Below are 121,896 nucleotides of genomic sequence, written 5' to 3'. Positions count from 1 at the left end.
GCTGATATGTCCAAACACACACTGACAGCACTCCCAAGCACATGAAAAACCTGTTGACTCTCCCAAACATGCTCACAAATACAAGTGCAAGACTCAAATATCCTGGCATGGGAAAGCTCGGAGTAGCCTGGTTCATTAGCACAGGAGCACGCAGGAGGTCTGGTGAAGAACAACAGACTCAGAGCCTTCAGATATCTGTCCAAAGTTGGCACGGCCTGTTCCGGGCATCCTGCCGTGCTCAGGTTTGGTACTGTGTGTCCATTTGTCACGTGCGTCCATCCCTGATGCAGTGGCAGGTTGCTTTACAGCTCAGTGCTGTCTCTACTATTTCTTTCTGGTATTTTTTTTTTCCCAGGGTCAGTCACAGTCTTTCCTCATCGCTTTATGATGAAAAGTTTGATGGTTTTTGAGGATCTGAGGAAATTACTTTCTTGCTTCCTCATATTTCAGGCCCTGGAGTGGAAACTGTCTCTCTGTCATTGACTTTCTTCTCTCGCCCGTTGGTTGCTCAGCTGCTCCCTTCTGATTTGGTCTGTGCTTTCTGTTTGGTTCTTGATGGTGGAGGGAGATGTTCCCTGTGAAACACTCGGCCCCTCAAAGGCACATCAGCTTCTTTCTTTAATTTTGCTGTCACATCCCTACCATTTCCAGACGCATCCCATCGATCCCTGGCAGAAACGCGCTTGGGGACACGCTCAAAAGACCTGGGTGATTCCTCAACGGGTAAAACACACCTTGGACGGATCCCCCTCTTTCCCCGCCCCTTCCCCATTGCTCCTACCTCACCCGTGTGTCCCACGGGCTCTGCCCGTGAGGCTCGACCCAACCCCGCCGCCTGCCCCGCCGGGGATGCGCCTCGCCGCGGCCGCCCGTCTGTCGCCCCCCCCGCCCGGTACCGCGGCGGCCACGGGGGCCCGGGGGCCCGAAGCGCGGGGATGATGGATGCGGGGACGGGGGACGGGGGGCGGGACCGAGGGGTGGCATCTCCCCGAGGGCACTGCTGCGGGGCGGAAAGGCGAGGGGCGGTGGGGGTGAGCCCCGGGGGGCGGCCCGGGGGAGCGGGATCCCGGGGGGCCTCCGCCCCCAAGGACGGACCCGTCCGGGGGTGGCATTCGCCGGAGCGAGCTGGAGCGACGGGTCCCTTGGAGACACCTCTCTCCATGGCAACCTAATCGCTTCCTGTGAAGATCCCGAAATAACCGACGAGACGGGGGAGCGGAGCCGAGCGGAGCCGAGCGGAGCGGAGCGGAGCCGTGCGGGCAGCGGCGGCGGGGAGGCGGCGGGGGGCAGGTCCGGCGGGCGGCGGGCGCGGGGCTGCGGGAGCGCGGCGCGGGCGGGCCGGGAGCGGGAGGAGCCTTCGCGCCCGGCCGCCGGGGCAGGGGGCTCCGGGCCGGGGGGACGCGCTGCCCCCGCCCGGCCGCTGGCCTCGCCCGGCCGCCCCGGCGCCCCCCGCGGGCTGCAGCGGGGGCCACGGTGCCGGGCGCGCCCGTGCCAGCAGCCATGGGGTTAACGGGAGGCAGCGAGCGAGAGAGACAGAGACAGAGAGAGAGAAAGAGGGGCTGGACCAGTCCTCGGCAGCTGTTTATTTCAAGGCATCTCTCGCTCCCTCTCCCTCAGCCAAGGCTCAGCCTCAGCAAACCTTCCTCCTCCTCCTCCTCTTCCTCCTTCTCCTCCTCCTCCTCTCCTTCCTTCGTCCTGGCCATGAGAGGCACGGGCAGCAGCAGCTGTGCTCCCCCAGCCCCCTGCTCCGCCGCCCCGGCTGCGCCCCACTCGTCTCCCCGCAAGGTAAGTTCATCCTCTCGGCCCGGGCTTGGGGGACAGAGTGGGGACGGGGCTGCAGGGGCGGGGGCGAGGGGGGCTGCACGCCCGTCTCCAAGTCATCTCTCCCCGTCTCCTTCCCTGTGTCCTTTCTCCCCCTTTTTCTTTTCCCTTTCTCCATCTAGGTTCTCTGTCTCCTTCTAGCCGGCTGTCTCCTTCCTTCCCCCTCCTTTTCTTCCTCTTGTAGTCGGGAGCAGGGGATGCCTGAGGGGCCGGGAGGGAGGGGGCACAGCCGAGGTATCGCTGCCTCTTGCCCTCCAGCTCCGGGCTCCATCACAGACCTGTTGTGCTGGAGCACTGGAGCCTGCGCTGAGGAAGGCGACTTCAGCCAAATTGGCGCAGCTGGAGAAAGGAAATAGAGGGGTCAATCCCACCTCCTGCCTGGCCAAGGGTGCACCATGCAAGAGAGAGCAATTCAGATGTGGAGACTCAGCACTTGAAGCACTTGGATGCCCGGGAACAGTAGGAAACTGGGAGGCAGAAGATTGTCAGACTCATGACATGTATTGCAGGCAGGCACTAGATGGCAGGGGACCGGCATCCTAGAGTGCTGCTTGGAATGGGGCCACACTCACAGTTCCCAAATGCAGGGAGACTTAAGCTCAGAGGACCATTGATGGGTTTCACACGCCCATTCCCTTGCTATGAAAATGTCCGAATGCAGCATCACCCTTCCAGCCCTGCATTCCGCCCCAGCCTAGGATTGCCATACCCAGCCCGTAAGCGCTCACCCTGGTAGCCTGGCACGGGAATTCCCATCGGCAAGTCACTGAACGCTGCAGGACCTGCACTGACTCAGGGCGAGCAGTGTCAGCCCCTCCGCGATCCTGCTGGATCCTCCTGGGTGCTGCCATCAACCCTCTCAGCCTCAGATATCAGGTAGACCAGCCTGACGTGAGCCACTGCATTCCAACTGCCAGCCCCCAAATTCAGCCAGCTCTGGGAGGTGCTGCCCCCAGCCCCACGCACAGCGGGAACTCTTTCCCCGGATGGGCTTGGCATCTCCACCCCAGGGTTACCAGCGCTGAGATTCACGGTCCCAGCTGCCAAAACTCCTCCGAGTGCAGCAGAATTGTCTCTCTGGGTCGTCTGCTCTGGGATTCCTCCCTTTCCCTGTCCCCACCCAGCCGACTACAGCAGGGCATATACATAACTCCTTTTTACCGACACCGGGGTTCATGCTTCCTGCTGCCAAACCCGTAATGACTGCATCTCTGCCTCTCGGACCATGAACTCCAGGGTGTTCATGGCCACTGAGAAAAACACAGGTGTGGTGTGCCCAGGGCATCATGCAGTGTGGGGGGGTCTCACTGCCAGTGCCTGAACTCGCTCTGCTCAGTGCTTGGAGATAGCTGCTAGGTTCCGTGGTCCCAGATTACAGACTCGTATCAGTAGCTGTCACCATAGCCCTTAATGCTGGCTGGGAGTTTAAAAAATGACAGCCAACCTAGCATTCCTTCTCTGTAAGGAGGGCTGGTCCTCCTCAGGTTTGTTTTGATTTTTTCATCACTATTTTGAGTGGAATTGTTGCAGTGGGGGAGCTGGGTGAAGCAAGGATTTGCATGAAGCTCTCGGTGCTGCGGGGTTGCTAATGGCGAGCGTTATTTCAGCCAGCAGTAAGTTTCATAATCTTGGCCCAGCTCTTGTGAATGTTCCGTTTTTCAGGGTCATGAGCCTCTTTACCCTTCTTCCATCCCTTCCCCCTCTCCCCAAACTGGTTGGCAATTTCATTGTTCCAGTGGAATATATCCGTCATGTGAGGTCATCGCTGCATAAGGAGAGGTGATTGATTGCTTAGGTCACTGGGGCCTGTCCCATGCTGGGCTTTGAATGCTGGTTTGGAGACCTTGAACTGGACTCTGTGCTCAAAGGCGAGGCGATGTGGGTGCAGAGGGGCACATTGATGCATTCCCGGCAGCTCGAGTCGCCGAGCAAACAGACTGCTGCATTCTGAACTAGCTGGAGCGCTCTGAGAGCAGGCAGCTTCATTCCTAGAGGCACAGTATCACAGCAGTCAAGCTCTAGATGTTACAAAAATACAGATAGATCATCATCTGCCAGATGAGCCAGACAGAATCGGGTGCAACTCTTTTCCCATCCCCGGATGGAAGGAGACTCTACCCGCTCCTCACTAACACGGCTTGTGTGCGCTTGGCTTCATCCAACTGCTCTCCAGTCAGAGCTGATCTCGGCTAGGCATCGAGAAAGCTGTGAGATTCTCAGATTTTAAGGCCAGAGGGACCATTTTGATCATCGAGACTGACCTACAGCAGAGCACAGGCCAGAGAATTTCACCGATTTAATTTCCTGCGCCAAGCCCATAACTTCTGATTGAACGGTAGCATCTCTTTTAGGAATACAGCCAGGCAAAGGCTGCAGGCAGTAGGGAACACACCACCTGCCTAGGTGAATTGTGCTGGTGTGTGACCCTCTTTATTAATAGTATTGTTCCTCATTTGAATTTGTCAAACTTCAGCATTTTGTAGCAGAAGGTGACAGATTGCATCGGATGTGAGGGAGCTACAGCAAGCACACGGCTGGCACCTTGGTTTTTTTATTCCTGTGATGCCTTTTTTATTTGGATAGGATTTATCCATGGCATTAAGGTATACAAGAATCCTGAAAATGGAGAAGGAGCTATTGTCAGCGAATCCTAGGGCTTTCCTGGGGCACAGCAGTATCTGAACTCCAGAGCTCAGGGTGTCACATTCAGGCTTTAGTCAGAGCTCCCTGCTCTGAGCAGGAGTGCAGCAGGCTTTGCTCCTAGCCATTAGGTAGGGTGTAAATTCCCTCCTCATTGAACTGCTATATATGCTTTGGGGTATGGCTACTGAGATCTGCTCTCTCATGTCCCAGTAGCGGCAGGTCCATGCTGCGGGAGACTTACAAAGAAGGAGGAAGCACAGATGGGTGTGGGGAACAGCAGCAGGATTCCTGCTTCCATCCTGCAAATGCAATGAGAGCAGCTCCTAACAGATTAGCCCCAGTCTGGACTGGTGGTGGGGTCCATATGCAGTAGCAAAGAACAGTGTAATTCTTACTCACTGCTTTCAAGCACCAAGATTCACAAACTGAGCTCAATGAAGTGCCCTGGGGAAATAGCTTTGTCATTCACACTCTGTCATCTGTGCATCACAGGGACCAGAACGCTGAGATGAAGGCTCTGTACCTAGAGTGAAAGTATACAGGTTCCTGTTCAGGCTCTGGGAGTAGCCCTGTCCACTTTTATTGCCATTAGACCTGGGAAACATATATGAAAGCAAGAGCCTTGCTATGAGGTACTGGTGCAGAAATCCAGTCTCTCTTCTCTGGCACACAAAGACTTCTTGAATGGTATAAGGTGGGATTTATACTCCCAGGTAGTAGGAGCATTGGCATCCCCTCCTCTGCTCTGAGGGTCTACCAGTTTATTCAGGATCCACACTGGGAGCTGCATCCAGAGCCGAACAAAGGATATGTGTTACTCTTGCCCTCCAATGCAGCAGGGTCTGTGCCCAGGACACAATCCCACTGCCAGTGGCTGACCGCAGAGTGCCCCAGATGTGCTTTGTCTGCTAGTTTGTCAATAATCCACGGGGACATCTATGTTCCATTTCAAACATAAACGCTCCAAGCTCGGTGGAATCCAGCCTGTGCTGGCTGGTATTTTCACCTGAAACCTTCCTTTCCTCCCACACCTTCCATGCCATAGGAGACACCTCTGTTCTGCTCCCAGCTCTTCCACAATCAGTCCTGGGTGTGCCAGTGCAGGACACACTCTCAGTCTTTGGCCAGGATCTGATTAACAAACCAGAATGTGTTGATGGAGACCAACCGACTTTGCATCATTCCTGCACCCATCTGGAGCCACCTTTGGGGTGGGGGCACCGGGAGTCACCAGCTCTTCACTGCGGGCAGCAGAACCCATACACAGCTTGCACCCCATGGATGGGCTGTCAGCTCCTCAGCATCATGTGCCCCTGAGGTGGTCAGTGCTGGGGCTCACCCCCCCTCAGCTCATTCCAGATGTTACCTGCTCCATAGGGCTGAAATTTAGAAAGCCATCCAGGATTTGGCTCTGTAAGGTTTCTTATTCCCAGGTTTTCAACCCTGGAACTCCATAGACTGGGGTGTCATTGCTGGATCTCACAATCTCAGCTGAGAAGAACATCAGTGTCTCCAGTATGAGACCTCCCAACAAGCGAGGAGAGCGCACTGACCCCAGCATTCCTACACCCAGGCACGTTTCTGAGGGTAGAGCCATTGCTCTTAGGAGGAGTGCTAGAGGTTACACATGCAGCCCTACTGCAGCACACTTCCCTGTGGGACTGGCACTGAGGTCTACCTGCACTTGGAGAAGGTCTCTCCTGCTGGGATGGCGCTGTCCAGCCCCACATCTCCTGCTCCCCAATGCAAAACAGCCCCCAGCCCCTGAAGACTTGAGCTGTGACTCAGAGTGCCGTGCCACAAGCAGAGCAGGCTCTTCATCCCAGGGAACTACTGTCCTGTGGTGAGTCCAAGGCATGGCCCCAGGCACTCCAGGCCACCTTGAAACCCCTCCTGCAACTTGTGTGCCCTCTAGCCTGGGGATTCACATGAGGAGGTCCTCCCTGCTTGGAATTCCCTCCCTTTCAAGGTCCAAAATAAATTGTGTCATGGATTTGTGTTGCCAGACATGATCTTCCACGGCATCATGATCATAATCCAGATGGCCAATATCTCACCAGTATCTGGGCTTCAGAAGAAACTTGCTCCATTCTGCTGCCTCTCTGCAGAGCTGCATTTTAATACTGAGTCCCCTCCAAGGCTTAGAGGTTCAGGAGCAAGTACAAAGAAATGCTGAGAATAGCTCCTCTTTTCTCCTCATCTTCGTCTCAGGATCCCTCCAGAGACTGATCTTGCCCCAGAGGGAGGGGCAGGGCACATTAACCAACAATTCTTTTTTTTTTTTCTGTGAACTTTGTTTAAATATTTAACAGAAGAAAACTAAAAATATCCCCAGTTAATGCAGCAGGAGCTAGACAGCTACTTACTCTTGGGTGCCCTTCCTCCTGGCCCCTCTTCTCAGGTGTACATCACAGCAAGCACCAGGCTCTTCCCTCAGGAAGAGGAAGCCTCCCACCCAGGAGGGGCTGCAGTTTTAGGTCAGGGCATGGGGTGAGCAGGGGTGGATGGCAGTAATCCCTTGGAAGCCGGGAGGTACAGCAGAGCTGGCTCAGAGCTGGAGGGGCAGGGTTGGCCTCTGCATTGACTCCCTCGGCCAAGCATCGCTGTTTCTCCATCCCGGCAGCCACAGGAGGGCATGACCGTGGGTTGTCGGCATTCATGCTTTCGCCTTCACGATGAAGGAGCAGGCTGAACACCTCGCATGGGGTTTTTTTTGTCCTGTGTGTGCGTGCGGTTGCGGAGAGGATCCGGGGTCAGGCTCATAAGAGCTCAGCGGGGAAGGGCCGGCACCGCACTGTGCCCAGCCAAAGGAAGGGGCAGGCAGCATGAAGGGCGGCTGTGCTGCCAGCGGGCTGATGCTGGAGGGTGCTGTGCGTCCGGGGCAGAAATCCAGCTGAGGGGACCCGACCTCACTCCGTGTTTTTGCTGCTCGGCCATGGGAGGTGGGAGAGAAAAGGGAGGAACAAGGGAGAAAGGGAGGGATGGGACAGTGCAGAGGACATTAAGACAAGGAGTGTGGGAAGGTAATTTCATGTTAGCTAAGAGGAAAGTAAATACTAAATATTTGATAGGCATATTTTTTCTCTTAAATTCTTTAGTGAGGCTGGACTTTTCTCGCTGATTCACTCTTTCTCAGTCGTCTTGGTTTATCACTCTCGTGCTTCCCCTCTCGCTCCCTCGCTCTGGCACACAATGAAGAGGCTCTTTTTTAATAAATGGATTACACGCTCCACACTATAAATAAACACAGGAATTAAGATTCCAACTTGTTCCAGTGATAAGCAAACAAAGATGCTGGATCCCCCTCTTGGCCCTCAGACAGGAGAGTCCCTGGGGAAGCTGCGCATGTGCCTGGGCATGTGTGCTCCAGAGATCACTCCTTGCTTTTGTGAGCGTATGCTAATGCATGTGTTTCTGTGTGGAGCTGGCATCTGCGGGGACACAATGCACCTCCGTGCATGGGGGCATGGGAGCAGGAGAGGGTGCACGTGTGTGTGCATGGGCTCCCCTTATCCTGCCTGCCGGGGCGGGAGCTCACCCGGGGTGGCACACACTGCCTGCAAGGAGAGAGCCGTCACCGCTGTGTGAGGGGACACTGACACCCCTCCCTTTTGGTTCCCAGTGAAGAAGATGAGACAAGATCCTGACTGAGCAAAGACACTGTTGCATCTGAGATGGAGCCCAGTGCCTGGTAGGTTCACAGCTTCGCACAGTGGCAGGTGAGGCGGGAAGAAAACAGGAGTGTGGGTGGTGGGCTGCTCCCGGCTGCTTGGCCTTTCACCAGGAGGAACGTTTCAGATCAGGCTCTCTTCTTCTTCCCCCCACCCCGCAGCAGGATGCCTCCACTCCTCTCCCGCATCCACTCCCTGCAGCTGTGGCATCTCCTCCTCGTCGTCCTGGCTGTCCCTCCTCCTGGCATATGGTCTCTTCGTTCTCGGGGCCCAGCAGCCCCTCGGCCTCTTTGCACCCGCCGGAGCCCCTCGGCCCCACGCTCCATTTGCATCTGGGAAAGGACCTCGCAGCCGGAGCGGGATTCCCGCTCGGATTCCCGCTCGGATTCCCACTCGGCCCTGCCTCGCCAGCGTGCCCTGCCCGCGCGGGGAGCAGAGCTGCGGCACGTGGTGCGGCTGAGGCGCCAGGCCGCGGGCGCCCGGCCCGCCACCCCCTCTGGGTTTGAGGACGGCATGCCCTCCTCCCAGTACCCCTGGGCCATCGTGTGGGGTCCCACGGTGTCGGATGAGGATGGAGGGGACACAAACTCAGCCAACCCAGGCTTCCCACCGCTGGGATACACCTTTGTCTCGCCACACGGGATGGCGACGGCGCAGCCAAACTCCCACTCGCTCCTGCACAACGCGGGGCTCAACCTGCGTGAGACCCCAGCCACCCTGCGGCCCTTCTTGTTCGGGCCCAGGGGGGAAGGTAAATCTGCCCTTTGCTTCTGTCACCCCCTGTCCCCTGCAGGAGCAGCTCCTTCTGCAAAACTCATCAGGAACCTCCCCTTGCCCTGCTGCTCTCTGGGGACTGGAGGGAGTGACCACCACAACCCTCACTCCTCTGTCTCACAGGTGTGGACCCCCAGCTGTACGTCACCATCACCATCTCCATAATCATTGTCCTGGTTGCCACTGGAATCATAGTCAAGTTCTGGTGAGTGGGGTTTGGGCCAATGGAGGCTATCACTGGGCTGGTGTCTACAGGAGGACCAGGGGCTTTGGACCCATTTGTCCCAGGGGTGCGGGTCTGGTGCTGCAGTCCCTTGCAAGGTTTGGCACTTGGCCACGCTGGGCTCTAATGCCGAGCATAGTGGGGTCCATTCCACAAACCTCTCTGTCATCAAGGGCTGGGGCTTATCTCTTTACCTCACCCCTTGCTCTCTCTGAAGCTGGGACCGTAATCAGAAACGCCGGCGTCACTCGGGGCAGCAGAGCAGTGGGAGGCAGCAGGACAGCCAGCAGCCCCTCACAGACCTCTCCCCCACCACCGTCAGCATCCTGGGGCCCTACGGAGACCCCCTGGCCCCCGCACCTGAGGCAGAGGAGTCCAGGCAGGGCCAGGAGGGTGCAGAGAAACTGGGTGGCCATGGGAAGAATGCAGCCTTCCAGCTCAACCGGTGAGTGTCCAGTGAGCTGGGGCAGGAGGGGCTGGCAGGGGACAGGGCGATGGGCACACTGAGGCAGGGCAAAGGTGATGTTGGTTAGCGGGGGTGGTGGGTTGGGGCAGCGTAAGCGCTAATTAATTTCCAATTCCCTCTTTCCCCCAGAATCCCACTGGTGAACCTGTGAAGCTCCCGGGAGAGGCTGAGCTGGCGTCCCCACCCTCCTGTCACAGCTGGCGAGCGTGGACTCTTGCCACCTCTGCTACCCCAGGAAAAAACAACCTCCTTGTGCCACGGCCCACTACCACCACCATTATTAACTAACCCCACCGGGATGTGCCTGGGCGAATGGATGACCTGGGCCTCCTTAGTCTCCTGCTGGGGGAAGTTGGGGACCCGCCCTGCCCATGCAGGACAGGGTGAGGAGAGAGCAGAATGGTGGGAGGGAAGACAGCTGCTGGTGGTGTGAAATCTTGACCTTCCCAGCCCCTCTCCTAGCATATGTGCACAGACACGCTTGGATCTCCGCGACTCTCTCACCAGTGCATGCCTGACACCGGGGGTAGGCAAGGTGGAAAGGCGTACCCCTGTCCCCGTGGGCCCTCACCCTCCGTGTGTCCCTTCCCATGTCGTGTGCTTTGCAGTGTCTGGAGTTCAGTGGCTGCAGGATTGCCTGCCAGGTGACTCGGAAGGTGGCAACTTTGTCTGTTCCTGAGACCTTGGCCCTCCCGAGAGTCCCAAGGGTGGGTGAAGCTTGGGCAGAAGAGGCTCACAGAGCACCCGGGCCCTCTCAACAGCCCATTTCCTTGAAGGAAACATCATATTCCCCCTAGATGGAAGATACTCACATCTTTCCAGTTTCTTTCTGCCTAACACTCCTTTGGGTTTTTTTCTCTTCAGCTTGTATCTTTCTTCCTCTCTCCGTACAGAGTTTTTTCCCCTCAGTTCCCACCCCCATGCCACTTCTCTTGCCAGTTAAAGTTGGAAAAGATTCCTTTAGCTTTCCAAATGTTTTGATCTGTTGAAAGCCTCCTTGCTGTCCCTCTTCACCACTTCAGCCTCCTTCAGCAAGGTTTTTCTGAATAGCACCAGTCTATGATGATGCTTTCCAGAAAATCTGAGGTGAAGCCCTCTGCTCACCATGTTATTTAACAAGTGTCCTGTACACAGCTAAAGCATGGCATGTAGACATAGCTGGGCACGAGGAGCTTGAGTTTTGCTGGGCTGAGGAAGAGAATTGCTTTCAGACACTCCTGGCAGAGGCAACAAGGCAGCAGACAGGACTCTGCACCTGGGATGTCCAAGAGCAGGTTAGAGTTGGCCTTGGGAGCATTGGAAGTGTTGCCATGTACTGCTGGGAGGTCTCCTGGAGTGCAAGGTGACTGGAAACCCACAAGGCAGTGCTCACCAAGGGCACGAGAGAGGGTGTATCTGGGCTCCCAAGTGAAGCTTCATTCAGTTCCCCAGCTGGTTAGAAATGGAAAGCAATGGCACAGGTATCTGTCCAAACTGGTTGCTCCTTTGGGGCTGTGGTGGTCTGTGGGGCTGGCAGCCACACTGTCACTTATTTGTGTGAGCAAGATCCATGCATCTCCACCTCTTCCTAGGCATGGACCCATGAGTGTCACTTTGAGGAAGCGTGAGATGGCAAATTTCACCTTAATGACAATAGTTGCTCTTAGCTTTTATGGACACTTTAAAATTAATTAAAACCCCACACTGACAGCCACTGGGGTGAAAAGATGCACATTTAGGTAAGGTTGCCCCTACAGCATACAAACACCTTCAGCTGCTGGACTGATGTGGCCAGAGGCAGGAAAATCACCCACAATTTGAAGGCCCTCATGCACCATACAAGGTCTCTGACAAAAGTCATCTTGGAGAGAGGGAAGTGGCCTTTCATTCTTTATCTCTGCATTAAAAGGCTGTTCTTTATAGGACAAAGCACAGGGAATTTCACAAGAGGCCTGGTTCTGCCCATTTACCCAGCTGAACTGTTAGGTGTTCTCGGGTCCCAATTGACTCACTGTGAAGGGCATTTAAACGAGAGTGTAGATTACAATAAGCTTCCCAAAAACAGTAGAGATTTGGAGAAAATGACAGGTCAAATAAAATTACTGGCTTATTAAAAGCACAGAGTGGCTGAAAGATGTAGGTGGAAAAGGACTCTGGAGATCTCTAGTCTAAGCATAGTTTGAGTCTGTGCCTACAGCAGGGGATATTAGTGCTTTACCATAGATCGATCTGCTACTGAGCCTGTTCTTATTTAGGATCCATGCAAGGCTTTGGGGGACATTTAAGCTGCAGATGGACAGGGAAGGAGCAGGTGGCAGTTCCTGCTCCCTGCCCCATTCATTGCTGCCCCTGTTACCCCTCTCTCCAGCACATCCCTGCTGGGGAAGGACATCTGCAGGAGGCTACACTGCTGATTGCTGGCAATTTACAATACCTTGAACTGGTTGAAGTAATCTTCCAGACCAGATTAATTAGATTATTCTTTGATCAACAGCATTTGTTGAAACAAGGCCAGAGTTTGGACTCTTCCACTTCAAGGGCTGTCCTTGGATTTTCCACATGCTGCATGGAGAGAAGGTTTGTAAGGAAGTAGCAGGGGACCACAGGAGGCATAGTGAAAACATTTTCCAACACTTGATGTGGGGAAGCCCTGTGTTCTTCTGGCCAGGCTTTTGTAAATTCTGCAAACAAATCAGATTTTGGTGGTTTGGGGGTTTTTCCTCCCCCTTTTACATGTCTCTGGTTTTGGTAAAAGTGTCTCCAGGGGGTGAAGCCTTTCATGGATACTGTGGTAAGGGGAAAGCTGGTGAAGCTGTGTAGAGAAAACTCTTACAACAACAGAAGCTTGGGTATGATAAACATCTTTTCTAAGAACAATTTTCCTAGCCAAATACGTTTTTATGGCAGTCATTCAATGTCTCAAACAAAACAGGTTAGATACAGGGAAACAACTTCGTTGTCCTGCCCAAACATTCATTGCTGTGCTTTGTCCCTGGAACAAAACACAGAACACATGTGGACACACACGCTTCTTTCAGTCAATAAATAATCTCACTGGATCTGTTTGCTCCATGACTGGAGCCTTATAAACCATCTTCCCCTACACAGACTGGAGCCAGAGCATGCCTGAGGTCTCTACCCTGGCCCAGGGTAATATTTTGTAGGATGTGCACATGGATGGGTTGACAGCACTGAGTACCAAGCCAGGGCAGAGGGCAGCACCTTCTTAGTCACAGCCCATCAGGTTTCCCTGTCTTCTAGACGAATGGAGGAGAAAGACTTTTATTTTTTTTTTCCATTAGAAAATTTTGCAGAGACAAAAGTGTGCAGGGAAACCAACTGGAAGTATTCGTAGTCTTGGGCTAATTCTGCCCAATATTTCTATGCTATTAAAAGGGAACAGCCAGGTGGGCTGAGTGAGATGAAGTAACTGTGTCTTCTGGAGAGCCCTGGTTTTTTAACACAAGTGTGGTCTCTCTGTGAGCGCAGTGGAAGGGAGGGAAGTTCCTGTTTCAAAACAGGAACTGGAGTCTCCTTCTCTTTACCCAAGAGAGTGGTATGACCACAAGGCCAAATCCTGCTTGGGCTTTCCCATCTGGTTGGTAGCAACTGGTAGGCAGGGAGCAGACCTCTGGTGTGTGCTTCTACACCTCTCCTCCAGTCCAGTTTCCAGGGACTCACATCCAGCCAAGCATCCCAAAATTTCAGAGAGGGCTATCTACCTCTTCCTCAATGGCACCCAAGTGCCCTTGCAAATCTGGTCCCTTCATTTCCCACTCTATTTCCCGATGAAGAAAAATGCTTGGAAAGGAGTGGTTTGTTCATTCCCTGCAAGTTCTCAAACAGGACCACCTTGAGACTGTTCTGAATTAAACTGTGGTTTTGTTTTTTCATTCTGACAAACCACAACTCTGGCACAGCCTTAGAGCTGAGACCTGCAGCACAAAAGTCCTGGATCAAACTCCAGCTCCTCAGCTGCATCCCTGCTACTGTCCCACTGTAGTCCTGGCCCTACCCTGGCAGGACCATAGAGAGAGGTCCCCTTCCTTCACCAACTGCTGGCTCTCTACTCCTCTTTTCCTGTTGTTTTCCCTCTCCCACTGTTTTCCCTCTTCCCACTCCTGTCCTGTACCATGGTCTCCCTCCTGGTTCTCTCTCCCCTCCTACTGTTTCGCTTTCCCTTTTCCTCTTTTGTTCTCCCTTTGCCACTCGGTCTCGTTCTGCCACGGCTTCCATCCTCCCCTCCGGCCTCCCTCCTGCTCCCCTGCTCAGTCTCGCCCTTCCCCCTCCCCTGCCCTTGTGCGCTGTGATATATATTTTTGTAGGATTTCTCTTCTCCTTGTGGTGAAATATTCAAATCTTGTGGGATGTTAGTTTCAACATTTTTAAATAAAACTTTACAAAATATTGAAAGCAGACCTCTTGCTGCTGTGGATGATGCCACACTGGAAAAGTCAGGGTGGGATGAGAGGGACTGCACCCTGGGCAGAACCCCAGCGGGATGGGGGCTCAGACTCCTGGCATCCCACACTCTCTTCTTGGGAGTACAGAGGGCAATTTGGCCCCGTGTCCATTCTGCCTTGGTCTCTGCTGGCTAAAGAAGCCCTTTGACCACCCTCATACACTTCCATGGGAGGAGGAGCCCTTCTTCACCCACTTCCCCACCCAAAGCCGCTGTCCTGCCTCTGGAGCTGCTGCCTCCCAGCCACACTCTGGGGCTGCTTGTCACATGCCGCTTGTCACACTCCGGCTCACACTGGGGACCATGGTGTCCGGGAGAGGTGAGAGAAGCCGAGGGGAAGGGAGGGACATGCAGCGCTGCAAGCGCAGAAGCCTCCCTCACTCTGTTCCCCGCGGCTGCCTCCGCAATTTCTATTTACAGCCCTGCTGCCTCCCCTCCTGGCCACAGTGCTGCTGCTGTTGCTGGTTTCCAGGGCTGCTCTGTAATTAAGCATCCTTGTCTCCTGCAACTCCTCCACTCCGCAAGCCCGGCGGCAACCGGGGCTGGGGGCGCACCGGGCTTGATGGCCGCTCCGAAAGCTGCTCCCTGGCAATGGCTGGAAGACTGCAGGGGATGGGGATGGTTCCCAGCCCCTGCTCCCTCTGCCCTGTCGCTGAGTCCTTTGGGCACTGGAGGCGTCCCTGATCCTCTGCTTTACTGTTGGAGGAAGGAACAGGCTTCACAGGCCAGACCTGACCTCAGACTCTGGGATTTTTGCCCAAGGACCCTTGCTGCTGCAGGGCCAGGCCCCTCCACATGGCACCTTGTGCCCTGGACAGGATCTCTGTGGGTTGGAGATGGCCCAGGCCCATCAGAGAGCAGACACACTCCTGCGGTGGCTGTCCCGGGCTACAGACACACAAGAGGCCGACCAGCACCTCTTCTGCCCCTGTGCTGCGTGTGGGAGGGCAGAGTCCTTCACCCCTGTTGCTCTAGGTGGAAGATCCTCTCCAGTCAACAGCTTTGGGGCTGGGCAAGTCAGAGAAACTTGACAGAGGTGGTGATAGATTCTCATTGTGCTGAAATTACACTTGTACTCATTGGTGCAGTGAAATGTTTTGCACAAACCTCATCTGCTTCCAGCCAGAGTTTCAGCCCTTCCTGCTGACTTCTCCGTCATCAGATGCTTTTAATCTGGTGCCCCTCTCTGCACATAAGGGGCTGCAGGCACTCAGCCAAACATACCCTTTTTCACCAGGACTCACTCTCTGACTCACAGAAGAAGCTCCACAAGCTGCCCCTTATTCTTCTGGCTTCCTGAAGAATACACTGACTCCCTGGTCTAGTACCCTCCCATCACCACTCCCCACTACATCACTCCTACCCACCTGTCCATGTTGACTTCCCACCCTTCCAGTCTGGTCCCAGCCCTGACTCCTTTTCCAGCATCTCCCTTCCTTTCCAGTCTCCAGCCTTGCCTCCTTCCCTAGCATCTCCCCCACATCCTGTTCTCCAGCACGGAGCTAGCACTGGGAGTTGCACTCTGAATGAGGACAGCAGAGATGGGAGGAATGAATGCAATCATTTAAATCAAAGAAGAACATCTAAAACCTGTACAATGAGTTCAAGACACACAAAAATCATCCTAATGAGTGGTCAAAAAAACAAGCATGAGGTGTTACTGAGTGCTGTGATTTCCTGGGAAAGAGAGTAGTTCAGAAAAACATTTTGAAAACATCTCCAAAGTCTGGGATTTCCTCCAGCTGAGTGCTTTCTATAACCTGCAATAAATTACCCCATTATGGGAAAAAAAAAATCAGGCAACTGTCAGCTGGAAGTGTCTGTATTGCAGGGATGTGGCAGCAACCAACAACACCTGCTTAGCTCCCCTGTTCAAGGACCTTCTCCAGAGTTGTGTCTGGGAGTTAGGACTCCCTGCGCTCTGGCTCTGCCCTCCTCCCCAGGCCTGTACTGTTGGATATCATTCCTTTGTGTGCCTTCGCAGCGCACCTTGTGAGAGAGCCGTCCCGACACTGTGGCCATGAGGGGAGTGGTGGGAAAACACCTGTGGAGCTGTGGGCATCACTGTGCTCCTCGGGGTGGGTGTGGAGCGGGTGTGACAGCGTGGACAAGCTGCGCTAACTCAAGTGTGAGCCTTCGTGCAGGGGGAACGGAGAGCTTCAATCAGAGGTAGCTCTGCACTCTACTAAAGGGACCTGGCTGTGTGGATGGCCATTTAATTAGGAGAAATGCACAACTTGAAACTGCCATAAAGAGTCGCCCCGAAACAAGCAACCTCTCATTTCAGCATCATGTAAAAGAGTTGAGTCGTTCCCTTGGTTCATTCTTGCTTTGATCCTTAGAGGCAGAATTGAATCTTTATTGAGGGCTGCTGTGTCTCCGAGTGCACATTGCACTCAGTGAATAATAGGCCATTCAGTGACGCATTCCACATTGATCCAAAGCCCAGCTTTCCCTGGGAGTGACCAGAATACAAGCCAAACCATCTCCAACCTCAGATCAATCCTCACAAGGGATCTGGCAGGGAAGCAAATGCCAGTCTCTGCTCCGGGGCCCTGTCCTGCCTCTCTGTGGCTCCTAGTTAGTGCTCCAGTGGCAGGAGAGCAGATGCTCTAGGGTAGCCAGTCGAGTTTGAAGCTCAGACTTTGTCGACAGCTGGACATACCACAAGGGTTCAACAAAAAAGCAAGCAAACAAGCCTGGGGTGACTTGTTTTCTATCAGAGAAACATGGTGTGATGCCTACAGCATGCACTGGTCAAATCTGAGTTACAGCCTGGCCTGGCTAGGGAGACAGTTGGTTTCCTTGTTAGTTTGCCTATGAAAGGATGCAGGGCATCATGATTCTCTCAGGTACCCTCTAAGCCTTGGTAAAGTGACACAGACTGCAGAAGCTTTCTGAGTCCTTCCCAAACCAAGGGGCAGTCAGTGGTGGGTGTCCTCTGCTAGTGTCAGGGGAGTCAATCTAGCCAGGTTAGTGCACCATGAATGGACACAGTTTTGCCTGAATGAGTTCATTAACCAAAACATGAGTGCAGTGGTTAAACACACCTAGAGTGGAGGCTTGTGCCGGTCTTATTACGTTGATTCAGACACATTTGGCAACACCAGGATGAGTTATCTAAGCCTGAAATGGTTTTTCTCCCATGCCTTTTTCTGCTTTGCCAATTCTTTTTTTGTGTGACATGTTACATGTGAGTGAACATCACACAAATGAGATCCGAGGCTCTGCTTAGTGTTACCCTGTGCTGGCTGGATACACGGCAGGAACCGTAAGAGGATCCCTTATAATGAGATTTCTCTTATACCAAGCATCAGGGTCTCCATGACAAAACTGAAGACCAAAAAGACTGTCCTGGATAAATGTGGGTTTCTTGTAGCTACTCACAGCTTACTTACAGCTCCCTGTGCAGTGCAGTAATTCTGAGTGCGGGATATGGGGAAGAGACAGATTTTTTCCTTGTACCTGCAAGTTAGAGGAGGGCTGGGACAAAAGGGTGACTAAGCGTAACACCGCCTCTCCCAGGGCTTTGGTGACAGTTCTTTGTTGATACTCAGGCAGTCCTACAGAGAGAAACAAATTGCCTAACTAAAATATAAGGAGCTGAGGCTGTCAAGCAAAGGCCTAAAGAGAGGTATTGAGCAAGCAGGAACATGAAGGAGGGTACATGAGGGGGACATGAAGCAGGAAAAGGCAGGGTGAGGAGAAAGTGGGCAGAACCAGAAACTAGCTAGGATTAAATGATGGGACTGGAAAGAGAAGTAGGATCAGAGGCAGGGATCAGAGCTGGGGGGCATTAAAAGCACAGGGTAAATGAAGACAAAGTGGGTGAAGCAGGGCTCTGGGAGCTCACAGGGACCGGGGTGCTGCCAACAGTGAAGCCCCAGTTCAGCCTGAGCACTTACCCAGCTCCCCCGATCCTTCCAGCTGTTTCAGGAGCAGCAGTTGAATCCTCCCCTGCCTGCCTGCCTCCTGGGGAGGGAAGAGAAGGGAAAGCACATGCTCATGGGTCAGCCCTCAGAGCTCAGCCTCACTGTTGCAGCACTGACCCAACCCATGTGTGAGAAATGCAGGACTGTCACGAAATGTAGGTCAGGGGCTGAGAGTCCCTTTTGCAGGTTTAAAGGTCTCAGCCCTCTGATATTTGCTCCAAAAGACGACACATTCCCGCTTAAGGGATGTTGTTCCCTTTTCTTGCTTCCTTATCTATGTTAGTTGTCCAGCCATCACTTTCCAGGAGCTGAGCCCACTTCACGTGACCTACAGAGGTACCAAGAACTAAGCCATAGGGATCGTGCTCTGAACATGCACAGCACCGAGACCACCGAACTGAGGCTGCCAGTGTCTGCCCTTGGGCTCCCACAGCCAGTCTTTTGGCCTCTAGCCTTTACCACTAAAGGGCAAGGACAGTACCACCTGGAGCGGTGCCTGGTGAGGGAGGAGTCTCTCAGACCTGGAAATCTATGCACTGGAAAGCCCAGAAAGAATGATGCATGAAGAAAGTGCTTAGCAAAGCTGAAGCCAAGGATGCAAATGTGAAGGAAGGAGTGAGTAGTGGTATGAAACAGCAAGCACCATCCTCTGCACCAGAAGGGCCTGCTGGAAAAGAAGTGCCTGATAACCTGACTCCAAGCATCTGTCAGGATGGTGGATGAAGGAAGAAGCTGGTGTTTCACAACTTCTGAGCTGACTTTGCATCCTGGGTGGTTGCTGCCATTTGTTTTCTTCTTTGGTGATAACTGTACGTCGTTTCTCTGCACGGTTCACTGCACAAATGATTTCACATCCCCCCCTGAGCTGTGTTTTATTGTACTTTGTTTAAATATGCGAAATTGTATGCAACTCCATGTGACGTCTTATGCAAATTGCTTCTTGTGTTACTGTGCATATTTGAAATTAATTTGAGTATGATCACAGCCCTGACTCTGAAGCCATTGTTTAGACTGAGCACTCACCCAGCTCCCCTGATCCTTCCAGTTATCTCAGGAGCAGCAGCCTGAGCCTCCCCCGCCTGCCTCAGCCTTGATCCAGAGGAAATGTGCACTGGAGGTAACAAAGCTTAGATGAAGGTCATGTTCCAGGCCTCTGCTGAGTTTGCCAGTTAATGCAGCCAGAAACCAAGTATTTGATGGGGAAGCTGGAGGACCAAACTCATGTCCCAGAAGGGTCTGCAGACATGCACTCAGAGGGAGCAAATTTTAATCCCTGCAGAGCCAGGATAGACTCTGGACAGGGACATGCCATCCAGTGGTTCAACAGCTCACCAAGATATCCAAAGGCATTTAGGCATAGAAGAAAGCACTGGTGTTACAACGTCAGGAACTAAAGATGCTTTCTGGAGAAGCTTGTTTACAATCTGCCCTTTTTGGCAGTGGATCTGCAGATATAAGGCAAATGCTCTACATACAGGTGTTCCATGTTTTTCAAAAGATCAGATTCCATTAAAAACATCTACTAAACACACCAGCCATAACACAGGCAGCAATATATTTTCTACACTAATCTCGGAACACATTCAAGCCATTTCAGCAACATTCTTCATGCTAATTTTCCCTTTTCTCCTCTTCTGGGTTATGAGTCAGCAGCTAGGCTTGAAACCCCTAACCTTCCTCACTGAGGAAAGATGTAGACGTCATTCTGGCAAGGCCTTAATCATCTGTTAAAGAACAGAAAAGAGACAGTCAACCACTGAGTTTGCTGTAACTCCCCTTTTATCTCTGGCTCATATAATCCACTGTAATCTGACAGTGAAGTGTTTCATGCAAGGATTTTTGTATTGGGCAGTTGAGCAGGTGCTGGGAGGCAGGGGTGGCTGGAGCTGTGGGCCACATCCCAGGGCTGCTGGTGTCCAGGGCTGGTGGCAGAAAGGAGCGAGGGAGGGAGGCACGTGGTGCTCCCAGGCAGATGCAGCTGGTTCACTGTAGCACCCAGCCTGCGGCTGCCCTGGCAGAGCTGCTGTCATCTTTGCCCTTGACAGATGCTCCTGGGGCATCCCCTTCTCTTGTCTCCTTTTCCCATCCTGTGCCAAGCTGGTCCCATTCAACTGAATGGGAAAGGGGTGATGGATGGACCCTGGCCACTAGCCAGTACCCTGACTGGGCACTAAGCCAGTGGGGGAGCTGGCCTCAAAGCCCCTGAGTGCCCAGCTCACTCTCCCCTGGGCTGCAGTGTGGAGGAGCCCTCTTCTGCTCATCAGAAATGCCCTCAGATCTGCAAGACACCCAGCCATCACCTGAAGCAATTGGTCTTGGGCCTGCCTGTCACATACTGTCCCCTCCAATTTCCATGCTTAGCTCTCTGCATGCTGGAGGCAGGAGGATGCACATCCTGCACTCCATGGGTAATTACAACCCTACAGCACTCTGCAGTATCCCCAGGACACCATCCCACAGCCCCCTACAGCCCCACTTCCAGGCAGCCCCAGGCACTCAGCTTGGCCTGAGCTGCTTTAAGGGCCAAGTCGTTCTGAAAATGTCCTGCAATTGCATAAGAAGAGAGGACTGGCAGAGATCGCCTGGCCTGCAGCAGGCAGCCCCATTGCATCCTCTTGCTCAGAGACTTCCAGTCCCAAAACAAATTGTCTCCTGGCCTCACTGCTGTTGAAAGGCTGTTCCAGATCCTTGCACTGGCAGGTGGGAAGCTCCTTCTAATTTCCATCCTCAGTGTACCCATGGCCCAGCCTGTGATAACTCATTCTTGTGCCAGCATTGTCCTCAGGCTTAAATTCAATGTCAAAACCCTTTGTTAACACAGAGTTAATGTTGCTTGGTGATAGCTCATTCATTCCCAGAACATTATGTTCATCAAAATGCAAACTTGTGGAAAAACAGGGCATTTAGAGTTAAAGTACATGCCCAGGCAACCTTCCTTGTGCTCCTTCTGAGCTGGCAGCTGCCAGAGGGACTGTCAGCTCTCTGTCTGCATTCACTGTGTCAAGTATAAAGTGTTCTGTGATGATCAGTGGAAGCGTTACCTGGGACAGGAGGGGGTGAGCAAGGAGGGGAGAGCCAGTCCCTTGGGGGCAGGCGAGGGGGGGTTCTGGCTGCCATGTCTAGGATGAAAGGCAAAGTGTTTCTGCCCACGGGATAGCCAGGTTCTTTCAGTGCACCACTTTCAAGGACAGAAGGAGATTACATGTGATTAGGACGTCCTGGGGTAAAGATTTCACCAGGCACTCCATTCTGCAACAACACCGAAAGCAACAACTTTCTGGCAAGCATCAACTCATAAAAATGCAGCCGTGTGGCATCAGTGCTTTGGGAAGAGCACGCCAGTGCTCACCGGGAGAGCAGGTCCTGACCCAGTGCATTGCAGGGTCACTGGAGTGGGGGAAAGCCATCTCCAGGTTTAGCTAGCCCAGCAAGTTTGGCACAACCACAGCTGGGGAGGATTCCTGCGATTTTTGGCAGCATCAGGCTGTTTGCCCTTTTGTCAAGTTGCAGTCATGCTGTTTCTACCACAGAGGTTGCTGTGTCTAAGGTGAAGGATGCTAGGAGGCTGCCATGAGCTTCAGCCCCATCCCAGGCTCCATATTAAAGGAATTCAGGCCAGGATTGCCAGCATGGCTACAGAGATGTACAGTGCACAAGAGCCAGGGCTGAAAACTTTGGAAATTCTAATACATGGTGATTGCAGAAGCTTCAAGCACAGAAGCAGAGAATGGCCAGAAGGACTCCCTCTCTACACCACTGCCCTGTTACCCATCTCACCTCTCTCACTGCATTAAAACATTAATACTTTAGAAACTGCTAATGTTCAAAACAAATTTTCTTACAGTGTTCACTGCTGGGCATGTAATTTCTAATGAGTGGCTTATAGAAAGTTCAATATGAAGGGCAGCCACAAATCCTGGCTCAGGCTGCTCAGCATCCTTCTGTCCAGCTAGGCTTTGCACCAGGCTCCTGATCTCCAGCAGTTTGGGGGAGCAGTAGCATTTCTCAAATTTATTCTCTACTTTCTGTAGTTTTTCACATATGGAATGTGTGCTGTACCTGCCCTCTTGCTGACCCAAAACGGCAGCTGGCCATACTTGCCATAGCAAGGACGTGCAGATGATGGGAGCTGATCTGGGGGCTGTCAGCTAGCAGGCCTGGAGGGCTCCACTCCAGAAAAAGGAGAGAGGGAATGAGCAAAGAGTGATTTCTCAGGTGGCAGCTGCTCCTCAGACAGAGCCAAGGCTTCTGCGACAGATGCTCACTCTGCCTGCAAGGCTGGAGGAAATGAAGCCCCAGGTGACCGTGGTGCTGAGGGAGTTCCTGGAAAACACAAGCATCCTTGCTAAAATGAGGCCCGGCAATGATGCAAAAGATTTTCTAGGAACTCTTGAGTATCTAGGTGAGACTGAGGACTGCCCTGCAGATGTGGAGACCATTATGCCAGCCTGTCTGGGAGGAGGAGCTCAGCCAGATGAGTGGGAAGGAAGCACTTGAACCTGCAGAGTGCTACTTGCTCCATCTCTGCACTCACCTGCCCTGATCCAAGGACTTGCTGCTTCTGATGAGGCACTGGGCAGGAAACCTGTGCCCTTGGGTCCCACATTCCTCCAGGCAGAATACCTGGCCATGTCTGGATTCCCTAAAGCCCTATCTAGAGAAGCTTCCACATGGAGAATCAGTAAATAATCCAGGAGCTTTTGGGTCTGGTAAGAGGGCCCAGGAACAAGTTTGCAACTCTTGCTCGAATAGTGCACTCAGCTGGAATAGTGGAAAACTACCCAGAGAGCAGACAGCACTGTGGAGTGTGAGGAACATAAAGATGGAGAGTGCAAAATGAGAAAAGGACAGTGCTCTGTCAAACAGACAGAACACGCTTATGGATACAGGCAGTTGGATCTGCTTGCCTCTGAAACAGAAGGAATACATCAAATCCTGATGGGATGCACCCACAAGTGCTGAGTGAGCTGGCAGAAGTCATTGCAAGGCCACTCTCAATAACTCTTGATTGGTCACAGCACCTGGGAGAAGTACCTGAAGGCCTGGGGAAAGCAAACATCTCTCCTGTCTTCAAGAAGGGCAAGAAGGAGGATCCAGGGTCAGTTAGCTTCACCTTGATCCCTGAGAAGGTGATGAAACAGGTAATCCTGGGAATCATTTCCAGGCACACGGGTGACAAGAAAATCATCAGGAATAGTCAGCATGGATTCACCCAGGGGAAGTCATGCTTGACCAACCTGATAACCTTCTATGATAAAATGCCTCACCTTCAACAGGGCCTTTGACACTATCTCTCACAAGACCCTCACAGACAAGTTGCTGATGTATGGGCTGGATGAGCAAACAGTGAGGTGGCTGAAACCTGGCTGAATGGCCAGGCACAGAGGGTGCTGAGCAGTGGCACAAAGTCTAGCGGGAAGCCAGGACCTAGCATTGACTCTTGATTGATGGAGGCCCCTGAGTGATTCCTCAGCAGGGGCAGGATGGGCCAGATCACCTCCAGAGCTCCCTTCCAACCTCAGCCACTCTGTGATTCTGTGAAACCACTTACTGGGAATGGTCTCTGAAGAGTGCCACCCCAGGCTGTGCCTCGGCTTTGTCTCAGGCAGCAATAGCTGAATTGGGCTAAAACTGCAGCAGCAGGGTGACAGAACGGGTGACTGCAAGTCCCCAGTCTGCCCTGTGTCCCAGGGCTGAGTACTCTGGCACAAATACAGCCATGGCTTCAGGAGGTGGCAGGCTGAGCCTCTAACAAGGACAGGGTGACTTCCCCATCCCACAAAGAGGTAGAATGAGGGAAGGATGGAGCTGGTATGGGAGAAAAGGACATACAGTTGCAGACAGTTTCCCTGATGGACAGGGAAACTGCAACTTGCTCTTCTTCTCATCAGGAGCTGTTCCCTCCTGCCATATGGCTATGTGTCTTGCCTGCTGGGGAAAAAGGAGTGTCCAGGTATGTGATAAGGGGGAGAAACAGTGGCAAGCTTGCAAGATGTGCTGTGACTAGCTAACACTACTGCTGCTGAGCTTAGCTCTTTGGGAACTACAGCACAAGGAGGACGATGAAGTAACCCTGGGAGATAAGCTGTCCGCAGCACAGTGAGAGGAAGCAAGGCAGCTGGTGAGTTCTCCCTGCTGATGTTGTAAACACATCTGAAAAATTACTTCCCTGAACATGATGTTTACCTGAAACTTGGGAGTCTTGACCAGAGGGATCTGCTCCAGATGCTGTGAAAACTCTGGGATACAATAGAGGCGCAAGAGCTGCTGAAACATGAAAAGCCACCCAGAGGGATGCAGCCCAAGCCTGTTAACTCTGAAAACCTCTGAGCATGTTTTAGTCCATAATGAATTCCAGAGGGGTTCACGGTGCACAGACTTGATGCATCTCTGATGTTACAGACTGTTAAAGCACTTGTAGCAGACTGTCCTTCCACACTTTTGCTTACCCAAGGGGCCCCTAGCAGACTGTTATCCCTAGAACCCAAACAGCAGACTACTTGTCCAGCACTGCATTTTATCCTGGCTGGATTTGCCTCCTGCCCCTTCAGCTGGCCACAGCCCCAAGCCCCTCTCCCCCAGCTTTTTTCTCATCCCTGTCAGGCAGCAGCTGCACGTATGAATTAGCTTCCTCTCCAATGTGCACTTCAAACCTGAAAAAATCGTCCAATTCATCAGGAAGATCACATTAAGCCCATCTAACCTCACTGTCTGACAGGATAACTGCACTAGTGGACTGGGGGGGTGTAGTAGATGTGATACATCTTGACTTCAAAGCTTTTGATAGAGTGAAAGGCACGAAGAGTGGAAAAAAACCACAGCTGGAATTGCCAAAAGATGCACACAATTGCCAAAAAGTATATACAGCTGGTCTGGGGAGATTGCACTGTCAGGGCGGAAAGGCACTTTTCAGCGGGGCTGTGGAAACCGATAGATTCATTCCCATCACTGAAAGCTTAAGCTGTGTGTAGGAAAAGCTTTTTAACTATCGAGCAATAAAACGCTGGACTAGATTGGCCAGGGAGCCTTGTCACTGTAGGCTGTTGAGAACAGGTTCAACAAATATCTGTCAGGAATGAGTTGTGCTTACTTAATCTTGTCGTCGGGTCAGGAGGCTGAATTACATGATTGCCGGAGGTCTCGTCCCAATTTCATTTCCCCCAATTAAATTAAATAAACCTCAGAAATCATTGTCAGAACAAGCTGCAGCAAGCTATACCTACTGCATCCCCCCCGCCCCCAGTCAAGTGTTAGATCAGCACTAATCCCATCCAGGTGTAAACCAGGTTCAAGACCTACCACTCTTCCCCCAACACTGAAAACCAGCACGATGAAACCCTTTCAGCTCTGCTGCACAGGCATGTGGTACATTTAGTTCAGACTGGCTTTTGTGTATTTCTCCAAAGAACCGAGCCTTTTCTGAGATGCTGGGTTTTAAATTTCCATTCTGAGAGCTTATGGGAGCAGGCATTGTGTGGGAGAAACACCAAGTAGTCGCCTTCATAAAGAGCACAGACTTTGGACTGATCTCTTACCCTTGAAGGAAAAACTCTTTGAGGGATGGAGCAGAAAAATGTGGCCTTATGGGCCTGTGTTCAGCACATCTTTTCTTATAATGCTGTGCTTGTCGTGCTAACCTGCTCTGCCTGCCAAGGAAGCACAGCAAATTGCAGGGAGAGGTAAATCTGTGCAGCCTTAAAAAGAGCCAAACTCAGAAGAGAAAGGGACTGCCCAACTAAATCATGGCTGAGCTCCTTCCCTTCTATAATGGCTCATTTCGCTGGGCACATCCCTGTGTACAAAATGGATTTATAGAGAGAAGTTCATCCATTCCAGCCTTTTGATAAGCTAAGGAAGGCTCCATGTCCTTCCAACGCTCACATGGAGAGCAGGGGTAGGCACGGAGACAGACTCTGTTGTTCCAGCTCCCCCACACTGCTGCCAGCCCCGAGCCCACTGCTGAATATGAGTGACAAATTGTATATAGCATCCTAAATAAGATTAACGTAATGATCTCTTTAAGGCTGTTGTCTTTGTGATCACGTCACATCGGGGCTTCATAATCATCTCGTGAATGATGAATGCACCCAGATCTGGCTCTTCTTCTGTCATTTCTAACCAGCGAATCTCTGTGTGTAAAAGACATTCCTGTTAGCAGGAGCAAAGAACAGGACCTCGCACTTCTCTGCTTCAGACTGTGAGTAATTCTCCTAAATGCATTTAATCAGCAAACTTCCTTTTCATGCTGCTTTTTGCTGAGCTAGAGCCATTACTGCAAGCAGAATTATTCCCAAGGCCAGTGACATTCCTCCATGGTGGCAGTTCCCTTTTGACTCCACATATCATCTGCCTCTCCCCGGCATTTTACCCACCTAAAATTCTCCTACTAATTCCTTTCACTTTGGCTTATCTAGCTGCCTTCCAGCCCTTACTGCATCAAATGCCCTACTGAAATCCAACTAGATTAGATTTACCAATTTCTTTTTTCACCCAGGTAAGGGAAAAAAGGTAGAGAAAAGGATCAAGTTAAGGGCACACAGTGCTTTTGTTGATAAACCCATTTTGTATTTGATTCCATTTTCCACTTACTGCTGTAGCTTTAATTTTGTTTTCCTTCTGTAATTTGTTCTTAACCTTATACTCTGTTGAGACTAGAGTAATGGGTTTGCAGCTGCCCAGAGTACTTTGTTTTCTCTCTTCCTGAAATATAGCTCCTTTTTCCCAGCCCTGACATGCTTACTCTGAAGTTGATAGATATGCTGCAAATCTTTGCTCCCAAAACTGCTGCTTGCTCAGATGGCTTTGAAAAAAAACCCCACAAATATCAAGGTAAGGTGGTGAGCTCCAGTTTTGCTGTTATAGAGGTTCTTGAGGTTTGCTTTTGCCTTAATACATCAAGTTACTGTTCTCCACCCTTTCTTCTATCCTCTTCTCCCACCTTTTTCAGCATCATCCTTCTTATTGAGAAATGACACAAGGAAGCTGCAAAGACCCAGACATGTTTTAGCAGCACTGTGGTGAGCACTGAAGGTGGTGTGAGGAGCGTATCAGCCAAGCACCCACCCCTCTGCTCTCCTGGTGAGCTGAAAGCCACAGTTTAGGCTATCAGACAGGCACGTTTCTCAAAAAGAGGGGGCCTGAGAAGCAACTGTTTAACTTCTGAAAGGGAAGAGAGATCCCCTGAAACTCGTCACAGAGTCTCTCTGACTGCACAGAAACATGCAAACACCTAACCTAAGAATTTAAAGGAGTTATTAAAGTCTCTCTGCTTCTGAAGGGTTTGTGTGTAGGGAGGGAAGTCTTACATGCTGCAGTATAGTTTTAAATGACATTTCAGTGATTGCTGCTGTTCAGAAAAACATAGGTGCTACAGCTTAAGGAGTCACCCCCAGACCAACCAGGTCCTGCTGTTAGGAGATTCATCTGTAGTATAAAATGGGACAAGTAGTGCTACAGAGGGTGGCGAGCCAGCTGGAGAAGAGACATTCGTGCAGAAGGGCTTTACAGATGCTAATGCTGCTGTCAGCACAGATGCACTTCCACGGGGCCAAGCAAGCATACTGCCCTTCTGGCTTCCAGCATTATGAAGACACTGAACATTGGCTCATGGCAGATCAGCAGCACAAAAACACTGACCCACACAAAAAATCAGGTGGGAAGGGATCTCTAGAAGTCTCTAGCCCAATTCTCTGCTTACAGTAGGGTAACCCCAAAGCTAGGCCAGCTTGCTCAGGGCCTTGCTCACACAATATTAACATCCCCAAGGATGGAGATATCCCACTCTTTTTAGGTACGAAGAAATTTTTTCTCACACATGTTTAGAATTTCTTTGTTTCAAAATTTGTCCATTGTTTCTTGACCTTTTACTACACTGCTTTCTCAGAGTCCAGCTTCCTCTTCTCTCCAGCTTTCCTTTAGGTAGGAGCAGACAGCAACTAGACACCCCCTCGGTCTTCTCTGTTTAACAAAACCACCTCCCCCAGCCTTCTCCTTGTGCATTGTGTGCTCTAGCCCTCCACCGTGGGGGCCTTTTGCTGGCCATGCTGTAGTTTGTCAACATCCATCTTGCACTGAGGAGCCAGTCCTGGGTGTAATCTTCCAGCCTCACACCGCCCAGGTGGATGGGAACAACAATTTCCCTTGATCTGCTGACTATACCTTTGCTAATGCAGCCTAGGCTTCAGGGAACTTTCATTGCTTGAAGGGCTCACTGCTGAATCATGTTTAAAATGCTTCTTGATACTTTGTGGGGATCTAATAAAGTATGGGGTTATTGCCACAGAGAACTTATCACAGGCTTTGCCTGTGCATGTGTGGTGTGCTTTGGCTGTGCCCACTCAAGAGAGACTCCCTCAGGCACTTCTGATGCGACTGTGATTTTCACCCTGTGCTGAAGGTCCTCAGCCGCTCTTGCTGCGGTGACACATCCAGTGAGTGATAACTTTTCCTCCTTCGAAATCATGGGATTTGTATTCATGGCACATCGGCCAGAAGTTTGAGTAACTAACTGCCCTTACTACACTACAGTGGCCAAATGAACTCAGCCTGGAGCCAAGGCTGATCCAATCAGAGGTTGTTACATTCCTGCCCAACAGGGACCTGCCTCCAAATTCCCAGTTCCAGAGAAACCTACTTCTTTCAGCGAAAAAGCATTGGATTGTTGCTGCATATGCTTCAAATTCCAAAGTGTATCCCAGGTGTGTGGTTTCTGCCCTTAAGAGAGCAAGACGCCACTATAACAAAATGATTCAGGCAACCAAGCATGTGCAGGATAACACACATCTATAACGCTCCATTACCATGTATTTCTGAAAGCTTAAACAACACTAAGCAGAAAAGTTACCAATCAGGGGAAAATGCAATCTATTTCCATGCAGCAGGAAAAAAAACCAAAAAAAACCCAAAACCAAAAAAAAAACCCAACCAAGAATGACGTGCTGAAATGCTCTCTGCTGTGTGCTGCCAGGGGATTTAATCAGCCGATTGCCAAAGAGATGTCAGTTCCCTGAAAAGAGTGAGGACAACACGCCTTGCTGAGAAATGTACTCACCAGATTAAAATACCAGCTGCAGGATAAACCCAATATTGTCCTACAAGCAGCTAAAAATTTGGGCGAGAATGAACAGCCGCCATCCTTAAAATGTGTGTCACTACATCATCACACCTTCCGAGTCTATCTGTCCATCTCTGCCTACTGGTCAGTACCCCCAACGAATTCAGATACCACTTGAGCCAGCTTAATGAACATGACAGGCCAGGTTTACCAGCCCTAGAAGCCAGCCAAGCAGGATCCTCTGACACAAAATACCACCTAGATTACCGGGACAGCCACCATGAACAGTGCAGTTCACACGCAGACAGCAAACAGAAGGTGTTTCAAGCACAGAGAATACACTGGCACCCTGGGAGGATGGTCTGTAATCATAACTGAAGGCCCAGGGGTGGGTGCCTTGTGTTGGGGTGGTGAAAAGAGAAATGGAGAAATCAGGAGAGTAGATAAAGAAGGAAAGTGCTGAGGTGGGAACGTGACAGTCAGATGTGATTGTGGAGGAGGAAACAAGGATGGGAGATGGAACAGGCAGCCAGCGTGGAGGTGTGTGTTTGCCACCCTCCCGGGCCAAAGCTGCATAGAAGAGCTTGTTACAAAGGTTGTGACACAGCAACTGTCGTGGTAACCGGCTGGCTTTCTCCACACATTTTCTTTTCTGAGCTTGTCAGGAGCTGGTGCCCTCAGCAGGAGGTGGGAACCCGGCTGTGTTGTTCACATGATTCTGCTCCCAGGAGGGAGGCCCCACTAACCTCCACCTACCGCCTGCTCCAGGGCTCGGTTATCTCCTGCAGTTAGTTTGCATTGCTGCTGGCTTATTTTCTTGCTGCGGAGTTGTAAACCTCTCTGTGACCCCCTTCCCAGCTCCTAGCCGAGGCTGGTAGTGCCGCTGGGTGAAGCCCATGGCTGGTGCAGCATGGCCGCCCCTCCTCACACAGCTCCAAGCCCCAAGAAAGCATGCTCTGAGCAAGTTGGATAGATGGAGGCTGTACCAAAGCTGGCCTTTCTAAAGAAAGGAGCTGGTCTGGAGGCTGGGCTGGGCCTGGGGGGTCTCCACTACACACATCATGCTACTTGCTGTGGGGCCAGCTCTCAGCCAAGCCTGTCTCAGTGCATAAGCACAGGGTAAGGAGGACACCTCTTCACCCCACACTGCTCCTCCTGCCCCCAGCACCAGTGGTTTTACACAGGTTTTTATTCACCACATTCCTTAGCTGAGCCCAGCCGGTCAGCATTATGAAATCCTAGAAGCCCTAAACACACACGTGGGACATGAGCATGTCTCACCAGGGAGAAACCAGGAGTGGTGACCAGGATGCTCTTCCCTGGTGTGGAGAGGAGCAAGGGCAGGCAGGATTAGTAAAGGAAGGCAACAGAGAGCTGGGAAAGAAGGTAAAGAGATCAGCTGTACTCTCCAGAGACACATACCCGTGTTTCTCTGACTTTGCCTCCTCCGAATGAAAGGAGATAAGACAAATCAAGTGTCTGTGGCAGATGTTAGTCACGCTGCCTCACGTGCTGCTGAAGGGTGCTCGGCAGTGCGGGGCGGGAGGGGGAGCAAAAAACTCCAGGCACCCTAAGAAAAATTAACCACTTTGTCCCAATCCTCAAGTGACAATTTCCCTTGCCAGGTATAGGGCATTCTGACAAGCGCTCCCAGTTATCAAGTCCAGGCCAGCCCCCTTCTTCGAGGAGACTCAGTCCTGTTTCTTCCTAGGCAGCATGCAGGGAGCAAGGAGGCGATAAAGGACTCTCTGGCAAAGAAGAGAGAAGTAAAAGAGATGTCAGTGCCAGGCTGGAGTTCCTCTTCCAAGGCGTAAGATTGAATACATTTGCTGCGTCGCAGAACGAGGAGAGAAATGTCACCTTCAGAGGTGATCTGACAATCACAAAAATAAATTACATAGAGGAGAGAAAAAAAAACCACAACAAGATGAGCATTTGTGAATATTCATGAGCAAGTCAAAACCCCCAAATTAACAAGGAAATTAATTTCCAAACTGATTAGGCTGCCAACTCCTTTTATTTAAATAAATCAACAATTGCCTTCATGTGACTCCTGCTGAAGAACGTAGAGCTAATCCTGACTCCCCCCACGACGAAGTTTTGTGCTGCCTGGGATGCCCAATACCCCAGCACGTTCTGGGGACAGGCGGCCGCTGTGGCTGCAGCCGCCGGGAGATTTCCCTCTGCCCACTGCTCCGGATGTTGCGGTTGCACGATCGCCCGAGCCAATCTAACCGCTGGCTGCTGTACTTGTGCTCTCCCTGGTCCCACCCTCTTACTCATGCTGGCTCTGGAAAGCTGTTCCAGCATGCCAAGCTGGCAGCAAACTCATGCAACAATTAAAAAAAGAGATTTCTCTCAAGTCAGAGCACTGAAACAGCTCAGCCAAACGCCCGGTGCGCAACACCACAGGTGAAGAAGGTAACCTAACTTGACCTGGGAGGTGGGCCCAGCGCCAAAGTTAACCCTGCTACGAGTAGCGGAACGAAGCGTATCTTATCCTAAAGTCCTTTTCCACCTGAAGTGTCTAAGACAGAGCAGAGCAGCAACAGCCACCGCGGCGCGCTGATTTCGTGGGGTGCCTGCAGTTTGGTGTGGGGGTGACCAGCCAGCCCGGCCTAGCGATCTGGTGGAGCGGCTCCGGGATGTTTCCTGCCAGGAACAGCCTCCTGCCTTCTCCCGCACGGTGCCCGAGGCTCAAGGAAGTGACTGCCTGCTGCTTCTCCCGCTGCACAGCAACGCGCCCGGCAGTGCCAGCGCACGGGAGGCAGCGGGAGGCTGCCAGACAAAACTTGGGTGGGCTGAATCTGTGAAACTGCATTCTCAATGACTGAGAACGAGGGTGAGCTGCAGCCCCCTCTGGGGTCAAGTTGTGAACGCTTACGAATAGAACAATTGCTGTTTGGGTGAGGTTACGTGGAGCCTCCGGCTGCCCACTGCGGGAAGAGGGTTGCCCTGTTCCCCTCCACGCCTGGCCTTGCCCTCCCGTTCCCGACAGCGAATGAGATGGTCCAGTTTGCCCATCTGGCACAGAACCAGCTTGCGGGCAGTCCCCTCTGTTGGGTTAGCAGGACAAACATGCTTAACAGCGTGCCAGGAAACGCTCGAGCCAGCACAGGCTGGGACCGTCCCAGGCGCTCGCAGCCAAACTTTGGGACAACCCCCCTGGCTCACCCCGGCGGGCCGGGACCGTCCCAGGCGCTCCGCCGGCAGCCCCATCCCGCGCTGACCCAGAGGCGGCGGCGGCCGAATTATTATTCACGGAGGGTCATGAATATTCATGAGGGCGCCCGCCTCTCCCCCCGCCCGCTCACGTCACGTGACGCCGCGAGGCCGGAAGCGGCCCTGCCGGCGGGGCTCGGGGACGCCGCGCGCCCGCCCGCCCCCCGCCCGCCACAGCCACTTCCGCCCTTCCGCCAGCCCGGGCTTCCCCGCGCGCCGGCGCCCTCCGCGCTTCCGGTAAGCGCGCGCGCGCCCGACCCCGACCTCCGGCCGCGGCGACCTCGCCGGTGCCCCCGACCAAGGGAGCCTGCCCCCGGCCGCCGCCGCCGCCGCCGCCGCTCCGCCGCCCCGTTTTCAAGCGAAACCGCTGATGACGCCGTTCCGCTCCTCTCGGCGACCCGGAAGCGCCGAGGCGCGCCCCGCCCCCTGACCCGGAAGCTCCTCCCCGCTGTCTTTCCGGTGAGGAGGCCGCCGCCGCCGCCGCCGGAGCCGGGCTGGGGCCGCCGCTGGGGGGGAGCCCGGTAATGTGCGGGGCGGCGGGGCCGCAGGCAGGGGGCCGGGCAGCGGGACTTCCGGGGCCGGGGCGATCCGGAAGCGGAAATGGAGGAGGGCGGGCTGTCTGTCTGTCTGTCCGTCCGCCCGTCTGTCCCGGTGTCGGGGGCTCCGCCACGGGGGAGCCGCGCTCCGGGCCGGCCCCGCCCTCGGCCGTCGCGGGGGGAGGTGGGTCCGGGCCCTGCGAGGAGCGGCTGCCCGGCACATGCCCGGGGTGCCCCGGCCCGCGGGCCCCGCGGAGCGCTGCCCGCTGCCATGCGGGGCCCCGGGCGCCCCGGTAACCGAGGCGGTTTGTTTGCAGAGCCGGCCCTGGAAGGAGGAGAAATGCAAGAGGAGGGAGAGTGAGAGGGGTAAGGAGCTCCCGGAGCTGCGTGAGTGACCCCCCCCCCCCCCCCCCGCCCCGGGGGCTGCCGCGGTGTGGGAGGAGATGGGATGGGCCGCGGGTCCCGGAATTGGGGGCTTGGAGGCGTTTGAGCTCCAGGGTGCGGGAGAAGGGATTGACCGCCTGGAAGGAACTGAGAGGCAGGATATGCCCTCTTCCAGGCACCTGTTCCAACAGAGGCTCGCCCGGTCGGGGTGGAGGCTACACAAGTGTCGGGGAACGGCACCAAAGTTCTATCTCCGACGTGCGGGTTTGGGATTCAGGACTTTGTCCGGTACATTCGGGATATTCCTGATGTGTGTTCAAATGCGCTTATTCTAAAGGTGTAGCAGCGTTTGAACTTTTTGGTGCTTATGAGTTCCGTGGAAGCATTTTTGCTTTTGATCTAACAGCCTGTGTGGCTTTCAGCATCCTTAGTATTTTGCAGCAATTAAGCCTAAAAGCTCCTTGTGATTGAACAAAGATCTTGGGCAGACATAAAACAACCGTGCAAATTGTTCCCGAGTATTACACTCAGGGCCTTTTGTTGACTGAAAGCTCCGTGCCGAATAGGAAATAAAAGCCAGGCATCTGGAGAATAAAGAAACCCGTGTTAAAAGTCAATCTCTGAATAAATACCTGCATATCCAACCTTGATTGTGCCTTCCAGAAACACAGCCTCTACCTCACCGTGTACTTGCACATGCTTTTATCTGTCTGTTTATGATTAAAGTGATGACCTGCCAAGAAGTATAAATCCAGCATGTTAAGTATATGATTCTGTGAAGTACTCTTGTGAGATCTAAACTCCAGATCCCTTGTCCCTTGTGAGTTCTCTGGTTCACTCGGTTGTTTATTTGGTGTATGTACCTTTGTGGCCTGTACATAGAAAGTGTTTTTGGTTTATATCAGGAGGGTACGTTGACATCTGTCTGATACTAGACTGGTGAATAGGAAGAAGGTCCCATCTCTGGCCTGTTTGTGGAAGCTGGGATGATGAAGGCACTGCAGTGGGAACGTGCTGTGGTACAGGGTTGAAGCTCCAGCCCATGTCTGGTAGTTATAGAGCAATTGGAAGGGTTACGTGCAGAGTTCTGGTAAAGTAAGTGTGAGCAGCATCTGAGTGGGGGCTGCCAATAGGGGTGCATGTTTTCAAAATACCCTTTTAGCCTAAAAATGGGGTAGGGGAGGGACAGCTGTGGGTACTAGGACAGTAGGTTGGTGGAGGAATCTTACCTTTGTTTTCTGCCTTTGGAAGACTGGCTTGCTAGTTAAATTGCATGAAAGCTTCAACTTTTACACCATTTCTCCTTTTCCTCCACATTCTTATAACTCCATCACACTCCAGCCTTTCAAGCCAGAAGTTTGAGGCCTGATAATACGCTCAAGCGTGAAGATTTTTGGATGGGGAGGTGGATTCTAAGGGAGTTTAATGAAATCAGTGTAGCCATCCTTTGAAGAACCAGTAAGAGCCGTATTTTGAGTTGCACACTTTGTAAACTGAGCAAACAAAAGTTAGGTTCTCTGTGGAGTTCTGGTGGAAGACTAGATGGAGACAGGCAAACACTGAATGTCCTGGCCTCTGCTAGTCTGGATTTTGGAATCTGGAAATGGACTTGCTTTTCATTACTTGTTCTCTTTAAATAAGAAAGCTGTTGTGAGATTTTTGCTTAAATTGGCACTTTTCTGTTAAACTCCTGAAGTTTGCAGTTGCATCCAAGGGAGTCTTGGACAACTACAAAGTTTCTTTGGGAAATGCATCTGATTATTATATGAGACTTTATGTTTTTGGAGAGTCAGGTCCACTTTGGTGGTTTTGATGTGGAAGCTAAGCAAATAAGGGCTTATTTATTTTAAAAACAAAACCAAAACCAAGCAAAACCCCCCAAACTTGGAAATTCCAAACAAAATACCCTTCTTGATTCAGGTGGTGCTCAATTGTGAAGGATGTGTTATCTCTTCATGTGTGCCCACCCTGTGGAAGAAAAAAGTCGTGTAATTAGGCGTTACCTGCATAGAGCTGTGCTGTGGGCAGTGTACTTAATAATTAATTTGGCTCAGAAAAGAAAGCAGAGGAAGGAAGGTAAGAGTCTTGCCCCATCAGCCTCTGATTGAATCACAGCAGTGTAAATCCAGAGTAATTCAGTCAGGCAGCGAGCAGTCTGACTGCATGCCACCAGCGTAAGGTAAATAATTTATCCTTAAGTGTGTTTATTGGTTGATTTGCAGTGAGTGAGTGAGGCAGGAATACTTGGCCTTGCTGTTGCATGAGCAATTCATAAAACCAAAATTATCAGGTAATTTGGTTCATTTAAATACTGCTTCTCCACATAGAGGAAAATTATCTTCGCATTTTGGCTCACGCACAGCAATTCCACATGTATGTATTCTGTCCTGATATACTTATGTAATGTAGGTGTTTTGTGCTACTGGGGGCATGCCTCTGAGCTTCCCTGCTTATTGAGATAGACCCTTCAGAAAAAATACTGTTTAATTAATTAGACTGCTGACAGACCATAACAGGAATAGGACTGGGACAGTTTGCAGGCAGCTGCAGGAGAAACCTACAGTGGTTGCGCTCTCTGCCAGATGTATTCTGCGCATAGTTTTTACCTACCCCTTTTGCCATATTTGTCTAGGAATAGATGTATCTTCTGCTTCAGAAAATATTGGTTTGTTAATTTCTTTAGGTTTTGAATAGCTTTTTTGCAAGTGTAACAAATTTTGTCCACTAATGCTATTACACAGAGGAATGTAAGGATTAGAAAGGAAAGTGCTTCTTCAGTCAGGTGTTTCCAAGGAGAACAAGAGACTGTCTTTTGGTGTCTAACTGATCCTCTGAAAGCATGGAGGGTTGAGATGGAGCAGTGGGCACTTGGCTGGGGACAGAGTCCTACAGAATCTTGTCCCAAAGATAGGAAGGAAATGGGCAATAGAGAGCCGTGACATGATCTTGCTTAAACAGGGTATCTCAGGAGCAGGGGAATCAGGTTATTTTCCTACTGCTTAGTCTCATTGGAGGAGAGCAGGAATACTGAGTGATATTTCTGTGTTTATTTCAAGAGTGGGGCTTGGATGGGCAGCAGGAAGTTAGGAGCCCTAAGTTTGACTTCTTGGTCTGCTGTGGCTGTCTGTTATCTTGGGCAAGTCTATTTCACTCTCTCTGCCTGTCTTTCTTCCTGTGTAACATAATGCTAATGTCCCTTTGCTGCATCTGGGTCCTTAGTGTTGAGCTGGGGTGGAGGGACAGGCAAAGTCCAAAATTTTCACTGCTTGTGGGGTCAGACTGTCTGTGATGCTGAAAAACAGTTTTCATCTGTATTTGCCTGGTTGCAGATGCACAGACTTCATTTATGCCATGTACTTGGGTGGATGATAATTGGGAAAATTTGGATGTGTTCTGGGTTTCTAGTCAGTCCTGTTCTTTGCATGGAGGACTACCAGGACAGAGGCATTTCAGATGGACCCAAGCCCATGGGAATAACATTTTCCACTGAAAATAATTTTTTTTTATTTGGGCAGATAGCTCAAAAGGGGGGAGAAGTTGCTCAAGAAAGACAGGGGAGATTAAGGAACTGTCACAGCAATAGACTGAGTCAGTTCCATGTTGGAGTCTCTTGGGTTTAATGGGTTTTTTGTGTGTGTGTGTCTGTCTGTCTTCCTTATCCTCCATTCCTCTTCCCTCCCCCCTTCTTCCTGCCCCCTGTGCCCAGCTAGGATGGAAGAATCTCATTTCAACTCCTCCCCGTACTTCTGGCCAGCAGTGCCCACCGTCTCGGGACAGGTAAGATGTTCCAACCTCTGTTACGTTGGTCCTGCTTCCTGTTAGAAGTTCATGCATGATGAGTGCTTCTGTTGCACTTCTTGCTCAGCCAAATGCTGGGCAAAGCTGTGCCAGGGTATGCTAAAACCTGTCCTTCCCCCCCCCATTTAGATTGAGAACACCATGTTTATTAACAAGATGAAGGAGCAGCTACTGCCCACAGAGAAGGGCTGCAGCCTGGCTCCCCCCCACTACCCTGCCTTGCTGACGGTCCCCACCTCTGTGGCCCTGCCCACTGGTATCTCCATGGACTCGGACACCAAGCCAGAGCAGCTGACACCACACAGCCAAGCCCCTGTGACTCAGAACATCACTGTGGTACCAGTGCAGTCTGCTGGGCTCATGACAGCAGGTAGGGTACTCCGAAGGCTTCAGCAACGTACAAAGGGCACTCTGGGATGGGGGAACACGAGATCCTGGTGAATCCTTATTGGCCTGTAGATTATTCCTAGCCTTACTGATAGTGTGGACTGCCTTGGCATGGTTTCACTGTGAATCTCTAGGCACCCCATGCGTCTCCCCTCTTTATGGAAGTTTGACTTCCAGCAGTGGAGACTGGGAATACCTTGGGAGGGGAAGCTACCCTTCTGCTTGTGTTGTAGCCAAAAGTAGGTGCTTCTGTCGGATAAGGAGGTTGAGCATAATTGGAGATGTAAAAACTGACTTCCTCCACCTTCCTTTGTTCGCAGGTCCTGGTCTGGTGATAACTTCCCCGTCAGGTTCTCTGGTGACCACAGCCGCCTCTGCCCAAACCTTTCCCATCTCAGCTCCCATGATTGTCTCTGCGCTACCCCCTGGCTCCCAGGCAGCCCTGCAGGTGGTTCCAGACCTGTCCAAGAAAGGGACAACCACCCTCACTGAAGGTGGAGGGGGTGGCGGGGGTGGGGGAGTTGCCCCCAAACCACCCCGGGGCCGGAAGAAGAAACGATTGCAGGAGTCAGGGCTGCCAGAGATGAGTGACCCCTTTGTGCTGACAAACGAGGATGATGAGGACCAGCACAAGGATGGCAAGACATACAGGTGGGGAGTGTGGTTAAACCTTTACTGTAACATTGCATGGGGATGGGGGTGTATTTAACCCTTCAGAGGGTTACATGGGGAGGAGAAGATCTCTGCCTTGTTCCTAGAAAGTCCCTGAGTAGAGAATCTTAGAGCTGCAGAAAGAGTTGAGTTTTCTTTCTGGTCAGGAATATTTACTGATGGGTTGACCCAAAACTAAGGATTTCCTTTTAGTGGACAGTCTTGATTTCCTGAATATATAGTTGTTAATGTTACTAGGTTAGTTAATGACCAGGATGTTATTGGGGGCTAAACTATATCCTTGATGTCACGGCCAGGTAGTATGGCTGGTGCACTGCAGAGTGCAGTGCTGTCTGGTGCAGCTGGAGCACTTCTGGTGTAGCTGAGAGCCCTGGTGTACCTGGGTGCTCCTCAGTTAGGACTCCAGTCTGTCCAGTGTAAAGACTACAAACTGGAGACACATAGAGCAGGAAGTGAACTGTGGTGATAGTGTTTGCTCCTGTGTGTATTGCCCCATGTGATCTCCTCCTATTTCAGCACTCCAAATAAAACAAGGAAAAAAATTGTCTTTCTGAATTAAATATAAGGGTGTTTCTGAACCCTAAGTGTGTCAGATAAGAGGGAGGAGAGTTCTGAGCCCTGAGGTTGGGTTTCTGAGTTTGGAGGGATGTGGCTTGAGTTTACGAGTGATGGGGAGGAGGGAGATAAGCTAGGAGGGGATACTTGAACCAGAGGATAAACAGTGTGGGTGTTTCAGAAAAGGTGGGAACCAGACAGAGCAGAAAGCGGTAGGGAGTAAATGTGATGGTCTGTCTTCAGTGGGAAGCAGGAGCACTTATGGGTGATTCAGTGATAGGTGTTTCTGATGGATGATTAAGATAAATAAGAAGCGAAGTAGTAACCAAATTGAAACAGAAACAGAAAATGGTCCCTAGGTCTTCTCACTTCCCTGCAATGTGCCCAGGATCCCATCTCAAACAGTTTTCTCTTTATCATCCTAGATACTCTTTGTTTTGGTACAGATTGAGTTATCTTTCTGGAATTAAGCCATAGGAATATGAAGGCATCTACACAGCATCTGTGCACCCACCTCAGGCATTTTTTCACTTTTAACTATAGCATTTTTTAAATACTTACATATTTAATCAACATGGTTAAATGGGTACAAAACTAGAGCTTGGATCAGCCTTTTTATCTTAGCCAATGTCCCAGTTCTTCCACTTTGAAAATATAATCAGCGTATGGTGAGGAAGGGTGGGAGTGTTAGGTAGCTTGCTATTTGTAATCCCACCATTTATTTTGGGCCATAGCCACAGTTCCACACTACTCAAGCTGCTTACAGTCTGGGTTGCTAATTAGGTTGTTAAATATGTATTTACAGGGGACACAATTGGCAGTGAACACTAGAATTAAAGCTGAACCAGGGCTTTAATTATAGCTCCTTGTTTACTTGTAAGTTTGGAAAAAAAATGCCCAGGACCAGGTGGAGTGACTCAGCAGAAACTTTATGAACACGCATAGTCTGTGTAACAGCTCATGAAAAAGGCTTTGCAGGGAAAAAACAGATGAGTATATATCTGAGGACATGTAATTTCTTTATTTTTAAGATTTCTTTTATGTTTAGTCCGAGTGTGGTACCTCTTCCTCCAGCCCCCATCCCAAGCAGGCCTTCCCTCTGAGCAGTGCTAAGGTGTGAGAGAGCTAAATTGAGATTTATTGAAGACCACCAAGGAGTGCTCCTGCCCTCCTTGAGATCTGCTCTTTGGATGATGCATTTCATTTGCAAGTTTGGAACTAAAAATGATTGTTGGAAAAACACAGGAAAGCGTTACCTTCTCTTGGAGCTGTGGGAGAGAAAACCTTTGTGAAACATAGTAAAATCGTTTCTCTATAATATGCATATGAATAGACTCGCAAGTTAAAACTTTGAGGAATACTGGGATCCTTCTGTATTCTAGAGGATGATTTCAGTAGTTCCCGTCACTACAGTATGCAGACATATGCTAGCTAAATTAAGGCTGTGGGTGAGGTTCATCTACTCCTGCTTCTTTCTCAGGCTGGAGGAGGAGTTGGCTGTGGCATTCATATGACTACGTTTGTATGATTTCACTGATTCCCATGATGAGATGCTGAGAATAATCTACTCAGATTCCTGGAAGGAGTTGTACTATATTGATCAGTGTGATTTTTTTTTTTTTTTTTTTTTTTTGATTTTTTTTTTTTTTTTTTTTTTTAATACCCAGTTCCTAAAGCCTGGGATTATTCTGTCAAATTTAATTATATTTTTAAGCTTTCTTTTTGAGTGCTGTGAACTCTCTTGTCTTGAGTGTCTGGGCAGGTGGCTAATATTGGTAATTCCTGACTCCTAGTGTGGTGATAGAGTAAGGCCTTGAATGAGCAGCATAGCTAGGCAGATGTGGAAGGAGTTGAAGCACAAACCTTGATACATATATTACAGCTCATCCCATTCTCTACTAAATGTAGAGATGCTTTCTCCAGCAAATGGCAGCTGTTTTGATGCTGTATCATCTCTAGAAGTGAATTAGTAGGCTGCTGTGGAAGTGGTGCAAGAATCTTTATGACTAGGGGTTTTTCTGTAAGAAAAGGTGTGCGGTTTTTGCTAACGATGGCAATACTTACAGCTCTTCGATGCCTGTCCTTAGGATTAGTCTGGCAGAGTCCTTGGTGCTTTGCGTTGCGCTACTGGAAGAGTGCTTGCACCTGCAGGGGACAGCATCTAACCCAGTCCTGTGAAGGATTTTCCTTTATGAGTAATGTCACTTCAGTTGTGTCTGGATTCATCATCAGCTCTTTGTTAATCTTCCCTGACATCTTTGTAGAACTTGCTTTTTCTTTGGAAAATGAGATCAGCATCAAGAGTCTTTCTAGAAAGATGCTGGCACTGTGAATCCCAGTGCTTTAAAAGGTGCTGAGGAAAAGGTAGCAAACAGGTCATGGATACAGTAGGATTGTTGTTTAGTCCTGGTGTGGTGCCTGTACATGTGCACTTTTAGAAGTCTGTGGTGTGATGTGATCAGTGGACAAGACTGATGAAGTCGTTCAGCTGCTCTGGCTCAGATCATCAGTTCTCTTTTTCTTGACAGTTGTCTAAGTAGTTTCTTCGTAAGAGATAGTATAGGCATTGCTAGGTTCTGGTGTTAAGCAAAATCTAGGATGAATACCGATTTGTAGTCTGGAATGGTTTTGCAAGCTGTGCTCTGGAGCCTCGGATACCAACAGAAAGGTCGTAGGTTTGAGAAGGGCCTTGCTGTCATAGTGTAATCAACAACCTCTGTTTTCTCAACTTCTAGTTTTGAGGTTTCCCTACTTTCACTGGGGAACAGCAGGGAGGTTGGGAGACAATAAGCAGCTGAGGGACATAGGAAACTTCTGAGATGAATCCAGGGTGCAAAGTGAACAGAAGCCTTATGAAATTGAGCTGTAGAAGGTGAGGAACCTGGATGGAGACCCTCATTAGGGAGCAAATTACCTACACGAGGGGAACCAGTGGTTTGAATACAGCAGGTGAGCATCTTCTGAGACATGTCTTGTTTTGAGCCTGTTTTTTCTGACCTGTACTGGATTTAGCATTGCTGTTCGGTGAACTTCCCATAGTTTTGAATTGATTTGTAATGTGGTGGCTATGGCTTTTGTAAGCCACATATGTCTGTGAAACTATTGTTGAATTTGGCCTGTTTTGAGCTTAGAAAAAATCTGTTGAGCATGCTCTGAGATGATTTATAGTTTGGTGGTTGAAATAAGTGAAGGTTGTATTCTCTTTGCTGTTTCTTGAGGCTTGCACGACTCCAGGCACAGGCAATCCCATCTCCACAGAGAGGAGACAAACACACCCTAACTTCTTTCAGTTTCTGTGTGAGGCTGGACTATGTATCTGCTCTCTTGGCACCTCTAAGCATCTTACAGAGCTGCACTGAAGGGCCAAGCATGCTTTTCCTTCCGGCACAGCTGCTCCTCCTTCTGTTTTGGAAGGAATCTTCAGTGCTCAGTGTGGACAGTAACCTCCCTTTCTGATGGGCACAAAAGCAAGGCATGAGAAGACACTGCTGGTTCAAATGTGGTAGGGATGAGAATGAGGTATGTGCAGGGACTGGAGCTGTTTGTGTTGAGTAAATCTGGAAACTTGGTTGAGATGGGAATTAGAAAGGAGGAGAGAAAAGACAAGAGCCTACAAACTAGGGAATGCAGCAGCAGATATGATGGGGAGCCTCTTTGCAAGGGAGAGATGGGAGAGCTAGCACAGGAATAAGCTGTAAATGGCCAAGACTGAGGGGAGGAGGAAAGAACCAGACCTGCTAGGTACTGGAAAATGAGATACCTAGAAATGGCAGAACAGAGAGGGACAAGGGTATGGGATGTACACCAACAAACAGAAGCATGGGGGAGAGGAGATAGGTGATTGAGGGAATGAAATAGGGAAGAGCCCCTGCAGTAGAGGATCGAGAGGCTGGGGTACATGGGTAAAAAGCTTGGGTCTGGGCTTTGGTGCAGGAGAGGGGATTGCTCTGGGCTAGAAGGCTAAGGGCAAAGGGTGAATTAAGTTTGAAGTGTCAGGCAGAAAGTTTGACCACATTCCCTCCAAAGCCTAGAAATATTAAACCCAGTGTTTCTAAATTTTGCCATGTCTTTGATGTCAGCACAAGAATGTGACCTCCTCTGGCAAAGAACCTCATCTCCCTCTTAGGCTAGAAAAAGGTGACAAAGAATTGTTGCTGTCATTTATCATCTTAGCTGCAGTGGCAGAGGTCTGTGCAATGGATTTTAAGATTGCTGATGATCAACGTGGGTGTCAGTATGATGCCACACGTTGGAATTTCTGTTTGCTTTTTTTAACAAGTAGTTCCGTGAGCAGCGGAACTAATGATGCCTGGTTTCCAGCGGCTCTCTCCTGTGTGGATTCTCTGATGTCTAATCAAGGGTGAGCTTATTAGCCCTTTCCCTCAGCAGAGGACTCCAAGAGAGTCTCTCTTCTTTCCTCAGCTGCATATTTTTGAGACTTGTATTGACTTTTAAGATCCTTACCCCTTTTCCAGATTGGTTGGAATTGGCTTATGATCTCAGAACTCTAAGGAAGACAGTTGCACATGCACATTTACATATACACATACACATGCAGTTTGTACACATAATCCTTGCTTTGTACATAAATGCAGTGCTTGGAGGTTAGAAAATGACAATCAGATTGGCCACATGCCTCAGAGTATAATGAGGTAAAAACTTGTGTTATGGTAAGTTCTCTCCCTTCTGGTGAGATACTGTAACTGTGTGTGTGTGCATGTATGTGCTTTCCCTTGGCAGTTCTTCATAGTGCCAAACAGAAGGAATTGACAGGAGAAGTTCTTCAGTCACAAATTCTAGTTTTGGCATGTTACTTGTCAATGGAAATGAGTGTGTGCAAGGGAATAAGTGGAACAGTTACAATTTCAGCTTGGGAGAGAGGGAACTTCAAAACTATTTTTTGAGCCTCTTACCTGATCACACCTTAATTTGGCCCTATTGAGTCAATGCCCTCTGATACCATCCTTGATTAGTTAGTTATTGGTACATGATAGCCTGTCAGAGTCCTGCATGTTTGCTCAACCTGAAAGGAATGTTCTGTCAAAAGAAAATAAAATGCATTGACATGGGATTGTGGAATTGAGGAGGATGATCTGGGGAAGGCATTTGCTGGTACGAAGAACTGCTGATTACACTTGCCTCTGCCACAGATTGCTGTGGTATCATACAGCCTTACAGATAATCTTGCCTTGAAGTGTGTGCAAGTATGAATTAGGTCAAATCTTCAGTGGATTTGCATTTGTCTCAGGCTACAAATGACCACAGAGAGTTACCCTGCAATAATTAACATTTGGTGTTCCCAAAAGCATAATCTCAAGTATCACTGAATAGTCCTCTGTCAGGGGTCAGACCCTGCTTTGCTTTGCAGAAGTGTTGCATCTCATAGCAGTGGCATAGACATCTATAGGAGCAGTGATATGAATGTATGTGATAGGAATTTTCCTTCAAAGGAAAAAAAGGGGTCACAGATATCAGTTTGGCCACTTGGAATTAGTGAATATGTCTCTCTTACTGTGTTTCACTCTGTCTTTTGTGATTCCTTTCCCTTACAAAAAATAAAACAGGGACATTGTGGGGATAGATGAGTGCTTATGGAGCACTGATCTTTTTGTGGTGGGTACAAGAGAAGAGTGATTCTGCTTCACGAGGTTGGAATTGCATGTGGTTGACAAGGTTTATGGCTGTCCAGAGTGGTGATAGAAAAAACTCCACATTTGCTTGTTAAGTATGTCTGTGTAACAAAATAAGAGTGCAATTCTGTGGAAACAGTCGATAAGGCTCTATCAGAACACACCTGCATTGCAGAGCCAAATTATGGTGACATGGATGACCTTAATCCTGGTGTTTCCAAATTTCCTAGTGCTTTCTAATGGGGCTTCTGTATTCTTTTAATTTTAGCTCTTGCATGTTATCACCATACTAGGAAGCACCTTATTGTGTTTTATTGTTTTGTTGGTCTTTTATGCTAATGGTGACTGATTTCAAAAATTGGCAGACAGTGTCTTAGGCCTGATGTTCAGTGATTTGTAGGTCAACAGAAAGTCATGGCTGATAACCTAAAGATAAAAGCAATGCTGGTGGATAGCTGTAAAAAAAGGGGATCTTTATGTGGTCGATTGTTCAGACAAAATATATTTTAATACAGTCCCATGGAAGACTTAACCTTTTGGGACGGCGTGACGTCTCAAGCAGCCAGGGATTGAGGTCCAGATGTTTGGACACAATGGGACACATTATCAGACAGAAGTGTCTTGTTAGACTATTGAATGTCTCTGATCTAAAGATAAGGAGAGGGGAGGAACAGTATCCTGGAAAGCAATGACTGTGAAAAAGACTTTTAGGAATTAAGTGACATCATGAAAGCTCCCAGTGCGAGAGTATGACAGAAAAGGTTAAGGTGCAACTGTTGAAAGCATAAACGATAGAGTCATTAAAAGAAGACAGGCAACTTGTGAAGTATGCTGAAATACCACAAAATTCTGGATCAAGTATTTTTAAGGTCATTTGGAAAAATGGACAAAATTCAGGGATGTTCTCAAATCTGTGAACTGGGAAAGTGCCATATGATGATGGCATTTAAAACTTCTCTCTGCCTTGCCAGTATATGAGACTATGCTTTTCTGCAGCCTTATCAAGCCACCAGGTAACTGAAGGACTGTGGAAATAAGTTGACCAAGATCTCTGACCATAGTGGATAGATTTGTTACACACACCAGTAGTGTAAATTGTTCAGTGGAAGCACAGTGTTGGCTTTTGAACAGGAGCTGATGCTGGGTGTGCCAGTGTGGAAACAGAGGTACAATTCCCGTGCCTTCATTTGGCATCTTCATACTTGCTGGCTTTATTTAGGTGTTGCCCAAGTGTACCTGTGTATCTTGGATGTTAGTTTTGTCTCCTTTCCCTGCCTCTTACAAAATATTAACAAGAAAGTGTTTTAACTTCAGCTTAAAAAAACTGAGGGAATGCAAGGGTCAAGTTAGCATTTATCATGAACTGTGCATCCATTATTATGCTATGCTTGCATTAGTTACTTCATTAACTCTGCATTGCAAAGGCAGGACATTTCCTTCCTTGCTAAATGAACTGCTGACTCTGACAGCCTAAATCTAGTTTAACTTCAGACCTTCCAGTTTTGATTTTTATTTTAATAAACTCATAGTCTAACTTCTATTTGTAGCCTAACAGAAGGAGCAAGGACTCAACTAACTTGTAAGTCTACTCTCAGTAGATACTAGGAATTTGAATTCTCAGAGCCATGTAAAAGCTTACATAGTTTTCACTACTGTGATACTGATTAATTAAGCACTTGATTGAAAAAGGCTGTTCATCCATGTTAGGCAATTTTTACTATGAGCTGGTGTTTCAGATGGTATTTTATCTCCTAACAGCATCTGATGAATGAGGCGGAACATTCCATGAAAAGTGGAAAAAAATACAGCGCTGTGTGCCACAGAGTTGTAGTGTAGTTGCTATAAGCATCATTTTGTTTATGACTCATTGTGATGACTTTCATATGGGAGTAGAATTAGAATTGCACATCCACCTTTTACTGGCATTTCATGATTTTTCAGAGCGTCTCTGTCTAACATGAACATTTTCTGAATGTCTTTATTTCCTATAAAAAGAAAGCATTGTAAGCATTGGAAGGGGTTACTTTTGATCTCTGGCATATGGCTGAGTGCTAATTTAACTGTTGATATGAACCTCTGTGTTATTAAGGATATTTTCTCCAAGGCTGTCTGAATTTCCAGAGCCATAACAAGCAGCTGCAGGGGATGTTGTGTCACACCGTCAATGGGAATGCTGCAGTCATTTCTGTTACTTGCTGTCAGAAAGAATGCAGCCAAAGGAGGGGTAGTTTAGAAGCACAGTGGGGAGACTATTAAAAATGGATATTAAACAGAGGGGGGATAGAAATCAATTACTTCATAGAGTGTTTCATTCATGCTTAGCAAAGAGCACTCCCTACTTTTCCTCTCCCCAGCCAGAATTTCACTGAAGTAGAATACTGAAATGCTGCAATTGTCAGATGGGATGTTCTCATTATCCATATAGATTTAACATTTTTTTGAATCCACATTTGCCCACTAGAGGGCTGATTGCATCTTCCCCTTTAATATTTGATGTTGTCTGAGGCAGAATGTGAAGCCCTTAATTAAATGGATCATTTGTTCCCTTGAAAAAGCCTGATACCACACAATAAAAAATTCTGAAATGCAGCTTTCTGTTATATTCCAGGGCTTTTTTTAACTCATAAGGCTCATGAATTTGTTAATGCTGCATAACAGTCTTGCTCTCTCAGGGTTGATGCTAATTAGATGATTAGAAAATGAGTCCTTGCAAGATTTTCATTCTAAATGTTGTTTGAAAAACAGTATCAGAATGTCTATAACTGCTAAATTCAGACAACAGGGATTGGTTGGTTGGTTTGTTTGTTTGGGGTTTTTATTTTGATTTTGGGGGTTTTAAGGGGGTTGGAGTTTTGGGGGGCTTTTGTTATTGGTGTTGAGGCCTGTTTTTTCTAACAATCAGGTTTATCATTGTCACACAAGTGCTGGTAAGGTTTTGAAACAACTTCTTTATAATTTTATTTTGAAGATAGAAAAGGACATGCAGTCTGTTTCTCTTCATTGAAGTTTATTGTAGAGAATTTCTGACCTGAAGGCAGATAGCTGGCAAAGAAAATAAATAAAGGAAAGGGTGCACAGAAGTTACAGAAGATAAAGTAGATGGCTTTATGGCACTATAGATTTAATGCATGGGACTACTTAGACTTGACAGCATGGTAAAGTTCATTAATTTTTTAGAACAGAACAAACTATTTAAAATACAGTGTCCTGTGTACAGCACAGAAGAGATTAAACTAGAGCAAAACCCTTAGAAGGATATTTCTCTCAGAAAGGTAGCTGGATTCTCAAAATATTGATTGTAGGGGCCAAATGATTGAGACCATGTTGTAGCCTCCGAGCATTGTTCCAAAGATGCATTATTCTCATGGTTGGAAAAGGCCTGTTTCCTCTTTTTTTTCACTTCTAGTGTCAGTTGTTGTTTCTCATTATATCTTTTTTTGTTCATAAAATAAGCCCCTAGTAACTGATGTTTTTCTCCCTATGTAGATTTATTTGGATATTGACCAAGTTATCTTTAAGCTTTACTCCAAACCTAGATTCACTGGAGTCAATGAATCTTTCCTGCAAAGCCAGTTTTCCACATGCCATCATTCTTTAAGTTTGTGTGAGTTTTTCAGTAATCGTTGAGGACATGGACTTCAGAATGAGGCATGCTGTTGGCAAGAGCAGTTGCTCCCCTCCTGTATACAAAAAGGATACCTGCTATTCCCGTTTGTTTTGGTGAACCATATTAGCACAGCATCACACTGGGAGCTTGTTCTCAATTGAATGGTTCCTTTTCAGAGGGCTGATGTTGTGGAACGGGGTTCAATTGAGAGTAATGGAAGTCAGCATCTGCTGAGAAGGAGCTTGCTTAAAAGTCAAGCATGGGATTATGCTGTAATTGCTTGCATTAGCAGGGAACTGGACTTGGTGACTCAAAGGAATTTTTCAGTTCACTATTCACCTCAAATTGTATTTCTAACATTGGTGCTTTTAAGGATACACAGTCCTCATCCTCTAAGTATGACTTGATTACTGCAAAATACATATGCTGTATTCAAGTCTAGCATTTTGGCAAGTCTGGAGCAAACTGCAACTTGATATAGTTTGGTTTATAAACCAAGAGCTACTTTTTTTTAAAAGGTGATGCTGATGTTCCTTTTTACTCCTTTTATCTTTAATAGATGTAGGGATAAACAGCCAAATTGCTTCTGTTTCTTGATTCCAGAAGGGATTGGTGTGTGAGGAGGGATTTATGTAAGGATGTACTTAGTTTGCATGTTCTGTTAGGGCTTGCAATTAAAATGGATTAAGAGAAAGATGAAGGTAGAACACGTGGGAACAACCGTTAGAGATGATAATGAATGTAAAAGACCAGAGGTGGAGAGGAGGGACATGTTACAACAGGTGTGTGTTAGAGCACTTGCTAGGGAGGCATGGCTTCCAGCTATATGGCTTGGAATCAAGCTGTGGCTCGGAAGGGCCTGTGGAAGTTAAGGTAGGTGCTGGATAAATACTGCTTACATGACATATGCTAATCAGACTGCACACATCATAAAGCTTCTGGCTCCAACAGAGTCACAACAGTAGATGTAATGAAGTATCCTCCTGAGAGGAGATAGATATGGGGAGGAGCAGGATCAGCTCTCTGTGGCTTGTAATACCTGTAGAGACTTCTGGTGCTGAGCAGTTTTGTAAACACTATAAAACTCCAGGAAATTCCCAGACAAAACCACTGTGAAGGTTGAATTCGTGTTAACCAGACTTCCTCTGGATGGCATTTCTTCTCTCAAATGTGACCCTGGAAGTTACATGTGGAGGTTCAATTTTGTCTTTAATGCAAATGAAAAGCCGAAATTCCGATAAACCTTAACTCTGCCCCTTGGTTGACACACATTTGGAGGGGTGGGGGAAATAAGTTTAGTAACTTGGATGCAGCTTCTATCTCTCTGTCAAATTATCAACCACAAAAGCTTTTACCATCTTGAATTGTAAAACAGTATGAGCTTCTCTTAACAGCCTGGTGGTGTGGTAGAGGAACAGTTTTTAACAGCAGCATCCATAGCAGAGTGATGCCAACTGCTTCTTCTTGTTCAAAGAGTCTGTGTGTTAACAAATACACTTCTGATCATTATGGGAACAGATGGATCCAAACGCCCAGACAAAAAATTTTACATCACATCAGTAAGACTGAAATGATGAAAGCCCACTAGACCAATGAAATACCACATTTGATATCCAGAGTATCTTGGTGAGACCCGCTAAGAAAGCAGCACTGCTGTTATTCTCAGCATTTTGTATCCTAGATATTTGAGTGTCTTTGCCAAAAATGGGAGCAGAGTTAAGTGGATTTGGCCATAACTGCTCTCACAGACTTCACAGCACATGGAATTAACTTCAGTATGAACTATAACCTGGGATTTCCAGGTTTTCCAAGGTTTTTTTGACCGAAATAAATCATAGACTAACAAAGTGGGGGTTTTGTCTGGGAATTATTCCTGTCCCCTTAGGATTGCTGTCAGAAAATTTCCAAAGTGCTGCCCTGTCTCTCTTGCAAGCCAATTGGTTTCTTCCAACACCTTTACTTGTCTGGCTGTGAAGTATTGTTTGGTCTGTTACACCAGCTCCCAGTTTAAATTTGTCCCCCTGGGACTGGAGCACTCGCAGCCCAGCAGTGTCCCAGGTGAAACCTCCCCAGCACCACAGAGTAGGAAAACACCCCTTCTTCACTCAGTGTGGAATATCCCATGCAGTTAGAGCTGATCCATACTGGGGCTTACCCCCATGTGACGCTGTCTCTTCCCCTCGCCCCGGTCCCAGGTGCCGGATGTGTTCGCTGACCTTCTACTCCAAGTCGGAGATGCAGATCCACTCCAAGTCCCATACGGAGACAAAGCCACACAAGTGTCCTCACTGCTCCAAGAGCTTCGCCAACAGCTCCTACCTGGCCCAGCACATTCGCATCCACTCAGGGGCCAAGCCCTACACGTGCAGCTACTGCCAGAAGGCCTTCCGCCAGCTCTCCCACCTGCAGCAGCACACACGGTAAGGGCCAGAGGAGGCTGGGGCCCTCCGCACTGCATGTTGCCGTCATCCCAGCATGCTGTGAGCACCTCAGTGGGCAACTGCCTGGGGAGACCTGGCTGGTTTTCACAGGCTGGTCAGGTCTCGTACACGTCAGACTGGCAGTAGCGGTATCTGGCACATGAGACTGGTCCCTGGCTGTGAGGGGCTGGGTGCGCTGCTCAGCCGGAGAGGCATTCGCAGTGGAGTGATGCTTTCTGACAGGAGGTAGGGCTGGTTGTGTCAGTGTGAGAGTAGAGTGGCCATAGGAGGACTGTTCCCTGTCACCCCAGCGTAGTTCTGCCAAACATCTCAAGTCCAGGCTTGCAGCCCCCCTGCTATTTCAGCCGTAGGCTTCCCACACACAGCTCTGCCAATGCCCCTCAGTCCAAGCTCTATAGTTCCTCTCTCTGGATCCTTCCCCGGTGCAGACAGACCATGGTCTCTTGAATCCAAGCGGAGCACAGTTTGAGACCAAGAGAGCTCATGCTGTGTTTGGAGTTCCTTCATGTAGCAGATAGCGTGGTGCTGTCCCACCCCCTTTGTGCCCTCATTCCATCAGCACTAGCCAGATGGCGGTCATGTCCAACTGCTGCTGCTCCTCCTCCTCTTCGGCAGGATCCACTCCAAGCTCCACACGGCGATTGTCAAGCCGCACAAGTGTCCTCACTGCTCCAAGAGCTTCGCCAACACATCCTACCTGGCCCAGCACCTCCGCATCCACTCGGGGGCCAAGCCCTACACCTGCCGCTACTGCCAGAAGGCCTTCCGCCAGCTCTCCCACCTGCAGCAGCACACACGGTAAGGGCCAGAGGAGGCTGGGGGCCTGGCCCTGGTCCCCCCGCGCTGCCGGCATGCACCTCTGGAGCACGCGCGCCAAGCATGCGGGGGGCGGGCGGGGAATGCGGCCGGCTGCACCCCCAGAAGGAGGTGACCCACCAGAGTGGACGGAGTGGAGGCTGCGCAGGAGACACTGACCACGTCAGGGCTGAGGTGGGCACGTGCTGTCCCTGGGGATCCTTGGTCTTGCACCGTGGGCGGCACAGAGAGAGAGAGCGATAGAGAGAGAGGCATTGGCTGTAGGGGATCCCAGCCTGGCACCTGGGGGTTGGACTGCGTGTGTGGAAGCTGCTCCTGGCATTGCAGGGGGACAGGGACAGATTAACACTGTAGGTAAACTCAGCCTGTTACTTAAAAGGAAAAGTGCTGGAGTGTCTACCCTGAGAAGGAACAGAGCTGCTTTCTTGGTACTGTGGAAGCAAGAGAACAGACTCCTCTTGGTCATTTGGGACTCCTGAGCTTGGAGCAGGGAGCCTGGACTCCAGACCCCTTCCCAACACATTTCTGAGCTGTCCAGGCCTTCATAAGCTCTTGCTCCTCAGTCCTAGTCACTCTCTGAAATCTGCTTGACTGCCTGTCTCTCCAACTTCTAACTGGACACAGGAGCTGGACAGAGCTCCCTTTGTCCAGCTAGAACAGCATCTGGAGGCAACATCATCCCCTTCACAGCAGCAGGCCCTGGCAGTCTGCCCTGTCTTCCTGCTCACTGCCTCCCATTTATGCTCTTCCTCCTCAACAGTATCCACACCGGGGACCGACCCTACAAATGTGCTCACCCTGGGTGTGAAAAGGCTTTCACCCAGCTTTCCAACTTGCAGGTAAGGGGCTGGGCGTGTCCTGCTCGCCAGTGGTGGTTGGCATGGGTGCCTGTGATAGAGGAGATGGAAGAAGTGGGGCAGCTGGGAGGAGAGTAAAAGAATACAGAAGGTTATTGAAGCCCTGGGCACGGAAAAGATTCCTGATTTGTAGCACTAGTGGCCCAAAGAAGCCACATAAACAGTCACATCCTGTAAAATTGTTAACTTGACTTGAAAGCGGTGAGACCTTAATGAATTCCTCCCATCTGTTTTGCAGTTTTCTAACTTAGCTGGGGCAAGACTTTTGCAAAATGTAACACTCAATAAAGTCTGGGTATCTGGATGGGTTTTTGTTTGTTTTACAATGAAATGGAGGGCATAAGGGTAGGGATATAGGGAAGCAGAGGTGGTGTGTCCTGTTGCAGTACCCTGGAGGAGGGGAACTGTAGAGTGTGCCAAATGGCAAAGAGCTGTAAACACCTGCAAGCAGTTAAAGCAAATCCTGCCCTGAAGGTATTAGATGCAGGGAGCAGATGTGTAGGGGGGCAGAAAAGGAGAGACCAGGAAAAGACTTGAGAGTTGCATGGAAACAGGGAAAGAAGATGGGGGTTGTGGAGCATTAAGTCTCTACTCTTCATATGCACAGTATGCCTGAGAAGAAAGGGCCTGTGTGGGGAAGGTGTGGTGGGCTGGAGGGGGAAGTTCTGTCCCTACGCTGGGAGCCAGGTGTACCTTCCTCAGCAGCTGGGAGCTTGGGGCCTGGCTGGAAGGGGTAAGCCAAGGTAAAGCTGTCTCCAGTACTAATACTCACTTCCTCATGCTTGCTTTCTCTTTCCTCCCCGCTGCTGCCGCCCCCCAGTCCCACAGACGGCAGCACAACAAAGACAAACCTTTCAAGTGCCACAACTGCCACCGTGCGTACACGGATGCTGCCTCGTTGGAGGTACACCTGGCTACGCACACGGTGAAACACGCCAAGGTCTACACCTGCTCCATCTGCAGCCGGGCCTACACCTCGGTGAGTGTTTGCTGCCCTGGGGGTAGCAGAAGTGGACAAACTTCCCAGGGAGCGGCTCCTCTAGATCCAACAGGAGTAGTCCCCTGAGTTGCCATGTCCCTCCCTGTTGGCTTTGGCTTTGGCTTTGCGAGCATCGTCCCCTCCTCTCACACGGTTCTTCCCATTGCAGGAGACGTACCTGATGAAGCACATGCGGAAACACAACATCCCTGACCCACAGCAGCAGGTGGTTCAGGCACAAGCCCAGGCCTCGCAGCAGCAGCAGCACTTCCAGCCGCAGGGCGGGGGGGCAGCAGGGGGCCCTTCTGGAGACACTAACCAACCCAACCCTCCCCCCCAGTGCTCCTTTGACCTGACTCCTTACAAGACTTCAGAGCATCACAAGGACATCTGCCTCACTGTCAGCACCAGCGCCATCCAAGTGGAGCACCTCTCCAGCTCCTAGAGAGACCTCAACCCAGGGAGCAGAACGCCTCTTGTGCATAGCCTGTGCCAGGGGCACCGCTTGTGCAGCGGCCCTCCTCGTGCAACAGTTTCCGGCCTCTCCTCCTGCAACAGCCTCTTCTGGCCGTGTAACCCTGTTCATGGCAGCCCCTTGAACAACAGCCTGTCTCAAGGGGGTGCTCCTTCTGTGCAACAGCCTGCCTGGTAGGAGGATGCTTCCTTGTGCAAGAGCCCCTTTCCTGTGCTGGGATCACTTCCTCATGCAAGAGCCCCTCCTTTGAAACCCAAAGAAAGGCCCCTGTTTTGCCTTCTCTCTCACTGTAGGATGTGTACGAAGCGGGGTTGCGTGTTGAGGCACGCATGGTGGATGGGATGGAGAGACGGCCCTTGTATGTACAGGGGCTTGGACACGTGTTTTTAGCAGGCCACAGAAGAATGTGGCAGGGTTCACAGCTGGATGGGGTTCTTTGAGGATTGCCTTGAGTGTCCAAGAGAGAAATATCCATTCCTGTCCCTCCTGCTTGTGAAAGGGAGGAGGGGTCGCTCGTCCTGCCCCAAGGACTGGATGGGAGAAACCTTCTCCCCAGTGGAAGGTGAGACCAGTGGAGGGGGGAGAGGTGAGGCATGTTCTCTGGGATGGACAGGTGCCTACACTGCCCAAGGGCTGTGGAGTATTGCATTCTTTCTCCTCCCCTGGTGGAGAGCAATAGAGAGGAGTCTGTCTGAACTGGCTGCTGCCTCTCTCTCCCAGCTGTCTGAGCAGCACGATGGCCCCGTAGGAATGTGGGTTCCTGCTCATTGCTCTTCCTGCCTGTTGTGGATGATATCCTAGCAGCTTGTACTCCTCCTCCTCTCCCTCCTGCTTTTCCCCTCACCTCCTCAGAAAAGCCTGCAGGCATCAACAACAAACCAAAAAGCAACTGGAGGGAGGGTAAGAGACTGCCAAAATAATCATCACCCTTTTCTCTATTCCCTTTCCTGAAAGGCGGAATGACAGCAGTTCTGACACTCACATACCTGTCTTGCCCCCAGTTTCCCAAAGGGAAAGAGGAGGAGGAGGAAGAGGAGGAGGAATAGACCAGTCTTTTCAAGGAGCTGGCAGGAGGCAGGGAAAGGCTAGCTTCTCCTGCTCATCTCCTGCCAGAGTGTTCTCCCAGGCTCCCTCTTGCCAAGACGGGCTGGACTCACATGGCAGTGGTGGCCTCTTCTGGACCCTGGTCATGGGAGAGAATCCCCAAAAGGTGGACAGTGGAGAGAAGGGGATGAAGATCCCTACAGAGAGACCAATCTAATGAGAAGGGGGAGCCAACAAGAATAAACTGAAGGCCCCTTGAATTTATATATATATATATATATATAAATATCTATTCCCCACCCCTGGCCCGCTCTGTCCTTGCTGTAACTGTTTCTATCTCTGTGTTTATAAAACGCATTATCCTGGCGAATTTTTATTTTCAATCTTCGTTTGTTTTTCCCTTTCTCTTCGTCTTCAATTCTTCTTCCTCTTTTTTTTTTTTTTTTTTAAATTGGTCCACATGACTGCTAGTCTTGTGTGTTACTTGTTAGTTTCTTTGGATCATGGAGGCTGACTTGGAAGAGAATGAGAAGGCAAGGGAAAAAGCATGTATTGTTGGGTTTTAAAATCAGTCACCCACCCAAAGCCTATAGAATCCCAGACTTCTGTATGAACAACCAATAGGGGCTTCTATTTTTTTTTTTTTTAACCACCCTGTATAGAAATAAATTGGTGTAAAAGGCTCCTCAAAGGTGCTGCTGCGAGCACCCTGCCCCTGTGACGTGTGTTCCTTCCCCCTGCACCCAACCCCTGCAGGAGCCTGTGGCTGCTGTGAGTCCCGAGGGGCTGTGCGGGCGCGAGGGCGGCGCATCCCTGCCTTTGGCACGTTGTGGTTTGCACGAGGAGAGCGAGGAGCTCTGCACGCGGGGAGCCTGTGGCAGAGACCTTTTTCTCTGCGTTTAGTCACCAGGGTTGGCTGCAGACGGGTGGAGTGTTTGGTAGGTGCATAGGTTAGGCTAGAAGGACCTGTCTGGTTTTATTCCTGCATTTCACAGGTGACATTTCAATCCATTTAGGCTGTATTGAGCCCCAAGAACTAATGTGTATTTGAACTGTGTTGACAATGTATTGGCTTCATTTTGAGGCACTGGGACACAAAATCCATTGGTAGCCTGCTGCAAGGGCTTCGTGTTCTCATTGTTTAAATATTTAAGCCAGATTTCTCCTTCCTTTTTGCTTCTGGTTACTAGTTCTGGAAACATCCATCCCTGTGATTCAGCGAGCCTGAATGGGACTTTCTCCCCCTCAGACTTGCATTTAAACACTCTAATGTCCCTTCTCAATCCACTTTTTGACATGGTAAACAGATAGAATTCTGTAAACCTTCCACTGTAGGGGATTTCCTCTGGCCCGTGAATTATTCTTGTCTTTTCTTTCTACATCTTGTCAAATTTTTCAGTATCTTATAAAAATGTTTGTTTTGGAATTGGGTGTTGAAGCCTCAGTGCCATGGATGAGGTCCCCCTGGCCCTTTGCCTTAAGTCTGCAGAAGATTGTGTTTTCCCTCTTCTCACAGTGTTACACAGGAGCTCACAGTGGCTGCTTGTCTGGTGAAGTCTGATCATCCAAAGTCTCCATCGGCTTTCCATGATAGTGTTTTCCCTTCTCTACTGTATGCTCTGGGTTCTTACTTCCTGGATGCTTCACGTGGGGCTGTGTCCAAGTCCAGCCAGTGTGAATGGACCTGGCTGACTGATGGACCAGGTTACTCACAGCTTCCATAGTTCTGTCACCCACAAACTGTATCAGTTGTTATTTTTACGTTCAGATCCAGGTTGAAATGCAATATTGCATCTGACCTATGCTAATTTGAAAAGCATCATTCAGTGCAACTTTTCATTAGCTTCTTTTTGAGACTTGTAGGCTGGGCATTTCTTAATCCTCTTAGTATTTGATTATGTACAGTAGATCTTTCTGACTTACGGTGCTAGGTCAATGCCTTATAAAAATTTAAGTATGTCGTACCTATGCAGTCCCCTTTGTTAAACCAAATGTATAATGATGTCATCTAAGAATGAAATTAGGGTTTGGGTTTTCCTTCTTTTTTTTAACTACAGAATCTGTATTTCATAAAACCTTTGTGTTACAGGTTTTATTTTTTCATTCACTAGTTCTTCACCTCTACAGTTTTTCCATAATTTTCTTACTGAGTCCTTTCATTTGCCTTTTGGGAGTAATGTCATGAGTGTCTTAAGGTATTTCTCTAATATCCTAAGTTTAATTAAGATCAGAATCACTGGGCTAGAGGGCTTGTTAGTGAACTCTTCCAGGACTCTTGTTTCTTTCCTGATTTCAAAATATACATCCCTAGTAGGTGTTGTCTCATCTCCTACTTTGACACTATGGTACTAGATAGAAGTTGCTATTTTCATATGACTGCTCCATTCTGTTCCTTTCTTTATATGGAATTGGAACTATTTGTTGACTGGTTTCTCCTGTTTTGTGTCACTAGCATTTTCACCATTTTTATCTACCTTGGATCAGTACTATTAGTAAGGTTTCTTTGTTTCTTTTGTGACTGAAAGGAATGAAAGAGCAAAATATTCCTTTCCTTTATCATTAGTTTTGCTAGTCACTAAGCTTTTCTTAACTGTTTTCTCTATTTTTATAGTGTCTAATTTATGTTGGTTGCTGTCTGGTCTTCACCTTTTCCATCTGTTACGTTTCTCTTTACAGGAGAGTTTAATTCATATTCCTCTGCCTTCTTTTTTTCCCATGGACAACTCAGTTTAAAGTTTTGTTCCCCTTGGAAGTTATCAGACTCAGCACAGGTTTATTGCTACTTGTGGCTCTCCTCTGTATGTCCATATTTGACATGAACAGGACAAAACTGCCAGCTTCACTCAAGTTGTTCTCTCATCTTGAATGCATCATCCTGAAGTCTGAAAAATAGCTTGGTTTGGGTGCAGTGTCTTGAATTAAGCTGGGAAGGCTTTAAAAGTTGGAATAATACTTTGCTGACTGGTTGAATTCCTGGGGAATAGCTCACAAGTTAAAATTCTTTGCAATGATTTTTTGTTTTATATGTTAAAGGTGCTTGAAATCGCCTTTCTTGGTCCCTGGTTTGATGTGTTGTTTTCTGATGTCTGCTACCCTTTCCCTTCTTGGAATCTGCTACCTAGCATGGGCATCCATATGTACTTAAGGCTGTACAATTCCTGTGTTACCAGTCATTTCAAAGGTGTTACTGTTCGTGTTTGTGCAGTTTGCTGCTGAGCCTATAGCTTTTACTGTTGCCCAGGAAGAAACTAATTATTTCTTACTAAGGGACTTTCCCATTGAGCTTCAGAAATGCCACTTTATTGCAGGCCTCTTTTTCTTTCTTATCAATGAGAATTTCTCTGTTTACCCAGTCCTGTTGCCGATGTGGGAATAATTGAAGATACCTTATCCTTGTTATCTTTGTCACTTATTTGAGTTTGGATTAGGTCTTCCTCTCTGGATTCCCAAGGTTGTTTAACATATTCAAAGTGCTCCAGGTGGTTTAAAAAGTACAGGAGCTACCTGGGAGAGACACAAAATGTAACAACTTTTACAAAATTCTTCCCTCTTTAGATGAAGCCTGAGGTTCTGCAGTCTGCAGCTTTGTGCACTCAAGCCAGTTCAATTATTTACCTCCCACTCACAAGAGTGGAATATTCTCTTAACAAGATCCCATGATCCTTCTTCAGCTCCGTGAATTCTTTGACCCTGCATTTTCATTGTGATGCCAATCCATTCATTTCTATATGTCTGTACCCAAGAAGACTTGACAATGACTCTGGAGTTCTGTATTAGGTTGCATCTCATATCTTTGATGAAAAGCAATAGCACTTTTTCTCCTTGTCCTTTTCCAAGCTGATTTTCTGTTCTTAGCTGGATTTTACAAATTATCATTGCTTTAAAAGGCAACATCATGTAGGCTGGAAATCATTTAGAAAAGTCACCCACAAACAGTAACTGAATCTCAGCCATGACTAATGATAGTATTGCTGGTCTATAATTCAGTTAAATCTTAAAAAAAGATTTAAGCCTTTTATAATTTAAAGCCTTATGGTTAATCAACCATGTCCCTTATTACAGTTTTTTTGTTGGTTATTACTGCCATTGAAACTGCCATTCTATATCACTACTTTTTTACTTTAATCCATAGGGTCTTGTTATGCCTTTGTTGAGTACATTAAAGTCTTCTGCTCTCAGAAGTCTTTCTTCTCATGTAATGAATAACAGACCATGATCAAATCATTGTATTCATCTTTCCAAACAGCTAAATTAAATTGAGCTGGTTTAGGTGTCTCACGATAAGGCTTGGCTCCATCGTGTAGTTCTTATCTGTTGCCTTTCTTTTCCCCTTCAGTGACCAGGCTGTGTAGTGTTCAGTTAAAGTCTTGGCTGCATTAGGCCTAGATGGCTATCTTGAGCCACCAAACTTAATATTGCCATACAAAGATATCTAGTGCTTTTAATGAGGTCTTTTTCTTTAAATTAAAACAAACAGCAATATGTTTCTTTTCTTAGCTGAGTGCAACCCCTGTCAATGACACTGTGATTTTGCCACGTCAGTGTTAGGTTAACTGCCTTACAGCAACCTGGATGAGCCCACTTGCTTTGCAAATACTTTTTAAGTAAAAGTATTTGCTGGTCTTCTGGAACACATTCACAACTTCAAAGTTGATTGGAAAAGAAAGCCCATTGCTTCCATCTGCTTGCCAGATAATTCTTTTCAAATTACTGATTGTCAGTTTCTAGCTATGCAACTTCTAGGATGTTTTATTTAATGAGTAGAACTAAACATCTTCCTAAATCTCATTGGCAATAGGTAATATTTCATTACCTCATGGATGTGTCTACATCATCCAACTTTCTTCCTAATGTAGAATATAATTATGAGATTCTGTCTGTCTTCTATATTTTTATTGATTATTTTATCATCTTTATATCAACTAAAGGATATATATCATGTTTAGGATTTTCTTCTAATATTTTGCAGGTAATGTACCTGAAAGCTGCCCAAGTTTACTAGTGCAGTTTCAGAACACAGAATGAAATTGCTCTGTACACTTCCTTAACTACAAGATAGGTACCTGTTCAATCGTCCTTTCAGGTACAACAGATTAAATTTGTGTGCATGGTTTCTTGTTTCTGTATAGTAGAACACCAAAGTACTAGAGAGATGTAGTAACTTGGTCCAACAAACATTTCGATTTCATGTAGTGTCTGTGTAATGAATGGAAAAAAACTGCAAGAAAAGAAATCGTGACACCAAAGAACTAGAGTCTATGCCTAGTTTTGCTACTGAAGCAGGATATGTTTTTGAAACATGGACACAGCAATAATCTGTGGCCTTTGGCATCCTCTTTTATTTGTAAAGCTAATTAACCCTTAGCTTGGGGCCAGGTGTTGCAGATCAATCGTTTGCTGTTCGTGAGAATGAAGCGTGGGTACCTCTTGTGTTTCCTGAAGACAGGAAATGCAAAGTTCAGAGACCTCTGAACTGAGAATGTTAAAAGAGTGAGAAGACCTGAACGTACCTCAACAGCCAAAAGGTAACTGAACAAGAGTCTGAAATTATAGGTCTCCTGCTGGGTTCTGCATGAGGATCCTTCTCAAGCACTGGCCTTTACCTCACAGTCCTTGGACAACATTTAAGAAGTCTATAAGGTAACTGAAAAGCTGGAGGCTTGAATTTGGTATGCAGACGTTTACATTGCCAAGGGAAAACACACTGACATCTGTAGAGCAATAAAGGTTGAGAACCACTCCTGCAGACTGCTTCCGTAGGCCATGCAGCTTCCCTGTGGGAGGTGTGTAGGCCTGGACAGCACCACTCATCCCACAGGTCCTCTGTTGAACCAGGAGCTACCTGCAGGATTAACTACAGGATGGAGCTGTAGTAGCAAACTGGGGTGAGGGGGAGGAGTGTGATAACCACAGGGGTTAGCCTATGTGGCTTTGTTACTACCGCACTTGCCAAGGGATCAGCGTATGAGGCTGGCTGAGGCTTAGACATAAACAGTCACGGGTCTCTAGAGCTTACTTCAGCTGGGAAAGCACCTTCCTGCCCATCATCTGTGCCCATGCTCAGACTTCAACTTGCTAAAGTGTTTACTCTAAAAAATATTCCACCTCTCGACGAATAACTACCATGGTGACACTTCTCTGTGGCTGAGGATGCTTCTGGAGACCTGAGCGATGCAAACCTTCTTTTTGACTTTGTAAAGAAAGCAAAAATAACAAGCTTTCCTGGACTGAGGGCTCAGAACTAGTTTTTGCTAGAATGGTAGAGTTTCTACTGCTGTGAGACCACACAGGCACACAAAACTGCCTCTCCCCTTTATTTTGCAACTTCACAGTGGCAGTTCATGCAGTTAAAGACTGTACAATTGTACACTTTACTGAGATTGGCAATTTAGATTTTAGGCATTTAGATTTTTGTCTCTTCTTTGCCCTGTCGTTTGTATCTGCAATGGCAAGAAGTCCAGAGGGAGTTTCATTCCATTTCAGTGGTCTAGAATTCTGACATCTTCCTAGCTTTGGCTTGGGGGATAAGACGGGGTTCCCAGGTGGTCTCTTAACCAAATTAGTGATGTCTAAGAATGTCTAATTCTTAACATCAGCTCTATTCACCCTGGTAGCCCCAAGCAGGATGTGTTTGGGAGATTCTGGTTTAGGACTGTGACATGGTATAGAGAGCAGATTTTTTTTTTTTTTATGTAACAGCCACATCCTTCCCCTTAATTAAGAGTGTAAGGCAATTTATACAAGAATTTTGAAGTACTTTAAAGTGAGGCTTAACAATAATGTTCAGCTAACTGAAGCCAGCTGCTCCACATGGGAACTGAAAAGACTAAGAAATGTGTTTTGAATAATTAAAAATATGTCATAAATAACTTAAATGACTGTAGGAAGAGGAATGGAAAACTCCAGAACATAGGGGATCTCTGAACTAACCAAATAGTTTTAACAGCAAGATAGTTCATAGTTCGAACAGCTGCAATTCCTTTATATAACACCTTCTCAGTCTTGAAGTGCAGGCTGCTGGAAGACTTAATCCCAGTATATCCATCTAAATAAAGGCATGGTGTCTTGGAAGATCTTTGGGAGGAAAGAGAGAAAAAGAAATCTAGTCGCTTCTCCTTGTGGCCAGAATCTGGGAGCACTCAGTCCTGAGCAATGGCTGTCATTATACAGACTGTCAGAAAAAACCAGAACGGTGTAGGGGAGTAGGCAGGAGAAAGGTGGGTGAAATGTAGTATTTACCAAACCCAGTGCCTCCTAAACTGTATAGGATGCTAAGTGAATGCTGACCTTTTGGAAAAACAAGCCTGTGTATCTTAGAACCTAAGGATCAAAAGAAGTAAGATAATTTTGTCTCAGTCCCTCCATATCCACATATGACTTCACCACTCCACGCTGTGCATGTAGCAATGGACGGCTGGGGAAGGGCTCCTCAACTCCATAGCTCGAGGGGCTCTAAACCTTCAAGTGGCTCGTGGTGTATGGTCACAAAAGTGGTCTGGCATGATGAAGAAAAAGAGAGCATGGTCACAGGTTTAACTTCATTCCCTTGTTTTGTTAGTCTATTAGAAGTGTTAGGTTGTACCAGTCCTGTAGCAGCAGAGACCACCCGTCTCCTTTTGTGACACAGCAGCAGCTGCTCGTCACTGGTGGATTATGAGGCGAATGGAAAACCATAGGAACAAGTCAACAGCATATCCTCGCCCAGACCACAGGCTCATCGAATGGGTCAGGATGGACGGACCACAGAGGGTCACTGCTCCAACCTCCCTGCTCGAGCAGGGTCATCCCAGAGCCCATGGCACAGGATTGCCTCCGGACAGTTTTGGAATATCTCCAGAGGGGGAGACTCCACAACCTCTGTGGGCAATCTGTCCCAGTGCTCAGTCACCCGCACAGTAAAGAAGTTCTTCCTCTTGTTCAGGTGGAACTTGCTGTGCATCGGTTTCTGTTCGTTGCCTCTTGTCCTAGTGGTGGGCACCACCGAGAAGAGTCTGTCTGACATTCTCCATTCAGATACTTATAGACATGGATGAAGTCCCCTCTCAGTCGTCCGAGCCTCTCAGGCCGAACAGGCCCAGCTCCCTCAGCCTTTCCTCGTGGGAACGATGCCCCAGTGCCGCGGTCACCCTCGCCGCCCTCCGCGGGGACCACCCGGCGCAGCCCCGCAGAGCCCGAAATGGCGGCGGGAGCGGGGCGGAAGTGCCCGGGCCGCGGGCGGAAGCGGCTTCGCAGCCGGGCAGCGCCGCTTCCGGGGGGCGCGCGCGTTCGCTTCCCGCCGGAAGCGCCGGTGTGTGGGGCCCAAGATGGCGGCGGGGATGTACCTGGAGCACTACCTGGACAGTAAGAGCCGCCGGGGCGGGGCCGAGGCCGCGGCTGAGCCGGCCCGGGGGGGCACGGACGGGCCGAGGGGGCGGAGCCCCGCGGGGGCCGAGCGCTGCCCAGGGTGCCCGCGGGCTCTCCCAGCCCCTCGGGCGCAGCCCGGCCCGGCTGTCGGGCGCCCGGTCCCCGGGCCGTGCGGAGAGGCCCCGTCCGTGGGGCAAGGCTCGGCTGCAGCTCCTGCAGGAGCCCTGACACCGCGGCCCCGTGACTGGTTTGTCCCAGGAGAAAGGAGCCCGGTGCTGCTTCAGCCGCCTCTCGGGAGCGGGAGCTTGGCTGTCAGTGGTTTCCCGGGATAGACATCGAGCCAGAGATAACTTTAGGATCTGGAAGGGGGGGGCAGTTATGATAGTTTTCTACGCTGTTAGTTTACAAATGCAGCCCTGCGGTTTTGGCCAAAGAGGAGCTCTGTAAATGCTAATGGAGTTGGTAACGTTATCGGAGCCCTCCAATGGTACCTCCTATTTTACCATCCTGCCTTAAGGTGCTTAAAACTTTGTCAAACTCTGTCCTTTGGGGATGAGACTTTCAGTGCATCTTTTACCCACATGTTCTTAAAATAGCCAAGCAGATCCATCAGAGGAGTTGTTTCTCAATGAATGGACTAATGAGTTAAGATTCAATAACCTGTTCTTTGGGGAATACTGTTCTCATGTTTTCCCGCTGGTCTGGTGTTGGCACTAGAGAAGGAGAAGTATGTTCATGGGGTGGTGTGTTTAAAGCTGGGTAGTTCTGGTAATGTGTCTTCTGCTTCACTGTACCCAGCCAGTTAAATCTCTCACTGTCTGTTTGCATATGCATACAAAAAATGGAGTTTGGCTCTTCAGAAATCTTGCTGCACTGGATTTCTTCCAGCACAGAAGTGATAAGGTGTTGATATGGACACAGGGGGTCTCGTTCCTTGTGTCTTCAGTGCTCCTTTTTGTCATTAGGAAAGAAAATGTGTGAGAATGTTCAAGAACCATAATAAATGTCAGTGAAAGCTGAAAAGAAGCTGCAGTTGAACAGGATCTAGGAGCTGCAAGGAAGGAGGATGCAAAAGCCAGGAAGAAGAGCTGGATGAGGAGGCAGGTTGTTGGAGAGGAGCAAAGATTTATGTTCCTGTGCGGTTCTCATTCCGTTGTAGAAGAACTGCAGTTGACTGAGGCTCCTCAGTTGGGAGGACAAGGGCTGGGAAAGAGGAGATAAAAGCAGATGGATAGGGAGTAAGTGCATAGGGAGGATGCAGGGTTTTCCTCCTGGGAGGGCAGAGGTGTATTTTGGGTAAGAGCTGCAGAGCAAAGATAAAGAGCAAAGACTGGGATCTGCAGTCAGTAGGCAGAGATGAGCAGGATGCAGCACTGAGGGTGGAGAGGTGTGGTAGGTACCCAGTTGGAGAGAAGGGAAGGTTGATGGCTGGAGAATGCTCCTGCCAAAGTCAAACACTTCTGGATCATGTCATCACAGTCATTTAAAATCAGCCAACCCCCTGGGAACTCCTCTTCCTCTCAAGTACAGGCATGCAGAGGAAATGACCAACTCTCCTCTCTCAGCTGAGATTTGTGGTCCTGCAACTGTTGTAGAGATTCTTGTCCTGTTGAAGGTGGATATTAATATGGTAGAGTCACTGTTGTTGTTGAGGTATCTTACTTTTTTAAAAAAAGAAAGAGATGTGCACAATCTAAAAGTCCTTAAAAGTATCTGGTTACAAAGATTTTAGGAAGAACAAAACATTCTTCATTCTGGTGGTTTAGCCTTTTTCGCTTACCCTTAGATCTCTAAGGCCTTTTTCAGTTTTGTCTGGTGCAATATTACTTCCTGTTATTAGCTAATCATAAGACACTTGCTGTGCTTATTCTAGGTTTCTTTCAGAACAGCGTATATGAATTGTGATACTTAGAGCCAAAGAGCACCCATCACAGTCTTCAGTAAGTTAGGCTGCTGATAGGTGATAGCATATATTTCTAATTACCCATTTTGTTCTTCTCTAAGCCTGCTCTCCTCTTCTGAAGTTCTGCCTGAACTCCTGACTCTGTGAAAATGCATACAGGATTTTAGACACGAGTCGTCTTCTTGATGCTAATCTAATGCTTGATTCTGTTTCCTACTTGCTAATTCCCTTTTTTCCCCCCATCATTTTAGTGTTTTAAAAACATTCAGTTCTTTTTTAAAGCAGTTCACCAATGTCCTAAAACTTCCTGAAATTTGATAGAAAGAAATAGTCCAGAACTTTTGGTCATCTGTTATAAAAAGTGTCTAATTCTTAATTTACATCTGTGTCTTGGAACGGAATTGTTTTAGTAGTGTAGTGCTATTGCAGACACAGTTTTCAGTTGAATGTGTTTTTTCCTCCCGCAGGGATTCTCTTTCATATGGTTTTCTGTCTGGATCTGCTCAGGGAATGAATGAGGAATGTGTGATGAAAGAGGGCAGTTATTTGTAGGACCTCTTCATATCTTTGAATGAAGGAAGGTGTATAAGGAATTAAGTGAAGAATGTAGGAAGAAAAAGAGTGGCCTCCTGTTTGAAGCAGTTGAATACCACTCTGACAAAGTGAGTTTGATGTTTTTATTTATGTTGTGAGTCCCACTTTATACAGGTTTTCCTTGCTTGGATTGTGCTTCCTTCAGATTATGAGTGGAAATTTTTAGTCAAGAGGAGCAGATGTGCAGAATGCTCATAGCTGCAGCTGAAGCCTGCCTTGAACAGATAATTCTGAAAAGTCAGGCTATGAAGCATTTTTGCACATTTCAAGAGGCAAGTTTGTAATTAGCTGGTCTTCTTGGCTTTAATCTCTTGGCCTCAGTAAATCTCTTGGCTTTCATTCTGTTGGTGAGGGAAATGGGCCACTCCACTGCAGCACTGTGAAAACATTTTAGCGTCACAATAGTGAACACCTTGAAAAGCTGACTACAAAGTCAGTTTTCAGATGGAGCTCTGGGTCTGAGCATGTGACTCTGTATTGAGCAAAGAGAATAAAATAAAACTTTGAATCAGTGCTCAGTCACTGGGAATGAGAAACACCTTGGATGAAGCATCCTGTGATTAGGTAATTAAAACCTGTATGTTAAAATGCATGAGCAGTCTGGCAAAGCTAGGCATATAGCCCCAGTTGCTTCAATTCAAGTATTTTGAGTCCTCTACTTTAGACATCTAAAGTTCTTTTCCATTTTCTTTTTGTGGAATAGTGAAGTTAAGAGCTGTTCTCTTAGTAAAAGGTGTCTGGAAGCTTCTTAGGTCTGGCATTTCAACAGCTTTCAAGTCCTTGCTGTAATTTGAAACTGGGTTTAGACCTGGGATTAGGCATGCCCTTTCCGTGGCTTTAAGCTGTTAATTACAAAGCAGATCTGTCTGAAATGTGTTATGTTCTTGGCAGATGTTTTTGCAGCAGAAAAATATGCACATTCCTTCTGTGCTGAGCATCCTGACAGAGAAACTCCATGTCTTGTCTACTCTGATCACCTTCATTCCTTTATCCTACACTGAAGCTGTCTCTTCAATGACTACACCGAGCCAAAGGATTCAGGGAATGGGAGACAAGGAATGTGTCTTGTTCCACTTCTCTTCTTCCTGAGTGTTTTTCTCCAGTGGCTGAATTTAAGCATAAAAAGATTTCCATCTCTTCAAATATTGTCCTCCTTCTAGTTTCTAAACCATTTTATGCCTGGTTCTGAGGGGAGAAAGCGAGATAAAAAAGTGCTTTCCCTCTAGCAGTAACGCAGTGCAGCTTTAGTGAGGGAAAACCTATGGGTGCAAAGGAGTTAGAGATGTAGAAAGGAATGGAGGCGGAAGAAGAAGGAAGAAAACAGTGTTTTGGGATTAAAAGATGGAATGTGCATAAAGACTCCTGAGAAGAGTTTGCACTTGCTTGAAATTGAGTTAGTGTGCTTTGCTCAGCGTTGCCTCTTGTACGGGATTAGAAATACTGTTGTGGAGACTTTGAAGGGGAGAAAGGGATCGTGTGATTCACACAGGTTTTCCAGAAGGTGAGATGCAAACCCTGAGTTTTCTTCATGTTTGGAAGTTTCAAGAGGACTGTAGAGCTCCTTTGTGAAAGGCATCGTCTAAGCACACATACTCAGAAAACAGTCCCAAATCAAGTCTCTGTCTATATGTGAGTGTGCCATGAGGGTAGGGATTGTCTTTACAGTAGAGGGAACTGCTGTGCAACCACCTGTGTTTTCTACCATCAGTGCTTCCCTGTTTACCCACCTCATGGGTGCCAGAATAAACTAAGTGTACTTAGTGACAACACATTAATCATTTTTTATGGCAACATACCAAGGCATGTATTTCTCCTCAACAACAAGAACTGTTTCCATCTTCCCTCACCTCAAAACCCTGAGGAACTAAAGCCAGCATTTCATCTAAATTAGACCTAAACACTTGGGAGAGTCATGAGCAGCAGGAGTAGCAGGTAACCTTGGTGAGCTTGAGAGGCAAAAAGATGTCACAGGCCTGGCTGCTCAGATGGCTGCATTATATTAATTCTGTTGCCCTGGAGGCCACCAGTCAGGACCTGTTCCAGGAGCAGGCACTAGGACATATCTGCCTCAGTGCCGAGGGTGATGGAGACAACAGGCTTAGATGAGGAGAGCTCAGCTGGTAAGTTAACGTGGTTCTATGTGATCAATGTTAAAACCTTGGGTTTTCCCCCTTTTTTACACTGGTTAGGGAGGCATCGAGTTTCCTTTGCTCCTTCTATTTGCATGTATCAGTAGGCACATAGAGATGCACCAGTTCATGGCTTGTCACTGCTAGAAAACTTAAGCCAGCATAAGCACAGAGCAACAGAAGCAGCACATGCCCTCATGGAAGTCATCTACTTTCTCCTACAACCGACGTGGGAATGTCCTTTCGTTCTTCGATAACATTAGCTAGCCCAGTAAAATGGGATTATTCTTTTGGAATAGCTACATCTGCCTGGATTTCCCTCTGTATGGCTTCATCACATGGGGGTGCGATGGGTATCATCATCTTAATGCTCTTAGAGGACATGGGTGTGATGTCGGAAATTGCTGTAGGCGAGCCCTTGATTCCTTCCCAGACCTGGCAGTGTTCCAAATTCCCCAGCAGTTCTTTTATCTCTCACTTTCCCTACCTTCATTATTCTTATCCCCTCCCCAGTGTAGCGTGCAGCCATACCCCCTTGTCCCTGCCTCTCCGGTTTCTGACATCATTCTTCAGAAATGCAAGTGTCTCAGTAAATGGTTTCTATACTTGTCACTGCTTTAGTGTAGTGAAAGATGCCTTTCACCTTACTGAGACTGTGGATTAGTTACACCTGTGATGCACCACACATGATCTATGGAAAATTACAAAAGATTTCGTGCAGAGGAGAGAATTTGGTGATTCATAGGCATCATTTGTTTCTGTGTGAAAGCTACTGGCACAGCCCACGCTGAGCTGATACATTTAATGACCAATTCATTTAGAATTGATTTTGTTGTTGGCTGATACTTTTATTGGAGCCGATACAAGATGGCTTTACATGGCAAAGTATGCTGTGTTTTCTCTGTATTTCTTCACTTACCCAACTGCAAATCTGATGTCATTGTTTTGGCAAACAGCCCTGTGATCTCTTTGGTGGTTTTCCCTTCCTTTGGAGGTCTGTGGCAGGCTGGAAATGCCAGGAGTGTTGCTAGTCTCATCTACTGTGTCAGTCTTCCAAGTCCTCCAAGCTTCTGAAATCAAGGTTGATCTTTAACAATAAAGATGCCTTTGCTGAGACTTAACAACATTGCCTGCTATCCTGGCTGTGGATGCTGTAGCATTGAGCTACTGTAATAAGAAAACAACAAAAAGAGCCCTCCCTCCTTGAGAAAAGGGCCCACACTTTGCGGGGAGTATTGGGGTTCTATGGCTGACTGTCACTGACATTGACTGTCACTGCTGACTGATGCCCATTTCTTTGGACAATGCCTGAAGTAGATGTGCTTGGGTGGACTGGTGTGCAGCACATTGGCCCAAAGCTTGGGATATATGATATGGCCACAGAATTCCTGGGTGGCTGTGGCTAAATGAATCTGCCATGCACCTGAGCACCCTCTTTGTAAAACTGTAGGTAGGATTATCCCTTACCAAAGTGTTGTGAGGATAATGTTTTTATTGCAGCAGGGCTGAGCCATCTCTGAAAAGAGGGAAAAGGATACATTGTGCTCAAGCACCAATTTGAATAAACTGCGTAGGAAGGTGATTGGTTACTTGGGAACGCAGGACAGAGTAGAAGCAGTAGTTTAAAAGGGTAAAACACTCTGAAAGGAGGGATATAAAACACCCTGCCCCCTAATGAGGGAGCAAGGAAGCTCCTGAAGATTGCTGCTAGCCAGTTGTCCTGCGATATACTTCAAGTGCTACAAAATTATGAGAATCGCGGAGTACCGAAAAGTCCGATGTGCTTCCCCAGCAAGATCCCAGCCAGTTTGCTGTCTTGGGGGGCAAAGAACTTACCTTCTCATTGTGGCACGAGCAGGAATTTTTTAATTGTCTTCAGCAATGTGGTGTCTAAAGTGTTTGCTGAAATCTAAGCTGTTCAATAAAGCAACCGTGGCTACGTTTTAAAATGTATTTTCCCATTTTTTAATAAAATTTAAAAATGCGTCTAAACATGGTGGGTGAACGGATGTCTTGGGAAAGGCACTGTCTGTTTGGATGGTCCTTGGTGCTATTGATCTGTTTTTAGGACTTTGGACAGCACAAATCCATTGTTTGGCACAGTACAGACGTGCTGCAGAGGATTGAAGCACAATGGAAGTTATCAGGCTGTGTAGGCTTGCTCTCTGTGTCTGTATGTCACAGTTAACATCTGAGTTAAGTAGCTGAAGTTTAAATAACAGTTGCCTGCACCTGACATCCCACGTGTGTTTCTAAAAAGAAGTAAATAAAGTAATAATTATTGGAGAGGAAAAGAAGTGGTGCTGGATTCTGACTTTTGGAGAGAGAGAGCGTGGTTCTTAAGGGAGAAGACAGCATGGTTATGGATGCCTGTGGAAGAATGAGTGGGGGAAAGAAGGGAAGAGGAGAATAAAAAAGACAAAAGAAGAATGGGGATAGTGAAGGAATAACATACAAGGAAAGGAAAGACGAAGGTAGGTAGAGAGACTTTAGCTTGTGATCAGAAATGAAAACAAGGTAAGAAAAGGAAGGGGTGAGAAAAACTCGCTGAGAGACCTGCACCAGTGATTTTCAGGATAATTGTACCATGAGAGGAGTCAGTAGGGCTGCACAAGGTTTCTGTATGGATCTGTGCAATGAGTCCATTAGGAAAAGCATTGCCAGCAGGTCGAGGGAGGGATCCTGTCCATCTGCTCAGCCTTGGTGAGGCGCATCTGGAGTGCAGTGTCCAGTTCTGAGCTCCTCATTAAAGAGAGACATGGAGCTCCTGGAACATGTCCAGCAGAGGGGAATGAGGATGATTTGGAGACTGGAGTATCTCTCTTGTGAGGAAAGGCTGAGGGAGCTGGGCCTGTTCTGCCTCAAGAAGAGATGTCTGAGAGGGGTTCATCCATGTCTGTAAGTATCTGCAGGGAGGGTGTCGAGGATGGATCCAGGCTCTTCTCAGTGGCGCCCAGCAACAGCACAAGAGGCAATGGGCAGAAACTGATACACAGGAAGTTCCACCTGAACATGAGGAAGAACTTTACTGTGGGTGACCAAGCACTAGAGGAGATTCCCCACAGAGGTTGTCATGTCTCTCTCACTGGAGATATTCCAAAAATATCTGGGCACAATCCTGTGTCATGTGTTCTGGGATGACCCTGCTTGACCAGGGAGGTTGGGCTGGATAACCCACTGTGGTCCTTTCCAGCCTGACCCATTCTGGGATTGTGTGACACAGTTGCGTTAATGCCAGCCCATGCTTTGGGTCAAGCTGTTGGCCTTGCTAGCACTTTCTTTCCTGTACATTTTCACCATCCTCCTCTTCCTCTCTTACTGCTGTGCCATTTGTGTGGAAAGAGGCCCTTGCTTTTCCTTATTTTTCTGTCCGTTGTTGTGTTTCATCACTCTTCTCTAGTGATCAAAGATGTCTCTAGGGTGTTTTTTCTTCACCATTTTCGGTTTCATAATCTGAGAATTACGTGGGTATTTTATGATAGTATTTAGTCATGATAATTTTAGGTGAATCTTATTAAGATGAACAAGCAAAATTAATTGTAGAGGAAAAGAGAAAAGCAGGAGGAAATGAAATTACATAAATAACATGAATGTTTTTAGAAATAGTGAGGAAAAGTGTGGTGGTAGAATGAGGAAATTGGAGACTCAAATCTAGATTTTTTTTTTTTTTAATGAGTCTTACTGGGTGGTGATGTCTGATAGCCAGCACAGCACATGTCAAGCAATTTCAGCAAGTGTTCTGGCCCCTGTGATAAATACTGTGACGCAGAGAATCACTTCTGTTTAAGGCTATGCAAGAGCTTTGGAGTTAAGCTGCAGATAGTAGTAAACATCCCCATAGCTAGATTAAGTTATGTACCAGACAAATAGTTTGTTGCTCAGTTATTACTTGCTTAGCTGCAGCTTTATCTTGTTAAGCTTTTTGTTATTGCCAGACTCTCTCTGGATCATAATTTGTAATGGTGTGCTCAGCTCCCTTCCACTTTCAGTTGAACAGATAAATATCTTTGTAGCAGTTCTGATTATAAAGTCACTGTACTGTCACTTGTTTCATTTTCTCCCAGTTTATTGACGAAGCAGTGGCAGAACATTCGTCCGGTAATAGATTTGCAGAGTGAAATATTTTGCTGTGGTTTTAGGAAATCATTTTGCTGGTTTTAGCAGGGAAGGAATTCAACTGACAGGGGTTTGTCTCGTCAGCCCCAGATCATGACCCAGACGTGCTTAAATGATCCGCCCATGGTGCCTGTGCTGAGCGTTTGCTCGGCCAGAGCCAGACCAAGGTGGCGGCTCTCCCCACACTGTGAGAGCTGCTGGGAGCAGAGGGCTCTGCACACCTGGAGGCAGGAGATGAGGCAGGGGAGCCACTGGCCCGGCCGAGGGGCCGACACTGAGGGGAGCAGGCACTGGGGAGAGAGGGACTCTCAGGGCTGGGGGGCACAGGCTGAACAGACAAGGCCAGGCACGTAGAGGCAAGAGAAGGACTGATGCTGTCCAGAGGAGGGCATGTGCTGGCATTACTGGTGGTGGCAGATTTGTACAGTGACAGCTGTAAAAACTAGAGCACAGTTCCTTTCAGGTTCGGTAGCAGAATCAGACTCCTGCTTGAGTTTCTCCTGGTGCAAGAACATGGCTGTGAAATGTGACTGTAACCTCGTGTGGGGTTGTTCTGCCCGCAGAGTAGCATCCTACTGGTTTTTGTGCTGGCTCAGGTGCTTGCTCTAGCGAAAGGTTTCTAGCCCTGCTGAGGGAAAACTGACAGTACCTGGTGGAATTTGTGCTTTTACCATCTGTCCTTTTCAGAAGAGAAAAAGAAATTACATTAATCTTTTCTAAAAACCACAAAGTCCAGAATTTCAAAGCTGTGATCTTCCAGGATTAATAAACTCAATATAAATTTGACATATTGTGTGCAGTGCAGGAACAGCTTCTGTTTTCCTCTAGAGGATACCTGTCTTGTCTTCTGCAGCGGATGCTTTGGAGAGGAATTAAAAGCAGCGTGCTGCAGTATGAGCCATGTTTCATTTGCTGTATAAATTGAAAGGTTTAGAGTTGATGAGGTTGGGGATTGCAGGAAGGAAAAAGGCATGGTCCCTAGATTCCCAAGCTGGATTTCATCACTGCTGTAAGCTCCCTCTATAAGCAATAATAATTTTCAGCACTGTGTCTGTTCTGAGATGCTTTTTCAAACCGTAGGGATGTAATCCAGTAGTCAGCTGCTTAAAGCTTGTGTGAAGTCTTCCATGCTGAACAAACATGGAAGTATCAGATTCAGGACATGCTGACAGACTTCATTTTGACGCTTAGTAATTTTTCAGAATCTGAATTTGCACTGTTAACTGTCCTTGAATGCAGAGGGGTGATGTGTATGTGCTGTGTATTATGTATCTGGGTACTTAAGGACACCTGCTATTTGAGCATTTCTCAGGTAACTAAATCAGAAATGGCATCAGAAATCTGTTGAAGCAGCAGCTTGATTGCTCCTAAGGATGCTGTATGTAACTTATTATTATGCTGTTTGGGCAAAAAACTAAGTAAAAGGAAGAACTTCTGTGCTCAGCAAGGCCCACAGTTGGTTTTACCTCTTACAGAAATTAATTTCATGTCCTGTTATGTAGTAGTTAAAACTTGTTAAAACCTTCCTCTTGCATACAGAACCTTCCCTGTCAACTGGTTGCTCTTCAGGGAAGTGGAAAGGCATTCATTGCTGTAGAAATAGTGCAGTGAAAATAGACTGCTGCCCAGACTGAGATGTTGGACAGCTTTGGTGATGGCCAGACACACCTTCAGTTGCACTCCCTGTGAGCTGGAGAGCAAGGTTGGGAAGCTCAGACATGCTTACGTTGTGTTTGTGAAGAGCTTTTCCCACCACCTTTTTTTTGAAACCTGCAAGAGAGATTTATTTTTTTTCATTAGGTATAAAGATGACAGTAATCAAGCTTAGACTCCAGGTTAATGTGGTGACACTAGATCTTGTTTTGATTAGACAGGCATGGAAAAATTAGAATTGTTTTTATCAGCTTTGCCAGTTGAGCATCTGGTGATGCCTAGGGGGTAAGTAGCATAGTGCATTGAAAATTAATTGACTATCAACTTCACATTGCTCATTCAGAGTCCTACAAATGTTTATTATTCCCTGTGTGTGGCATCCTTCCAGGTGTTGGACAGACCACACTGAGATGACAGTGCAGAAGGCACAACAAATTACGAGTCACAGGGGGTTAAGACTGGTCTCTGTTTCCCATCCCATCTCAGACTTGATCTTTGCTCTGCCCAGTGTCTACTGTCCCCTATGTGTTAAATGGATGCATTAAAGAGACTCACTTTTCAGTGAATTAGCATTTGATCAACTTTAATTTTTACATCCTTGTGTAGAAATAACTAAATGGCTTTGTTTGCCAGCTGTTGTGCTGGTTTTTTCATTACTGAGTGGAGTTTTTGGATGGAGACATCATATTATAATGACTGGCACTCATTACAGATTTTGGGTCTCTGCTTTCTTAGTGTGGACCTTTCTGCATGGCAGCAGTTTTCTGCTAACTAATATATATTCTAGAACTATGCTTCTGCATTAAATATATCACTTTTTTATAGCCTGTCTCCTTTGGGGCTGGCAACAAATGGAAGCAGGCTAATGTGCAGCAGAGGAGTTGTTGTTATTGGTTAGCTTTTTTCCTGCCTTGGCATCATGGGCAAGAACCTGATTTCTCCATGTATTCTCCTTTCTCTGCAGGTATTGAGAACCTGCCATTTGAATTACAGAGAAACTTCCAGCTCATGCGAGATCTGGATCAGAGGACAGAAGGTGAGGATTAGAGATGGTTTTTCTGCCAAGACAAGGAGTATGTAGCTTGACCAACTTTGCTTGGCTTTGCTTTTATCATGGGAATCACCAGGCAGGGGAGGAGGCCTGGAGCTGCTCCAGTCATTCAGTCTCTCTTCATGGAGGGCACTGTAGTGTGTGTGTGGTGTTTGTGTATTTAATGGTACACTTGTTTCAGACCTCAAGTCAGAGATCGATAAGTTGGCCACGGAGTATATCAGCAATGCACGGACTTTGTCTTCAGAGGAAAAACTGGGGCTTCTCAAGCAAATCCAGGAGGCCTATGGAAAGTGCAAGGAATTTGGGGACGACAAGGTTCAGCTGGCTATGCAGACCTACGAGATGGTATGAAGGGAAGTGTCTCGTGCTTATCGTGTGAACCCCCGATAAAGCCGCCCATCTCAGAAGGCCCTGATCTCTCATTTTTAGGCCGTGCCCACTCTTGCTCCTCATCTCTTTAGTGCAAGCCCCCTGCCCCTTTGTCCCCTCTTTGTCCTCTCTTTGCCTTCCTGGGCTCTGTCCTGGGGTAACTCCTGGTCACTACTGTCTTTTCAGGTTGATAAGCACATCCGGCGGCTGGACACAGACCTCGCTCGCTTTGAAGCAGACCTGAAGGAGAAGCAGATAGAGTCAAGTGACTATGACAGTTCTTCCAGCAAGGGCAAGAAGAGTGAGTACCACCACTGGGCTGCAGATTGATTCAGGAGGCAGCCAAGTGACTATGGAAGTGGTGGGGATGAAGGCAGGCACTGGAGTGGTGCAGATCAAAGACTGTTGCGCTGGAATCTGAAGGACAGGTAAAAAGGTGGTGACCTGGGCTCTTCCTGTGTGAGCATATTCAAGGCTGCTAGATAAATTAAGATGGAGTGCATGGCCCAAAGCCAATATACATTCCAAAGTAGGAGTGTATTTTAGTGCTGGAGAAGTTGTCACTGTCAGCTGTCTGTTTTGGTGGGGTGACAGAAGCAACACCATTTTCTCTTCTTCCCAGAGGGCCGAGCCCAGAAAGAGAAAAAAGCTGCCCGCGCTCGCTCTAAAGGGAAGAACTCTGATGAGGAAGCACCAAAAACTGCCCAAAAGAAATTGAAGCTCGTCCGCACGTAAGTGTTCAAGGGACTTGAGGGAATGAGAAGCAGCACTAGAAATCAGACCAAGTCAGGGCTAGCCCTGAGAAGGATAGCTGATCCCCAGACTGGAACAGTGTGTCCTCTGTCCCTTCTTGGGAAGCAAGAGGAAGGAAACTTTTATTCTTTCAGGGGAGTGTGGGTTGAAGGGGAAAGCAGGTCACTCCATTGGAGTTGGGTGTATTTACTTAAATAAGAGAAGTATCTGTCTCTGGCAAACAAAGGCACTGTCTGGGGACACAGGAAGGGACTCAAAGCCTGTTACTTTGCTGACCTACTTTATTCCTGTCCTGCAGTAGCACAGAGTATGGGATGCCTTCAGTCACTTTTGGAAATGTGCACCCCTCGGATGTACTGGATATGCCCGTGGATCCCAATGAACCCACTTACTGCCTCTGCCACCAGGTCTCCTATGGGGAGATGATTGGCTGTGACAACCCAGATGTAAGAGCCTGCACTTGGTGGAAAGGGGAGGGAATGGAGTAGAGATGAGTCTTGCATGGAAAATCTTGTCCTGCTTGGGTGGGGCCTGATACAGCAAGCAGTGACAAGGAGAGGGCTTACCTCAGGTAGTTGGGAAGGGCAGAGGTGTGGTTGGCCATGACCTCTGAAGTGCCTCTTTCTTCAGGGTTTTCCTTAAAATGTTTTCTTGTCCCTGAACCTAGCAAGGGAGAAGGGGAGTTCTCTCCTTGCTAACAGTGTGTAGGGTGGATGTGAGTATTCAATCCTTGATCACTGCTAGGGTTTTAGGAGTTTGTGATCAAATGCTGGGAAACTCTCGTAGCCCAAAAGCAACAATTTCAAGAGAAAACTGCTCTTTAACTGGCTGCTCTTCATCCCAACAGTGTTCCATTGAATGGTTTCATTTTGCCTGTGTGGGTCTGACAACAAAACCAAGAGGAAAATGGTGAGTGAAACAGCCTGGGGGGCCCATTGGCCTTTGGAAAGGGGAGGTCCTAGGTGGCAGGAGAAAAAGTACTGTATATACACGCTTAGAAGATATCATTAAAAGGAAAATTTGAATTAAGGCTTTGTCAGGGACTTTGGAAAAGGTCTTCTGGGACCATGTACTTGAGGTTCACGTCATGCCCTCAATGTTGGCTTTGTACTTCCCTTTCTAACAGGTTCTGCCCTCGCTGTTCCCAGGAGAGGAAGAAGAAGTAAATTCACATGAGACCTCAGTACTGCTGCAGGAGCTCTCTTCCCCCTGCCAGGGCCTCGTGCCAGTTCCCCCAGCCCTTGGGGCCTTGGCTGAGGGGAAGTCTTGCCCTGTTTGTGGTTTGGGCCATCCCTGGAATGGTGTGTACCCTCACGGTGGTTCCTGTGTGTTCTGTATCCCTGGTTGCTTCTGAGTCCTTAAGGGAGGCCCTCTCTGTGTACTATTCCAAACAGGTCTCTGAACCTCAAAGGGAATGAATGAGGGCACCAGGGTAGCCACCAGATTCCCAGGGATTCAGGTAGCCCCTGATTTTCCTTGGCTTTCCTTCAGCCTCCTCAGAGTTCATTGCCTACTCTCTGCTTAGAGAGCAAGGCTATGGGATGGGGGAAGGAAAGGAGGTAAGTCTTCAGCATTTTAGGTCATTCATTTTCCTGGATCTTTTTCAGGAGAGAGGGAGTAACCAGGCTACTTCTTAATCTAGTGGGCTGGTTGAGAGACTGAAAACCTGATGTGCTCCCTGTCTTTAACCATTCCACTGCTGGCATTGAGCAGCCTCTTTTTTTGGGGAGAGGAGGAGGCAGAGGGAGTGTTTAGAGCTAGCTTTGTCTCTGGGGTAAACCTGCTGGTCTGGGAAGCACACTGTGTGAAGGAGGAAGAATTTCTGACCACGTGGGGAGAAACAGCTCGGTCCAGTCTGTCTTCCGGCTTCAAAATTCTGCCTTCCTCTTGTGTAGTGGTGCTTCTCCATTATGTCGATGGTGGGAAGTTTGGGAATTCAGATCCCACTTGTATAATACAGAATTAAATAAAATGAATTGAAACAAATACTCTGTTTGCCTTGGTGTCACCTCTAAAATAAACTGGCAATTGGTCTCTCTAGTTTTTCTTTCTCTCTTAGCTCTGCTTTTATTGTAAATGGTGAATGTGGTGCAGCTGTTTCATGTAGCAATCCTGAGCAGCACTAAGAAGTGACATTCTGCATAAGTCAGGCTTGAAAATGTACCTAATGTACTTGCAAAAAGCTACTCAGCTTTCTGGTGGCTGTGAAAAATGCCTGCCCCTTCAGTCGTGCCCTCACAAGAAGGTGAACATTTATTCACGTTATTGTTTGATCATTTACTTCATCAGTTGCCTTCTCTTAAATGAGGAGGGGTGGGGGTTGCAAAGGCCAGTCCTCACTGTCTCTTGGGCAACGCAGCTGAGAAAATAAACCATCAGGACAAACCATGTGTCTCCAAGAAAGTGGATAGGTTTTCCAGACTCCTTGATAGCTTGCTTCCCAGTAGGTCACAATCAGCTTGTTGCCAGAAACTCTGGCTGCTGTTACTAACATAACGTTAGGCTCCGAAACAATTTCTGGAGATCTGCGGTCCGAAGGTCTGTAGTGTCTGTAGGTAATTGTGAGGAGATGGCCCATCCTGAAGCTTCTCTTTATCAATTCCATTGGCCCAGCCTGTAGGCTGACAAACCAAGTCTGCTTCCTGCTTGTGGTCTGCTCATCAGGAGGGTTTAAGCTCTTCACCTGAAACATGAAACGTTTTCCTCACACAGATAACCAGTATGAGGATCCATGGAGGATTTTGCTCGTTTAGTCATGAAGCCAAAGCTCTGCTCGGGTTCAGAGGACAGTGTCGGTGAAGATCACTACTCCCGCCTTGTCACTGCACAGGGACCCTGGCAGCCATCAGCTCAGAAGCTGACGTTGTTTTCAAGTGAGTTAGCACTGAGTCAGTCTTTGCTTTTGCCTCAAGAAGGGGTGTTAATTCTGTTTTTCTGTTCATTCTGCGCAGAAAAAAGGATGAGTTCTTCTGCAGGCTGTTGGCTCATATGGTTTGTGGTCCCCCTGCCATAAGTCTGGATCTCGATCCCTAGATTGTATTACACCACTTCCTGGGGCTTCCCTTCTTAAGCAGAGGTGAAGTAAATTCTGGAAGATGTTGGCTGTGTCTCTGGTGTGGTTTTAATAACAGGAAGACACTGCTGTGATCCAGTGGGTGAGCAGGCTGTGGGAGGAGAACTGATCTCTTCAGCTGGGGGTTACTCAGACATCAGCTGGCGCACAACTGACAGAAGAAATGGGGGATGTGGCCTGAACTTGACAATGGGCTTTGGGCAGAGTGCAAGGGGGATGAAGGATGCGAACACTGCTCCAAGCAGCTTGGTTTCGATGGGATAGGACAGGGGATTGTAATGGCCAGCATTAGCAGCAAGCTCTCTAGGAACTGTGGGCTAGAGAGGTGTTCGAAGCACTAGCCAGTAGCAAGGAGCATTGCAGGGACTTCTGCTGCCACTGAGGGAATGCTCTAACTTACATGATGAGACAATTTAGACCGAAATTTGGATAAAACCTAGGCATTTTTAAATGGCTTGCAAGTATAAATGCAAATGAAAGCACATTAAAAGCTAACCTTGGAAGAGAGGAAATAAGGGCAATAGCTGTGCAGTATTTAATCACCAGAGGAGGAAAAGAACAAGTAGAAGCTAGAAAATACAAAGTACAAAAATGAAGCCAGTGGGAACAAAGCCTGAAAGTGACAAGGCTGGAAACATGAGCAGCTTTTTTTAGAATGCCTTTTGTTTTTGATATAATTGAACATGGCACTTGTCCATTACTGACTGCAGATAGCAGAATTGTTTGTAATGAGAGGAGGGAAAGTGTTCTGTAAATATTTATTCTGTGTTGGTGCTGGTGTCATATGGGGATGGTGTGCTTCCTAGGCAAACAGTAAAGAAGGGTTTTAAGTGGCACCTCTTGGGGCAAAGACTTTTTTGATCATCGGTCCTTAATAAGCAGTGTTTGTCATCATGTGAAAGCCACCTGGAGGCATCTGTGGGCTGATCTCTGTCAGACTCTGGACTGCTTGGGAAAACCTACAAGGCTGGAAAAGAGCCAGCTCTGTTCTGGTCCTTAATGATGGCAAGAAGGCTGCCACAACAGTCCAGATGCGAAATACTGGAACAGCGGGGAAGTAAATAGCTTCTCTCTAAATCAAGCAAGAAATCCAGGTCAACAAAATAAAATCAGTTTGACAGGAAGTAGCAAAAAAAGATCAGTCAAAAATTACTTGAATTTTTTTTTACGATCCTTGTTAATAGTTACCTGGATCACTGTAGTGGTAATGGGATCTGAGAAGTTTACTTCTCCTAGAATTGAAGTGCTTAAAGCAGGGATACACTCAGTTTAAGTAATCATGAACTCCATTACAGAACTGGCTAGCTTGCAGATTTCCTGGAACAGCTGTCAGTGCAACATAAACACTTTCTAAAATGGTGCTGGAGAAATTGCCCTTTTAGAGTGATTGGAAATATCCTAGTTGATGAGTGAAGTCAAGTCTGAGTTTTAGGAGGCTGGAGCCATACAGCATGACAAGAGGGAAGAATTTTCCAGCCTTGTTAAGCCCATTTATTAATAATAATTGGTCATGCACACAAGTGACCGGTTTATCTTGCCCAGTTTGATTGCCCCATCCGCAGCAATCATTCCTGGGTAGCTGGGCAAATGTGCTGACGAGGATGTCCACAAAGTATTCCCCTTTCCAGCAAGCAGATGTGCTCACCAGGCCCCCACCCCTCAGGCTCTGCCACCACCATTTCCACTGCATAATGTGCATGGAAACCATCCCAGCCACGACTGTCACCTTCCACCAGTGGCACCACCTTCCTCTCCTGCTTTTGAATAAACTCACCCCGCAGCTCAGCAACGCCCAGCCTTTCTTTAAGCACTCTTAAGGTGTGACTTACCTAACCACCACTCAGAGCCGTGTGGTGGACACTCTCTCACCGTCATGTATATTCAATTCAAATGTTGGCCAAATCGGTCCACAAGTCTCAAGTTGGCAGTGGAAGACATTCCCAAGAGACAACTTGCTCATAGGGACTGAAAATAAGCCCATGTCCTCCCAGACCTGGCTGGTTTGACAGTTTGGAGCTGTTGTGCTTTTTGTAATCAACCACAGCTCTACTTTCTCCCTGCCACGTGAACAAGGAGGACAAACTTGTCAAGATATTGACAGCCTGAGTGGCAACATCTGCTCTAAGGGTCTGGCAGTAGGCAAGGGAGACTGCAGTACTGAAAGAGTTAAAGACTAATAGAAGGAGACAAAATGTCCTACCTTTCTTCCCAAAGACAACTGAAAGAAGTTTATCCAACTCTGCTTCCTAACAGTTACAGTATCAGAAGAAATATAGCTGTTTTTATCGAATAAAATGAATTTCATTTATAAAAATAGTCAAACATCTTGATTAATTTATGCTAATTTATGTTTATTTTTCTGAATACATAAAAGAAACTAAGAGTGTTAGTTTTTAAAAAAAACCACGTTTGTGCCCAAGCCTTAAGGACAGGCAAAGCTGTGACAAACACTAAACTCCTACATCTTGGTGTGAAAGAAATGTTCAGCAAGGTGTCCACTTGGGTCTGTTTTTGCGGGTGTGCCATTTCATTGCAGTGGGCTGGGTTGCTGCCATTGAAGAAACAACTCATTCAAAACTGAAACCCCATCTGGGAGTAGGAAAGGAATTATTTTTTACACATTGACAGCAAGCAAGAAAAAGAAGTGTGAGACCCTGAGATTTCCTCGTTCCAAAAGCCTGAATGATGCAGTCATTGGAAGAACCCATTTACTCACCACAGAAAGATTGAGGGGGAAGAAGCCTCTCTGGAGCTTTGCAGTCCAAGCCCCTGCTCACAGTAGGGATAAAAGTGTGGTTGGATCGGTTGTTCTTGCGTGAAACAAACCTGCCTAAAAGGACTACAGCAGTTTGTTCAAGCAGGCTTTATGTATCCACTCCATTTTAGGTTGTATTAATAATTCAAGAAACCACTTTTAAATGCTGTTTTTGCAATCAATTAAATATTCCATTTTCTAAATGTCAAGTAAAAAATGCTTCATTCACTATTTCCTAACAAAATAAAATGTAAATTAAGTATTTGAATTAATGCACGTTATAACTGTGCGGTGCTTGTACAAATGTGAATAGATTAACATATCTACCTAGTTAAAAAGAGTGCCAATTTTAATGTAAAGTCTATATTTATCAGCACATTCGCATAGTTCTCAGCCAATGACAGTAAACCCACTGAAATAAAGTACAAATGCAGAATGAAGATGATTTAAGCTGCGAATAAAGTCAGCAATTCAGAGAATTTTGGTTCAAATCAGAACACTCTCAGGCACTTTTGTCTGTGGAGATGGACATCTGCACCCTGCTCTGCATAGGCTGGTACCTACAGCCCTTCCCACGGGGTAAAGGTGTCCAGCACTGGGATCTTGGAGTAGTGTTCGGAAGAGTTGGTGCTGAACTGGAAGGGGGTCTTTGCTTGTCTGCTGTGTGATGGTGCTGATGGCTTCGTGGCAGGGCTGTCCCCTCTGCTGGGAGACTCCTCTGGACTGTCCAGCTCCTTGTGTGAACAGAGCGAGTGCTGCCTGTCTCTACCTGCTCCTTTAGGTGTATGTTTTAATAAATGGAGCTATCACACTTCCCTTTGGTGTTCTGTGAGGAATGCATAACCTGGCATGTCTCAGCGGCTCTGTCGAGCCCTTTCTGAGACCCCCCTAACATCTACACCAGCAGAACTGCTCATGGCCTCCTCCCTAAGCAGCCTGGTGTTTATTTCCTAGCATACATATTCTCTAACATACATACAGGTGGTTTGGGAAGCATTTTTCTATCACCTCTGCTTGCATTTCAAATTATTTAAGACACATGCTTTCTGGGGATGCTACTTAACAAGCCACTGAGTCTGGAATTCACACCTAATCTTTGTGGCCTCCGTCTTTATGGGGTTTTGAGCTGACCAGACATCCTCTCCCTGCCCCCAACCCCCCAGTTTAACTCACTGGCCTGACACTGGGTCTGTGAGCCACGGTCCTGGATTTTCCAAGAGGTTTTCAGACATTGCTGCTGCTGGTGGTGTTTGTGATGGAACACATACCATGGAAAACACTGAGAAATAGCTGAAGTATTTCAGGCAACACAAGGAAGAGGAGCTCATCTGCTGAAGGGTGGTCCCTCACAAACCAGACATGCTCTTACAAAGCTAGGGGTTGACATGCAATTGGATAGCAACATGGAAAACATGACTCCAGCGAGTCCTTGTCCTGCTATTACACCTCCCTGCTGCTGGCTCAGGGACTTTGTAGGCCAGGGGCTAAAACTGTGTCCCTCAGCCTGCCGGGTCCCAGCTGGCACAGGAACACTGACTGCAGGAAACTCTGGTAACCCTGAAAACAAGGGTGCAAATCTGCTTCACTGCAAAAATTACACCGCTTGTAATGCATCATGGAGGGTACAGCCTTAAAGGTGCCAAGTGAACCCTCAGAAATCAGAAAACACTGGAATTAACATCACCCCCGTGCTCCGCATTGCTGACAACTATAATTGCTTGATGCAGCAGGAGGGAGTAGATTTCCCCAGCCTGCAGCATTGATGCGTCGTGTACAAGACACTGTTCCTCCCGTCCTCATCCCTCCCCCAAAGATGACTTCTGTTTTGCAGAGACTTGAAATGCAGGTGCCCCACAGCCAGCTGGCACACACCTCATCACACAGCACAGCAGCACCTCCTGCTCTCGCAGCCTCCCAGCCCTGCTGGGTGCATGCCAGAGACTCGCCGGCTTCTATATAGTCCGCTTGTGGACTGTGAGTTTTCTGAAGGATTCTGACAACCTGGAGCAAGTCCAGGGCATGCCACAGTGCATGAGAAGTGCCGAGCAGCCAATCTGTCCTCACATCAGTAAACACCTTTCCAAATAAACAGCAGCTCTCCACAGGCAGGGCTACCAGAGCACCAGCCAAGGGGGACATCTTTGACAGTTCCCCCATCTTTTGCATTCCTTCACGTTTCCTGTTTTCACTTGCCATAAATCTCTTGCTGGCACATGTAGACACAGGCAGTGTAACCAGCACCTGCCAGACATCAGTAACACTATGTGGCACTGCCCAGAGAAGCTGTGGATGCCCCATCGCTGGCAGTGTTCAAGGCCGGTTGGATGGGGCCCTGATCAACCTGGTCTAGTTGGAGGTGTCCCTGCCCAGGGCAGGGGGTTTGGAATTGGATGATCTTTAAGGTCCCTTCCAACCCAAACCATTCTGAGATTCTACGATTCTACGATTCCATGAGTCTGTGACATGCCACATGAGTGCTCTTTCCTTAATCCCACATTTCCGTCAGCCAGTGAGGTCAGCACTGAACTTCTCTGGGAAGCTGCTCAATCAGGGTGACAGAGCTCAGCCCTGGCTCTGTTGTTGCAGAGGAGAAGAGGTGATTAACAGAGCTGGGGATCTGAAGGCTCCGCAATTGTCTAAAATCAGCTATAAGCAGTATGTCTCAAGCTAAGTAATGGAAGATTAGGGACTGCCAAAAATTTGCAAGCTCCACCAGCGTTGCCTGTTTTAATATGAGCAGCAAGAGCTAGCTGGAAAAACTCTCCCGATCACTGTCTTTCTAAAGAGCTGCAAAAACATTCAAAATTCAGTGCTGTTGTTAAATGGTCAGGCTTCAAGCTTCTCAGAAACGCTACTTTCCAACAAGACATCTTAGAGAAAATCACAGCTCGCCTCCTGCCGGGCCCCCCAGAGCTACGCGCTGTTGCCAGACACCTTTTTAACAGACTGCGTGGCTGGAGCGATTTGAGCTTTCACCTTGATAGCCTGGATGGCCACGGGGCACTGGCAGGCGATGTGGCAGCCTCGCAACCACAGCCGGCGCACCTGCAGCACGCTCTGCAGCTGCTCCATACAGCAGAGCCGCTGGAATCTCCCAGGATTTGCGACAGAAGCGGCTCCTGAAGCAGGATCCTGCTGCGCAGCTGAAAACTTTGCCCGCTTTGCCCGCAGCTCGCCCTTGGTGCCGCGAGGGAGCCGCTCCGCAGAGCCCAGGGGTGACCGGCGGTGTTGCTGTGCCAGCCTGACTTCTGCTTAGCCTGCACTTCCCGGAGCTGCTGTGCCAAGCGGTTTCTTCCCAGCCTGACAGCTGCTCGCCCGTGCTGGTTGCCGCCGTGCCTTTCCCTCTCGCATCAGAAGGTGCCCAGCTGTGGGAGGCAGCGTGTTGGCTGCGATCCACGGGCTGCACTCGAGGGTTGCTGTGTCTGGGCCCTGCACTTCGGGTGTCTCAGCATTAAGAAATGGGCATGGGTGTGGGTCTCCCTCAAAGTCAGTCCTTAGGGCTCTGAGCACTTCTGCACTGGTGGTCCCCAAACACTTTTTGCCAGCAGCTGTCCTCCTGCTTTTTCCTGGGAAGGCTTTATTGTGCAGAGAGACGTGCTCAGGACACCTGTGCCAGAAGCAGAGTGGTGGTCCCTTGACTTCTCAGGAGTTCAGAAAGTGGTGTGTCTGCCTGGGAGAAATCAAGCCAGCTTTCCACCACATCCTGAAGCAAGCTGGTGCTGGGACACTCCTGGGAAGGCATGGGGTGCTTCTCAAACCCCTGCAGATGGAACAGATGTTGCCTCCTTTCCCCTGCAGAAGAGCATAAAATGATTTGGGGTTTAAGGTACTCCAGAGGTACCACTTTTGGGCTACCCTCAGCCTCAGGTTAGCCTGGCCAGGCCCCAGATGCTGTTGTGCTGTTGCCAGCTGCCACCATATCCCCAAGCAGAGGGAGAAGCTCCCAGTTTGGCTCCCGCTCCTCCTTGTCCCCACCATCCTGGCGTCTCCCCTCCCGGTGAGTGCCCACGTCCCCTGAGCCCCGAACAGGCGTGAGCCCGGGCTCCCGCTGCCCCCCAGCGCCCCTCCCCAGCCCCATGGTGACACCACTGTCGGGTTCCAGTTGTGGTGCCATGGCCAGGGGTTGGTTCCACCGTTGCCAAGGGCAGAACCCGAGTGCACAGACATCCTGCATCTGCCCTGCTCGGTGTGTGAGTGACTCCCAGCTGGCCACCAAGCAGCTCCATGATGCTGAAGCCTGTGGCAGACACATCACGGCTCCTCTGGCTACTGAGTAAGTGACCACCTTTGCAGGGCCACCTCAGAGCCCAGGGCTGGAGCCCTGTTCTGCTGCTGCCACACACCCATCTCGCACAAGACCACCCGACTTGGCCCACAGGCCATGTCAGCCCTCAGCTCTGCTCGCCCCTGCGGCAGCTGGAGGCTCTTGGAGGGGACTTAGGGTGGGGGACAGAGGAGGGTGCAGAGGCAGCAGAAGAGGGGGCCCAGCCGGAGGCAAAGAGGGGAGGGAGGAGACAGAGGGATGTCCTCCTGGACAGGGATGTGCCCACAGCACACTGCAGGGAGCAGGGGAACCACCACCATTGTGGGTGCCTCTGGAGGCTGGGGCTTTTGAGGGGAAGAATGAAAAAAGCACATATATACCCCCCCCCCCCAAAAAAAAAAAAACCCAGACACAATAAGAAACCACAAAAAACCCCAATCCCCCCACACAAAAAGAAACAACAAAACCAGAACACTCCCACCCACTCCAAACCAAACTCACAATAAAATCTGACTTTGAAAGTTTTTGGGTTTTTTCCTTCCTTTGTATTCTTTTCCCCCCTTTCCCCTGGGGCTCCTGGTCACCTCAGCACCCTGCAGGCAGGAGTGATGGAGGGAGACTTCAGGCCAGCATCTGAAGCGTTTGTCCCAGCACTCTGCTCTGTGCCAGCAGACAGGAGCAGGCCAGCCTGCCAGCTGCTCCTTCGTTGCCACCCGCTCGTCGCTGCCAAGGACAGCGCAGCCCATGCCCGTGTTTGTCCCGCAGGTGTGCTGGCCCTGCCGACGGCCGCCGCTGCTGCGCCGGTGCCCCCCATCGCGGGCAGCCCGCTGTCGGACAGGGAGTACCAGCAGTTCTTTGCGAGGCTGCACCCGCCCTGGCAGGCCAACATGTTCTGCCTGCTGCGCCAGGCGTACGGCTGCCTCAGCCCCAGCATCCTGCACCTGGACCAGGACGAGAACCACGGCGAAATCCCCGAAGGTAAGGGCATCTCCCGCCCCCAGGCGCAGAGCAGCGCGGGGACCCAGCTGGAGCAGCGTGGCTGCTTCTCTGCCCCAAAATGCCACAAGACTGCGGGAATGGGATGGGTTGGTTTGGGTTCTACAGCCCAAAGAGCAGCTTGGAGCAGACACTCGCAGAACTAAAGCACAGCAGCTCTTGTGGCCTCTCTGGGCATCCCTTTCAGTGCTGCACCACTTTCCTGGAGAGAAAAAAAAAAAAAAAGTCTTTCCCAATGGCCAGCCCTAACCTCCTTTGCATGGTTTTTTCGACCACCAAAAAGGGTCGGTCCTCTTGTAGCTTTCCTTCAAGCCCTTGTGGGCTGCTGTAACTTCTCCTCTTCACCCAGATGATCAATCACAGCTACCCCAGCCTCTCTTCACAGGTCATGGGGCTTAAAGCCACAGCCACTTCAGTGGCCCTTCCTTTCTCCACATCTCTATTGGTGGGCTGGCAAGAGGAAAACTGGCCACAGTTTTCTCAAGCTCAGTGTAGCTCCTGGTCTCTTACCAGCTCCTTCCAGCTTCATCTGAGGGTTAATGCAGAATCTTGGCTCACGGGCTCTCCTAGGTCTTTAAGAAAACTTGAGCTGATGAGCTGCCTTTTTAAGTGTTTAACATACCAGGAGCCAAGAAACATCCCAGTTCAGAAAGCACCATAGCAACAGCACCCTTCAAATCTCTGCAGTCATATTTTCCCTGCACCCCTGCATCAGAGAATTTAAGTGGTATAATTATATCTGTGCAGCTGAAAAACTTGGGACTACTTCTGTTGTATTTTTCTTCAGAGAGGAAAAAAAAATAGGAGCAATTTTCTCATAAAAAAATATGTCTTTATATTTAGATATGAACGTCAATGAGCTGAATGATCAGCCAACTGTGCTTATTGGACTGCAGCATGAGGGCAACTATTTCTTGCTGGTTTCTGCAGCTGTGTTGGGAGAATGAGTCCCACCCCACATCACCAGACCCAGGGATGAGTCCTGTGCTCCTCACTCACTTTTGGGCACCTGCAATCCACGATGCCATGGTGCTTTGTGCACCCAGGGCCTGTCCCTGGTTCCTCTCCTTGTGGTGCCCAATTCCAATTTGCCCAGTTTGTCATGTCCAGCCACACTCCCACTGCTGCTGCATTCAGAAACTCCATTGTCAAGAGCAGAAGCATCTGGAAATGCCAGAAGATGGGATAATTTTGCAGGTTGCCCTTTTAACCTTATTTTCTCCCATCCATCAGCCTGATACACCCATCCAGCAGAATTTATTTGCCTTTGTGTTACCCTTTTTCCAGTTTTGGGGCTATTTTGGCACGTTTCAGCCAGGCTGAGAGGTGGAACAGATGTAGCAGAGTGTCTGCCCTCTCATGTTTAGCCTCTGCTGTCCTCACAGAGCCATGGCAGTGCTCTCTACATCCAGATATCCATGAGCATTAATTGTGCCCATTCGGTCACCTTGTGCCTTAAATGAAGGACAGTGTGGGGATCTGGACTGCTCCCTACAATACCTTGTGCTTTAAACAAGGGATGGGGTGGGGATCTGGAGTTTCTCCTACAAGTTGGGCATTTTTCTGGGCTGGGATCATGGTGTATATCTGAAATTCTGCTTTTGATGGTGCAGCTGTTTGCTCAGCACAAGAAGTGAGTACAGGGTAAAGGACAGTGCATGAGCAGTGCAATTTCACTGCTAATGCCCTCCCTCTCAGCCAGCACTTCCCCTGTTCTCACAGCCAGGCCATGCACTCCTAGAGCAGAGGGAGCACAAGGTCACCCAATTCTCCAGTGTTTTCTGCTCTCCTGCATGCCCTTGGCTTTCCTGCAATTGCTGCAGGAAGAGCTGCAGCTCTGGAGTCAGTGTGCCGGCCGTGCTGGTCAAGACTACAAAGTATGTGTGTACAGGCACAGGGTTTGCCAGCACCATCCTGGCCCCATGGACCCTCCTCCATCCCCTGCAAGGTTGGAATCAATGTTAAATTATACTGCCTTGAAGAATTTATCTCTTCTGGAGCCATCTGCCTGGAGAAGCTGTGGCAGCCCCATCCCTGACTCAACAAGACCAGGCTGGATGGGTCTTTGAACAACCTGGTCTGGTGGAAGGAGATGATCTTAGAACTTGATGATCTATAAGGACCCTTCCAAACCAAACCATTCTCTGACTTTCTGGTGCTCCCAGGCCTGGTCTGGTCATCTTTTTAACCTATTACATCACTACTTGCCTTTTTTCTCTTTTTTAAACCCAACAAAGACTAATAACAGAAGCATCAGATCCTGGAAACAGGAAATTTGTCTCTCTGTCATAGGGAAGATAACTGTGTGGAAAAGAGCAGAAGGACAAAGTGAAACCTCAGAGGGTTGGAGGGAAAAGGGATGTGGTGCCTGGAATCGGGAGCTGTAACAGCCCAAGGCTGTGATCTCCACCTGGGGGCACACAGCTTGGACTTGCCCTGCATCCATGGGCCACCACCCGAGAGGTCCCCACCTCTTGGTGCATCCAGGCCTGCCTCCATCCCACATCTCTGTCTGCAGGGCCAGTCTGCAGTGAATTTCCAGAGGTGGTGCAGTTCCACACCTTCTGCCAGTTCGCCCAGTATCGCTGCCTCAAACAGGAGTTCTACATCAAGGTAAAGAGTGGGCTGTGGGACAGGTGGGGGGAATATCTCTCGGGAAATGGAAGGGTGAGGAGGAAGGGAAGGTGACATAGTGAGAGTCACTTTTCTCCCTCTCTCCTCCACGCAGCGAGTCCCATGTTCGAGTTGGTCTCTACCAAGCCCTTCCCCGATGGAGCAATCCAGCGCTGTGAACTCCTCGGCAGCGGGCAGAGGCTCCCCTGTCACACAAGGTACGGCTGCACCGGGCTGTGCTGGGCACCCCTGCTCACCTGCTGGTCTCCTGCAGCTGCTCCCCACCCCTGCAGCTTTCTGTCTGGCCTCTAAAAGGCGCCCTCGGCTGCTCCATCCCTCTGTCTCACCCCTCGTAAGCAGGCTTCTCTCTCGCCTGCTGATGCCCTGCCGCAGGACAATTGGAAGCCCCTCTGAAGTTCTCTCCTGCACTGTTAGGTCAGAAACCACGGCCGACAAAGCACCCCACAGCCACTCCAAAGGCACCCACACCCTGGCAGAAGAGCAGGAGGACTGCGAGCCCACCAACTCCCTGGGCTGCCACCTCACCTTCCACGGTGGAATCCCCTGATGAACAAAGCCTGAGGGAAAGCATCTGGCAGCTGATCCATTCGGCCCTCTCCTTGGATGCATCCCTGGACACCAAGAGCTCTTCTTGGAACTTCACCACCTCGGGCCCAGGACGCACATCAAAGCCCGAAGTGCCCCCCCGAGGCAGGTGAGGAGAAGTCTGCTCTGTCTGGGTGCCACACGCCACCCGTGCAGCGCTGTCCTTGTGCACACCAGACAGCAGCCCCACGGCATCCATGTCTCCACTCGGAGCAGGTGGTGATGTGGGCAAGTGTTCTGGAGCAAGCTGTCCCATCCAGAGCAGGAGTGTACCTGGGGTGCCCCCAGGCACCCCTCACTCCAGCACAGAGTGAGCAGGAAGAGGGTGATCCAGCACTGTTAGTGCCTGAAAATGGCACTGTCCTGGCATCCTGACCAAAGTGAGTTAAGTCTGGGCCTGAGCTGCAGGCAGGGCTTTGTCCCATGCCTGTGTTTCCCCACATTGTGGCCACCTGCACTATACAATCACCTCTGCACTCCTCCTCCAAACACATCTCCCAGGAGTCTGGGTGATGTGCAGAAATAGTGTCCTTGCAAACACAGGTCCTTGGGATGTGTCCCGCTGTGCTCCTTGCCTCTGCGTGCAACGCGAAGCAGATGGTTCTTAAAGCAGCCTGACCTGAGGAGCGCCCCGAGGAGTTCTCTGTCCTCCCCCAAGGGCAGTAGAAGCAGCCCTGGGCTAGGAAACAGCCGGGAGCACAAAGCTGTGCAGGGCCACTGCTTCTCCTCGAGCACATGCTCCTCTGTGCACTCTGGATCTGTGCACAGCTCTTCCAAGGGGCTGTCTGGTTCCCCATTCTGGTTTTGGAGGCAGCAACATGGCAGTTCAGTAGGGGCCCTGCGCCAGGCCAGCTTGCTGCAGTCCTTCCACACACCCTTCTCAGTTCCTCTGGCCTACCGATGCATTAGGAGCTTATGGAGCACGTTGAGCTCTTCTCAGCTGGTCTGCTGAGGATCTGTTTGCCTCCATCCTCAGGTAGCAGGCGGTGGTTAGGACAATAACATGCACAGAAAAGACCTACAAAAGGATATCTTTTGATATTTGATGATATTTGCTTGATATTTGCTTTCACTCAAATTTACTTTTTGATCCTTTACTACCTTGTGGCTGAGGACCACTTGCTTTGACTGACATGCAAATATTATTTTGCTTACCAAGAGAAAAAAAAATGGTGTCTAGATGTGGTTTTCATGGAGAAGTGATTTTGGTTTCGCTCTCTTGCTGGCTGGTGGGGTTCCTGTAAATGCACAGATTTTGTGCCTGACTGCACATCTGTGGTTTCTCTTGAATGCACTGCATACCAGTGCCACAGTGCAGCCAGAGATTCCACTTCTGCATGTAAAGATGAATTGCATCACGTTGTTAAAGCTGTAACTGCTCTTTTGCAAGCCTCTAACGTATGTCATCCTCCTTCCTAATATTGTAGGAGGCTTTCACTGCCTGGATAAAGTTTTCCTGGTGTATGTGCTCTCAGGCAAAATTGTATTTCATTGAGGATTTCGTTCTCCCTGCCTCTGAAACTGAGCCTTGCCCTGACTGAGTTCTATTGGGATTACTGGGGGACTGCTGTGATTGCAGATGACACTCGCTATTCTGCTGCAGAGTTTCTCAAAGACACTAATGCTGACTGTGTGTCTGTAACTGGCAGCCGAGCCCCATCAATCACGCTAAGCAAAGCTTAAACCTCACTGAGGATAAAAAGGCGAGATAGACCGCGCCTGTCGGCTTTGCTGCTCGCCACGTCCCGCCTCCTCTCAGAGGGACTTCAAAGCATGACCTAAAAAAGGGGCAAAATGCCTGGAGGCATTTCCATTCCAGCCAGAGGAGCAGTGCTGGGTGGGACTGGTCGTTGTGCACAGGTGCCATTCAGCATACGGTTTAACACAAGGTGGGCAGGGCTGTGATGGGCACAGATCCCAGAGCTGCATGTCTTCCCTAGGGCCTTATGTCCAGCAGGACATCCATCCTTCTTGTTCATCCCTTGTGGCTTGTGGCAGCTGCTCTGGTAGCTATTCCAGCTTTCATAATGCCTGATGGGGCCAACTGCAGTCTTTAGAGACAGACAGGGCAAGGGTAGTAATACAAGAAGAATCTGCAGCACTCTTCTGTGGTCTTTCTGGTAGCAGTGAATCGCTGGGCAGGAGGGGGAGATGACAATTATTGCACTTAGCTTCTATTTTTAGTCCTTACTGTGGTTTCTGCCTTATTTCCCAGTATTTCCTCTCCTCGGTTACCACTAAAGCATGATTCAGTCTTGCAATAAGCTAAAGAGAGCTCTGTAGCCCTTACCTTATAAAGCCCATGCAACATTCATTTTCTGCAGCAATTTCCAGTGTCCCTTTAAAACACCCCATGCTCCAGCTCTGTGTGCACTACCCAGTGATGGGGTTCAGCATTTGGGTACGTGGAAGGACATCAACCTCCCTTCCCTGCTTTTCTGTTTGCACAAAGAATTGCATTTGCCCTTTTTCCCAGGGCTTCCCACTGTTGTGTCATTTGTCAGCTACAATCCCTACACCCCTTTCAGCATCACAGCTGTCCCAGATCCAGATCTCATTCTGTTGGTATTCACACATGGATGCTCACTTGTGGTTCATGTGAGCCCAGCTTCCCCAGCAGGGCTGCTCCAAGCCCCCTCAGAATCCCTGAACTGTTAGAGTTGGAAGGGACCTGTGGAGATTATCCTGTCCAACCCCCCTGCCAAGGAAGGGTCACGTAGAGCTGGTAGCACAGGATCATGTCCAGGTGAGTTTTGATTGTCTCCAGAGAGGGAGACTCCATGACCTCCCTGGGCAGCCTGTTCCAGTGTTCTGCCACCTTCAATGTAAAGAAGTTCTTCCTGATATTGAGGTGGAACTTCTTGTGGTTTAGTTTATGGCCACTGCTCCTCATCATGTGGCCAGGCACCACTGAAAAGAGTCTGGCACCATCCTGGTGGCACCCACCCTTGGGATATTTATGTGCCATGAGAGATACATACACTCCTGGTGACTTGCCCTCCTCCTTCTCTTCCTGCTTTACCCCTCCAAACACTCCTTGTGGTGCTTATCTACTTCAACCCCACAGGCTTTCATTTTAAGGCCAGACCCTTCATTAAAAATACCATCCCCAGAAAAAACACTCTTTTTGACTTATCATCACCCATAACCAGCCCTAGCATGCAGTCAAAGATTTTTTTCCTCTTTCTGAAGCTCTTAAGAGTGGCTTTTTCATAACTGGTTTTAGTTTCCTGCAGCAACCCCCCTAAATCAGAAGTTACCAAGTGCTGGAAAGCTGCCGTTCGCTCCTTATCTTCTTTTCTGCTTGCCTCAGGTGCTCACTGCACCTCAGCCAGCCAGTATCAGGAAGGTTCAGCAGCTGAAAGCTAATGGCCCAAATCCTTGTCATTACATGGCGGGAGAGGCGGATGCTGCTCACCAGCACTCTTCAGAGATACCGCTGGAGCAGGCTCTGTGTGTCCTTCCACATCCTGAGATAAAAAGTATGATAAGCTGTTACCTGAAGTTTTCTCTTTTTGCCTTGGATCAATTACTGATCTCAGCCCACAGATTCTTCTTAATGCTGGGGGGTTTTTTCCCATTCCGCTTGGATCCTTGCCTCACAGTCACTGTTAGGCTTTTTCCAGGGCAGTGGTTAGGACAATAACATGCACAGGTACTAAGCAAGGGAGGGATTTGCATTAGGAAATCGCTTTAGATAGACCCATCCCTTTCCCTGAAGCATGGTGAAACCTCTGTGCATCCACAAACAGCTCAGCAGCATGTCAACGAGTGGAGAGAACCAGCAGCAGTGCTGTTATACTCACCCAGAGGTGGTAAATCAGCTCATAAATTGGCAACTGTGAGGCCAGAAAAACTCACAGCAGAGATGGAGAGCAGAGATAGAGGAGGAAAAGGATGTGACAGAGACAGCAGCAGAATTCTTGTAAACTCAGGCGGATGGCAGTTTTCTGGGAGGCTCATCTCTTTTAACATTCAGGTCTAGGAATTGCTCTGACCACGCACCCTGACCTTCCTGCTCAGCACAGGACATGAAGTCATGTCTGGTGAGCCCCAAAGAAAAAAACAGTGCTATGTGGTTGAGCCATGGACTCGTCTCCTAAGAGAAGTTTGGGATATCTTTTTGAAGCACCCCACCAGCTGTTCCTATGCTAAACACCCCAGGAAGAGGCAGTTTGCTTCTGGTTTGAATGGATCTCGCCCCAAATTCCGGTCACCAAAAGTCATTACTCTTCCACCTGCTGACAAGGAGAGGTTCCAGCTGAAGCCCTCCTTGGTAAAAGTGCTGACTGACTGAGTGGGTACCCATTAGGGTGTTTGCTCAACTGAGTGATGCTTTTTCAGCTTCTACCTCTAGGAGAGAGTTTTCCAGGCCTTAGGAAATCTCATCTTCATGATCTTCCTTCAGGTTCTCCACCTCTTCTTTATTTTTCTTTAATGCTGATCTGAAGGTCTCCAAGAAGTTTCAGATATTCTCAGGAAAACTTGTATATACATGTTAGTCCATGCATGGATTTTAAGAGCATTTTAACATAAGCAGTTGCTGCTCTTCTTACTCTCTGTCAGATCAAAAGTTTGTTTATTTATCACTGGTTTTATTTCCAGACATGAGAAGCAAATATCTAATGAGCATGTTTACCTCTTCTGCATCATCAATGATGACTGAAACCAACCATCCCTGTCTGCTAACAGTTCTGTACCATGTTTACAAATTCCATTGTCCCTAGGAGATGCCAAATATTCTCATTGTTCTGATCCCACTGTCCTTAAATTCTCTACTTTTAGCTACCCGTGGCAGTTTGGAGGAACAGTTAATTCATGGTTAACAAGTTTTTCCCTGTTTGTGTCAAATACTTTGGAGGGAGGCTTAATAAGTGACATCCTGCAGACCCAAACGCGGCTGCCCCACATTCAACACTCAGCAGACATCTAACAAACATCTCCTCACTGTGCACTCAGATGAAATTAGGCAGCAGCTGCTGCAGGGACCCTGGGAAAGCTCTTCAAGCTCTGCTCCTCATCCAGTCCCTCTCACATGCCCCCAAATGCGCACCAACTCCCCTGTGGCCTCTGTGTTACACAGGCATGTACAGACGCTACAGAGAGCCCCATTCCTCTGTGCAGTTTAGCCAAGAGTCCAAGGGTTCTTTGGGAAGGGATTTTTTGCTTTGTTTTGGTGTTGTTTTCAGTTTCTGACTAAAGATGCATCTCTTCAGTTTGTGACAAGGAATGAGATCACTCCCTCCTTCCCTTTCTCTGTCAGCCTTTTAGCCCTGCAGAATGATGAGGCAGTGCTGGTCCTGTGCTTTGCAGTGCTGGAGGGAAATTGTCTCTCATCCATGCTCGCCATGGCCTGGAAGGAGATGGAAAGAAGAGTCTTTGGGTTTGGAGACTCGGTAAGGATACCAATGTCCACCTTTGGCCCCCACTGTGTGCAGGCCACCTCCTGGGAGAAGCTGACCTGGGTGACCAGGGGGGCAAGCTCCAAGCCAGGAATACAGGAACTCCTCAGGCACCTCTTTTGGGAGGTTCTCAGTCTCCTGTTCCCCCCTGACTCCCCGCTGCATCCACCCCAGGTGTGTGACAACCTTGGGCGGCACCACATGGACCTGTGCCCCGACTGCGCTTTCTGCTCGCTGAAGAGGGAGCAGTGCCAGAACATGGAGACCCTGAACCGCGTCCACTGCGACTCAGGCAGCTTCTCCACCTACATCAACCCTCAGATCTCAGCCCAGCACGGGGATGCAGAGGGCAAGGTACCGAGCGAGCTGAATGTCCTGCTGCTCCCCAAGGAGGAGCCGGGACTGGGAGTTGGGGAAGGGGAGGAAGAAGCATGGCTCACTTTATCCCACCCCTTTGCAGTCCAGGTCCTCACAGACCCTGGAGGACTACAACATAGACTTTTTGAGAGGGATGAGGCTGGAGTACTGGTGCAGCCGTTTGGCCATCCATGGCTGTAAGGACCCTGCTGTCACCCTCTGGCTGAAGGCAGAGTACGACGCCTTCCAAGACAGGGATGGCTCGAGAAAGGTGGGTGAGCACCAGTCAATGTTCCCATCCCTCCTTCTCCTCTTCTCTCTCTGACCTTCATTCCCATGTCGTCAGATCTGTGACTCGAGCGGAGTTCAGCATCCCAACTACTGCATGTTCAAGAGCTACCAGTGCCTCCTGAAGAGCATCCACAACTACGGGGTGAGAAGCAGCTGCGCTGCCTTTTGCACAGTCTGCCCTTCCACAGCTGGCCCCTCTACAGCCAGCCCTGAGTCCCTGTTGGACCCACTGGCCCACTGCTTTTCCTTCTAGGACATAATTGGGTGTGTTTGGGGGAGGGGGGAGCAAATAGCGAGCCCAGTACAACTGGGATGTCATTGGTGGGTGAGACTTGCAAGGACGATGTGGGGGGTGGTATCCCTGTATATCCCTGCAGGGCAGGATCTCCCCCATCTGCTGGGTGCTTCCTAGGCAGTAACAAAACCCCAAATCACCAGAGCAGGACAGAGGACTGGCCTGGATCCTAGCAAACACACAGTTCAGCTATCAGCTGAACCACTTCCCATCTGGTCCTCCCCTCTTCCCCCTGGTGCCCCCATCATCCCAGCCTCCAGATGCCATCCACCACAGAGGTCTCTTTCCTTGGGGAAGGATGGGCAGTGGTACCACTCCTGAGAACTCAGGCTCTCCTTGCAGGTGGTTCGTGTGGAATGCCAGCATAACAAGACCTTCTGGGTGCTGAGTGTGAAGGAGGGAGACAAGGAGGTGCAGCTGTGGCAAGAGAGGTTCCAAAGCCTCTCCAGACAGCAATCAAAAAATGATTAAAGTTTGTAAAGACCTTCAAGATAGTCAAGGCCTTTGACCAAATACCACCATGCCCACTAAACCATATCACAAAGTGCCATGTCTACTTGTTTTTTGAACACTTCCAGGGGTGGTGATTCCACCACTGCCCTGGGGAGCCTCCAATGCCTGACCACCCTTTCAGTGAAGAAATTTTTTCCTAATATCCATCCTGAACCTCTCCTGGCATAGCTTAGAGCCATTCCCTCTTGTCTTGTTACTGGTTGCCTGGGAGAAGAGACCAACCCCCACCTGGCTACAGCCTCTTTTCAGGGAGTTGTAGAGAGTGATCAAGGCTCCCCTGAGCCTCCTTTTCTCCAGCTTAAACCACTCCAGCTCCTTTAGACACTCCAGGCCCTTCACAGGCTTTGTTGCCCTTCTCTGGACTCACTCCAGCACCTTGGTGTCTTTCTTGCAGTGAGTGTCCCAGAACTGGACACAGCACTCGAGGTGTGGCCTCACCAGTACCATGTACAGGGGGGCAATCCCTGCCCAGGTCCTGCTGGCCACTCTATTGCTGATACGGGCCAGGTGCCATTGGCCTTCTCGGCCACCTGGGCACACTCTGGCTCATGTTCAGCCACTGTCAGCCAGCACCTCCAGGTCCTTTTCCTCTGGGCAGCTTCCCACCACTCTGTCCCCAGCCTGTGGTGCTGCCTGGGGTTGTTGTGACTCAAGAGCAGGACCTGGCACTTGGCCTTATTAAACCTCATACAATCGGCCTCAGACCATCGATCCAGCCTGTCCAGATCCCTCTGCAGAGCCCTCCTGCCCTCCAGCAGATCAACACTCCCACCCAACCTGGTGTCATCCAGTAACTGACTGAGGGTGCCCTCGATCCCCTCATCCAAATCATTGATAAAGTTCTGAAACAGGACTGGCCCCCACACTGAGCCCTGGGGAGCCCCAGTGGTGTTCCCAGCTGGATGTAACTTTATTCATCACCACTCTCCGGCCTGGACATCCAGACAGTTTTTAACCCAGCAAAGAATGCACCTGTTCAGGCCATGGGCTGCCAGTTTCTCCAGGAGAATGCTGTGGGAAATGGTGTCAAAGGCTTTACCGAAGTCCAGATAGAAGATATCATGCACAGCCTTTCCCTCATCCCTAGGCAGGTCACCTGCTTAGAAAAGGAGATCAGGTTGGTCAAGCAGGACCTGCCTTTTATGAACCCATCCTGGCTGGGGCCAATTCCCTGGTTGTGCTCTGTGGTTGCACTGAGGATAATTTGTTCCGTAACATTCCCTGGCACTGAGGTCAGACTGAATAAGGGGAGCCTCACTGTGGCAGCTGCTGGAACTCCTCTTGGAAACGTTTCTCCAGCCAAAAGAACGGCTGAGCAGTGGAGAAGGCATTTCTTGCATGTCCAGAGACAGGGAAGGGACCAGAGACCGGGACTCTCCAGGTCCCAAATGCAGCATGTGAGCAAGAGGCTTTTGCGTGCACTTCGCTTTCCACTGCGGCTGGGTCTTTTGCTTAAATTTAGTGGTTTATTTGGCCTGTGCCCTCCAACCCTCCCTCCGGAGAAACAATTCAAACCGCAGCAGCCCACCGCGGCCGGCGGGAGGGTGCTGTATGCGGAGCACGCAGGAGCCTGTGGCACCCCTGGGCACCTTCCCTGCGGCTCGGCAGTGGCCGGGCAGCCTCCCCTCAGCGGCACCCGTGCACCTCCACGAGGAGCCGGCTCTGCTCGCACTGTTCGGAGCAGCACCGGCGGAACTCGCAGCTGCAGCGCTGCACCAGCTCCGCCCGGGCCGTGGGGAAGCCGCGGCCGCAGCACCGCAGCTCGCAGCCGTCCGTGGCCAGCCATGTGCGCCTGCACCGGTGTTCCCGGAGGTGCCGGAGATCCCGTGCCGAGGGTCCCGGTCGCAGAAGTCCGGGCTGGCCAGCAGGTAGACCAGGACGTGAGCCGTGTAGGGCTTGAAGCGAGAGCTCTTGGGCACCAGGAGCTTGCGGGAACCGACCCGCTTCGGGTAAACCTCCGCTGCCCCCTCAAACTTTTCCTTGAGGACGTTGCCCACCTGGCGGAAGGGAGGCATGACTTTCCAGCAGGTGCGCACCTCGCAGGAGCCCGACACACCATGACACTTGCACTCCACCTTCATGTGGGCCAGGAGGGCCTGTGGAGAAGGAGGCAGCTGCCAGCCAGACCAGGGACACCCTTCCCAACCCCTCCCATGCTGCTGCTGTTCCCCCAACGCTGCGCCCAGGGAGCTGGAGAGCGGGGGCAGGATCGAGAAAGGGAAGAGGAAGGGGAAAGTGAAAGGGCAAAAATGTCTTTTTAAGCCAGGCCAATGTGAACAGAAGGAGATCCACTCTGTGGGAAACAAGATGGTTTGGGTCTGTAAGAGAAATTCCTGAGGCAGAGGGAGGGATGGGGACCTGTTCTGATCTGCGGGGCTGTGGGAGGGGAACACATCTGCCCAGAGGCAGAGGATGTTCAGGGGACCAGATCTGACTGTGGCTCCTGCAGATGTCTTTATTGAAGAGGGGCTGGAGGGGCAGGGAAGCCCTTCGGAGCAGAACAGAGTAAATTTCCTAAATCATAGCTGGGCTCTGTGAGGAAGAGGAGGCTGCACAGAAGTGGGTAGGTGAGGCTGGGACTCCCCTCCACACAGGCAGGAGCCAGCTCAGTGGTGGGCTAGGAAAGGCAGCAGGATGCAGACTCCTCGGGGAACACAAGGCTGCCCTGGAGTGCCTGTTGGGCCATGGGGGCTGGACTGAGCTCTGCCCAGCCAGGGAGAAGCCCCTGCAGCCAGGCTTGCTCCCAGGCCTTGTTCCTGCTCTCACCTTCCTCCCAGCCTCATTGTTGTGCAGGTTCATGAGCGCTCAGCTGGAGGAGACACCACGGCTCCTCTCAGGGCTGTCCACTAAGGCCTGAGAGAAGGCAATCCTGTAAGACAGGTTATCAGAACAGCCTGACCACTGGAAACCTGCAGAGGGAAAGCGGCCTTGAGACAAGGAAAGAGAAGCCCTGAGAGGATCTCCCAAAGACCTGTGGAGAATGGAAGTGTCTCCTTCTCTGGTCTGTCTCCCCTATGGACCTTCCCCTCTGCCACCTGTTCCCTGCCACCTCTCTTCCTTCACCTTCAGAGCTGACTCCTCGGACCTTGTGCAGCCACACTTGTGCAGCTCCCTGAGGCTGCAGGCACAGGTCACAGCAAAAGCAATGCCGGCAGCGGAGATGGCGTGGATGAAAGCAGACTCCCGTGTGCCTGCAGCAGGACAAGAATTGGCACAGAGGGCAAAGGCACTGATGGGGCACAGTGTGGGAAAAGAGGCTGTCACTGTGTGCAGGAAGGATGCATGCAGATGGAGACTGCTCGGGAGGAATAGATGTCAGGATGTTCACCCAGCTGCCCCCAAGGCTGGGAGCCAGTAAGTGACACGGCTCTGTGGCAGGGTGGGTGGCGGGGTCGGGGAGAAGATTTACCAGCCTGCAGAGCTGGCACCCAGGATGGTCCAATGGGACCAAAATGCCAAATGTGGCCAAATGGGAAGGAGTTTCTCCAGAATGCTAATACGTGTAAGAGCATTCGGTTCAGTTTGCTCCGTGCTGACAGACAGGCTAGCATCTGGAAGAAGGCACTGGCCCCTCTGGGGAGGGGTCCTTGCACACTAGCCCAGGAAAGGCTGATGTGTCAAGGGGACAGTAGGCACACTGGAGTGACACCACGCCGAGCCTGCCTGCGCCACCTCCCCCTTGCTGACCTTGGATGGTGGCCTTGCTGAAGACCTGCAGCCCCTGCAGGGTGGAGCAGATCCATCAGCGAGAGTGAAACTGGTGCTGGCACTCGAGGACAGCCAGCTCCGTGCCTTGCTGCACTGCCTCCATGGCTTCCACTTGCCGCCGGCAAACGCGGACCTGCTCTTCCACCAGCCCTGCCAGGCCATCACAGCCCCTGGCGTCCCGGAGGACTGCCTTCAGGGAAGTCTGCTTGGCCAGGGACCTGTGGGGCAGGGTAGAGGTTCAGTTGCAGATGGGCTAGAGCCAGGGCCTTACCTCTGCAGGACTAACCCTCTCTAGCCATATCTTAGAGCAGAAATTGGGCAGGGAAGGGGATGTGGCCATGTTGTCTGTGAATTGGACATTCTTGCTCCACATTCTGGTCTGCACCATCCCTCTCCCTCCATGCTCCCAGAGATGCCCCTTCCGCCATTTGGTTGCCCAGATTCCTTCCTCCACCACCCTGTTCTCGCCCTATTTTCTTTGATACAGCACCTCCCTAGGCGGCTTTCCACCCCAGACAGTACAAGCACAAAGCATACTTACAGCCAGGTCACAGCAGCAACGTGCTGCACGTGGATCAGCACCACATACAGCCACACCAGCTCCATCCTGTCTGTGGCAAAACTTCACCACCTTAAGCCCCGGCACAGCAGCTGTCTGAATCCCCCTCCTGTGGCTTCCCACAGCCTCTGCCCAACAGTGGCTTTCACAGCAGCTCCAGCCCAGCCCTGCAAAGCAGGGGTAGTCCCAGCCCTGGGCAGTGGCCGTGGGCTGTCTGGGTGTGCCTGCCAGCATCCGAGACCCTGTAGCCCGCAGAACCCTGCTGGGCTGGCCTTGCAAGGTTGTCCACACCAGTGCTACAGCTTGGGCAGCACGGTGGGAGAGCTCTGAGCTTGGGCTCTGGGGTGGGCATCCATCACGAGGAGCTCACATGGATGGGGGCAGCGTCTGTGTCACACCCATGGCCTGTGCCATCCTGTCAGCAGATGGTGTGGTTGTCTTCCTCCACAGCCCAGTCACTTCTTCAGCAGGAAGCAGCCCAAGACCCGCTCAGCAGCAGACAGAGCCGTCCACACAAGAAGAACCCAGCAGCACTAAGCAGCTGCTGCCAGACCCACCAGCTCATCACCGCTTTGTCACCATGCCCTTTGGGGAGACAGAGAGTCTCCCTGCAGTGGCAGCTCATGGGAGCAGAGGGGAAGACCTGCTGCCTCCCTCATCCGCATCCACTGTTCTTGAAGACACTCCCTCATGTGCCTCCTCCAGGCTGGAGATTATTCTTTTCTACCCTGCAGCCCATGTAGCTACAGCAAACAGACACAGCCCAGCTGCTCAGTGGCTCTCTTAACTCTTTCCCTGGCAGGTCTCCCTTCACCTCCCTCATTTTCTTCCCCATGGACTGACTGTCCTTCCCCAAACTCAGTCCTTGCCCTTCTCCTAAGAGGCACAATGGGGTGGCTGTCCCCCTTCTCAGTGGGTAGCCTTTTCCTAAGAACCCCTGTGTGACCAGGGAGCTGAAATGTCCTGGGACAAAAGCTTGCCATTCCCCCAGCCAACATGGGAAGTGCCAGCTGTTCCCACCACCTTGGAAGGTAAAACTCCTCCGCAGCCACAGGTTTCTGCTCTTCCTGTCTGAATCATTCAGAAAGTGAAGCAGGGCTGTTCTGGCCCTCCTGTGGTTCTTCCATAAAGGGATTCACCCCTTTGCTGTGCTCTGCCGCATTTTCCTGCACAAAGAGGTCTGAAGAGCACTGGTGTTTATCAGTCATCCTTTCAAACCTGAGCAGCCTCTCACTTGTAGCACGCATTTCACCTCTCTCCTTGCCTTCCCAGCTCCCTGCATCCCTCCTCCTGTTGGGTCCCTGCTCCTGCTTTCCGGAGCCAGCACTCCAAGGTGGCAGGCATGTTGGGATCTGCAGCATCGGGGTGTAGCCTCCAACACACACCCCAGTAATCTGGTCTTACCTGCTGCTCACTCAGACTGTGGTGAGGAAATGCCGGGGGTTGAGCTGCTCTTCCCCATGAGCTGAGCCTCCAAGAGACAGTGAGGGGCAAACATGTGAGCCCACCTGGCTGAGGGGACACAGAGTTCGTGGGCTGATGCACCGAGACCCGGGGAGGTGAGTGAACTTGGCTAGGTGAGGATGCTGTGGGGCTCACGGGCTGGGCTGAGTGCCACTGTGTCCTCGTCTTCTCACGCATGGAAAAGCCAGGACTGCCGGGCTCAGCCAGGTGTGTGCTCATGTGTGTGAGGGGTGAGGGCTGCAGGGGAGGGGGAAGTTCCCGCAGAATGTGTCAGACACTCCTCAGGCAAAGGACACCCCCCGTGGCATATCTGCAAGCTTTTATCAGTAGCAACGCCTTGACGGGAACTGAAGAGACACAAAAAGCCGTGAGAACAAAGATCCCAGCAACTAGCAAGTGAGAAAGGAGGTCTGGTTAAAAAAGAGAGGCACTGAAAAGAAGCAGGGTGAGCTCAGTGGTTCGGTGCTATTGTACCCTCCAAGGATTTATGAGTAGCAGGAACATATATCCCTTGGTGTGTCATTCCCTGGAATGAGGAGTCAGTAACAGCAGAACAAGGGAGGCAGGGAGTGAGAAAGTCAAACACCAGCAGGCAGAGGAGCCAGGCAAGGGCTGCAGAGAAAGGGAGCCCACAGCAACTTCCCAGGGCAGCTTTTCCTGGGTCAGGACGACAGCGGGATTAGGAGCATCTCCATGACTCGTGTCTTCTTCCAGGTGTGCTGAGGCTGGCAAAGCCGGAATAGGACTCGAAGCAACAGAGTGCCAGATGGGCTCTGCACAAGGTCAGCTCCCTTCCCAGCTCCACGTGGCAGTGCCAGGTCACAGATGTCCTGGTAGCTCAGCCCTTGTACTTTCATAGCGCTGCGCCTCCTGTGGTCTTGAACGCCAGGGACCGATGTTTGTGGCAAACATGCCTTTGCTTGCCACAGACAATGACACCTCTTCGGAGCCTGGTTCTTTTTGGGACCCTGCCACGTGCCAGCAGTGCGCAGCTGGGCCCCCAGGCAGGGGTTTCATCCCAAAGCCCCCAAGCCCATGGGAGTGACAGGACTCCAAGTCTTTGTGCTGGCTAGCAATTAAATCAACTTTGCTCTCACTTCCCATATTTCACTTCTACCTCCTGTTTAGCAATATTTTGGGGAGAGGGATGTTTTGTTTTTCCCCCGTCAGTCCTGAGGGTGGCTGAGTTAGCAAGACAAGCAAGTATTTGGCACTATGACCCAGGGCAGGTCTCCTCAGTTGCAAGGACACCTGGGTACTGCTTCTCTCATGATTGCATTTGCTGTTGTTGGATGTGGTTTAGCTTATCAGCCTTTGATAACAAAGTTCATGCTTTGTAGGCAGGCAGAAGTGCATCAGGAAGTGAGAAAGGAGAAGAGACAAACTGTAGCATGCCAGATGTAGGATCAGCCGTAGCGCAATAGGGGACAGCTGTGATTTGGATGAAGAGCCTGCCTGGTTCTGTTTTGATCCAAGCTGCTTTGTAGGTTTGGTGCATGGATTGAGACCTCTGCAGTGGGAGCAATCACCAACCAGCAAGCTGGCATCCACGCTTGGCTCTTCTCCAGCAGTGAGGTAAGGCACACGGAACATCTGGAGAGCCGGATGGTCGGGCACCTTGGGCACCGGCCCCGTGAGCCGCTGTGCACGTGCTGCCAGACCTGACCACGGGGCGCTGGGGGACATCTGCCCCTCTTCAGTTTCCCCGTGGGCCTAGAGGTGCAAGGCACAGCTCTGTGTTTGTTCAGACTGAGGCTTTCTTTGGGATCCTGTGACATTAAAAGCATGGGCAGCCTGCAGAGCTTACTTGCCAAGGTGCCCACAAAGGGAACCTTCTTCCACGGGACTCTCAGGAGACGAAGGGGAGTAACATCTCTAAAGAGTAGGCAATAGGAATGTGATCAAACCTCATGAGTTAAAGACAGAGGTCCCAGCTTTTATATCATGTATCTCTTATAAAAAACAAGCCATCCTAAGTCTTGAATGTCTTCGAGGTTCTAATCATCACAAAAATCTAATTTCTTGAGTAGGAAAAAAGATGAAAAGTGGGGCTTAAATATCACCAACAGTAGGTAAAAAGCATCCACGTGTATGAATAAAAATGTATCTCCAATTTCTAGGGTAAAGTCGGGTGGGTTTTCTGAGGTTTGAAACATTTTTGTTGTTTCCTCTTTGGTTTCAAATTAAGTAAACGAGTTCATAGCTCACGTAGTTTGTGTTTTAAGTTCTGCACCCCAACGCCATATTTGCTCTCTGCATCCTCACTGTAGCCCCAAAAGTCCCCATGGTTTTAGTGACAAGCCACTCATGGAAACACTGACCCTGCAGCATGCTCAGCAGTATTTTTCTAGCTTTCTTTTTCCACCTCATTTCTCAGATTCTTCATCATTTTTGTAGTGCTCAGAGGCAGTGACTCCCAGTAAGACAGAGCCAGGAGAGAGAATTCCCAGGACCAGGCCACAAGATGCCAGGTACACATCCCATCTCAGGGCATGCCTGCCTGTTCTGGCCCCTGTGTGCAAGTGCATCTAGGCCTTCTCACCCCCCGAAAGAAAAAAATTCAAAATCCCATGTATTTTGCAAGTCACAGTCTTGGCACTTGATGGTATTCAGGGGCTCAAATTGAAGAGGCAAAAAAATGCTTCCTCCACCTTCTGGGACACATAAGGTCAGTCACCGAACAGAAAGCTTCTTCAGGATTTAAAGAGAGCATTTTGTTGTGAGGAAGGGGATTATTCAGCTGTGGAACCGCTGCCTCCTTACACAGCTGGTGGCTTGAGACGTCTTGGCAGCTTTTGTGCAATGAGTGCTTGGGGTTCTTTTAGAGGCAGCCACAAGGAAGATGCCCTTTGACTCTCCAATATTAACCAACAAGGACAGTCGGTGTCCCTGCTGCCAGCCTGCTTTACCCACCCACAGCTTTCCTTTTTAGATTAGGACAGTCAAAGCAGGACCTCCAGAGCTCACTGGAGAAACTCTCTGCTCCCACAGCTTCATCTTTCCAGTGGCTGTGTCTGCATACATCTCATTTCAGGTTTTGGTCATGGTATCTGTCACAGCAAGTCTGAGACTATCAGCTTAGCTTCCATACCAACACCACAGCAGATTCTTTCTTTCGTGTTTCCATCTACCCACCAAAAAAAAAATCCCCTCAAAACCACCAATCTATTTTCTGCTCTCAGTGATCTTTGCTGCCAGTTTAGAACTGTGTTGTTCACTGTCTTGAAGGCTGAAAGGCTAGAGTATGTAAGGAAAGACCACTCCAAAAAGAAAGAATAGGTGATAGTGGGCAAAAAAAAATGAACAGGTTTCTTTCACTGGTATTCATGGCATGAAAGCCTGGGAGATTTCCACAGCAGAAACTCTCTTTACGGAAAAATTCATCAAAGGACTGTCTCTGGTCAAACAGTAGTAGGATCAGCCACAGAGCAGCAAGATGAACTAAACCATGTCTAAAACCACACAGCTCCTACCCCAGAGGTCCGAAAATAACTGAAGGGTGGAAGACCTGACTAATTGTGCTATAGAAACATCTGCTTAAAACAGCTCTTAAAGGCAGACTCAATTTAAGAAAAGGCTCTTGGGGGGTTTCAGACCAGGGAGCTTGATGTTTTTGCTGAACAAATTAGTAGAAGCTATAATAAAGGAAAAAATCAATTGGCATAGTCACATCTAATTACTGGGGAAAAGTCATCATGGCTTTTAAAAGGGACGCTGTTCCCACAGTCCTTCCTTAAAGGACTCTATAAGCATGTGAACAGTGGCCCAGGTGGATTTCCAGAAGGCTTTCAAAGGCAGTCTCACCAATGGCACTTAAAAAAATTTAAAGAAAATGTTCCTACCTGGATGAAAAGTGCCTAAAAGAAGGGACAGAGAAAGAAGGCAAATGGTTGTTTTTCTCAGTGGAGTTATAAGACACCTGTGCTGGGGCTTGGACTGTTTGACTTATTCATGAGGGATGAATAATAAAATAAAAAATCTGTTGGAGACATAAAATTATTCAAATTAAAAAAGATGAGGTTTGGCTGCAAAGAACTGCAGAGATTAAGAGAAGTGTGAGTGACTGGACTTAAACTAACAGCTGAGATTTTATCTAGTGAAGTGATGGGAGAAAGCAAACTGAACTGACCATTACCACTTGCAAATGAGATCTACACCTACGCAGCTCAGTGCATCCACATTATCAGCACCGTGTGTTTTCAGCACCCCAGCACAGGGCTCACAACAGCTCTAGCAGAAGTGGAAAGGTGCTGAGAAGGGCAACAAGGATGTTCCAAAGTACATAACCACTTCTCTGCAAGGAAAAACTACGAAGACAGGGACCCTTTAGCCTAAAAAAGAAAGCCCAAAAAAACCCAGGTTACTGAGTGGGAATAGGGTAGATGTTTATAATATTATCAGCCATGAAATGAAGGTGAATAGGGCTGTTTTCTGCCCTGTCTCTTCCAGCACTAAAGCTAAGAACTGAATCTAGCAGGTGGTGAATCAAAGATGGGTACATGGAAGTGATTCTTCACCTGAGGCACAAGTAAGCTGTGGAACTCCTTGGCACTCCTGTCACTGGATGATGTAGATGGTAAATTTTACATCAACTCAAAAAGCAACTGAAAAAAAAAGTGAAATAAAAGATCCCTGAGGGCTACTGAATACAACTAGGTCACCTGTGGCTCAGGAAATTCCTGGGCTACAATTTATGCTGGCAACAGGAAGACAATTTGAGACAGTGTAACTACATGATCTGACTGTTCTTAACATAATCCCTTCACCATCCACAATTTGAGATGGAATACTAGTTGTAGATAGCCTCATACAGCATGGACTGTGCTGACATATTATATTCTCTAGATTTGTTAATTGAATACCTCTGGGAAGCTTGAAAAAACACATCTGTAGAGATAAGTCCTTTTCACCTGACATCTGTCTGGTCTGAGTACATGTGTTACAGCAGGTCGTGGTCAGTCGCTGAGTCTCAGTCTCAGTAACTTTGTAATAATAATAACAAAGGTCTGACCAGTCTGTTCAGTCTGCAGTTCATTGCAGGGTTTTGGCTCTCACAAAAGCTGACATATTCTCATAGAATTATAGAATCACAGAGTGTTCTGAGTTGGAAGGGACCCACAAGGGTCATCAAGTCCAACTCCTGGCCCTGCACAGGACACACAAAGAATCACACCCTGTGCCTGAGAGCGTTGTCCAAACACGTCTTGAGCTCTGTCAGGCTTGGTGCTGTAACCACTGCCCTAGGTAGCCTGTTCCAGTGCTCAGCCATCCTCTGGGTGAGGAACCTTTTCTTGATATCCAACCTAAACCTCCCCTGATACAACTTCAGGCCATTCCCTCGGGTCCTGTCAGTGGTCACCACAGAGAAGAGATCAGTGCGTGCCTCTCTTCTTCCCCTCATGAGGAAGTTGTAGGCCATGATGAGGTTTCCTCTCAGTCTCCTCCAGGCTGAACAGACCAAGTGCCCTCAGCCGCTCCTCATATGGTTTCCCCTTAAGGCCCTTCACCATCCTCGTGGCCTTCCTTTGGACACTCTCTAATAGCTCAATGTCTTTTTTATATTGTGGTGCCTAAAACTGCGCACAGGACCCAAGGTGAGGCTTCCCCTGTGCAGAGCAGAGCAGAGCAGGACAATCACCTCCTTTGACCATTGGCGATGCTTCTCCTTGAGATTTTTTGAATTGAAACATTTCACTTGAAACCGACAACATTCTTGCACTTTTGCCTTGTCAGCTTATCTTATACTTCACACTTGCACAAGACTTCACACAAAGTATTCACCCACCAGGAAGGCCAGAATCCACTCAGATATAGCTTGATAAACCAGCAGAAGTTTCTCTAAGAAACTTGTCTTGATGATGGACCTGCCCAACAACACAAAAGGATGGGCAAGTTGGTAGCTGTCTATACTTTTGTAGTAGGTTTCCACTTCCATTGTTTAACATGTTGTTACCAGAATGATTCTCTTCCTTTTTGTGAGGTCAGGACACTCTACTGTCTGCAGCAGATTCTCTCTGGATCTGTGCATTGCCACACAATGCCATCCAGAGGGTCTGACATGCTCGTTGTGCCTGTCAAGTTGCTGAGTAATATCAACTTCATATAAAGATATTCTCTAGGCAGAAAATTCTGCTTTCCTTTTGAAGTATATCACAATCTACATGGACCCTGTGAGGGAGTCCCTATGTGACCCCTGCAAACAACTGTGGGGAACTGTGTCACACCAATCCCTGCTCCAGTGTGAGTCCCTTCCACAGGGTGCAGTCCTTCAGGAATAGACTGTTCCAGCATGGGTTCACTGTGGTCTTCTCCAGGAACAACAGAGGAAATTTGCTCCAGTGCCTGGAGCACCTCATTCCCCTCCATCTTCACTGACCTTGGTGTCTGCAGGGCTGTTTCTATCACATATTCTCACTCCTCTTCTCTGGCTGCAATTGTTGTCTCACAGTAACTTTTTCCCTTTCATTATCCCAGAGGTGCTACCACCATCACTGATGGGCTCAGCCTCAGCCAGTGGCAGGTCCATCCTGGCACTAGCTGTGTCAGACACAGAGGAGGTTTCTGGCACACTCTCACAGAACCACACCTGTAGCCCTCCCAGCTACCAAAACCTTGCCATGCAAACCCAGTGGAGGGATGTTGCTATTATGTCACCGGGAGCCTTCTCTTGTCCAGCTGAACAAGACCAGTTCCCTCAGCATCTCCTCATGCTGCAAGCACTCCTGCCCTCAGACCATTCTGGTGGCCTTCCACTGGGCTCACTCCAGCTGATCAGTGTTTGGACAGTGCTGCTAGTTAGTACCTAGAGTGGTTACCAGCCTCATGTTCATCCACATGAATCCCATAGCTCTTCCTTTTTCATTGTGCTCCCTTCCGTGGCTGTGCTGCTCTGTGTTTGTGGGACATGGTCTGCTTCAAGCTTTAGGGTGTTACAAGCAGCAGAATGAAGACCTGTAATCCACTGGTCCCAAGCAAGTAAGGACACCAAAGGAACTGTATGAATGTGAGCAACATAAGGAACTCAAAGTCACTGGGACTGAGGTCCGTGTGTGTTGTTTCACGTAACAAAAGGAGCTTGGGTGGAGTCAGGTCTAACTGTACTGTAATTTTTTTTATCTGAAATGGATGTACAAAGTCCTGTTTCTCTGATATAAAACAGTACTACGCAGTTTTTATTTTAAGTTCCTTCCCGTCAGCATTTTTCCTTCAAATGCTGCTCTCTTCTTTTTCTTTCTCTTTCTCTGGAGCTGCCTCAGCTACTTCCCCTGTGTGCTTGTGGTGTCCCTTTCTTGTATTCATGTGCTCTCAGCAGTGATCAAGGCAAAGTGCATTTTCTGGGGCTGAGTGATAAATGATTCTATACAACAACCACCTTCTCTGAGCTCTGTCTTCTTCTGCCATGTAATTACTCACTTTTCCAGTGTTCATTTTCCTTCGTCTTTTGGTTTCTTTGAGAGTTCTTGCTGCAGAAGCCACCATGGTGGGATTTTAACATTTCAAGAGATTTCCTTCTCTAACTTAAACTTTTCTGTCTTGGTCTTTCACTCTGACCAGGAATTGTACTGACAGCTGGCAATGATTCTCCATCTCCTTAGCACCTCATAACCACTGGAAAGAATTGCTGAACTAGAGGCAGAAGCAGACTCTACATTACCATCCCTGCCAGATGACCACAGATCCGCAATCCAAAGCAGTGCCAGCCAAGAGAGACATTGCCCATCTACCTCCCAGCTGCAGATGACTGGAATGCCCTGCCCGTGGCTCCTTAGAGGGGAATGACTTCTCTCGGTGCTCTTTGTGCCTCCTTAGCCCACAACAGGCTCAGCCATCTCAGTGAGACCATCCCCTGATCCATGCTGGGCATGTCAGAGTCCAGTACATCCAATACATCCAATACGTCCAATGCATTGCAGACATGCAAGGATTACAGCTTCAACCACCACCTCCTCATGCCTGGCTACACCCTGATATTCATCACAGGCTTGATACTGAATGTGATGGCCCTATGGATATTCGTCCGATACCTGCGCCTGAAGTCTGTAGTGATGATCTACATGTTAAACCTGGCCATAAGTGACCTCAGCTTCACACTCCCTCTGCCCCTGCGACTCTACTACTATTCCAACCACCACTGGCCCTTTGGCAGCATCCTGTGCCAGGTCTCTGGCTCAGTCTTCCAGATCAACATGTACGGTAGCTGCCTCTTCCTCATGTGCATCAACCTGGATCGCTACATTGCCATTGTCCACCCACTTCGCTGGCGGCATCTGCGGCGCCCCAAGGTGGCCAAGCTCCTCTGCCTGCTTGTCTGGGTTGTGATCTTCATGGGCTCCATCCCCACAGCCATAGTCCACAAGCAAAACCACTGTAAAGTACGGAACCAGACCATTTATCTGTGCTTTGAAAGCTTTAGCGACAACATGTGGCAGAATAACCTCTTCCCCCTGGTAATCCTGGCTGAAATCTTGGGGTTTCTCCTGCCTCTCAGCTCTGTGACATACTGCTCGATTCGGATCTTTCAGGAGCTCTGCCAGCCCAGCCAGACAAAGACCCTGAGACAGCAGAAGACTGTGCGTCTCCTCTTGGTCAATCTGGTCATCTTCATCATCTGCTTTGTGCCCTACAACACTACCCTGGCAGTTTATGGCATGATAAAGGCCCGGGTGATGAAGGTTGAGAAAGATACCCAGGCCTCCGTGCGCCAAGCGCTAATTATAACGATGATGTTGGCCAGCATGAACTGCACGCTGGACCCCTTGATCTACTACTTTAGCACCGAGGGTTTCCGGAACACCTTCAAGAAACTGCGGCGGGGACAAGCCTGGGACTCAGAGATGGGGACACTTAAGCATCAGATTGTGGAGAGTAAGTCAACCCGAGACCATGCGGTCTCCCAAGTAAAACTGTTCCCATCTGAAAACTTTATCCGTCCCAATGAATCTTCGCCATCACTTCCTACTGCAGTATTTCTGAACGGCCCTATCGAGGACTCGGAAATTTAAGCCCAGGAAAGCCATACCACTGCAGAGCCGCCCATGCAATAACTACAGCAAGCCTATGGGATACAGCAAGCTGTCTGAGGGAGCACGGCAGGCTGTCTGTGGGTGAACGTGATGATGCAAAGCTGAAGGGTGAAAGGTTGTTTTGAATAAACAGAGGTGCCTTAGTGACATGGTCATACCTGACTCTTTTGGTACAGGAAACACAGTGGGGGACAAGGATTTAAAACAAACTTAGTGTGTCTAGGTCCGGCCAGTATTAATTCCTATAGCAAGTCCATCCTGTCTGAGTAGCTCCTGGCTGCACTGCAGCATGAGGCAGTTCTGGGGATCATCAGAACACAGATATAGTACTCACTGCTGACAAAGTGAACTTACTAGCAACGGCTGAAGGAAACCTTTGACCAGATGTTTCAATTTGAGTCATAGGTCCAGCTCAGGACATCTAAATGAGTAGCTTAATTTTCCAAAAGAACTGAAGCATTTAGCAAGCTTTGATGGGGTCAAGGATAATAGCTGAGTTTTCAGTAATCTTGCAGAAAATAAGTTCCTAATTGTATAGAAAATCACAGACCTTAGCAAAACAATCTTCAGGAGGTATGTCAAATGTGCAGCTGTACACACACATGTGGCACAATGGCTATACATTTACCTAAAGCAAAATGGCTTGGGAAATGCTAGCATACTTAAAAAACTGCATTCTCAATGGCCCCAGAAAAAAAGAGAGGATACCAATATTGTCCCTGTGTCAGAAGCTCATGCTGACATTAGTGCTTTGCACTCTCTTGTTGCTGGGCCCTATATAGGATGATTGATTTCAGGTCTGAGTGATTTTCACTGTTGAAAAGAAATGATGTCACAGGATGAGGCTGCAGTGAAATGTATTTGCTTGCACTGTTTGTACATGTTTTTCCAGTCTGCACTGTATGTGAAAGCCCTATAAATCTTCTCAGAAGCGAGATCCAGCTGTACATAGGCAGTGCCAGAAGCCCCAGTTTTTCACTCCTGCTGATGGCCAAGGGTTGCCTTTCCAATTGCACTGCAAAACAGCCTCTCTGTGGCTTCCAGCAGGTCTCAGGCTGTTCTGGAGTGGATCCATTACGGTGGTTTGGTTTTGGTTTTTTTTAATGTTAAAGGAAAGGTCAGGGAAAGTGACAAGAAATGCAGCCCAAAGTGCTAGATTTTATAGTTTTTAGACTTCTCAATAAGCAATAAATCCGGTTTCAATTCCTACCTCATGACTGCTGTGGGAATAAATGTATTGTAATACATCACGGGTTTGTGTTAGGAGATACTGCGTTTTAAATCCATTTTTCCAGTCTCCCTTGAAGATTCTCTCTTTCACTATACACAGCTGCCGAAGCAGGTCTTCAAGAAGACCTGTAGAAGATGATGAGCCTCTCCACAGAGACATCCTTGTGTCACAGCCTGCCTGTGAGACATATGCCCTAGGCAAGCCAGCTCTGTCCCCTTGCTCAGCCCATGCATCACCAGCAGACAAGCCTTGAAATCCATCTGCAGATGAAGAACATTAAATAGCGCCCAAAAGATGCAGGGAGAGAGGTGGAAGAGGGCTTGCAGGGCAGTAGGTATTTCTATTTTTAAAACTCAGGATTACCATGAATCCTTTGTGACATAGTGCAGCTGGAGAGGAAACAGAGCTGTGTGCATCTCTTCTGCTACCTTTTTCTCCTGGGATTTATGGGATAACAGAGTGATATTACAGCAGATGCACTGCTGTCCATTTTCAAACCTTCCTCCATCTTCCTCCTTCCTAGACCCCTTTCCTTGTCCCTGTACCTCTGGTCCTTTCTCCTTTTCCCTAAACTAATGCACCATGCACCTAAGCATCAACACAATGCCTTCACAGCTATGTTTTCCTCCCTGCCCAAAGAAGCTGGTTTTTTGTTTCCTTTTAACTTGGCTAGAGTGCTGTTACAAGTTCACAGAGAGATTCAAGTGGGAAGGGACCCCTGGAGGTCTCTAGCCAGACTGCCTGCTTACAGCAGGTTGCTGGGGGCAGTGAGGGCTGACAACTCCCTAAAGGAATATAAGAGCTGAGATCCAGGTGTGTAACAAGGCAGGCAGAGGAAGAGCCTTAGCCAGCAAGGGAAAGCATCTGAGCAAGGGGACAAAGGCAGGTATAGGCAGATAGGCGGGTTCAGCTGAGAATCCAGACCATCAGACAAGCTTATGGTGATGAGGCAGGTCCAAGGTCCAACTAAGAAGTCAAGTCAGCATCAGGATCAGGTCTGGAGGCAGGAACCAGGGTGAGCCACCATCCAGAGATTGCCTGACAAGTCCATCATGACAAGGCAGGACTTGGGTCAAGCCAGGAATCATATCCACGGATCTAGATCCACTGAGTGCATGGTCAGGCACAGGCCAGACTCCTCAGACAGGAGCCAAGGGCAAGAGCACCAGCTTAAAAGCATCTCCTGGGGCAGGAGGTCAGTCCTGGCGGAGTCTCCAGCAGAGCTTTCTGGAAACTCTCCCCAAAATCATCAGAGGGAAGAGGCTGAGCTCCACTGCCTCTGACCTGTCCCCAGGCTCGTACAGCCAAAGCCCCAGGAGCAGAGAAGATGTACTTGGGACCCCAAGGTAGTTCAGGTTGCTCAGAGCCTTGTCCAGGTGTGTTCTGAGCACCTCCAAGGATGACGATTCCTCAGCTTCCTGAGGTACCCACACCAGTGCTGAAACGTGCCCTGGGGAGAGGCTTTTGCAAATGCTCACCAAGATCGTTGCAAGTCATGGCTGTTGTGTTTTCTCAGGGCCACTACGAGCAGAGTCTGGCTCTGTCTTGTCTTGGCAAGCTTGCCAAGTATGAATGAAATGTCAGCCGGCAGATGCCACTCCTTCAGAAGAGGCTGCTCCTCTGCTGAAGTTACAGTATCCTCCACAACACACAACTTCTCAAAAACACATCAGGAAACATGATCTTTTCTTGTAGTTTCATTCCTGAAAATAGTGGAACTATTTTTACCTGGAACATTTCATAAATATTCCACCTCCAGCAGAGGAAATTTTAGCTCAAATATTTTGACTAAATTATAAATAACTGCAAAGCTGATCTCTTAATGAATCTCATCAACCAGTTTAACAATAAAGAGGGCTGCTGGTCATGTTACATTCAGCAGAAAAGTTCCTGACTTTGGATTTCTGAAGACTTTGCTTGTTATATATAGACAGTGATGTGCCCGGTGTGGGCTGTTGCATTTTGTCCTTTGGGTGTTCAATCTTTTTCAGTTTGCATTAGTTTTGGTTTATTTTTGAGGATTCTAGTCAAACTTAATTGCTTTGGATTCTAGAGGGGATCTAGGATATTTTTCATGTTTGACAGAGAGAATTGCCATTGACTAAGTTTCTGCTTCCGCATTTTTGCCTTTGTAAGCTTCAGGGGTTTTTTATTCCATCACATGGTGATAAGGAATAGCACATGTATGTGCTGTCTTTCAGTGAAATGAGTCATTCACCCTTATCTTGCTTTATTGCTTCTTTTTAATCAGTGTGTATAAAAAAAGCCAAACAAACAAATCTGAAAGTTCTAGGGTATGATGGCATCCAACAATACAAAACAGAACCACTTTAAAGCTTGTGTTTAGAATACCAGGAGCTATGTGAAGCAATGGTATTCAAGAAGGGAAAGTTAAGTGGGAATACAAGCTTAGCAAAGTCTTTTCAACCTGTATAGGTGACCCTCTACTGTGACAATTCTTGAATTAGTATTCTTGTTAAGTATGTCAGAGGTAAAAGGTGCCATTCATTACTTCCCAGTACTTCGTGTCATTTGCAGATGTGAACATTAAACAAATGTCTCCTCATCAAGTAAGACTAAACAAGTGAAAGGTCAGAGAGATGGCAAAGGCACACAGAGCACTTATTCTGTATGGATCAGACAGAGTATCTGCAAAAATGTACAAATACATTAGGATTTCAAGCCCTTTGACTTCCAGAATGGATATGTCCTATGCTTCTGGAAATTGTTCTCTACTTGGATGATATATAAAATTGTTTTTATGACTATTAATCATTACTATTAATATTAAAATGTATTTCATATTTTCTAGAAATCCTCTGATACTCAGAGTTCTGTAAGTCAGCTTGAAAAGATGTTTCAGAAGTCCCAGAACAAGCCAGACCTTATCTTCAAATTGCTTTTATTACTATTTTTATTCCTTCCACCATGTACTGGCTGTGTGCCTCCCACCACTAGATGTATCCCTACAACAAAACATGTACTTTGGATTACAAATGCCCTGAACAACTTCAGCTGTGCCTGCTTTGAGCTTGGGAGGTTATCCTCTGCCTTCCACTCCCCTCTGTTGCTGGGAGTTGAAACGGATGTCCTCCAGAGGTCCTTCCAACCTAAATAAATATATGGTTCCCTGACCTTGTGTTTTAGATACTGATCTGTTATCCCAGGCATTTTTTCATTATCTTTCCCTCCCTGAGTTGTTCTTGCTCGGGTTACACTTTGCATATCCTGCTTGCCTTCCAGCTGCGGAGTCCTTGATCCTGTGGCTGAGTGCAGTGAAAGCTTCACATTTTGTGTGTTGCTTTTGAAGCCTTTCCTGCAAACTCGTGTTTTCTGCAGTGCTAACAGCGTCTCGGCAGAGGCCCGGCTGCCGCTGCGCTGATGCTGCTGTACATCCTGCTGACCGAAACCGGCTCAGGGTTTCCTTGCTGTTTCCCACATTTTGCTGTCTCTCTCACACTCGGAGAGATCTCTGGGCACGGATGGTTTTTTGTTTGGTTTGCACAGCATCTTGAGCAGCGAGATAGCGATCAGTGAGTGCTCCCAACCAAGATAACAAATAGTGTAATATCACTGGAGAACCTGCTACGCTGATGATTTTGTTTGAGAGTATTTGGGAGTCTGCATGTACTAAAGCCAGGCATCACTGCTTTTACCTATTTCAGACAGTGACAGTGACAAGGCTTCCATGGTAGCTGTAAAACCTTCCTGCACTACACACATTGTCCCCTGAAGCACGGGCAGTCACTCTCCGCTTGAGCCCCTGAAATACAAGGAAACAAGGAAGACCTTTTCTCCCAGGAAGGGCAAGGAGTGGAGGAAGAGACTCAAACTTTTCACCTCGAGGGGATGACAAAAGAGGTTTTCTAACACTGTGTTGAAAAAAAAAAATTAAAAACGGGGGAAGAGGCAGGGACAGAGGGAGAGAGGGAGAGAGGGAGGGAGAGAGGGAGGGAGGGAGGGTGGGAGGGAAGGGAGGCGGTGCTGAGCCGGCCGGAGGAGGCTCCGCTCCCGCCCCGCTCCGCTGCCGCTCCCCGCCCGCCCCGCGCTCTCCGCGGCCAACAGCGGCCCCCGGCGGCGCCTCGGGGCCGCACCGGCGGGACTCCCGAAGGAGCTCCGGGCACACGGACCCCGCCGCCCCCGGGACGGAGCGGGCCGTCCGCTCCCTCAGCATCGACCCACTCCGAGATGCACCGGGGCAAAGCAGCTCCTCTCAGCTTTTGGAAGAAATGCAATTTGTAAAGAAAAAGAAATGTTAATAAAGACAAGGAGCTGTAAAACTGAAGGAAGTAAATGTCTTCGCCGGGAGCAGGGGGAGAAGAGGAGTTAATTTTGTTGTCCGGATAGTAACATCCCCGTAAAGCGTAAACAGAATGACAATAAAAGCATTTGGAAGTAATCTAGCCCATGGCACGGGTCAGGGTCTTCCTGAGGGTTTTACCTGATCGGAGCCTGGTAAATATCGAGCTCACACATTTAGGGAGCGCTTCGATAAATGAAAACACACCCCCCACTGAAGATGTCGCAGCCCTGCACTTGAGTTGAGAAAGGCCAGACTTACTTTTCTCCTTGAGGACTCCTTGTGCACAGGTGCCACGGTTGTCCTTGGTTACGCAATGACAGATTGTTTTCCCCATGAAGTCCCTTCTTTGCTCATCATGTAGGAAGAACATCGGTCACAGAGAGAAAAAAAAGTGGCTTTTTACTTTTTTCCCCCTTTTTGTTTTTTTCCATGCCACATACAAATCCATCAGCTATCTACTGCACATATGTGAACTCCATTCTGCAAATAGGGCTACTGATCTTGTCCCACTTTTCTGTAGTATTTACCATCCCCATATCCAATGGCTTCATAAATTTGAATTAACGTCATTCTCAAGAGGCCCATTAACTGATAAGGTGTTACTACTATTTTATAGGCAGGAAACGGAGTAGCTAAGATGTATGTTCTGAACTACTTTGGATGCCACTTTCTGGAGTGCTATATAGCACATATCCATCATGTCACTCCTGTTGATTTAAGTCACAAATACAGGACTTAAGCAATTCTGTGAATCAAACACCAAAGCCTCATGATAAGGCTTCCTTTCTCTATAGGAAGGAGCAAAGAAGTGGTGGCTTTTGCGGACAACTTGGTGCCTGTCCTGGTGCCCAGTATCACCTGGGGGCCCTGGGGCAGAGGCAGGAGCTGTGAAGGTGGTGGCAAGGGGTTCACTGTGTTATGAGGAGATTAATTTTTTCAGATGCTTCTATATCAGTGTGCGACATCTAGATAACGAGCAAGGGGAATTAGACGTTCTCATTGATGAGCATGCATTTGATATAATTAGCATTACAAAAAACCCTGTGGGACGATTTGCATAATTTCAGCGTGCTTGAGTCCCCAGTTACAGCCTATTCAGAGGGGACAGGGAGGTTAAAAAAAAAAAGAGAAGCGTTGGGGAAACATGCCGCTACGGCTGAGGGACAGCAGTCCCTGCAGTACAGCTGCTGAAAGCATCACAGTGTGCCCAGGATACGGAGCCAGGGGGTGGCACACATGCTATGGAAGACCTGCAACTGGCAAATGTGTGGGAGATATTCTGCAGTAACGATGCCTCATTAGCACTTGCCAAAATTATTGGTGACAATTTGTAGGCAGGGAAAGGATCTGCGCTGCCACAAGCCAGCTTGTCTGGGGTCATGTTGCAAAGGGTGCCAAGGCATTTGTTGTTGGCCTGGGAATTGGAGGTTGTCTTCTTGACCAGGTCACCTTATTTGCGCATCTGTAGTGTAACCTGAACCACCAAGGAGCACACTTGGTGCTCCAAAAGGACCTGCCTCCAGAGGAGGGAAGTGTTGTGGGGAATTATTCAGGAAGAAACACAGTGAGAGAAAAACATCAGCGGATCTGGTGGTTGGTTACATGAAGTTTATTACCTAGTCAAAGAGCCCACAGCTGTAATCAAGGGGAAAATGCCATCTTAGTCAGAGATAATGTGAATGAGATTTAGAAAATAAAAGGGTAAGACAGACAAAAAGTGACATAGGCCATTCTGTCATTCTGCACTTTGTACTTTCTAACGGTGAGGGAAAGCTATGGGAATGGGTGAGACACCGTGACTTACTGGACAAGGAAGAATTAAATATAGGAGAAGCAATAGGAAAATTCTCTGGCTACTTAATTTAGAAATGGTATTTATTGACTTTAGTTTCAGAGTAACTGCCAGTAGCAATATATCGTCAGTCTGGTAAGTGGATCATTGCCACAGGCAGGGTGACATCAACGCTTCAAAGGGAAATGGTCAGGCTCATCACTTGAGCTATTTTTGAAGCTTTGGAGGGCCCTGTCATAGATACAATTCTCTGTTTTGCTTTCTTCCACCCTGACCCTGTGCTCTCTGTTCCCTCCATGCTGTCCTTCCTCATGCCGTTTTCTGGACATGCAGTCTGAAAGTACTCAGAAAAACTACTCTTGCAAAAACCTGAGGGACTTTGCACCAAAGATGTAATTCAGCTGGGAGAGCAGTTTCCCAAGGACACCAAAACACGGGATGAAGCTGATTGTGCCTGCCTTTTTCACCACTTCTATTTCCGTCCTTGGGTTGACTTCCACGGCCCTCTATAGGGGGTAGCCTTCAACAACTTAAGAAAATAAAAGATAATTTAATAAAAAGTGTTTCATACTGGCTCGTGTTTAGCACAGGGGTGGTATTAGTGATCCTGAGAAATAACCTTCTCAGACCTGATGGTTTGATCTGTGAGCTTTGTACTGCTTTTCCTGCCCGTCAGGATGAGCAGGGTGGTGGGTGGGGATCTCGGAGTGTGACAGACAGCTCTTCCCCATGCCAAGCTCCTGGAAGCAGCAGAGGGCTGCAGAGGGTAGTTGTCCTGCTTTATGTTTCAAATTGCCACGGCTGCCTGTGAGATGTCAGACTGCAACAAAACCTGAAAGAAACAGGAAAGGCTCTGAGACCTATTGGAGAAGACGCTTGTGCTCTTTACCAGAGGAGTATTTTGAGAAATCGACAGCACAGTGACCCCACCAATAACACAGGATCTTCATAGCACAGGCTCTGTGCTTGGATACCAGGGAAAATGTCCAGAATGGCCTTTTGTCTCATCTCCTTGGACTCATGCCACAGTGATGGATGCTTTTGGAAGCTGACATGGGGCTTTGCTTGTGTCTGAACCTGCAGCCATTTGGAGCTTACAGCTTGCTGATCCCGTGTAGCTCCTGAGTGCTGTTGGTACTCCTTGTCCTGCACCAAGCCTGCATCAAATCCATCTCAAGTTCTTTCCCCAGATAGATCAGGGAATTATTTCCAGGCTATAATTTTGAAGAGAAAGCTGGTCAAGGAAAGTCAGCACCTCTTTCTTATATTTTGTTGCTCCCACAGCTTCTCCAGGGGGAGAGGAAGTGGGGGAGAGGGGAGGGGCAGGGAAAGGGGAAGGGGAAGAAAAAAGTTTGAGCATCCATAAAAGGGGTCAAATTACAAAAAGAGAGATTCCACTTGTCTGTACATGCAACTAGGGCAGGGTAGACTGGAAACTTTGTTGGTAAGGTGCAAAATCCTTGTTTGGGGTATCTGGTGGAGTATTTTTGGCTGTTAACTAAAGAATTGTTTTTAAAAATATGGTAACCCCAAGACTTGAAGACCAACTTTAACATCTGACACTGTCCCTGTGTACTGCTCTGGGAAGTTTCTTAATGTCATTCATGTTTCTGCTTCAAGCCTAGGTGACTGCATCTGTCAGCAAACATATCAGGTGTTGTAGAGAGAGACAAACATTTGGGAATGGCACACCTCATAGGGCTCAGTCACTCTCAGCCTGCCCCACTTTGCTCTCTGTGGCTTCACAGATTTTGAAAAAGATGGGTAAGGAGAAGAATCACACAGCCTTCAACAAATTTGGGATGGACCACATCCAGATCTGGCATCCCTGTCTCCTGCCCATCAGCAATTCTGGTGAAATCCCCTACAGTCTGGGCAGCAAGCGTGAAGGGCAGATATGGAAACTTTAAATGGAAGTGAGCAGAGCACATGGAAGTCAGGAAAAGGCAGAGCACAGACATCGGGAGCATCTTATCCTTTTTATATATAAAGAGCTTTCTAACAGGTCTGCTTACTCAATCCCTCCTCCTCAAAAGAAAAAGCAAAAACAAAGGCAGGATTTTTTAGCCACAGACTTTAAAATAGACAATCCTCATTCATTTAGTCCAGTGACATTAGCAAGGAGTCTGGAAAGGGAGCAAATGAGAATGTGGGGACCAGGAGGGATGCTCTTTTGCCACTAAGGTGGTCTCAGGATGTCATGTATGAGCTGGTGAAGGAACCAGAACTTTTTTATGAGTAACTCATTTGTAGTTTTTTTCATGTGAGAATGACAGCTCAGAAGCTGTTGTAGCTGATGTAGGATCCCCTCCATCTCACTTTTTATTCTTTTTCTTTCTCTCCTTTAACATTTCAGGATAGAAGTGCTGCCAGCCCCAGGATTCCTGAATCATGACTCAAGAATGATGAGATGCAGGAACCTAAAGGTTTGCTTGTGCCCTTAGAACAAGAGAGACACTGGTGCTTGCTTGGCCAGCTCCTTGCCCACCCCCCTACCTCAAGTGTCCTTGCTCAGTTATCTGAATGCTCTTCCCGCTCTTTGGTTCCTTAATGAGTCTAGAACAGCTTGTTCTTTCCTATCTCCACATCTCCCGTTACACCCCTCCCGCCAATTTTAGCTCCTCTTTTTCTCCTCGTTTCACTGCCTCCAACACTGCTGCTTTGTCTGCAGCTCCCAACACTAGATGATTGCTTGTTCAACTAGTCTTCCCTCTCTCTCCGCCCTGCTTCCAGTACAGCAATCACTCTTGACTTTTATAATCCCATGCACTCTGATTTTCAATCTAGCCACATTATTCAGCCAGTCAAGGTTCTTTTCTCCCACTTCCATCCCTTTGTTTTCCAGTAACTCCTGTTTTTATCCCGACAACAGACTTAGTATCATTAAGCTCCTGGCCCTCATCTATTCTCCATGTTTCCCTTCCCCAAGGGACTTGCTGTTCTCCTTTCACTCAGCTGCTCCTCCTTCCCCCTGCCTGGCCCAGAGCAGTCACCAGCAGTCGGGTCCTTGCAGAAGATGGCTGGCATTCATACAACCTTATCCCACCTTTGTGAGACAGTGTTGACAGCAGATCTTGGAAGAACTACACAGGGAAAATCTCAAATGTCCCTATAGAGCATGTGTGAAATGGATTTTTTTTTTTTTAAGGCTTATAATTTATCAAAATATAGCATGGATTTTTGTGGGGACGGTGAATATTGTAGCTCTGACGCAAGGACAGCTCTCCTTCATAGGTTTCAGCTTCCTCCTCCGAAGCAGTTGGGCAAAAGACTGTTCTTTTTAACGTACACTTTAACGCTCAAAACCAAA

The 121,896-nt window shown here is 48.8% G+C and overlaps 6 protein-coding genes and 2 long non-coding RNA genes across 42 annotated transcripts; 6 read left to right on the top strand and 2 right to left on the bottom strand.

The window, feature by feature from the left end:
• Positions 1-1,431: 1,431 nt before the first annotated feature.
• Positions 1,432-13,995, top strand: LOC125321379 (PILR alpha associated neural protein). Of its 4 annotated transcripts, none has more exons than XM_048294144.1 (6): positions 1,432-1,785; positions 8,087-8,155; positions 8,300-8,886; positions 9,033-9,114; positions 9,350-9,577; positions 9,728-13,995. In XM_048294144.1, exons 2-6 carry the CDS (start codon positions 8,139-8,141, stop codon positions 9,747-9,749), a joined length of 936 nt encoding a protein of 311 aa, XP_048150101.1. In that variant the 5' UTR covers positions 1,432-1,785; positions 8,087-8,138; the 3' UTR covers positions 9,750-13,995. The 4 variants fall into 4 exon arrangements, with proteins under 4 accessions (XP_048150101.1, XP_048150103.1, XP_048150100.1 ...); XM_048294146.1 differs by having other exon boundaries at positions 8,087-8,183; XM_048294143.1 differs by having other exon boundaries at positions 1,433-1,785; positions 8,297-8,886.
• An 18,468-nt stretch (positions 13,996-32,463) lies between these two features.
• Positions 32,464-55,118, top strand: ZNF384 (zinc finger protein 384). 23 transcript variants are annotated; one of them, XM_048294114.1, is made up of 13 exons: positions 32,593-32,705; positions 33,100-33,148; positions 33,830-33,986; positions 34,072-34,261; positions 36,877-36,943; positions 37,094-37,334; positions 37,672-38,002; positions 42,858-42,938; positions 50,011-50,235; positions 50,872-51,054; positions 51,833-51,911; positions 52,750-52,908; positions 53,078-55,118. In XM_048294114.1, the coding sequence occupies exons 4-13, from the start codon at positions 34,209-34,211 to the stop codon at positions 53,351-53,353; spliced, it is 1,695 nt and encodes a 564-aa protein (XP_048150071.1). In that variant the 5' UTR covers positions 32,593-32,705; positions 33,100-33,148; positions 33,830-33,986; positions 34,072-34,208; the 3' UTR covers positions 53,354-55,118. The 23 variants fall into 23 exon arrangements, with proteins under 23 accessions (XP_048150077.1, XP_048150081.1, XP_048150070.1 ...); XM_048294113.1 differs by lacking the exons at positions 32,593-32,705; positions 33,830-33,986 and adding an exon at positions 32,466-32,483; XM_048294111.1 differs by lacking the exon at positions 33,830-33,986.
• Positions 55,119-60,726: 5,608 nt separating this feature from the next.
• On the bottom strand, positions 60,727-62,662 carry LOC125321385. Its single transcript, XR_007201529.1, has 2 exons — positions 61,799-62,662; positions 60,727-61,501 (listed from the first exon to the last, which is right to left on the bottom strand). It is a non-coding gene; the product is annotated as an uncharacterized LOC125321385 (long non-coding RNA).
• A 5-nt stretch (positions 62,663-62,667) lies between these two features.
• ING4 (inhibitor of growth family member 4) lies at positions 62,668-77,373 on the top strand. Of its 2 annotated transcripts, XR_007201527.1 has the most exons (9): positions 62,668-62,767; positions 74,130-74,201; positions 74,398-74,564; positions 74,775-74,889; positions 75,211-75,319; positions 75,640-75,787; positions 76,189-76,250; positions 76,468-76,642; positions 76,736-77,373. XR_007201527.1 is itself a non-coding variant. In XM_048294151.1 (8 exons), exons 1-8 carry the CDS (start codon positions 62,731-62,733, stop codon positions 76,505-76,507), a joined length of 750 nt encoding a protein of 249 aa, XP_048150108.1. In that variant the 5' UTR covers positions 62,668-62,730; the 3' UTR covers positions 76,508-77,373. The 2 variants fall into 2 exon arrangements, 1 of the variants encoding a protein (XP_048150108.1); XM_048294151.1 differs by having other exon boundaries at positions 76,468-77,373.
• LOC125321384 lies at positions 62,794-69,345 on the top strand. Its single transcript, XR_007201528.1, has 2 exons — positions 62,794-65,335; positions 66,159-69,345. It is a non-coding gene; the product is annotated as an uncharacterized LOC125321384 (long non-coding RNA).
• A 7,969-nt stretch (positions 77,374-85,342) lies between the features above and the next one.
• Positions 85,343-96,573, top strand: LOC125321377 (acrosin binding protein). The gene is made up of 10 exons (XM_048294131.1): positions 85,343-85,442; positions 86,199-86,411; positions 88,948-89,042; positions 89,158-89,260; positions 89,478-89,757; positions 94,912-95,044; positions 95,225-95,404; positions 95,511-95,678; positions 95,754-95,840; positions 96,336-96,573. The coding sequence occupies exons 1-10, from the start codon at positions 85,394-85,396 to the stop codon at positions 96,462-96,464; spliced, it is 1,437 nt and encodes a 478-aa protein (XP_048150088.1). The 5' UTR covers positions 85,343-85,393; the 3' UTR covers positions 96,465-96,573.
• Positions 96,574-97,980: 1,407 nt separating this feature from the next.
• Positions 97,981-100,820, bottom strand: LOC125317139 (protein Wnt-4-like). The gene is given in 7 exon segments (XM_048286819.1): positions 97,981-98,309; positions 98,312-98,602; positions 99,273-99,415; positions 99,570-99,596; positions 99,599-99,697; positions 100,194-100,435; positions 100,756-100,820. Coding segments are annotated over 7 exon segments (1,044 nt in total). The 3' UTR covers positions 97,981-98,132.
• Positions 100,821-102,182: 1,362 nt separating this feature from the next.
• On the top strand, positions 102,183-111,407 carry LPAR5 (lysophosphatidic acid receptor 5). Of its 9 annotated transcripts, XM_048294140.1 has the most exons (5): positions 102,183-102,332; positions 102,952-103,019; positions 103,578-103,812; positions 106,687-106,765; positions 109,792-111,407. In XM_048294140.1, the coding sequence occupies exon 5, from the start codon at positions 110,091-110,093 to the stop codon at positions 111,237-111,239; it is 1,149 nt and encodes a 382-aa protein (XP_048150097.1). In that variant the 5' UTR covers positions 102,183-102,332; positions 102,952-103,019; positions 103,578-103,812; positions 106,687-106,765; positions 109,792-110,090; the 3' UTR covers positions 111,240-111,407. The 9 variants fall into 9 exon arrangements, with proteins under 9 accessions (XP_048150097.1, XP_048150095.1, XP_048150094.1 ...); XM_048294138.1 differs by lacking the exon at positions 106,687-106,765 and having other exon boundaries at positions 103,725-103,812; XM_048294137.1 differs by lacking the exon at positions 106,687-106,765 and having other exon boundaries at positions 103,582-103,812.
• Positions 111,408-121,896: the final 10,489 nt, after the last annotated feature.

This window comes from Corvus hawaiiensis, chromosome 2 (genome assembly GCF_020740725.1).
Source record: "Corvus hawaiiensis isolate bCorHaw1 chromosome 2, bCorHaw1.pri.cur, whole genome shotgun sequence".
Taxonomy (NCBI): domain Eukaryota; kingdom Metazoa; phylum Chordata; class Aves; order Passeriformes; family Corvidae; genus Corvus; species Corvus hawaiiensis.
This window is presented reverse-complemented; position numbering and strand designations above follow the sequence as displayed.

Bases quoted from the DNA above. Each gene is read 5' to 3' on its own strand.
- LOC125321379 (XM_048294143.1), top strand. The intron at 8,887-9,032 runs GTAAATCTGCCC...TCTGTCTCACAG, and splicing joins GTTCGGGCCCAGGGGGGAAG to GTGTGGACCCCCAGCTGTAC. The intron at 9,578-9,727 runs GTGAGTGTCCAG...TCTTTCCCCCAG, and splicing joins GCAGCCTTCCAGCTCAACCG to AATCCCACTGGTGAACCTGT.
- ZNF384 (XM_048294113.1), top strand. From the start codon at position 34,209: ATGTCTGGTAGTTATAGAGCAATTGGAAGGGTTACGTGCAGAGTTCTG. The intron at 50,236-50,871 runs GTAAGGGCCAGA...CCTCTTCGGCAG, and splicing joins CACCTGCAGCAGCACACACG to GATCCACTCCAAGCTCCACA. The intron at 52,909-53,077 runs GTGAGTGTTTGC...TTCCCATTGCAG, and splicing joins GCAGCCGGGCCTACACCTCG to GAGACGTACCTGATGAAGCA.
- ING4 (XM_048294151.1), top strand. From the start codon at position 62,731: ATGGCGGCGGGGATGTACCTGGAGCACTACCTGGACA. The intron at 74,565-74,774 runs GTATGAAGGGAA...CTGTCTTTTCAG, and splicing joins CTATGCAGACCTACGAGATG to GTTGATAAGCACATCCGGCG. The intron at 74,890-75,210 runs GTGAGTACCACC...TCTTCTTCCCAG, and splicing joins TTCCAGCAAGGGCAAGAAGA to AGGGCCGAGCCCAGAAAGAG.
- LOC125321377 (XM_048294131.1), top strand. From the start codon at position 85,394: ATGATGCTGAAGCCTGTGGCAGACACATCACGGCTCCTCTGGCTACTG. The intron at 85,443-86,198 runs GTAAGTGACCAC...TTTGTCCCGCAG, and splicing joins ACGGCTCCTCTGGCTACTGA to GTGTGCTGGCCCTGCCGACG. The intron at 95,841-96,335 runs GTGAGAAGCAGC...CTCTCCTTGCAG, and splicing joins AGAGCATCCACAACTACGGG to GTGGTTCGTGTGGAATGCCA.
- LPAR5 (XM_048294142.1), top strand. From the start codon at position 110,091: ATGCTGGGCATGTCAGAGTCCAGTACATCCAATACATCCAATACGTCC.